The 143,837-nt window shown below is 35.5% G+C and overlaps 3 protein-coding genes and 2 pseudogenes across 4 annotated transcripts; 2 read left to right on the top strand and 3 right to left on the bottom strand.

Moving 5' to 3' along the window:
- Positions 1–28,617: 28,617 nt before the first annotated feature.
- On the bottom strand, positions 28,618–63,730 carry LOC121419031 (WD repeat-containing protein 81-like). 2 transcript variants are annotated; one of them, XM_041613306.1, is made up of 25 exons: positions 63,599–63,730; positions 61,030–61,205; positions 59,896–60,055; positions 58,566–59,771; positions 57,542–57,871; positions 55,795–55,964; positions 55,252–55,414; positions 54,890–55,068; positions 52,924–54,356; positions 51,954–52,096; positions 50,779–50,898; positions 49,869–50,097; positions 48,949–49,143; positions 47,303–47,417; positions 44,615–44,754; positions 43,014–43,061; positions 42,462–42,654; positions 41,848–41,915; positions 37,800–37,859; positions 36,945–37,168; positions 33,386–33,575; positions 32,676–32,815; positions 30,684–30,780; positions 30,286–30,386; positions 28,618–29,710 (listed from the first exon to the last, which is right to left on the bottom strand). In XM_041613306.1, exons 1-25 carry the CDS (start codon positions 63,695–63,697, stop codon positions 29,582–29,584), a joined length of 6,108 nt encoding a protein of 2,035 aa, XP_041469240.1. In that variant the 5' UTR covers positions 63,698–63,730; the 3' UTR covers positions 28,618–29,581. The 2 variants fall into 2 exon arrangements, with proteins under 2 accessions (XP_041469240.1, XP_041469241.1); XM_041613307.1 differs by lacking the exon at positions 63,599–63,730 and adding an exon at positions 61,306–61,381.
- A 13,092-nt stretch (positions 63,731–76,822) lies between these two features.
- On the bottom strand, positions 76,823–89,419 carry LOC121419030 (breast cancer metastasis-suppressor 1-like protein). Its single transcript, XM_041613305.1, has 9 exons — positions 89,179–89,419; positions 87,475–87,565; positions 86,770–86,977; positions 86,163–86,259; positions 85,358–85,450; positions 84,528–84,592; positions 83,555–83,588; positions 82,948–83,059; positions 76,823–77,603 (listed from the first exon to the last, which is right to left on the bottom strand). The coding sequence occupies exons 1-9, from the start codon at positions 89,312–89,314 to the stop codon at positions 77,483–77,485; spliced, it is 957 nt and encodes a 318-aa protein (XP_041469239.1). The 5' UTR covers positions 89,315–89,419; the 3' UTR covers positions 76,823–77,482.
- An 8,207-nt stretch (positions 89,420–97,626) lies between these two features.
- LOC121419029 lies at positions 97,627–113,951 on the bottom strand. Its single transcript, XM_041613304.1, has 6 exons — positions 113,593–113,951; positions 106,982–107,013; positions 105,423–105,570; positions 101,614–101,706; positions 100,854–100,986; positions 97,627–100,335 (listed from the first exon to the last, which is right to left on the bottom strand). The coding sequence occupies exons 2-6, from the start codon at positions 106,998–107,000 to the stop codon at positions 99,766–99,768; spliced, it is 963 nt and encodes a 320-aa protein (XP_041469238.1). The 5' UTR covers positions 107,001–107,013; positions 113,593–113,951; the 3' UTR covers positions 97,627–99,765.
- A 4,958-nt stretch (positions 113,952–118,909) lies between these two features.
- Positions 118,910–119,598, top strand: LOC121418106 (annotated as a pseudogene).
- Positions 119,599–119,605: 7 nt separating this feature from the next.
- LOC121418105 lies at positions 119,606–120,160 on the top strand (annotated as a pseudogene).
- The last annotated feature ends 23,677 nt before the right edge of the window (positions 120,161–143,837 follow it).

Raw genomic sequence — 143,837 nt, 5'->3', positions numbered from 1 at the left:
GTCCTAATCGTCAAATTCGTAAAAATTGAAATAGTGTATAATTCAAACAATAAAAAAAAAGAAATAGTGAGTGACATCATCGACTCTCTCATTTGGATGTAACTGGCTCGTTCATATAATTATTTTGTTGAAAATAAGCGAAACTTTTAAATGTCATAACTTTCTTATTTTACATCCGATTTTGATGAAATTTTCAGCATTGTGCTTGTCTGATTTTTCTCTATTGATTCAAATCAACATTTTTCTGGGGTGGACTTGACCTTTAACTGTATTGTACATGTGGCAATTCCAGTGTATGTCTCGCCAACATAGTCCGGGGGCTGGGGGAGTTTATTCAGCTGATCGGGTACATAAGGTTTGATGGTCCCAACATGTTGGCATGAAATCAGTGGTCAAGAAAATGTATTGCTGCCGGGTCATATCCTGTACGGAAGGCCCAGAGGATCCCATTTTTGTCGACCATCTTGGATTTTTCATGAAAATCAATTTTCATATTTTTTTGCACAAACAATGGAAAAATATCAAATAAATACGCATTTCACATTGATTTATACAGTAGAAATCGATTGCAATTGTTTTCTGGACAGTCCGGTAATATTTTTTGAAAAATATAAGAATATATGCCAAAATTTTCATGTTTTTCTATACACAACAAAAAAAGTAAGTCCCCCCTAAATCAAATTGCTGTAACTTTTGAACCGAATTACTTTGAGATATGAAATTTCATAGGTGTTTTTCTGCACTCATTTAGCAACTCCTGGGGAAAAATGAGATCGATCGGTTGAGTCATGCATGAGTAATTAAAGATTGAATTAAAAATGACCATTTTCAAAAGTCACAAGAGTCGTTTTTCAGTTTGTTCAAATACAAAGTTGGGCAAAAGTTGTTTTCAGGTGAATTTTATGGCGTTATGCTGTTTAACTATCCATTATTCAACCACTTCAGACCAGATTTTGATATCGTATTTTCATGGTTGAGTGAGCACAATGTATTACAGGGGCTGCGGGGGGAGGGGGGCTTCAGCCCCAACTTTTTCCAAAAGCATGTACATGTACATACGATTTTGATTTGTTTTCATGATCAGCCCCACTCACTTTTGGCTCAGTCCCCCCCCCCTCCCACTTTGAAAACCGTTCCGCGGCCCCTGAATTGTGACGTATCATCATAGGGGTTTATGGTAGTATCCTCTACAACTTGTTAGATCATGTTAAAATTTGAAAATGTTGGTGGCTCCCCCGATTATAGGCCCCTCCCCCATTTTAAAATTCTGGATCCACCACTGATTTGTCCATACATTCAACTGATTCTGAGAAATTGTTAGGAAAAGAATTCATTTATGCAGTATAAAGAGTAATCATTCCTAAGTTTTCGATTGTGCTCGCTCAACCATGAAAATATTTAAAATTCGGAAAGCGTGTGGTGATAGAAATGATGGACGATAAAAACAACAGCAATTAAAGCCACATTTGAAACCGAATTTGCCCCCAATAATCGCTTTATTATCCTTTAAAATGCGTCTGTGACATTGAAAATACCAATTTTTCCTCTTTGATGCGTGCTCACTCATCCATAAATAAACAAATCGATTTCATTTTTGCACAGAATTTTGCCCATAGCTTGATAAACATTACTGCCAAACAGCTTTTTCCATCAAGATGCAAGACGAGATTTCTAAAATTTCTGAGTAACATAAAATCCAGAGTTCTGATTGGCTGAATAATGTTTTCACAACAACAACAGACGCGGGTTATTTGAAGAGATTACCACATGGTGAGTGTGACCTTGCAGAGGCCCAGTGTGGGGAACATTGGAATTTGCGTGGGTGTGTGGTCTCTGTGACCAATCAGAGTGCAGTATTCTTGTTTTTGAGCTGCTAAATGTACTTGGCCTATGAAAAGCTGGCTGCTGACCCATCTAAGATACATCTTCTTATACAAATTGTATCATATTAAAGCGTAGATCTTCAGCTTTATTATGATCTAAAAATCATTTGTGCTCAAACAGAAATCAAGTGTGAAAACAACATTTGTTGCATGAAAAAAATCATTTTGTTTCATGTTTTATATCAAAAGTTTTCCCTATATTACAATATTTTAAAAAAATTCTAAACACATGACCTGAAAGAATGATTCTTCTTCTTTACAAAGATACCAAAAACATGAAATTTGGTTAATATTTAGAGCAGCAATGGCAGAATAAAAAGAGGTGTTTTGCTTCGCACCAAGCTCATTAATAATGCAAAAACCCTATAGTCATGAATATCACTTGGATAAAAGAAGCTACTTTTTCAGGGCTTGCCGACTGACTGATACGTTTTGACAATCGGGCCTGTAAAGGGAAACTTTGAAAACTTTATGCAATACACGAAAATGATAAGTACCTGATAAATCAAAATTTGCGAGCGCGCAGCGCGAGCAGAAAATGTTAATATTCTGACCATAAAATTGACATTTTTACAGAGCACTTTTGATAAAAATAAATTTGTAAATCACACAAAATAATGAAAGTTCGATTTCCGAGGTGAAATATTTTTTTAATTTTTATTTTACAAGTCTTCCCCTCATTTTTATCTTTTTTTATTCAATCGCCTTCCTCCTCTTCTTTTTTCTCCTCTTTTTTCCCCTTTTTTCTTTCTTTCCTTTTTTTTATGCTCCGCCAATAGGGGGGCGGGCCCCTCGCCCCCTGGATCCGCCTATGCAGATCAATAAACTTGGATATAGATTTAAAAAAAAATTATTCATTATTTTAAAAAAGTTTAATTGCATGAGATGGTTACGGGATATCACAAATAATGTAAGAAATCAAATAACAGTTTCTTAGTCAAGGTAAACAAATTCAAGAGTTTATTATAAAATAATAATGTGTTTTAACTCTAAATTATGAAAAGTGCTTTTATCTTTTTTATTATTTGTCATTCTTTAGGATATAACATTTTTACTTATCACGCGCATTGAAATCGCAGTCAGTCAAAACCATGTATTTTTCTAGCAATGAATATGTTGTAAAGCTGGGGAACTAAGTGTGAAAATTATAGTAAAGTTTGAAGTCGATTTGCTCCGGAATAGGAATACGATGGTTCAGATGACCGCCAACAAAATGTTTAAAAAGGAGGGGATCATAGGATGTTTAGATCAATTACAGTGTTGGTCTGATTAGATCCCAAGTTCAATACAATTCTGATGAATAATGTATTCTCATCAGATGACTATGTGTCTCATTGTCTGTTGAAGATCTCTGTTCATGAATACAGATGAAATGGTTTATTTGTAAGTAACAAATTTAAGTTTGATGCACACACAGGAGTCCACTGTTTGAATAGTGGACTCATTAATAAATCAGCTTACTTAACCACGGCAACAGGTGTCATTTTGGCGCACTGTGACAAAAGCGTGCATCAGCATTGGACTTTTAAAAAAATATATGCGGTAAATAAACGTATTTTATACATGAATTCTGCATAAAGCATAGGTTCAACCAAAGGTCTTCCAAAACCACCTTTGCGAATTCATGCCATTATTTCTATGCTCATGATCATTCTAATCTAATGCAGATGTGAACATAGCCAGAGTGAAATTGAAACCAAAATATAGTTTATATAAAGTTGTATGTCTTTTGAAAAGTTGCTTGTTGAGACTAGTATGAATAAACCTATCCAAACAAATGTATATAGAACGTGTATCTTCTTGTTGTAGTACAACTCATTCTAATCTAATGTGGATATGAACTTATCTAGAGTCAAATTGAAACCTAAGTACACAAAAGTTGTATGAAAGGTTGTTTTAACTTGTTTTACCTCTGCCATTTAGTGGAATAGTCTTCGGACTTTGAAACAAAGGGTCGTGGGTTCGAATCCCAGCCATGTCGTAATTTCCTTCAGCAAGAAACTGATCCACGGTGTGCTGCACTCAACCCAGGTGAGGTAAATGGGTACCGGTAGTAATTCCTTAAAAAGCTGTGTGCGCTATGAACGCCTAGCTTAGCCGGGTAATATAGGAGCACCTTGAGCACCTAACAAGGTGGATATGTGCGCAATATAAATATCCTATATTATTATAATTATTTTACCTGGCACCATCTTGGCGTAGTCTTTGATAGAAATATGAGCATGAAGAAACACACAAATAGACCAAATCGCCAATAGGCCTATTTACGACGAAATTGGCGACGAAATTCACGACATCGCCAATTTCGTCGTCAATTTGAATATTCATGACGAAATTCAGGATGTCGTGAATTTCGTCGCCAATTTCGTCGTGAATATTCACATTGACGACGAAATTTGCGACGTCCCTTCAGGGCCACCACGCATACTACCAGCTCCACAGAATTGCTGAGATCAGACATTGTCTTACATGAGGTGGTGCGGAAGATATCATCCAGGACCGGATAACCTCTAGACTGGACTGCAATTGTCTCCATGTTGGTTTACCTTCATCCCCGGGCCTTCATCAGGCATCCCTTGAACTTTTCAACCATAGGACGCAGTGTGAACATTTGTTCTGCATTGGGCAGTGACTGGGCTGGAAACCTTCTTGTTTTACCCATGTTTCTACCAATAACATGGAGCAAATCTGTGTTTAGCCCCAAATTTTTATCATTTCCTCTTCTGTATTCAGTATCGTTCATCAAAGAATCTTTCAAGGCAAGGATTGGATAGAAGCTGTGGTTTTCAGTTATCACTTTGATGGATGACTTGGGGAAAATGTGTCGTTGCCAAAATAAATAAATAAATCGGTATTGACCCAAAAAAATAGTAAGTGATCCAGTAATACAGACCCTTTGCATTTATTACAAATTGTTCTTTGGTTAACTGCCATGATTGCAGTTCTGATGGAGCTGAATCAAAGATATAATTTTGCTACAAGGATGTTTACAATGTACTGATATATATATATATCCGATTGATAAACTACACTGCATAAAACATACGTTTAATTGATTATTAGATCTGTTATCTAATTATAAAGGATATATAAAACCTTTTACTATATCTATTTCAGTAAATTTAATTTGAGCGTGATTACAGGTTTTCCAACTTCTAAACTCTTCTTTTCTTACGGGTTCATTGAATTTGGTAATTGTCATGATTATAGGATCAGCAATTCAGCATCAATATGTTTTATATTGGGAATGTCTAATATACCTTGCAAGTATACCGGTATTACTCTCTATACAGGTGCGGGTGTGGGAGCATGTGTCTGTATTTTTTCCTGAGTACAATCAACAGTTGTGGCAACAAAAGTTTATCAAATGATTTAATCATTGAAGCTTAATATTTTGTTTGCCGTTGATATTAGTATTTTGTCTGCCATTGATATTAATTTTTAACGATCAAAAATATTCAAAGCACATGGCAGAAAATACAAGAATAACATAAAAAGATATAAAAGAACAATAAAATACATTAAAAAAAATTGACTTAAATACTATATTTAAGGGCTAAAATTATCATGATACAAATGATATTTGTACCCAAAACAATAAACGTTTTAGGTTTAATTATCAAATTGTAATATAATATTGCAAAATATGCATATATTTGCATGATTAATTAGCCGCAAACAGAAATAACAAATTTTCCCGAATGATACATGTGACGTATGCAGGATTTTGCAGTATCCATATTGGTAAAAGCGAATATTACAAAAGAATATTGTAGAAATAAGATTATAAATGGTCGATTTGGCAGCCATTTTGTTTATGAATTTAGGTGGTCAAAACATGAAAAATTGGCTAGGTGACCGGTCTTATCAGATTCAGCACATTCAAATTAGCAGAAATAGACCGATTCTCAACTTTTTCCCCAAAATGCTTCTTGAACTCAAATTCTCCCCCATATTGGTCTTGTCTATCCTGTCCTTATAGATCCAACGTCGTTCGAGATAGACTCAGGGCTCACAGGCCTAATTCATTTCCCATAGAGTCATGTGTTAAAGTGGCACTTAAAAAGAATTTCATAAAAAATAAGGAGGAAATTCGAGGGCTGAATGCTTACTACCAGTGGATAGGATAAATGTCTGACATTCCACATCTGACCAGAAAAGGGTACCTTGACCGGCTCATTTTAAAAATAAATCAGCATTTATGAAGACTACACCTGACGGGACCAAATTCATCACTTGAGAGAGTAAAATGACCCTAATTCTTCTGCCAGTAGGCCTAAATATAGTTCCATAGTGTTGATATATCTTTCCAATTTGGAAAAAAGTAAGTTTAGTGGGTACCCTCCCTAGAATCAGTGTTAGATTGTCAGTCATATTCATTCATTTTTGTAAATCAGCAATATCAAATTTAAAAATTGAGCAATGGGTTGGGTCGAATGAATATCTATGGCCTGCCAGTTGTGATTAGGCCCGTGCAACCCTCATAGAACTTCTTTGGACATCAAGTTGTGTCCTCAACCATGACGTAGATCCCCTGACCAGGCTGACCTCGCGCCTTGTGATTATTTCCTTTTAAACATGGTATTTGTAATTCGTCAAGATCTTGATGATTTGGAGGGCCGAATTCGACATGAGGTGGATGCTTTTTGTGCAATGATCCGGCAATGGTAAGACCAGCTGTCCAAGATATCCTTAATTCCTCCGCGCTACCGGTTTTGTGTGCAAACGATTCCTTTCTGCGCATGATCAAAAAATTATACGCATGATCAGAGGAAGGTCATTTAATTTAAAGTGACCAGGTGGTTTAAAATCTAACAAGATAAACACCAACTTTGATGTCTTGATTATTCATATATTCTTTTAAATTGTGGTTTTCATTTACATCCACAAAAAAAACAATGCGTCCACTAACGACTGGTATTTCACAGTTTGCCAAGCACATTGTGCAACATGCTATGAAAGCTACTATAGGAATGCAACAAATACCTTCATAAAGTGTTCACTGTGTGCTTTTCTAGTCACCTGGTCTATTCAATTTCTTCATCCTGTTATGTAAGGCAAGCTTGCGTAATATCTTGCTTTGAAATCTGCCTATCATAATGAAAGAAATGAAAGGTCATTTGACGCCGCATTTGACCAAAATTGTCCATGAAGTAACTACGAACTGGTCTATAAGACATTAACCTTTCAATCATCATTTCAGAGGAATGCCTGGACTCTTCGTTCCAAAAATTACTTGCTTACATTTTATTCTATCAAGCACACATTTTACCCACTTTACCAAAACTTTGAAAAAGTGGTACCTGCACCTGTTGTCTTCGACATCAATTAATTTGGTCATGCGTGGCGCAAATGATATTAATGGGGTATCAATGGAAAGCTGACAAATTTCTCCTTAATATCTATGCAGAATAATTTTACACAATTAAATATGATCCGAAAATCGGCCCTCTAGATTTGAATTACCTTTTTTTTCTGAAACGCACTGTATAGGACTATATTTAGGCACTGATTATTGTCAGACCCCTGTTTGGTTCCCAATTTGAAATACAAGATGGCCGCCATGAAATATAATTTGCTCAAGTTTTACGCATGGACTGTAACACGGTAAAATTTGGAGGAAATGGATCTTTACATCCTGTATCAATATAAAATATAATAGATTAGATGATATTTGAATTCCAATATGGTTACCAAGTTTGAATGATGTACAACATCATATTGGTGAGTAAAACTGATTGTATTGGCACTGAAAACAAATCCAACACAACCACATTTTTGTCCGTTGCAAGGATTATAATACTTTGGCACCCTTAATTGCTGATAGATGTTAAGTATGAAGCACCATGATACACAAACCAGCTAGCTTCTACACATTTGGATATTCTGCAGTTACACATTTGAAGTGGGCAGTGGAGACAATGGCAGAGTTGGGATTCGAACTCACAACCTTACGATTATGAGTCCAATGCTCTATAACCACTGGACCACACGACTCGGCGGAGTGTTGCGTGCTTATTTCAAATATTGCTGGCCGGATCTGATCCCCTGAGTCAGCTGCAAAATGGCAGCTATCTTGAAATCCAAGATGGCTGCCATGAAAAGAAAAACAATCACTTTATCTAGTATCGTAGATATTATTTTAAAATTTGGCATCTATAGGGATATTGAAATTGCCCTAGTAATTCTGTTCAATAGATATGCTGCAAAGTGGCAAGCATCTTGAAATCTAGAGAGGATCGACTGTCATGAAAATTCATTAAAATCACTTTCTTGAGTTTTAAGTAATTTGAGGCACTGCGTTTTAGACATACAGGCAGATTTTTGGCCTGCTGGTTTAAAGATATTGCTGCAATAATTGCAATATTTTATTAAAAATCGACATGACGAAAACTGCTCCAGACTTGAACTACTGATGGTTATATAGTGATATGATGATGATATTAATATTAATGATGATAATTCAGTCACAGAAATTCTCCGAAATTTTATTTTGCCCATACCCTGTAGATCGTGAGCCCGGCAGCAACTTAGCAGCACCACATCGCACATTGCTTTATCCATTTAAAATGGGAAGTTCACCCTGGAGAAAAGGTTGTTGTAAAATCACAAGAAAATATGATATAAAAAATATTGGTGGATCCATCAAAGATTAAGAAAGTTATGAGAATTTTCAGTTTTTATTTGTGACGTCATACGAACAGCTGACCCATTATGTGATATAAAATGCATGAATGGTTCATGATGGGTAATATTTTTCTTTCTGGAGCGGGTATGAAACCTCATTTGAAGTGATTGCTATATCATAGCGGTTATCTTTGATTTCAAGATGGCGGCCATTTTGCCGCCGACCTGGTGGTCAAATTGCCGGGGGCCGGCAATATTTGAAATCAGTACCTCAAAATACCCATATTTGCCAAATTTCAGTGTCACATGTCATGTAAAACTCAAGAAAGTGACATTTCATAATTTTTCTCGGCGGCCATCTTAGATTTCAAAATGGCGGCCGACTCGATGGTCAAATCGCTTGGCGCCAAAAATATTTAAAATCAGCGTCCCAAATTAAGCCTATATGCCACATTTCAATACCGCAGTTTATTTAAAACTCTAGAAAATGATTGCAATAATATATCATGGCGGCCATTTTACCGCCCACCTGGTGGTCAAATTGCTGGGGGCCGGCAATATTTCAAAATAGTGCCTCAAACTACCCCTATATTAATTTCAGCGTCAAATCGCTTTCACACTTTCTGCCAGATCCGAGCATCTTGGCCATTTTTGTCACATAACTGCTTCACTATGATAAAAAAAACCGCGTTGAAGGGGTGTTTTTTTTCAGTTTTGGACACGGGCCGCGCGTGCACTCGTTAAGGGTATCAAAAACACATTGATTTTTTTTTAAAGGGGTAGTTTTTGAAAGACTGGTCAATGGTCAATCGCTGGGTCAAATGTATTTAGGTTTTTTTTTCAAAGCTTTTTTTTTTAAGACTAGCCAAACGTGTTTAATGTACGTTTTCTCCCCCAAGCTTTTTCCCGGGGTCATATTCTTGTTTAGGGGCCAAAATGTGTAAATAAATCCCGTGAAAAAATTGTTTAGGGGGGTATTTTGCACACAGAGAAAAACTCGTTTAGGGGTATTTGGAAATATTTGGCCACGCGTTTGTACAGCAAAACATTTGACTGCCCTCCCCCCGCTGATTAAATGCGTTAATTAACGGCTGGTATTCGTCACTTTGTTGGGCAAGTACATTGTAATGAAACGGTAGAAATGCCACAATCATGACAATAGTGTTCATTGATGTGTTATTTCAGTCACCTGTCATAGTTTCTGGAACTTGTTAAGGCATGGTTATATAATATCTCGCTTTGGAATTTGAGTATCCTAATTGAAGAAAGGAAGGACCATCAAGTTTGAGAACACTTGCCCACGAGGTAATTCCAAACCGGCCTACACAGTAAAAACGCTGTTTAAGATTTTATACGACGCTGTTTACTATGAACCTTACAGTATGTGTTTAACCGTTTAAACAATCATGTTTAATTTATTTAAGATTAGATACTGAAAATTAAACGTTGTTGCTTAAGATTTAAACACTTAGATATTGAAAATTAAACTTTGTTGCTTAAGATTTAAACAATTGTTTTAACATTTTCTGTAAGGTTCATATAGTAAACAGCGTTGTACAATTTTTTTTACTGTGACCTGTGTATATTAAGCTAGAATTGCTTCCAATGAGTTTTACGTACCAGGACTGACCTGCCTTATGGCACTGGATTACCATCTTCAAGTAGCAACCAGAGGGAAGTGGGGAGAATTGGGGACAACGACGGTTGTAATATTCCACTTAGTCTGTAAATCAGCTACGTACATTGGTAAGCACATTGATTTTTAATATAAATTTATCGTGAAATGCATGTATCAAACTTGATATATTAAAATTCATTAACATTACATTAACGAAATTGGGTTGAAAAATTGTTGAAAGTAGGCCCACATGAAGCACTCATTCAATGAACAAGTTATGATATAATCTTGTTCTCAGTTACATCTCCACGTGTGGCACCCGGGGGGGGGGCACTCGACCAAAAAAGTTGTAGGGGCCGGTGTGCATGCCGCGGGCGTGACAAAAAAAAAACGGGGGGCTTAATTGGAGCGGGATTATTGTAAAAAGGAGGGTCCTCGGAACGGGCTTCGGAACGACAAATGTTTGTAAAAACGGGGGTCCTTGGAACGGATCGCCATGCAGCGTGTGAGTTTGTATGCATCACTATGGAACGGGCATGCGTGCATGATGCAGCCAGCACGGCGGCACGGCCGCCGAGTGCACTCGCGCAGATTTAGACCCAGAGGCCGATCCAGCCTTCGCCAATAGGGGGGGGCGGATTTTTTTTCTGTCATATTTTCCCCAATCGGCCGTTCGAAGATGAATTTTGATTTCTTTGAAGGGATAGTACTGATAGTCAGTTCTTTGCTTTATTCTTATGAATAAACATACCATAATTCTTACTATATAACGCGAGCGCGAAGCGCGAGCTAATTTTTTGTTGATGAAATCTATCGGACCGCGGCTATGTATTTTTTTCAAAAATTTTGAACATTTGGGCAATGTTTGTAATCCTGAAAAAGATGTGCATGCAAATTAATAATTACTACGAAAGTGAAGCGCGAGCAGAAACGAAATGGTGGAAACGGCACTGTTAAAGACTGCTTGCAGTTAGCCATGAAGACGTTACATATATTTCAAAGAACTAGTAATGCGAACGCGAAGCCCGAGCTTAATTTTTAATACATTTTTACCTAAGGAATGGAAATTCCAAGCACTTTTTGTAACTTAAACAGAATAGGTATATAACTAAACAATTGAAATGGGCGCGAAGCACGAGCGGAAAATTTCGAGATTTAGACCCAGAGGCCGATCCAGCCTTCGCCAATAGGGGGGGGGGGCGGATTTTTTTTCTGTCATATTTTCCCCAATCGGCCGTTCGAAGATGAATTTTGATTTCTTTGAAGGGGTAGTACTAATAGTCACTTCTTTGCTTTATTCGTATGAATAAACATAAGTGTATGATACAATAATCCTTATTATATAATGCGAGAGCAAAGCGCGAGCTAATTATTTGTTGTTGAAGTCTTATGTATTTTTTTATAAAATTTTGAACATTCTGGGCAATGTTTGTTATCCTGGAAAAGATGTGCATACAATGAATAACTACTACGAACGTGAAGCGCGAGCAGGACCGAACTGATGGAAAGGTTACTGTTAAAGACTGCTTGCAGTTAGCCATTAAGACGTTACATATTTGAAAAATCAACTAATGCGAACGCGAAGTCCGAGCTTAATTTTTTTTATACATTTTTACCTAAGGAATGGAAATTCCAAGCACTTTTTGTATGCGAGCGCGAAGCGCGAGTGGAAAATTTCGAGATTAAGACTTACTGAACGAGACACTCTATTCAAGTTTTGTAAATCATGAAAAGGATGAGTAAGTGGGGGTATAATGCGAGCGCCAGAGCGCGAGCAGAAAACTGTTATATACGTTTTGAACCGATCGAAAATGTATCTGTTAAGGAGTGCTTGCACTTAGCCATGAAGACATTACATATTTCAACAATCAAATAATGCGAGCGCGAAGCGCGAGCTTTAAAATTTTGACATTTCTACATAAAGAATGTAAAATTTTAATCAATTTATGTCATCGTGAAAAGGATAAGCATATAACTAAACAAGAAAATTATTTGATATTGTGATCTGAAACTGGAGAATGATTTAAATAGAGAACAAGTTGACTATCTGAATGAACATGCGCGCGCGTTTCATATTTAGACCTAGAATCTAGGCATTCTAAATAATCTTTTATCAGGACAATCAAAGCGAGCGCGAACATGGCGAAGTGCGAGCTTAACTGGAAATAAAAGTCAATTTCAGCTTTATATATCAAGAATTTGTAGGATATTTGTGAGGTGGATATCGATCGCACTTAATAAAGAGCAGATATTTTTTTATTATTATGACTTTAAGATTTAACATAATACCGGGAAATCTTTAGGACATGCATATAAAAATAATGACTATCCTGTTATTCTCCTTGCTAACAAAAGGTACAATTTAATTATTAAATTAATATCTTATTTATTAATGCCTAGGGCGCGAAATCTGATATTATGGCCTGAAAACTGGAAATTTAAAGCACTTTTGCAATTATAAATAGAATGCATCAAGTTAATATATTTTAACCATTAATGCGAGCGTAAATCGCGAGCCAAAATTGTTGATAAACTGTCATGAAAAGGGAATTTTAAGTAGTTGTATAATGGGACATAACTCGCCAATCAAAATGCAAGCATGCATGCAGCGCTAGCTGATACCTTTTGACAATCAGACCTGAAAAGGGATATTTTGAAAACTTTATGGAATACACGAAAAAAGTACACTCAGCAAAATAGTCCAGGATAGGCCCCATAGAAACTTGACCAACCTTGTTTTTTTATATATACAATATTTTTTTATGGTTTCTTGTCAATTCGAGGGTGCTGATTCCGAATCTGGATGATGCCACTCTTGTAACCTTGAGCATTTTCCGCAAATTGGCAAAATCCAATATGGCCGCCAAAATATGCAAATTACCCATGAAAATCCTAAAATTGTCCGCACATTGGATATGAAATGCATGAAATCGGGTGGCAGGAGTGAATACCGCTCTCTGAAAAAATAGTTTTTGATAAAATATTTATTTTTCTGATATTCAAAATGGCGGCCATAGGCCATTGTATACTCAATTATGTACAATATGAATAGGGAAAACTAATTTTCACAAAAATTAGCACTAAACTGCAAAAAATCGCGATGTATGAACGAAGTTACATATGCAAATCATCATTACTAACGAGATATATCATTTATTATGTCATACATGGGGATATTGCTGTATTTTGATATCTAAAATAGCCGCAGCTGGCCCAAAGAGTATGTACAATGTTAATGGCCGGGGCCAAAAAAAAAATGACAAGAGTGAGCACTAAAATGCATATTATTAAGATAAACGAGTGGAATGCTGACTAAAAGCATCATTGCCATTGCCATTAATATGCCATTTATGTGATAAATGCTGTTAAATGATGATAAATGCTTTGACATCAAAATGGCCGCCAGCCATAGGCCCTATATTTATCATGTACCGTACAATGCGAATGGACGAACTAATTTTCACAAGAGTGAGAATCATAAAATGCATATAACTGTGATATACGAGTAAAAATATTGCCTTAAACATGATTTCTAACGAAATACATCATAATTGGTCGTGGAGGTAATGAATGTTGTACTTTGAAATCCAAAATGGCTGCCATAGGTCCTAAAAGCATTGTGTACATTGTAACATGGGACATATAACTTTGACAGAATTTGGCTTTGCTTGACTCTAGATATTGCATATAATTGTGAATTGTGAAAGGATGAAATATTGTCTAAAACCATGGTTTCTACCGAGATATATTATGTGTATTTAAGTTGCATTTTTAATTTGAAAATGGCCACCATAGGCCCTTATCGTACAATATATAATTTGAGTGGAGATAAAAAATGTTCACAAAATGGGCATATGTCAGCCATTTTGAATGTTGAAATACAGTTTTTATCACCTAAATTACATAAGATATGATATATTTTGGTATAAGTCATGTTTTCAGACAATATTTCACTCATACATCACCATTTGGCCAAGCAAGGCCAAATTCTGTTGAAATAATTTGTTCCCATTCACATTGTGCATAATACCATTAGGGCCTGTAGCGGCCATTTTGACTTTCCAATAACAGTATTTATCACCTAACTGGCAGAATAAATGATATATCTTAATAGAAATTTTGCTTTCAGACAATATTTTACTCATAGATCACTATTACGTGCATATATGGTGCTCACTCCTGTGAATATTGGTTTCCCACTTTGCATTATACATAATACTGTTAATGTCTATGGCGGCCATTTTGAAAGTCAAAATACAGTATTTAACACAAACTTGAAACCTGAATGATATATTTCGTTAGAAAATATGTTTTTAGACAGTATCCCATTAATTTATCACATATATATGCATTTTAGTGCTCTCTCTTGTGATTTCTTTGCTCCTCTTTCCCATTGTGCATAATACTTTTAGGGCCTTTGGCAGCCATTTTGAATCTCAAAATAAAACATTCATCACATACATGGCATAATAATAATATATTTCGTTAACAATTATGTTTTTAGTCAGTATTCCACTTGTTTAATCTTAATAATATGCATTTTAGTGATCACTCTTGTGAATTTTTTGGCCCCCATCGCCATTGTACGCAATACTGTTTGGACCAGTGGTGGCTAGCTTAGATATCAAAATACAGCAATGTTCCCATATGACATTATAAATGATATATCACATTAGTAATGGTGATTTGCATACATTACGTCGTTCATACATCGCGATTTTTTGCAGTTTAGTGCTCATTTTTTGTGAAAATTAGTTTTCCCTATTCATATTGTACATAATAGAGTATACAAGGGCCTTTGGCGGCCATTTTGAATATCAGAAAAATAAATATTTTGTCAAAAGTTATTTTTTCAGAGAGTATTTCACTCCGGCCACATAATTTCATGCATTTCATAGCCAATTTGTGGACAATTTTAGGATTTCCATGGGTAATTTACATATTTTGGCGGCCATATTGGATTTTGCCAATTGCGGAAAATGCTCAAGGTTACACGAGTGGCATCATTCAGATTCGGAATCAGCACCCTCGAATTGACAAGAACCCCTCAAAAAATATTGTATATATAAAAAAAAAACAAGGTTATGCCTCTTCTATCCTGGACTAAAAAAGTTCTTTGACACTTATAAAAGTTAAAACATTCCATATAGATATTTGTATAAAGGCACATTATTGTATGTCAACATGACCAGACAATATATGTTCCTCTTCTAGTAATGGCATGACATTTTCATGTGAACAGTCATGCATGGGTGGTTAAATGCTTTAAACAGTAGCAATGTCAGTAAAAGAAAATTGCAAGAAATGGCTGATGATCATGGCCATCCTGTAAGCATACATTCAACAATTTCAACAGGTGGTTATCATTTGAATTGAATGCTTAGGGATGCATCATGAGATGCATAATGACATGGATCATTTAGACACTCAATTTCAAGATAAGCTTTCCAACCTAGAGCGTGCAAGAGCAATAGAATAGGAATGTTGCAGTCTGGGCAGTCATTTAGACAAGTGGCTCGATATTTCCAAGTTTCACCAACTACAATTTCAAATTCTGCAATTCTGCAAGAATATTTGACTTGAGTTTGCAATTAGTTGTGAAAAGTTAAATGAAATGAAACAGAATCTCCAATGTATATTCCATAGTCTTTCACTTTCTGGCCCAAATAAAAAAGATGAGTATTCTTAGCTATAAGAAGACGGTATATAGTTTTGGACACTGTCACTGTGTTTCAGAGAGTGAATAGCAGATTACACAAGATTAATAAAAAATGCAATTTCTGGCCAAATAAGGGGCGGGGGCTCGTATACCGTAGATGTGGAACCTGCTTTTATTTCTTATTCAGCTTATTCTGGTTAATTCACTACCCGGAAGGGGGGGACACTTCCATTGACGAGTGGATACCATGCGCAAATCGGACTCTAAACACGTAGTGTTGGGGCAAAAAGGACATCCTTTATAAAACATTTTAATTTTGTTTTATCACCCCGCAAATCTGACCCTAAACACGTAGTTTTCCAAGCGAAATAGATACCCCTTTTTTATTTTTGTGTTTTTGATACCCTTATCACGTCACGTATGTCACGTGTCCTATCTTGAAAAAGGCATCCTTTTTACGTGTTTTTCTTTGGTCACGCCTGGTATCCACTCATCAATGTAAGTGGCCCCCCGGGATTTACTATCGAAAATCTGAAAAATGCCCTCGTTCTTTGTATGTCAATACTCTCTCATCCTGTATGGAGTCAGAGGAGAATAGGTCATTGCCAAATTTGCCCAAAATAATGCCTTCGAGAATCCAACCGAATTCCACTCGAATACATGCCGAATGTGGCCCGAATGAAATCTGTCGTGGCCACATTCGGGAGTATTTTGTAGGATATTCGGCTGGTTTTGAAATGGGCAAAACGAGCCGAATCCCTCCCATTTTTTTAGTATTCGGGAAGAAGAGAATATTCCCAAATCCTCCAAATAGGCGGATCCAGGGGGGGGGGGGCGAGGGGCCCGGTTTCCCTCCCCCTATTTCGGATTACAAAAAAGAAAAATAGGGGAATGAGAGGAGAAAAAAGAGGAAAAATAAGAGAAGGAAGACGAGTGAAAAAAAAAGATAAGGGGAAAAACTCTTGGAAAAAACTCATGTCGCTATATAAAATTTTCGCTCGCGCTTCGCACTCGCATTGCCTATTAGGTGATCAATATGGCCGGCTTAAAATATCAAATTTTGAAGTCAAAATACAATAAATATTTCAGCTCAGAAATCGAACTTTCATCATTTTTAAAAGATGCTTTGTAAAAATGTCAGTTTTATGGCCTGAATTTTTATATTTTCTGCACGCGCTGCGGGCTCGGAAAATTTGATTTATCAGACACCTATTATTTTTTTGGTATTCCATAAAGTTCTCAAAATATCCCTATTCGGGTCTGATTGTATCCTATTCATAATTACAAAAATGCTAAAAAATGTCCAGTTTTTAGGCCGTATATAACAAATTTTGCGCTCTCATCAACGTATTAAATTGATTAATAAGATATTAATTTAACAATTAGATCGTGCCCTTTTCAGAATATTGACAATTTTCATCTCGCGCTTAGGAAGAGGAATAGGAGGAAAGTCATCATTTTTATATGATGGCAAAATGTCCTTAGTCAAAACTCAAAGCAATAATAATGAAAAATATCAGCTCTCTGTTATTAAATAGTGAAGTGCGATCCGTATCCACCTCATAATTTTCATACAAAGTGCTTGAAATATAGAGCTTAAATTGACCCTTTTCCAGATTGGAATATCAAATATTTTAAGCTCGCGCTTTGCGCTCGTTTTATTTATTTTCATGATAAAAATGCATTCAGAATGCCCAGATTTTAGGTCTAAATCTGAAATACAAGCGCGCACGTTTCAGATAAGCAACTTGTTCTCTATTCAAATCATTATGATCCAGTTTCACATCAGAATATCAAAAATTTTCGGCTCGCGCATTGCGCTGGCATTATTAATATATGAAGATTTCCAATTACTCGTCCTTTTCATGATTTAACAGGTCACTTTTCGATCAGATCAATATTTTTTTTCATAATTATTTAACTTTAATTATTTAGTTGCATACACATCTGTTCAGGATCACAAACATTGCCAAGAATTTTAGGACAAAATACATGAAATTAATAAAAAAGATTTAGCTCGCGCCTCGCACTACTTAAATAAGGCTTATTATGAGATGTTGATTTATAAGAATAAAGCTAAGAAGTGGCTATTACGACTACCCCTTCAAAAAAAAAAAAAAAAAAACTTCTAGCGGCCAATCGGGGGAAAATATGGCAGAAACAAAAAGTTGGATCCGCCCCTGCTCCCGAATAGATTCGAGTAGCTCCCCGAATCAGGGAACGAATTGTTCCGAACAGATCTACCGAATCCATCCGAATCAGGCCAAAAGCGCAGAATCAGTCCAGCGAGAATTCACGTTTGGTGTAACCCTGGGTTCTGTGTCGTTGTCAGAAACATACCAAAATGAACTATTTTTTAAAAATGGGAAATGGTTGAAGTTAGTTCATGATTTCAAAAAAAAATATGATTTTGTTTGTTCCTTTCTAGATTTAGTTTTTTAAAAAATACAAAAATTAACTTTTTTTAATGGGAGTTGGTTTAAGTAAATTCATAATCTTATATTCATTTTCAGAGAAAAATACCAAGGGGTATTACTGATTTCACCACAAATATGAATTTTTTCGTCCCTTTCCAATTCTTCCTCAACTGATGATTACAACCCCGACTTATTGTTCAGAAAGGAGTTTGGGAAAGTTTTACGACAAATCGTGAAATGGCAAGGTCTTTACGATTTTATTCAAAATATTAGGTCTAATTGTTCTCCTGTAATTGCTCATTCCTCTAAATTTGATTACAATCTCGACTAGTTAGAAGGGGTTGATCAGTTACAAAACCGGACCGGGGATTCCTTGATTAAAGCCTTGTCATCAGTTCGAAATCTCGGTGTCGTATTTGACGAACATATGTCTATGGATGCACAAGTAAAGAAAATATGTCAATCAGTATACTATAATATTCATAATGTTAACAGCATGAGGAAAGTCCTTGACCATAAGTCTGCTGCTATGCTTATACACTCATTTGTACTATCTCGATTAGATGTTGGAAATGCTCTTCTTTTTAATAGAACCTCACGCAATGTTAATAAACTTCAGTATGCTCAGAATACAGCTGCCAGGGTTTTAACTGGTACATCAAAATATCAACACATCTCACAAATTCGCCAATCCGGAAGCGTATATAATTTAAAATACTTCTTCTCACTTGGAAAGTGTTTAATGGTTTGGCACCAAAATATCTACAAGACCTTGTCACGCCTTATGCACCAGCTAGAAGCCTGAGATCATCACACCAGCAACTTCTTAAAGGGGAAGTTCACCCTGACAAAAAGTTTATTGTAAAAATAGCAGAAAAAATAATAAGAAATATTGCCGAAGGTTTGAGAAAAATTCATCAAATAATCAAAAAGTTATTAGAATTTCAATTATTTGATTTGTGACGTCATATGCGAGCAGCATTCCTACATAGCGAATGGTAAAAAACCAATGAAATGTCATTTTCTCAGAAAATTGAAAATGGTTTTCACTGTACCTTTTTTATATCAATAGACCAATCATTTCACACCCGATCATGAATGGAAAACAAAATTAAGTCATCAGGAACCATACAAAATTTGAAATTCATGCATTTTATATTATATAACACATGTGGCAGCTGCTCGTTTATGACGTCACAAATCCCAAACTTTGAACTCTAATAACTTTCTTACTCTTTAACGGACTTTCCTCAAACCTTCACCAATATTTTTTAATTTTTTTATATGCGTTTTTACAACAAAGTTTTCTTCAGGGTGAACTTCCCCTTTAAGACTCCCAAGACACGTGTAGCATATGGTGCACGAGCTTTCTCTGCCTCAGCACCTTCTCTCTGGAATAATTTGCCATTAAATTTAAGAATTATACAATCACTGGAGACCTTTAAATCCAAACTGAAATCTTATCTTTTCTAACAGTATTAGTTATTGGCACTTTGACACTCATCCAAACTTTCTCATTCTTTAATTTCTTTTCTTGTGCGCCTCGGAATAGAATATTTCTAGATAGATGGCGCTATATAAATGCCTATTATTATTATTATTAAAAATAGGAAGAATGAAAATATCGTTACTTCTTAGAGAAAATGTCAAATGGTAGTGATTTTTATCAAACATGTTGAATCTTTTTCCTCTTTTTAATTTTCTTTTGCCCGTTAATAGTCCCTCTTCCAAACAACGATCCAAGCCCCCGTCACAGCCCCAATCAACTGTTCAGAGGCGTATGGGGGTATAAGGATTTTCAGACAAACCACAAAATCTTATTTTTTTTGGAAAAATTGGCAAGTCTCTTTATTTTTCGTCTAATTATATGAGAGATTTACAGCCCTGTTTCATTGTTTAGATCGGGGATGAGGCAGTTCTCAGAAGAAAAAAAATCCCTCATCGTCAATTTTCAGAGAAATAGCAAGTTAGTTCATGATTTTGTTTATGAATTTTCCCTCATTCCAGAAAGGTGATTATAACTCCGCCTATTGTTTAGAGGGGCGTTTTTCGAGCAGTTATTCGACGTATCCCCCAAATTCAATTTCCAAAGAAAATCACAAGGGCAATTCATAACTTTATTAAAAATACAAAATTGTTCTTTTCATATAGCCGATTACAACCCCGACTACTAGTAATTGTTTAGAGAGATTTTGGGAGATAATAATTTTAACTCCCAAACCATCACTTTTTTAGAGAAATGGAAAGGGGTTAATTTGTGATTTCATTTCAATACATTTTTTCCTGTTTTAGATTTGTCTATTACGCTTACAAACCCGAGGTGTTCATTTGGCCCTTTGGAGGCCGGAGGGGGGGGGGTGCACCTGGCATTACAAAGTAGACACCATGCGTGTTATAAAAGCCTATTAAAAGGGTTGGATTTCATGATTGGCGATGTAAGGATGTATAGTAATTCAAAAAGGGTATCAAAATTGCCAAATTTGACAGGAGGGTATACTCATTAGTCACCCGTCTACATTGGTACGCACGTTGTGTGGAGAGGGTGTATATTTCAACATAACACTCATATTTGAGATATTTTTCCCTCTTTTATCCTCAGATCGAGGTTTTTTATTAAAATTCAATTTAACAAATATTTTCAAATTTCCAAACTTGCTTTTTTGTTTACATATACTTTCCTAATACATGATCATAGTAAGTCTGGAATCAACCAATAAAGATTTTGCATTATACATTTTTTCCTTTGAATATGCTTTCCATATTGCAATAAAACAAAACAAAATTAATTATAACATAGCTGGAATTTTGCAAATCACAACCTATAACCTTTTCATGAATGGAAATAAAAATACAAATCTTTCTATAATCTGCCAAAATAAATGAGCATGTACAATTTTGAACAAGTGGAATGCCTCTGGTCGTCTCGCCTGCATCACGCGGTTCAATATAGCAGCAGTGCTGAATTTGAAAACTACTCTAACTCGCACAAGATGTTCAGTGATACATGGTTACTCTTATGTCCACTTTTTATGAACTAGACCAATAAACTTACACAGATATGATAGTTATTTAACAAAAAAACCCAACAGGGCCAAAGTTCATTGACCCTACATGACCTTTGACCTTGATCATGTGACCTGAAACTCACACAGGATGTTCAGTGATACTTGATTACTCTCATGTCCAAGTTTCATGAATCAGATCCATAAACTTTCAAAGTTATGATGGTAATTCAACAGATACACCCAGTTCAGCCAAAGTTCATTGACCTTTGACCTTGGTCATGTGACCTGAAATGCGCGCAGGATGTTCAGTGATACTTGATTACTCTAATGTCCAAGTTTAACGAACTAGACCAATAAACTTTCAAAGTTATGATGGTAATTCAACAAATACCCCCCAATTCAGCCAAAGTTCATTGACCCTAAATGACCTTTAACCTTGATCATGTGACCTGAAACTTGCACAGGATGTTCAGTGATACTTGATTACTATTATGTCCAAGTTTCATGAATCAGACCTTTGACCTTGGTCATGTGACAAGAAACTCTAATAGGATCTTCAGTAATACTCGATTAACCTTATGGCCAAGTTTCATGAACTAGGTCCATATACTTTCTAAGTTATGAGGTCATTTCAAAAACTTAACCTCAGGTTAAGATTTGATGTTGACGCCGCCGTCGGAAAAGCGGCGCCTATAAAATCTGAGTATAAAATCTTCTTTAAAAATCTAAAACTAAAATCCTGTAAAATCCAATAGTATGCATCCTAAAATAAAAACACATGGTTCCAAATAAAGAAAACTGGCAAAGAAAAAAAAAGATCACACCAAATAGATACAATGGCTGGTTTTCAGATATCTCTGCAAATAATATTGAATTCATCTTAGTCAAATAATCTTGACTTTTTCTATTCTATTTATTTACTAAAATATTTTATCTTCACTTTTTCAAATCAAATAAATAATTTTTTCTAACACATCTTATTTAACCAATATAGAGGAAAATCTTTTAGATTTAGCATATTCTACTTCAAATAAAGCTGAGGATAGATTTATTCACAATATTTGGTGCCTTGTTTAACATCCTTTACTCTTAGTACAACATGCTTCCATTTCTCAGATGTTCTAAAATTTCATATTACTATTATTCCAAATAAATCAATGTACCTTAACTTAGACCAGCTCCCAGGGGGCCACTTCCATTGATGAGTGGATACCAGGCGCGACCATGGGGTTTCGAACAGCACCCTAAACAAGTATTCTCCATATTTTGAAAATGCACCCCTTAACAAGTATTGGCATGTGAAACCCTACCCTTAACAAGTATTGGAAACAAAACGGGAGGGGGAAGGCGGAATATGTTGAGCATAGGGGCAAGTTGAGCCACCAACCCCTAATAAATGTCGGACATTGTTGTGGTGTCATGTATTGATGACCCATTGCATAACCCTTAGCCCCACCACATTGTTTTCAATTTTGAAACAAAAAGTACTTTTTTAGAGGGAAAATGCAGATTTCAGCCAAAAAAATAAAAAAAGGTGTGAAATAGTTTAGTGCTTTTTACACACAAACATGAGAACAACATTGTTAGTCCAGGTATGGATCTTTATTCTTATCATAGACTTTTACATGATGGATAGAAAATAAATGTGTGGATGCGAAATTATTTCATTAAAGGACAAGTCCACCCCAACAAAAAGTTGATTTGAATAAAAAGAGAAAAATTCAACAAGCATAACACTCAAAATTTCAACAAAATCGGATGTAAAATAAGAAAGTTGTGACATTTCAAAGTTTCGCTAATTTAAAAAAAAATAGTTATATGAACGAGCCAGTTACATCCGAATGAGAGAGTCGATGATGTCACTCACTCACTATTTCTTTTGTTTTTTATTGTTTGAATTATGAAATATTTTGATTTTCTTGTCATTGTCATTTGAAATGAAGTTTCATTCCACCCTGAACACGTGGAATTCCATTATTTTATCATTTTGTGCTTCAGGCAAGGAGATCCTAATCGTCAAATTCGTAAAAAATGAAATATTGTATAATTCAAACAATAAAAAAACCAAAAAAAAATAGTGACATCGACACTCTCATTTGGATGTAACTGGCTCATTCACAAAACTATTTTGTTAAAAATAAGCAAAACTTTGAAATGTCAGAACTTTCTTATTTTACATGCGATTTTGATGAAATTTTCAGGATTGTGCTAGTTTGTTTTTTTCTCTTTTTATTAAAATCAACATTTTTCCGGGGTGGATTTGACCTTTAAGTTTGGACTGGGATAAGTAGAGCCATAGTATTTCTTATGGTAATGTATATATAAATTTATAAATAAAAAAACTTAAAAGGCCATTGATATGCAGGCAGAAAGGAGCAAATTTACATAACTGATCTTCTCCTTTTAGAGGATTTTAGTAGAGAATTAGCGAGTGAAAAGACTTTAAATAAACAAGGCAAACGCCAAGCGTTGTCTCGCCTGCATATTGCAGTCATGAAGAGAATGTATGTCAAAACTATGCTATATGACTTCCGAGGCTGTCAGCAGTTTAGGGGGTGAATTGTGGTTCTGCAATAATGCTATAGGCCTACTTTATCCCTAGGAAATGAGATAACACTAAGAATGCTGTTAATATCATGAAGCTATAATGATTTCCATGGAAGTAAGGAAATGAATGTTAGTGAAAAAGAATTTAATTCATAATAATGTGAGTGAAATAGTAAAATTGAATTAATTATTAAGGTGTTATGGCAAACTTATTGTCATGGAAAGTTCATTTACCTTTGACCTTAATCAAATTCAACTCACATTTGAACTTGACCTGTGCCTTCAGGAGATGGACCTCTGGTATGAATTTGGCAATCCTACCTCGAAGCTGTAGAAAGTTATTGGGTGTACAACACAGCACAGTGCCAGTCATGGAAAGTTCATTGACCTTTGACCTCATTCAAATTCGACTCATATTCGAACTTGACCTGTGTCTTCAGGAGATGGACCTCTGGTATGAATTTGGTGATCCCACCTCGAAGCTGTAGAAAGTTATTGGGTGTACAACATAGCACAGTGCCAGTCATGGAAAGTTCATTGACCTTTGACCTTATTCAAATTCAACTCATATTCGAACTTGACCTGTGCTTTCAGGAGATGGACCTCTGGTATGAATTTGGTAATCCCACCTCGAAACTGTAGAAAGTTATTGGGTGTACAACACAATTGTTGACGACGCCGCCGACACCGGAGATATTGATACCTATTTCTCGCTCCGCTACGCAGGCGAGACAAAAATTGACATGCCGGTTCTTCCCCTATACATTTTGTACATAGTTTTTTGTTTTTTTTCTCAACTTACCCCACAGATGGGGCAAGTTGAGCCATTTGACATCTCTTTTTTCAAAGGTGACAATGACTTTCAGTGTGGGGGTAGAAAATTATAGGTGAAAAATATTTCTTCAGAATTAAAATTAAGGCAAGGTACTTATTTCTACAAAATTATCATCATATCAATTCTAACATATGCAAAAAGCAAAAAGTGTCACAACTTACCCTGCCTTCCTCTACTCTTCCCTGAAATGACCCCATAAACAAGTACAGTGATATTTTAATTATGTCACGAACGTTGGCTTTAATACCTTTACTTACATTGTGTTTAATATTGCCCCTCCTCCCACACCTCGCTTAATCGGACTCAAAACATGTAGTGTTGGAGCAACAAGTTGGGGAGGGTGGGTTAAGTTGAGAATAGGGGCAAGTTGAGCCACCACCCCCAGGCCAATAATGAATGAGTCAGACATTGTAGTGGTGTCCCATTACATAACCCTTTACCCAACCATATTGTTTTCTACTTTGAAACAAAAAGTACTTTTTTAGACGGAAAAATGCAAATTTCAACCAAAAAAGTGTAAATAGAGGAGTGCTTATTACCCACACATGTCTTTAAATATAATAAAGAAATAAGAACAATATTGTTAGTCCAGGTATGGACCTTCATTTTTGTCATAGTCTTTAAATGATGGATGCATAAGAAATGTGTGGATGTGAAAATATTGCATTAAGTTCGGACTGGGGTACTTTGAGCTAGCCTACATGGGGCAAGATGAGCCATGGTAATTCTTATGGTAATAAGAATGAAAAAAAATTGAAAAGCCATTGATATGTAGGCAGAAAGGTGTAAATTCACATGACTTTTTTACTTTTAGAGGGTGTTAGTATTAAACTTGAAATAAAAAATTGACATGCTGCATCTTCCTGCATACCCCAGAAGGTGGCACAACTTACCCCACATATGGGGCAAGTTGAGCCATTTGACATCGTTTTTTTCAAAGGTCACAATGAATTTCAGTGTGGGGGTAGAAAGTTATATATAGGTAAAAAATATTTCCCAAGAATCAAATTTAAAAAAAGAGTTCAAAAAGAGATCTTTTTTACGCGTTTCTTTATTCGTACCTGGTTTCCACTCGCCAATGAAAGTGCCCCCCCCCCCCGACCAACTACAAAGAAAATCATGGTAAAAAAAGGTAGATTTGTTTTATACAAAGATAATTCATTTAATTCAAGAAAAATTTCCAACTACATTTGATGTGCTCTAATTGCTCATCCACAAAATCTTTAGCGATTCTATTCTTCATTTGTTTTATTCATACAAACATTTCTTTTAAACTTTTTGTAGAATTCAAAACAAAAGCATATACCATTTTATTTAGAGAATTAATAAAATGATGGGGAACTCTGCTAAACAATTTGAGACAACAACAAAGTTTTGATAATTCCAAAAAAAAAAAGTTAGATTCCTTAGCTTCCAAACTTTATTATCATACTTTTTTTTTTGCCAATTATAGTCTTCAACTTTCTCATTTGTTCCAATATGTATACCAAAGTATTTGATTGGATCTTCGGTACATTTTATTTGTACTGGAGAAATTTGAACATAAAGTTTCAGCAGCTTTTGTTCCAAATTGATCTTTGGCGCAGCACTTAACCAAAATAACCGTATCATCTGAAATTTTATTATTAAATTTGATATTTTTACTTCGGCATGATCATTATTTATCTGTGATATGGATAAATGGAATCCTTCAATTTTACAATTATGTTTAATTTTCATTGCCAAAACACTTCTCCAACAATAATCATAAAAAGTAGTAACAGGAGCACCACTTTTGATATAAAACGTTGGAGACATCCGATCCGGCCTTTTGCGTTGTTATACATCGATTGGAAATTCTTTCATTCAGTGGATTCAAAGTGTGATTTTTTGTTTAGAAGGTAAAATTGGGTGATTTCAAGTCCAGTGTTGGCCTTGGTGTTGGAATTTGGATTGCTTCCCCTAGCTCCAATAGTTATTCTGAGTTTGTAAAACTGATCCAGATCACACTATACAGTGCGTATCAAAAAAAAGTTTACACTTTGAAAAAGCCCTGGGAATTAAAAAATATGTATCATTTGTGTAATTTTTTCACGTATAATCTTGGGTTTGGGTCTCATCTATCCAATGAAAGTAAAAGTTTTGACAGAATGTTCCACTTGAGTGAGCACTGTCCATTTTTGTAAAGCTCGCAGAAATCTGTTTGCGCAGAAATGCTCGTTTTCACGCTGTGAAAAGGGGAAAGGGCAAAATCAAACTTACCCTGCGAAACATTTCTCATACATTTCCCTTGAACTTTGAGTCAATTGAAATAAAACGGATACATTCAAGCATTTTGCAACAATTTTGCCACCCAAATTGAAATTTCAACACTTAGTAAGTACAACCTTTACCTTTTTTGTGCCATCTGGATCTGAGGACATAACTGAATCTGAACAAAAGTTTATATCAGACATCTCCAGAATTTTTTCACCAAGTTTTTATCATTTAAAGTGGGTTTACATTTCATTTTTAATTAAATACTTGTTATGCACACTTTTTCCGAGCTTGATATTGATTAATCAAAATGAAAATCAAGCTATGCCATTTCGTGTAAAGCAATGATATCGTCACGGTGACCTTGGTGTGTGGGGGAGTGGGGCGCAATGCTCTCTTCGAAGTGTTTTGGATAAGGAAACAAGTTTAAAAATGTAAAAGATATCTTCAAATCAATTTTACTAGCTAAATTCCACATGTTCTTCATGATTAAGGTTTACTTTTATTCGCATAACTATTTCATAGTTCTGCGCAAATCATTTTTCACTAACTTTTCAAAAGTGAATGGTGCTCACTCAAGCGGAAATATTTTTAGACAGTTATATCGTCAATAGTTTAAACGGATCTGTACCAATGTTAAAATGTGGAAAAATCTTCAGGATATTAAAAATGTATAATTTGACAAGGATTTTTCAAAGTGTAAACTTTTTTTTGATACGCACTGTATAACTAGTGAGTGACTTTTCAGGACCATCTTCATTTTATGTTTGGCTATATTGTGTTAACTAACACCAACATCAAAAGTCATCTCTGAACTTGAAATCACCCATTATTTTCAAATCTGCATAATTCAAAACAATAAAAAGTGAAGGACATCATCAAACTTGTCATTGAGTTGTGAATAGAACCGTTTTGTGAAAAATAAGCGAAACTTTAAAATGTCATTTTCTTTTAAATCCGATTTTGATGAAATTTTCAGTGTTATAATTGATTTTTCTTTATTGATTCAAGTCAAAATTTTCTGGGGTGGACTTGACCTTTGTAAAAAAAATGATTTAGGTCTAATCATGGAGGTAAAAACTGAAATTAGACACACTGTGCTCTATTTACCCCAGTATAGTATTCATTGTTTGTAAATGGGTGCTTCACAAAATTGCACATGTCATCAATGATCAAACAACCAATAAAATGACAATCTAGGTGTGTGATTTTGATCTTTCAGAAATGTTCATCACCATGGGGACTTCTTATTAAGAGTCAAGTTCACTCTAGACAAATGTTGATTTGAATGAATAGAGAAAAATTATGCAATCATTATGCTGAAATTTTCATCAAAATCAAATGTAAAATAAAAAAGTTATCACATTTTGAAGTTTTGCTTATTTTTCACAAAACAGTGACATGCAAATGGGACAGTCGATAACGTCCATCACTCACTATTTCTTTTGTTTTTTATTGTTTGAATTATAAAATATTTTCATTTCTTACAGATTTGACACTAAGGATTAACTTGATTGAATGATATAGCATTAAACAATACTAATGGCATATGTTTAGGGAGGAAGTAATCTTTATTTCACATGACAATAGGGAGAAAATTTAAATATTTCATATAATAAAATACAAAAGAAATAGTGAGTGATGTCATCAGTCTCTTCATTTGCATACCGAGAAGAATGTGAATATAACTGTTTTGTGAAATTAAGCAAAACTAATTTAGTTTCTCCTTATTCACCTGATTTTGATGAAATTGTCAGTGTTATGCTTGTTGTTTTTTTCCTTTTTATTTGAATCAACTTTTTGTTGGGGTGAACTTGTTCTACATTTCATAATATAGTTACAAGCAAGAGTTTTATTCAAGTCAGATCAAATTTATGTGAACTATGACATTTCATGTATCAAAAGACCATTCAAGAAAAATGGAACCCTAAAACATCGGATCAAGTAAAACATTCAGGTTCAATTTAACCACTTTTTGATGAAAATTAGCATACAAAGAGTTGTTATAATGGATGCAACATTTGGTTACGTGATAGTCCAAGCCTTAAAGGTAAGGGTATGTATATGGATGAGCCAAACATGTTAAAACAAGTCACTGTTTTCATTTTTTTGTTTAGAACCTTTTAAAGATTTGTTATAAGTGTACATGAAAACAGTTTCAGGTGTGCTTTTCATTTAGGATTAAAAATAACCAAATTAAAGGGATGGTCCAGGCAAGATATTATAAACAGAGCAAAATGCTGAAAATTTGATAACAAATAAAGTAATTGAATTATTCCGGTGAAATAGTTTTAGGTATGTTTTTATGAATATTCATTAGGCGGGCTGATGATGTATCCCCACTTGTTCTTTTGTATTTCATTAAATGAAATTAGATTTATTTAACATCTGATTAAGTGCATTAGTAATTCATTTCTGCAATTTCTTTCACCATACTGGAGATACATTATTCACACATCTATGAAAAAATGAAACGTGTATGATTTTATGTAATGACATCAGAAAAAGGAAAGTGGGGATGTGACATCACCAGCCTACCTAATGAACCTTCATGACGTTATGCTTATAACTGTTTTCACACAATAGAATAACTTTATTTGTTATTCATTTTTGAAATTTCCAGCATTTTGCCTTGTGAATTTTACTCTATACAAATATTTTCAGCTTGGACCATCCTTTTAATGATTACATTGACAAATTTGTAAAGAAGGTCTAGAATAAATTCACTGGACACTAAGTGGAAAAATAATTCTCTTCATGCTAATAAGAAAATACTTCCATTGTCTGAAGCCACCAACATGAGTTTATTCAATGGCAGAACCGAAATAGCACCAATAGCACCTTTGAATGAATCCGATCGTAGCTTGGAGCAAGAATAGCTGGCCTGCAATTAAACACAAACAAATTCCATTTATCAAGTACATCACATGTTTAAATTTGAACGAAAGAAGGTCTAAAATGGATTAAAAATTGAGTAAATAAGTGGGGAAAAAAGGTGTACAAGTTAGGATGGAAAATGTCATAACAAAAAACTTCTTAATCTCTGGAACTATCACGATGCTACAGATAACTCTAATCAGTTGGGGATGATAAATTAAATTTAAAGCTTAAACCTATGAGCTTGGCCCAAATAATCATTAAGGTTGGTTGAAGCTTTTAATTTACCACAATGCTGTACCAGGATGAACAGCCTACTGCTTACATTTGTCCTCTTTGATTACTGGTACCTCCCAAACATGTTTTAAGGAAGGTGGACACCACAAAGATATTGTACAGGTTTTGAAAAATTATTCATGTATTCACTTTGTGTCAAACGCTATGAAACATGTCTCCTATCAAGAAAGTTAAATCACACAATCTAATAGGCGGAAAATGATACTTTTAACACATACCCTTGTGTATATCAATTAAGTTGAATAATTGTCTTTTGCTACCTTGCTAAAATGCAGAAACCCTCACCTGAGAATTAACTGCTGTGTGGATGCCGATACGATTACCAAATGTAGCAGAGAGTATTTGCTCATCAGAGATACAGATGCAATGAACAGGCTCTGCGGCACCTTCAAGGCAATAGAAAATAATATTTGAAGCTCGCATCCCCATGGGCAACTATAATTTTGTTTTTCAAGCAGCTACCCCTCTTTAATTCTACCCTGTACATTCACGTTGCACACAGAGATTATTATTCACATTTTACAGCAGAGAATCATGGCTAACCATTTTACCTATGAAGAGTTAACAACAAAATAAAGAAGATCATAGTAACCAGAAAATTACCACTGCTATTTACGACATAGTATCTTGCATGACTTCACTTATCTATAAAGTAGTACAGTAATAAGAATATAGTCACATACCTCGAAAGTGACAAACTTTGGTTGAATCCTCCTTCCAGAGAGTCATTGCGTGATCAACAGAGGATGTAAGAAAGGTATGATTGTTGTAAGGCTTAATCTGGATAAAGGACAAAATAAATGTCATTTGGAGAAGAAATTGACAAAGGATCAATGACTACCACTGGAAGGCAGTTATAAACAGATAGGTTTCAACATGAGAGAAAGCTCCCAGCTTTGTAAAATCCTTTCATTAAATGGGTACACCAGGCTGCTGTTGTCACAAATATTCAATGAGCAAACTGTTGATGTCATATTCCTACCTGTTACATGAAGTTGTTTTTCAACAAAAATTGGATTAACAACTGCTTTTGTGCATTAGATATATCATCACAAAATATTGGTAAACTTGGCTTGGTGAATATTACTCTTGATAGTCCCCCTTTAGTATGGAACTATTTAAACATTAAGGTTTTCAAACACCCCCGTCGCAGTTCAAAACGAAGCTGTATTTGATTTTGACTTATGGAGGAACATGTTCCTATGACATAGAGATGGTTAGGAGCGGTGAGAGTGTGAGATAGACACTTGGGTCCGTATTCAGAAGTCGGGTTTAACTTAAACTGAGGTTTAAAGTTGTGGTTTAAGTATGGAAAGCCAATTGTTACATAAATCACTAACGGTAGAGATATCATATTTCAGTTCATTTTGGCTCTTAAATCATTTATAATTGCCTAGGAAGTATAAATAGCTGATTGTCTTCACCTTCCATGAATCAGGAAAGAGCACAGCAAGCATAAGAAACATACAACTGAATAAAAATTTTGACACTTTTGGCTTCACATAATTTTAGCAGAGTTAGACCATGGCCTCAGTTAAACCCGACTTCAGAATACGGGCCTTGGAGGCATTTCATCAAATAGTGAATTTCATTCTGAGCCAATCAGATGCAAGGATTTCAGTGGCTTATGAAAAGTCAGTTCAAATTAATTGATACATGAAATGCTCTTCCTGATGTAGAATCTGAGCTTGACAAGTCTAACATGGAATGTATGATTTCATCTTGTTCACACATTATCAATGACAAAGAAAAAAATCCACCATCTGCCAGTATTACATAATTTAATGGAGCAGAAGTGCTGATTTCGAAACCATATGAATAATATTTCAACATTAGAGAAACATTCTTTAGTGATATTAAACATCACATGTCATAATGGCAAAGTTACAACAGTTACAAGTCCTTTATGAAATGAGACCCCAGTTCACAAAAGTATTCAAGCCTACAATGGTGAAACATGGCACCCTCTGCTACTTTGGATTTCAATGGTATGTCTACTGAAAGTACTAAAAACAAGTATGTGCATCACCTCCAGGAAATTTGTCTAATAATAGTGGGACACTAAGGGGGTGTTGCCATCAATCACAAATATTCTATTGTAATTTTACAATGAATAGATCAGTTTTAGCTGTAGTAAATCAGATTACACTTCTTCATACAAGAAGCAGTTCAGCAATCAATTACAAATTTACAATTAATCAAAAGAGATGTGATTGATTTAGGCACTGAAAATAGACTTGCAATTGATCGCAAGTTTCTTGCAACGCCCCATAAACCTCAATGAATGCATGATTGTTGCTAGGTCAGACAATGACTTTTTAGATAACTTTACATATCATGCATACATTTGATACAACAATGAATGCATGGCTCATAACTGTAGCTAGGTCGGGTGAAAACATCTATAGATTAGCCATTAACACATTGAGCCCAGAGATGGCCATAATTAATCTTCAGAAGCTGTTTATACCCTCACTGATCACACTCCTATCTCTCATTCATTTTTGCTGTTGTAAGTCAATACCCTTATTGATTAGTCCCTGTATCTTTATTCTGATTGGACATACTCGTGTCTCTCACTCGACTCCCTAAAACTATTTCACTTGCCCTTTTTCCTATATTGAATACCTTTTACCACTAATAATTAACTCTATCCATCTTTATCTTCCTCTCACCTGGAGTATCTCGCCTTCATGGGCCCTCCATCCTCCCATCAGTAATCCAGTCCTAAGGTCCACCATGGAAAGAACTCCTGATGAGAATCCTACACCTATGGTATAGCCGTCTTGACTGACAGCCATGCAACGGATCAAACCTACAAGAAAGAATAGGCAAGGATTAAGCTCTTTGACTAGCAAAGTTTCTTAAACCCTGGGGTATCTTTTTTATAAATTAATTTAAGAATGTCTTTCTTAGTCCGACACAATTTGCTGAGCTGGGTGGGTGAAAGCACCTTAACCCTCAAATTGGATATCAATCATTTTTCTACACAGCACATACTTAACCTGAGGTTTCAGACTACAGCTAATAGCATCGCAATAAGCCGTCTAACCCTGCTTTTTAGCCAGGCAAGATAAGACTGTGCTAGCCCACTTTGGTGAAGTTTAGTCTGAGACCGAAGTGAGTTAAGGGGCTAAGATGACCTCCTCCCCCTATTTCCTGGGGTTAGGGAAAAAAAATTGGAATTTGAAAAGCAAATAGGCCATGCATTGGTGAAAATTCCTTTTAAGTACAAAATCAAACCATGCCGTGTAGTAAGAAAGTAACACTTACAAGCACACAACCTGTAATGCAAGGAAAATTGGGAAGGGGCAAGAATCTGAAATTAGGGTAAACAACATATTTTGATGTAGCTTAATGTTTTTTTATAAATGTTTGGGCTTACCCAGCGGCCCTGAGGCAACCCTGATCTCTTGTTGGATACCACCATGCCTGGTATCAATGAATCGGACACTGGAATCTCCAGAAGACACCACTAGACAAGGGCTAGGGGCAGGCATCACCTCCATGCAGCTGGGTGCACTCCGACTCAGATCATAACCACGTACTGCTGCTCCATTGATGGGATCCCACACCTGAGGGTTTTTTTTTAATAGACAACAGGTAGCCTGTTCAATATACTGTATAAATCATATAGTTAATGCAATATTCCCATTTCAAAGTTATCAATCTTGCAATTGATAACTTGCTTGCAACAGAGAGTATACATATTGCAGGAGTTAATAAAGTGTTCCATCAATTACAAATTCACCAAAGATTGCAAACTGGTTCTTGCAATACCCCCTCAAACTCACAAGAAACTTAGACTCTTAAAAAACTTCATGATCTTATAGAGGTGTTGGTAGGGTATTGTTAAATCTGATCCACTTATCATGACTTTACTTTGATGTTTGCATTTGATTGCAAATAAAGTTTTTCACAACACCTCTCCTTACATGAACACTGCTACAATATGCTGAGACTCAAGAAGTATCTCTACACACAGCCTTAGGGTGGCAAGGATATGCTGTTGCCAAAATGTATAGATCTATCACAAATTCAACAACGGATTATAACTTTGTTTATAATGGTAACTCGTATGATTCTGCTGATATGATCGCATAGGCATTTAAAGAGTTTTTCTGTAGCAATTTTTCTGATTGTACTGGACCTGTTACCAATATCAATGACTTGACCAATAATTGTAATGCCCAACATATTGTTATAACCCCTTTCTCACAAATTAAGATTGAAAATGCAGATGTTCAAAAATCAATAGAGAATCTGAAATCTTCCAAACCTCCTGGCCCAGAAGGTATTTCCCCGGCATTTCTTAAACTTGCCGGTAATTCAGTTGTCACCATTCTAACTCGCATTTTTAATCTCAGCTTGAATCTAGGCACTGTACCAAATGATTGGAAAGCTGCTCATGTTATCCCTCTGCATAAGAGTGGCAAACAGTCTTCAATTAAAAATTACCGACCTATTTCACTCACTTCTTTACCATGTTAACTCCTTGGAAAAATTTTAGTGCGCAAACTAACTGATTTCTCTTTAGACCTTAAAATCATCACTGACACTCAACATGGGTTTCTACCTGAGCGGTCTTGTGCTATGCAAGCCGTGATTCTGTTTCACACTTAGGCAAAAACTTTAGATCACACCTCAACACCGAGAATAGATGCGATATTTCTAGACTGGTCGAAAGCATTCGATAAAGTGAGTCATTTGGTACTTATTCGTAAACTACATAAAGTACATAGTTTTGGGGTATGTCAGAATGCTTTGAAATGGATCTGTTCTTTTCTTACAAACCGGGTCCAGCGTGTTCAGTTCCAAGGTAGTCAGTCGGATTGGAGTTCTGTAACCTCTGGAGTCCCCCAGGGGAGTGTCATTGGGCCTATTCTTTTTATTTGTTTACTGCAGACCTGCCTAACTTAATTTCTGCAGGTACTTGCTTGCCCCAATATGGTGACGACACAGTGCTGAATCGTACAATATGTATCCAGAATGACACTGAAGTTCTCCAATCTGACCTTGATTCCATAATCCTCTGGTGCAATAATAATTCCATGGAACTGAATGCGTTGAAATGTAATGCAAATCACTAAATCTTGATAGGTTATTACAGATCAATACTTTGCTGGTAACCATGCTCTCAATGTTGTTGATTCTTACAAATACCTTGAATTGATCTTTTCGCATTATTTGACGTGGTCAAAGCATGTGAATCTTGTTTTATACAAATGTTCCAAACTATTAGGATTCATCCGCAGGATCGTGAATTAACGAAATCCTTTCATTGTGAAATGTTTGTTCTGTTCACTTTGTCGGCCAATAATTGAATACGGTATACCAGTCTGGCTACCCCATCAAAAAAAAACCACATATCCTCTCTTGAAGCAGTTCAACGTTGTTTCACACGCTTCTGCTTTCCTTATGATCAAGCAAATTCACTCTCTTATGATGAAAGATTACACAGCTTAGAACTCCCACCATTGTATAACAGACTGGTCTGGTGGAACTCTCACAAATTACTCTTGTTTCTTTTCTTTCCCCAGATTCTGGGAATCTATCCCTTCAGAGATCAGAGATCTTTGCCTTGGTGTATCTGTCACTCCTTTCCTTAATGCTCTACGTGAACACTTATTCTCCATGCCTCCAATTGAAAATGCATTTTAATGAGACATGCAGAGTATTGTTTTTGTCTTGTCTAACCCTCTCCAATTTCTCTCTTTCCCCTTCTTCCATTTCTCTGTTTTTCTCATTCTGTGCGGGCTAAAGGGCATGTATTTAGCCTTATATTCTTAGCATAAATATTGTGCCCTTTGTTATGCATTAATTTTTGTTAATTACTTTTATGCAATTATTTGCTCTTGTACTGTTCATAATGTTTATTACTATGCTAGTTTATCAACTGTATTCATGGTAGTAGAATTTGCATTTTTGCATGTTATGCTTCGTTTCTTTATTGCCTCTCTCTCTTTTATTTCATTCTACCCAGTTCTCTAAACTCCTTGTTCCTCCTCTTCCTCTTCTTCTCTCTCCCAATCTCTCTCTTTCTCTGAATTGTATACACGTATCTGACAATTATGTTGATACTATATTTTTGCTGTTGTGTTACTTCGTAGCATGATCATTGTTGTCACGTTCGACTATTGCATATTCTCTGATATGGTAACATTTAAGTTCTCACAATATATGCAACTTCATCTCCTCAGGCTTTACTATCTTATTATAGCATAACGTTGTTTACATGAACATTCATATTGACTGGAATATTATAATTGCTCTGGAATATTCTCCCCCATCAATGTACGTGAGGCATCATCGTTAGAACTTTTTAAGTCCCTCCTTAAAACCCACCTCTTTTAATTAGTTTCACTTCCAATACTATACGCTTCTATTGTGTTCTGTATGAAATCATACCCCTCAGTTAATTTGCATTATCATATTGCGTTCAGATTTTTAAGTCGGATTGTGTTCTTAGTTATTATGATTATATAAATTTACATACATCATTATCGACCCGTTATATTCAAGTTGTGTATTCGCCGATTATCTCTTTATTTGTACGCATAATTAATTTTTCGTAATGGTATTTTCACTTTCAGTTCCTTTGTTGTTCTTAATTTACTGAAATATATTGTATTCTTTTCTCCCCTTCTTTCTTAGAGCTTTGAAACTTATTATTATTGCACATGGAAACAAGCACTCTTTACTTCTAAATTCTTTGTTTTAATAAGTAATGCATTTAAACATATATTGCCATTTTATACCGATTTTATTTTTGTATATTTGTAAACCCAGACTAGTGAAGAGCTTCATAACAGAAACTAGTTTTTCTTTTAGTCATCCTCAGGCACTAGTCGGTGGTAATTTCTCCTTTGTACATACTCTTGTTGTCTTTTGCCTGGAAATAAAATAAATAAACTTTAAAGCTTGCAACACCCCCCAAAACTTACATGGACGTTGCCATCGCAGGAAGCCACAAGACGCTGAGACTCAAGAAGCCTGACATCAAACACAGTCTTCCGGTGATGAGGGTAGGTCAGCTGACAGCTAGATGTTGAGGAGCCATCGCCAGAGTTACGTAGAGACCAGATCTTGACAGTTTTGTCCTTGCTAGCACTCAGGAAAGTATTCTCATTAGGCATCATACACAGGGCTTTTACACCGTTAGTATGTCCTGCATGGAAAGAATAATGCATTATTATTAACTACAATTTTTGCTACAAAATCATAAATATATTGTAATAATCATACCAAAAGCAACATTGAAGAAAATAATGATTAAGATTTATTTCATATCATATAGCTAGAAATATGATTTGACTGATTGGTGGTAAATTTTATTGTAATAAATAGCAAGTTTCTTGCAATACTCCCTTTCACAAACTTTGCACCAGAAATCAAAGGTGATAACATTCCATTGAATGGGTTCAATGAAGGTTTCCAGCCGTTATCTTTCATGAGAAATAACATACAGTGTACATGTTGGATAATTACCCATTCAAAGGTCTTTCCAATTTGATAAACTGGTATCAATTTTTATGATCAACATAAGTTTACAATTTGTGTTTCCTTGCAAGGGAAGAATAATTAATCATCTCTTTGCACTATATCTCAAACTGCCTGAAACAGGTGACAGAATATCTGTTGATTGATCAGATATATAGCCCAATTATGTTGGGATGTTACAGTGATTAACACTTTTTTTAAAAAAGAGTATGGTATTATTGAATTGTAATCTACTTCCTATGAAAGATCAAAACAGAGTGAATTTAATTTCTTACTACATTCGAAGAGAGGGTACTTACCTGTGAATGTCTGGAGTTTGATTTGACAGAAGTGCATTGAGTTGTCTTTATCCTCTCTTGCTGTAGGAAAACAAAATATTTGAGAAAACAAATTGAAGAAGAGCATATTACATAATAACCTTCCAGATGAATGTAAATGAAGTGCTGAGAGACTGTACATAGCTCATGTGTCAGTAGCTGTAAAATAGGTAAAAAAAAATGCATATCCCGCACATGTATCTTCAAATAAAATAAATGTATTTACACAACATAAAATCATCGCAAATTCCAAAAATACAAAAATGATGTGCCATATATTGTCAATAGGTTGAGCTGGTGGACTAAAGGTGCAAATAATCTGACCCTATATTTCATCAGTTTCATATCATTTCATTCCTTCTTTCCCGCCAAAACTGGTAATGAGCTTAAAAACCCAGAGCACACTACAAGATTCAATATGACATGATTTTTAATACAAGTGGAATGCCTCTGGCGGTCTCACCTGCATCACGCGATTCAATATAGCAGCAGTGCTGACTTTGAAAACTACTATATCTCGCACAAGATGTTCAGTGATACTTGGTTACTCGTATTTCCACGTTTATGAACAAGACCAATAATCTTACAGAGATATGATGGTAATTCAACAAATACCCCCAACATGGCCAAAGTTCATTGACCTTTGACCTTGGTCATGTGACCTAAAATGAGCACAGGATGTTCAGTGATACTTGATTACTCTTATGTCCAAGTTTTATGAACTAGACCAACATACTTTCAAAGTTATGATGGTAATTCAACAAATACCCCCAATTTGGCCAAAGTTCATTGACCCTAAATGACCTTTGGCCTTGGTCATGTGACCTGAAACTCGCACAGGATGTTCAGTGATACTTGATTACTCTTATGATCAAGTTTCATAAATCAGATCCATAAACTTTCAAAGTTAAGATGTATTCGGCCAAAGTTCATTGACCCTAAATGACCTTTGACCTTGGTCATGTGATGCGAAACTCATGCAGGATGTTCAGTGATACTTGATTCACCTTGGGCCCGTTGCAGAAAGAGTTGCAATCAATCGCAACTCTAAAAATCATGCGCAACTTGATTTTCAACCAGTCAACAGTGCACATTTGGGACTTGCGTTTGATTGTTTGACTTGCGTTTAAACACAATTCTTTCTGCAACAGGCCCCTTATGTCCAAGTTTCATGAACTAGAAGCTCTGTTCCTGGAATGCCTTGTGCAGCGCTCTTCACATCTTAAGCTTTTTCGGAACATTTCATTACCTTTCGTAAGCAGAATCTTGTCGTCACGCTTGTTTTTATGTTGGCATTTTTCATTTTTTTGGGGAAATACATGGATACACTTAATGGATTAACTTACATATCACTGACTTGAAATTAAAAAAGTTGAACTGATTACAAAGAAAATATGTTTTTTTATTATATGTCATGTGATTGATGACGTTTTTTGACCCCTGTACCATAATACGTTCGGGAGCCACTTCCTTTCAAAAATGCACAACATGATTGTCCAAGAAAACTCGTAAAGCCGGTTTAAGTTTCATCGTCGGGCAATATTTGTGCGTACAAAAGAATGGGTATGAATAGCAACTAATTTATTATTCTTTAGTTTCAATGAATACTCAGGCGTTGTTTTAGTAGGTTTTCTCATAGTGTAAACAACGTCCCCTGGGTACAGAGGTTTTGTTGCTCTCGGGTACTTTCTGATTTGAGAATTATCTTGTTCGTTTTGATCATCGTACACGTTTTTTATTCGGAAATATTCGGAAAAGAAAACGAAGCTATATTTAGTGCATCACATGTGCACAATGCATATCGCATATGTGGGTCATCATTGACATTGTTCGCCGTATTATTCAGGGTGAGGGGTAAGTGAAAAGTATCTGATATCACTACCAGAAAAAGCGGTTTCTAGTTGATTTGTTTGAGCTATGGTTAGGCGATTGGGCAGGCGCGCGCATCTGCCTCGGCCGATCTTCGCCCATGCGCCCACTACTAACTTAGCACTTAGCAGGCAGGGTAGGCCGAGCACCGCTGCCATTGGAGCTGGAGCACCTCAGGCCAAAATCCCAAATTATCGGTTGGGCGCTCTGCCAACCCTTCCTGCTGGGTGAAGATGGCAACCGCCTGGCCCATTTGATGGTGGTTAATTTATGCTCCTTAAACCCGTGATTACCAAATGTGAAATTGAGTAGGCCTATTTATCTCCCCAAAAATAGCGACGTGAAAAAAAGTGTGCATGTCGGCGCTTTTACGTGAATGAAAACCTGTGAAACTGAAAATAAATCTCAACATGACTCAATCGGTATGTCTGTCATGCCATGTGAACTGTAACGTTAGAATGGTGGCTGGTAAAGACAAGTGGCATGGCCGACATTAAATTTTAATTGAATCATTTTGGTATTTAAATCCAATGATTTTTTTTCTAAAGGTGTCTATGTAGAGTAGTAGGCCTATCGTTAACTGTTCCTTTTTTCATCTGCTTTCATATCTATCGTGGTAGTCTAATGGTGATCGGTAAAACCAAACAAAAGTTGCTTTTAGGACAAAATTATTATTCATTTGGAGATAAATCTTCAACTAAACTAAGCAAAATTACTGTTCAACCAAAAATTAACAACATTTAGGGGTTATAGACTTTATACCAGCAATTTCTCCAAAATTTTAAGCTAACATTAGGTCTATTTGGTTAAATTTTGAATTCAAACTTTAAATGTCGCAAAATTTACCCAAGGTGAGAGGATGTATTCCCTGTATGGGCAATGCATACTCTCACCACCCAAATTTTTTTATCAACAACTGTCTTTTCTCCAGCCACCAAAAGTTAGGAACATACAGTAATAGTCTGAACAAGATCAAAACATTAACCAGTACATTACAATCCTGCCACTGTGCCTTCAACAAACAATTATGTAGTGAATCTAATTAATTTGTTAACATGTTGTTTTATTGTCATGTAGACAAACTCATTAGTAATTTCAATAAAACCATCATGTTTTCTCATTTTCCACATTAATTAACTAATAACACAATGACCCATTGTTTTATAACAATTTTATTCTTTCTTATTCCAGAAATCACCATGCTAGCCCAGTACCTATAGCTTCCAAACACTACCTCTCTCTAAAAAACGGCCATTATCAACCACAATACAATCCATGAAATAAGCACAATTTCAACACAAAACAAAACCAAAAAGCCTGTGTATCCATTGACATCTTTTATGATTGATTAGATATCCACGCATAAAGGATTTGGACATGTTCAAAACCATCACCCCCACCCCATGTGCGCCACATATTCTACACCCTCCACATACTATAATAGCCCCCTTTCAGCTCACCAAACACAACATGTTATTCATATCTGGTTCCAAAATACACTGGATCCATATATTTTCTAAGTTATGATGACATGTCAAAAACTTAACCTTAGGTTAAGATTTTGATGTTGATTCCCCCAACATGGTCTAAGTTCACTGACCCTAAATGACCTTTGACATTGGTCATGTGACGTGAAACTCATGCATGATGTTCAGTGATACTTGATTAACCTTATGGCCAAGTTTCATGAACTAGGTCCATATATTTTCTAAGTTATGTTGTCATTTCAAAAACTTATCCTTCACTTAAGATTTGGTGTTGACGCCGCCGGAAAAGCGATGCCTCGTCTCACTCTGCTATGCAGGTGAGACAAAAACACACTTTAAATAAAGTAGCCAGAAGTAAAATCATTCCACTTGATATTCAGCAAATAGCTAGGAATACTAAAATAAGAATCCTGCCTCGCTGCAAGCATAGAAATTGGAGTAAAGTCAAAATCATCTTAAAGGCTCAGCCGATGATGACATCATGTTGATTTGGAATTGAATTTGCTTTTATTCCTACAGGGAGGCTTGAAACTTTGATTTCAGTATTCATACCAATATCAATATTCATACCAATATTTGGAAATTTCATATGTTAATGTTCCAATGTTCATATAAAATGCTAATGCAATTTCTGATCTCAAGGATCAAGTGGAATATAGATCGTAGTGACTCACCCAAGTACTGCTCCCAGTAGCTAAGCCAGGTACCCTTCAGAGTTCTTTTGCTTTTATTCATCTCCATCCTAACAAAACAGAGATAAATAAACTATAAATAACTTGTCTATATCCAGCTTCAAGTTGTAGTGACATGATACAAAAGTAGAACAGTGGCTGTGTAATTCAGTGAACTGGGGTTAAAACAAAGAAGATGGTACCCTTTGAAGGCATTAATCCTTGTTACCTGGGAGGTGTTCACAGAGATGTTCATATTTTACACACAAATGGTGACCCGACCAGGGGCCCCATTCATAAAGAGTTACAAGTGTTGTAACTTTGCCATTATGACAACTACCATGGTAACCTTGATTATGATTGGCTGCTGAGCCCTGTTACCATGGTAGTTGCCATAATGGCAAAGTTACAACAGTTACAAGTCCTTTATAAAACAGGCCCCTGCTCTTGTGTTTATGAGATACTTTGTTTCCCATCTTTTCACTATCTCTATGTATGTCCTTCTCCCTTTCTCCTTCACTCTCTCCCCCCCCCCTTGCCTTCCCCTCTCTCTGTTCCCATTGCTAGCATGGATATTGTTTGATTTCTTTCCTTCTGATTTTTAAACACATAATCACCTAGGACTTGTGTCTGAATTCATGGTTGCGTCCACCTCGCCCTGCTGTGCGCCCTTTCCTTCGCTACCATTGTTACTATTCAATGCAGGGCTAGGTTCCTCTCCCCCGAAGGCCGGCTCTATCCTGTTCCCGATGACAGTCATGTGACCTCCAAACCCACTCCTCCCCGTGCCCAGGCTCCCTGCTGTCTGATCTAGGAAACGAGACAGGGATATGATAACATTTATAGAGGGCTTTATAAGGATGTTTCAAAGTACATTAGTGGACTGGCTTGCTAATAAGTTATATCAAGAAATCTATTACACAGCAAAGCAAAAACATCCATAAACAAATCTAAATTAAACAAATGAAGAAACAAAAAAACGTGTGCACCTCCAAGGTACTAATTACTACTGACAAACTGATTCTTAAAACATTTTAAATGTTGTAACTGATGGAGAATTTTAAATATGGAATGGGAAAAAGTGTAATTTTTGGAGGACCAGTTTTGTAAATCAACTAACTGAAATTGAGCAATTGAAATTCATCAGAATCTCATTAATGATATCATACCTGGCAGTACAGATGATGGCCATGATCTCTCCTCACTCAAATATGATACTGCAAAACCAAATATATCAATGTACACTTACTGTCAATCACTAGTGAATACTCAAGGGGCCTGTTGCATAAAACTTTTTACCTGAGAAAACTCTGGTAAGAACTGAAAACTAAGGTTAGTCTGATTTCTGCCATTGAGTTTAACACAGGACAATCACTCTGGTAAAATCAACCTGAGTTTTCTCAGGTAAAAATTTTTATGCAACGGGCCCAAGGTGTGTTAGAATTGCATTCTCTCACAACCCTTATTAAAAATGAAATGTTCCATGTCCATTTCAATCTAGTTCAACATCCCCATTCTTCTTTGACCTCCTGCATGATATATTTTCTCTGAATATTCATTAAAAATATACTGTTTTTTTCAACACAATATTTGTGCTAAAAAGAACTTTGAACAAGAGTGTCGCTAAATAAGGCGAGCACATAATATGCCCGCCTGTAACGCGGAAAATGCAGTCATTGGTCAAGCAAGAAAAGTGGAAGGTGGCAACTTCACCTTTGACCTTCTGACCTCCAATTCAATAGAATTGCTGAGATCTATGCTAGTATCATACATACCAAATTATATGAGCCTAGGTTAAGTTCAACTAAAGTTATCGCGTTTACAAGGACTTCAGAAGGGTAAGATGAAAACATGTCAGTGTGACCTTGACCTTTGAACCTAAAAATCAATAGGCTTCCTGGGATCCATGCTAGTTTCATACACACCACATTATATGAGCCTAGGTTAAGTTAAATTGAAGTTATCGCATCTACAAGGACTGCAGAAGGTAAGATGAAAATATGTCACTGTGACCTTGACCTTTGAGCTCAAAATCAATAGGCTTCATGGGATCCATGCTAGTATCATACACACCAAATTATATGAGCCTAGGTTAAGTCAAAGTGAAGTTATAGCGTTTACAAGGGAAAATTCAGATGACGGACACCAAGCGTGATAGCATAATACGTCCCGCTTCTCTTTAAAATTACCTCCGGCCTATGATGAGTTTATGATAAAAAATTCATGAGAAAATGTAACCTAAGATTTTGAAGCTATTTTCTTTTTTTTAACCTGAATTCATCGAATCTCTTCAAAGTGTGAAGCTATGACATTATTTTGGTAATTCATGCAGTAATCTCAAAGACTATGCTTATTTATTTCATACTGATAATCATATTCATAGGAAATGTGACACAGTGAGCACTGCAAAGATCTTGTAATCAGTTGCAGGTAAGTTTCAGATTCTAAAATCAATCAATCTTTTAATACTCTCAATGACTAATATCTAGGGCTTCCTAGAGAAGAGTCTAAATGCAGGCATATTATTCTTCTATATTCTGTTATAGATTTTCCCTCATCAAGAGGACTGGCTAATTACCAGATACAGGGCTTTTCTATTATTTATTATTCATTTGCTAGTTCCAGTATTTTCCTATAAAAGCAGCTTAATGTACACTATGGGCAGTGACAACTCATTTTCAAGTGATTCTTGAAATTGATAAATATAGACTTATTTTATCATATATGATCTATAAAATACAAATATTTACATCTCCATCACATTACTTACCAGGACTATTGGCTGTACTTCCGTCGTCAGAGAAAGGGGATTGAATAGTCGGAGAAAGTTGGGTAGACATGGCCTTTTCATGCTTACTAGACAGAGCCCAGATCTGCTCGTGGTTTTCTAGTATATTCTCCATGTAAATACTACATGATTTGAAAGAAAATTCAAAAGCTTGAATTAATATTATTGTGAAACAGAAAATTATTTAAACATTCGGAAATAACGTGTCTACAAGTTTTCAGGATATGTTGTCTGTGACATAAAACTTATTTTAATGCAACCAGAAAAATAAGAGAAACAATCAATGGAGGTTTGAAATTACACGTTCATAAGTGAGGCAGATGAACGGATCTGTCTGTTAGTCAACAGAGTGGTATAGAAGCAGCAGGGGCTAGCTGTGGTGTGAACACCCCCTATAAGATCCCTTTCATAATTCTAATTACTTTTATTAAAGGAGAAATATATTGATTATGAATGTGGTCTTATTATATATCAATGGAAAGGTAATGATGTGGGGATCATCAGTGGGTCATTCAAAAATACCGAAAATAATACAAAAAAGGTGAAAATCGCCGATTAAAAAACGCTAAAATGCCCCTCCGAAATATGCCTCGCATCGGTCTCTGAATTGACTGGAATTTGATGACGTCACTGTCGGTACGAGAGGCGTGATTGGCTCTCCCACGTGAAGCTCCACTTGCATGCAAAACCTGTTGCGTGGGTACGTTTTCTCCACATACTGTCACTGAAATCTGAATACTTCTATCACGAAATGAAAGAAAACCCAGAATTTTATCTAGATTTGGATTTTCAAATTGATGATTTTAAAGATGAAGAGAATGATGATGAAGTGAACAACACAGTGAGGTAGTTGGAGGTAAATAATGGGGGAACAATGCCGATGATTATGATGAAAATTCAACTTGCCTGACGATCACAAGTAAAGTCATGTACATGCCTATTCGCTACCAACTCATGCAGCTGCTGCTACAAGTGGTAGCTATACGTACACCGCGCGGGCCCAATTTAATCCATGAAAATGAATAACCACATCCAGAGAGAGTCTATCATAAGAAGGAAAATAATGATATAACTGTACTTACAAACAAGTGAATAATCCGAATTAACCTGAAAGCAAATCAACTCAACGAATAGCAGCAGACGATATGCACCGACGATAAACTTCATGTGGCTGGGATAGATTGTCACTCGTTCTGTTAGATGTAATTTGTAACTCATTAATTTGACAAAATTACGAAACTCGGGGAATTATTTATATATATAAAAATATAGTAACATCTCTTATTATTTTTTGTATTACGATAAAACCTCTTTTGAAGGAAAACGTTGAGATAAACTAAAATTACTTTTAAATCCCCCCCCCCAACATGCGTAGCTTGTATGTCATTGCAAACAAACCATCGCAAACATGCACGTATTCCTTCCTTGCTGATTGAGAGCTGTGCAACACGTGCATAGATCTATTCTCGCAGTCTCAGCCAAGGCGAGCAAACAATACGGCATGTGTTGTTGTGATGGTTTGTTTACGATCACATAATGCTACGCATGATGGGATGATCTTTTACATCTAATTTTAATTTACCTCAACGTTTTCCTTCAAAACAGGTTTTATCGTAATTCAAAAAATGATAAGAGATGTTACTATATTTTTACATAGAATAATAATTCCCCGAGTTTCGTAATTTTGTCAAATTAATGAGATAAAAGTTACATCTAACAGAACGAGTGACAATCTATCCAGCCACATGAAGTTTATCGTCAGTGCATATGCCATATCGTCTGGTACTATTCGTTGAGTTGATTTGCCTTCAGGTTCGGATTATTCACTTGTTTGTAAGTACAGTTATATCATTTTCCTTCTTATGATAGACTGTCTGGATGTGGTTATTCATGTTCAGCATGAATTCAATTTGGCCCGCGCGGTGTAGCTAGCACTTCCAGCAGCATGAATGGGTAGCGAATCGGTATGTACATGACTTTACTTGTGTTGTGATTGTGTTGCAAGTTGAATTTTCATCATCATCATCATCGGCGTAATTCCCCAAATTTACCTCCAACTACGTCACTGTGTTGTTTCACTTCATCATCATTCTCTTCATCTCAAAATCATCAATTTGAAAATCCAAATTTAGATAAAATTCTGGGTTTTCTTTCGATCATTTTCGGGATCGAAGCATTCAGTGACAATGTGGAGAAAATGTACCCTTGCAACAGGTTTTGCATGCAAGTGGAGCTTCACGTGGGAGAGCCAATCACGCCTCTCGTACAGACAGTGACGTCATAAAAAAATCCCCAATTTCGCGGACGTAATTCTGCGTGTTTGAATCATTCAGAGAGAGAACTTTAAACTATCAATTAACTGAGTTTCATCCGTCTCCATGATAAATGATGTACACCATCGTGTTCTCCTTATTTTCTACTTTATTGTGATATATGATTCTCCAGTTTTACGATTTTCAATATATTTCTACTTTAATAAATTAATGACATTGGATAGACCTGCCTGTTAGCCAACTGAGTGGGATATAGGCAGCATGGGCTATCTATATTGTAAACATCCCCTGTATAAAGACACTGTCAAGTCTTCTAGTGACTTTCATTCGAATGGCAAAATTGCTCAGGAGGGCAATCTGAAATGACTTGTTCATAAATAAATGACATTGAACGAACCTGCCTGTGAGCCGACAGAGTGGAATGTAAGCGGCATGGGCTAGCTCTGGTGTGAACACCTCCTGCAAGACACCTCTCATGTCTTCTAATGATGTAGACTCATCACTCTGACCACCTACAAGACAGAAAAAAAAAATTTACATGTAATGAATGATAGTGATATAGAACAAAGTCAAATACACTTTATTATTTATTTCGGCAATGAAAAGTATAAGAAATTGGTACAGTGTAGTACAACACATAATAGACATAACAGAGTATAGATTGAGCACCCACTGGACTGCCAGGGTCAAATAAAGTTAACTGAAATACTGTAGTGCAATATATTGTGGAGTCATCAAAATCCAGACACTTGACACAAATTACATCTCATAGATAAATTTATATGACACCTGGGGGGCGTTTCATAAAGCTGTTCGTAAGTTAAGAGCGACTTTAAGAACGCCTGGTGATCCTTTCTTACGCGTAAACCATCGCCAATGAACATTTTGGTTGTATGTCATTTACCACAAGAAAGCATCACCAGTCGTTCTTAAAGTCGCTCTTAACTTATGAACAGCTTTATGAAACACCCGCCTGGGTAGATCCTTGGCATTTGATTGGTTGTTTGATATCGTTCATTCAGCCCATTTTGCAATGACGTCATCTACCATGAAATTTTGGATCCATTCATCGTGCAATTTTTTATCCATACGATTTTGTCCATTGCACACGGGGATTGTACGCGACATACAGAAGACCGAGCTCGCAACTGCATGATCATATTTTGCATCGAAACTGCTAAATTTTCGATGAAAAATAATCTAGTTTTTAAGTGTCATATAAACCACATAATGAATGTTCCTTCATTTGTGCAATGGACAGAATACTTCATTCGGTGAAAAATGAAATGAATGATCCATTCAACTCAGCTATGCCTCATTGAATGGATCATTTCATCTTTCACCTCATGAAGTATTCTGTCCATTGCACTCATATACATTCATTATTTGTATAATATATTTCTTCAATTGCTGTAAGAGTAATCTGGGTGCACCTAATAAATAGAAAAGAAAACTAAGCAAAGCAATGTAAGGTTGGTAGGAAAATGCATGCAAGTTGGTCATACCTTACATTATATCTGCATATATACAGTTGTGCTCAAAAGTGGGCAAACCCACAACAAAATGCAGTCCCTCATGATGCTGAGTGTTGAATGTAGACAACAACATCACAATGTTTGGCGAGCCCGTAGAAACACACTTTATCGAATTTAATATTCTATCACCTGACTTCACAGTTACGTATCTCAAACATGGCAGAACTGGAACACTTTAAATATGATCATTTTCTCATGGGTTTCACTAACATTTGAGCACCACTGTATGCAATTGTTTTTTATGGTTAAACTGTGCAAAACATTAAGTTTAGCACAGGCTATGGGTGTGGGCTAAAATAAATGGACAATGTTGTTTACAATGCACCTAAAAAATGTGTTTGCTGTAATTTATGGCGATCACCTAGGTGACAATAGCTGGATGTGATTTGATTGAGAGTCACAAGTATTACCTGTGGAAATGAATGTACAGGAAATAATATAAAGCATTCCATGATGAATTTCTATTCCAACTGACTTGTCTCAGTTGGGACATTTACAAGTAACTTACCAAAACTACTTGGTCTTGGTAACGACCCTGTGCTATGGGGAGTTGTGCTTAAGTCTGAGGTTGAATCGTTGGACTGTAATCTTGAGTGAGGGACCACTGGAGATCCATAGACCAATTGATTGGTCTCATCATCAACATCAATCACCAGGTACTTATCCTCACTGTCTGTGCTCAGGGCCAGACTGCTCTGACGTTCTAAAATGAATCAAAAGTACACAAAATGTTTATAGATTATCATGATTACGCTGTTCTTTTCATAGAGCAGTCAAAGCACTTGAAAGACGAATCTGACCTTATAAGGTCAAAATAGCTCGGTAATTCATCCAAGTAACAATTGCTTCATATAACAATTTCAGAGTGCCCACACATCAGTAAAAGGGCACTTGTGTCTGCTAATGGTACCAGCATCCAGCTCACATCTACTGAGCAATGAAAGGTGCAAGGATGTTTGAAACCACTGCAATGCTATAACCAAAGATTGTGAAATCACCGTTTTGGTGCTCTTTGTGATTTACTTACTTTGAGATTCCACTTCCACAAGAACAGTTGGAGATGTTTGAAAATAATAACAATATAGACAGTGATCTTACAGGACCTAGACACTATTTAGCAGACAAAAGTAATATTTTCACTGAATGTTCTGTCTACACTGAGAAATGATTCTTTTTTAAACATCCTACTCAAGTTGGATAAGTTTCCATCAGGATATATCTACACAATCAACAATTCATGAAAAATTAGAATTGTTCACAAACATAAAATTGCAGTTTTTATCATTGAATTTCTTTGATGACTGAAACCAGAGAAAACTGAAAATTGAAGAAAAAAAATGGAATTCATAAAACTGAATTTGAAAAATTGGGACAATAGGCATTTGAAATTGGAAATTTTAAATGAAAAAAACAAATGTGGGTAAATACCAAGGTTCCTGAATGTTGAGGCACCCAGTTTGAAGCAAAGGAAGAATCGCTTGAGAATATCCTTCATGTGGTCTCTGGTCATCTCCCGACCAATACGCAGAGCGATGGCATTGAGAATGTCAACCAGCTTGAAGCAGATGACCGCCCTCGCTTGACTGCCACTGGGGAAGCTGATGCTGGTACAGGACATGATGTCCAGGAGAGGATGAAGGAACTTCCCAAAGAGGTACTAGCATGAGAAGATTGGAAGAGAACATTTAAGGCCCTAAGTCTTGTTTTGATAAGACCAAAATGATTACACATAGCTAGATACTGTAAGACAAAATGAATTGAATGCAAAGATTTAATGAGAATGACCAGAAAACTTTCATTATGTTAAAATAGAAAATTTACAGGATCTGATTAAGCGCAAGGAACGGCAATTTTTTTTTAGATGAAATGGCCCCTGGGGGGCATTTTACTCCAATGCTAGATCTCCAGAGAAAATTCAGAGTTGCCGGGTGAATTTCCTCCTGTGAGAGTTATCCATCAATCAATTTTGTTACTTAAAAGGTAAGTTATCCAAATGGATTACAGCATAACATTTTAAGGAGCAGTTTGTTGTTTAATGTATGATGAATGTTTTGAGAACATGCAGAAACTACTAAACAATCAGATTTTGATCACAACTTTCTGGGAGAGGTTGTATGACCTATAGTAATGGGTAAGTGCCAATACACACATGAAATTACTCATGTCTTTTCAATCATGAATACTCATAAGTAGCGCATGTCCCCTATGCACGACCTGCGGCCATATGTTATATACTGCACTCCACTAGGAATTTAAAGGCATTCTAAGTTATATTTAAATATTTGCGAGCAAACAAAAAAAAAGGAACTGAAGTTATTAATAGCATCATGATCCTTACCTGTAATTTCTGCATGAGGCTAGAGTCTGTAAGGTACGGCAGGACATGTCTGAGAAGGACTACAGAACAAATAAGTCGACCTTCCAGCTTGGCACTGACTTTCCTCTGAACTCTGCGGACCTGTCGCATGAGAATTCAACAATTCCTTCTCATTTCATCGCAACTTTTTTTTTAAATCCAGGAACAAAATACTAAGCAGACGGTGAATGTGTTGGCAACAATCACACGATAACAGTGTGGTCTAACCTATCACACTCAATATAATTTGTGCTCATTAAAGGTCAAGTCCACCTCAGAAAAATTTTGATTCTAATCAATAGAGAAAAAAAGGACAAACATAATGCTGAAATTCCATCAAAATCGGACATAAAATAGGAAAGTTATGACATTTTAAAGTTTCGCTTATTTTTCAAAAAATAGTTTTGTGCACAATTTAGTCACATGCTAATGAGAGACTCACTATTTCTTTTGTTTTTTATTGTTTGAATTAGACAATATTTCAATTTTTACAGATTTGACAATAACGACCAACTTTACTGACCCATAAAATGTTAAGCAATGGTAATTCCAGTTTTTTTGGGAAATAAACTTTGTTTTACAGGACAATGAGAAGAAAATTAGATTTTTCATATTTCGTGTAATAAAATACAAAAGAAATAGTGAATGATGTCATCAGTTCCCTCATTTGCATACCGACCAAGATGTGCATATAAGTATCTTGTGAAATTTGTTTACATCCGATTTTGATGAAATTTTCAGTATTATTCTTGTTGGATTTTTCTCTTTTCATTCAAATCAACTTTTTGTTGGGTTGGACTTGTCCTTTAACTGATGGACAATAGAAACGGAACAAAATTACTATTCTACAACTAAGTCCCAGATCTTATTGAATAATTTTTTATAATCAGTTGAGCATAGACATATGAGATTAAGAGTTGACTCTTCACAAATTGATTACATGAACCTGCCTACAAAGCTCACTTGCCAAGAAATGCCACTTTGGTTTTGAACTGGGAACCACTTCATCAAGAGTTTTGTCAGTGATATTCAAAAGTAAACTTGCTATTGGCCAATCAAATGTAAGGATTTTTTAGTAGCTTATATCAGTCGGTGACAAAATGCATCATGAAACACTCCCCTGATCTGTAGAATCAGGCCTCCCTGATTGGACTCACTGTTTCTTTGATGAAAGGTAGATACTGCTGGAAGATGAATTGGTCTCCATAAAGGACAGCAATATCTGTGAGGCACTTGAGAACAGGTTTGGCATTGATGTCACCGGCAACTGATTTCTTTCCAATACAGACACTGGAGGTATCTAGATTAAAAGAAGGTTAGAATGGTTAAGGATTGAAGACTGATGGCTACCATACCAGAGGGGTGAGTGTATTTTTGTATATAGCATTAAAGGTGACTAGGCTTTTCAGAATTTTTAAAGTTTTTTAGAATTATGGCATGAAGTCTGAGAGGGTTCTATACAATTATGTCTAAAATTTCAAACTCACAAGCTGTAAAAAAAAAATCATAAAAATGCTGTTATCTCTGTGTCTTTTAGAATGATAGCAGGCATACAATGTCACATGGGCCAATATAACCCCTCCCCCACCAAGGCACCATCCTATCCTTTTAAAAAATTGCTTCAATTCGTAGACAATAGTTTGTATAAAATACATCATCACAATGGTCAGATCATGCTTGAAAGATGCAAGATTTTTCAAAACCTTAAACTGAGATCAAATTATAGGAGTCAATAATTAGATTTTAAATGAAAGGATGAAAAACAAAAAGTTGAGTTTGAGATTCACAAGAATACATCATATAAAACAACACAACTGAGAAAAAAAGCATGTCTCATAATATATTACAATTTACATTTGAGCTTATGAAATGGTAGGAATTCTGAAGCTTAAATTAGTAGTATGTCACTGACTAATGATGATAAGTTTTATGAAACATGGACCAATACAGTAACAATCAATACCTATAGACAGAGATGCAGCAATATGTTGTAGTAACTTTTTCAAAGATTTGTACAGGTTGAATTTTTTAAATAAATGTTTAGATAATTACTGTGATTTAATTTCTCTCTATACTCTTCAATTACAGACAGAAACATAAAAAAAGGAATAACTGTTCAGGTCTCACCTATTTCATTTGAATCTACATCATCATGCATGTAGCAGTAGACCAGTTGCTCTGGCGTCATGTAGCACCCCGATAGAGACTCTAAAAGCTTTGGAGTAATGAAGCGAACTGTCAATGTTGGTCCTATACGGTGAGCTAGCCACATGATGCTCTCACTTGCAACATCACTTAGGCTCTTTCCAATTAGGGTGTTGATTTGATATAGTTTAGAGGACAACTGCTTCTTGTAGGTCCTCCTGTACTGGTCTGTGACTTTGGTCTGACTTGTAAAGAGAAGGTCCTGTTCTTTGGTTTGTGAATGGATACTGGGGGATGGGGATGAGGTAGATTTGCGTGAAGACACATCCTTTGAAGGAATTCTCTCGGTGGTGGGCGAGCCTTCACCAGGCTCTTCTGATAATGAAGGTACATTCCCTGAGCTGATGGATGAGGTATCTGGCTCTTTCCCTAGTGAGATGGTTTCACTGCCTTCACTGTCCAAAGGAGATGCCTGCTCACTTAAAGAGCTTCCATCATCTCCATTTTGAGACACCGGAACATCATCATCCTCCAGATTCTCCTTAACCTGGTCAACATCCTCCAACTCAATCTGCAACTTATCATTCATTCCTTGTTCGATAGTCCTCTCTTCACTGACATCATCGCCAACTTCATCACCATCCTCAATTCCAAACAGTTCTTCATCAACAGACATGCCCTCTGTTCCATCAAGGAATGTCTCAGCCTCTTCTGCAGTATTACTGGCCCCTGACGCCATTGTGGCAATGCAACTAGTTTGCTCGCTAGCACCATGCATGAACATGGGGCACTGCTTCAGCCCATTTGCTGCTTCTGTGACATAATTCACCAAGGTGTTCAAGAATGGTTTGAGACCCAAGGACATGATCACCTGAGAGAGAAAAGAATGCTGGAACAGCAGGAGGTAGTCTGGTGAAGTAAAATCAGAATCGAGGAGATGACCCAATGGAGCAAGCAGCTCGTCCGTTGCTACCTTTGGACCAAGGTGTGCCGTGTACTTGCTGAACAAGGACAATGCTGCATATACAGCAGTGCTGCCTTCCTCAAAGAGACTCCTGATATATGGTAGCAGGATATCCCTTCCTTCCTCTGTGATGCCTTTGGTGCACTTGGGTAACCATTGCCTGGCTAGATGGACCATGTTCATGGCCTGATGGTCAGTGAGGTCCATCTGATGAATTTCCTGGTCATCCACCTGGAACCGCTGTAGATGAAGCTCAGAGAGAAACTGATGCAAGGACTGGAAGTACTGAGGAAATGGAATGAGACCCGAGTGATGTTGAAGCAGAAGGCTGGGGCTTAGTGGTGGCAGGCCATTTTGACCACTTTCAAAGTATGCAGACTGCTCCCAAGGCAAGCTTTCACCCAACGTCTTGTCCATTCTTAGCAAGATATGCACTATCTCTCTGAGTGGCCTGTATGAGAAAGAAAAAATATATATAATGGAAAAATGTACTTCCATTTAAAAATAACACAAGCATTAAAATGTAAACTACAGACATATAGAATGAGCTACACACAAGTATATCTTAATTAAAATTTATCTGTATTGATAAATTTCATCAGTTTTCCCCTCTAAAAATGATCCTATCCAAATTCAAGAATATGAATATAAACAAGTGGAACACTTTCCTTCAGTTATGATTTTGATGTTGTTTACCCCAACATGGTCTAAAGTCATTGACCCCCAAAATGACTTTTGACCTTGGTTATGTGACATCAAACTCTGGCAGGATGTTCAGTAATACTTGATAACCATTTTGTTCAAAGTTTCATGAACTAGGCCCATATACTTTCCAAGTTATGATGACATTTCAAAAACTTAACCTTTGTTTAAGATTTGATGTTGACACCGCCGCCGCAGCTGTAAGAAAAGCAGCGCCTATAGTCTCGCCCTGCTATGCAAGCGGGACAAAAACTATATTTCACACTAGATTCATTGATATACCTTGGTAATTCCTGGTATTCTGCTGCCACAACCCTCTGCAAATGTCTCCACCTTGATTCCAAGTCTGACCCGATTTGGCGGAACCTTAGTTTTGGGGCAAGGCCTAACTCGGCGACAATGCAGCCTATTGCTACCATATCCCTAGCAACAAGCTGCTGCCAAAGAACTTGAGTTTCTTCCTGTTTGGATTGGAGAACAAATGAAAAGGCACTTAATTGAGGCTTGAAATATTAGTGGAACACAAGGTATTAAACTCTGTATTTTTTCACTCCCTCGGGTATACAGCCAAGATAATCGGGTACATAACACTATTTCTCCAAGTAAATCAACTACTAGTATTTCAAAAGATATACAGGACTTACCACTTTGTGAGTCACAGGTAGATCATAGCTTGACTTGGAAGTGAATGAGTAGAGTGATTCCAATTGATTGAGAGCAGAGAGTGGGTCGTATTCCTCAGGAAGGACAATGGTAGCAAGCTCTGGTCTGATCAGCCGCGAGTCAAGAGGCATGTCAGACTTGGGTCTGTAAAATAAGTGTTAACGTGGCATTGAAATTCATTGCAAGCTCTTCATATCCAGTAGTTTATGAAGTGAGCAAATCAATGAGACATGAGTGTCACATTTATCTCTTCCTCAATAACAATATTCCTTTGTTCTTTTTCATTTTCTTCTTTTCTACTCTCTTATCCCCCTTTGTCATTATATAAATTGACACTGACATAAATCATTGTCTAAAACTATACCCAACTATACTAGAAACGTGTATATCTACAATGGCTCAAATACACACCTATGTAGCATATAATGATAGAAATTACAAATTTAAATCTCTGAATGGGAACAAAATTGATATGAAATGAATTCAAGGTCTTATTTTACTGTGACCTTTTTCAAGGAAATCACCTGAAAAAGGGCAGTTTCCTGATTGGATTTTTGCTAAGCTGTGAATCCTCTACTGCTGAGTAAGAACCAGCCACATTCTGTGCCTCTGTGTTGAAAGACTGTGATCTGGCTCGTATTGCAGTTGCATCAGACTCCTGGAGATCACTACTCTTTTCACTTTCAGCAGAGATCTAGAAAGAATAAATTTAGCAATATGTCAGACAGTTCATGCAATCAATACAGGCTTCCGTGATAGAAAATATTAGTTTGATTTTCAATAGGACCTCATCAAGAGTATTTATGGTCAGAATTGTCAAAATTCAATTTGTTATATTTTCTGGAAGAGAGCACTATTTTTTCTATGGATTTAAAAAAATTGAATGTCCTAATAAATCCTAAAATGCTAGTTTTGAAATTTTTTATCAATTCCATTTTGGGAATTTTATTGTAGATGTAGTGTTACTTATTTTTTTGTAGGTTGTAATAATTAAATAAGATTGACTGGCTTTCAGAGAAATGCCATATATATATCCTGAACTAGTCTCATATTGCCTGAGTCTTGATGAGGGCAATTTGGTTCTACTGAAGGAAATATTATTTGGTATCTCGCGGAAATGAAAGCCAGCCTACAGCTATATGAAGTGTAATTCAAGATATTATTTGTAGCTATTCCTGTTTATTTACCTGTTGGTACATCTGATTTCAAATTCAGGTTATTAGTGAACTTGGGAAGTAAATGTGAAGTGTATACAGGTTTGCATCATGCACCTAATGTGTACACAAGACTTTGCCCTTGGGAAGAAAAATATTATGGACAAATAATTTACTACATAGGCGCAATAGGAAAATGACAATTTCCCAGAGGAGGGGTGTATGAATATTATGGTCCCTAGTAACACAGCTGAACCCTGGCTGGGCCATTTTGATGTATTTTGTGTTGAGTTAATCAATTAGCCAGACAAAATACATGTTTATATCTTGTCTCCAAACTGCCTCATAGGTAATAATAAGTTATATTTTTTGTGCAGACCTACATGTAGATAATTATTTCACTTTGACCTCACCACTCATGAATAGGGCAAGTTCTTGCATTGATTCTTCAATCAAATAACAATAAACAGGATGTGAGTAAGTGGTATGCCTTCTTCTTCTATGAAATTTCTAATGAGTTTCAATCCTCTTTTTGTTCACCTTTGCCTAACAGTGGGGGGGATCAAGTATGCTTCTATAGACTTATAAACTTTAATCCCACCTCTCTTAAAAACATTTTATGCAACCTTGTATTTGAAAGATTTGAAAATTGTTTTTTGTTAGTGGGTTAGGAAATAAGTTGCATATAATTTTTTTCAAGTTTCAGAAGGGATATATACTGAAAATTTAATTTCTGATGACCTTTTGTGGATTTTGTGACGGCTGCTCACATATCATTTTGACTAAGAGCATGAGATAAGATAATAGAGCTGCAAACTTTGCACAACCACAAAAAAAAGAGTCATATAATGGAAAAAAGAAAGAAGCATGGTAACCATGGTAACAGAATTACCAGAAAATTGAGCCACTTTCACAAAACAATTTGCCTCATAAAAAAAATATGCCATACACTTAAAAGTATATTTATGATCATATCATTCCTGCTTGTATGCTTCATCCAATCCAAGGCTTTGAGTATTAATGACCATCAATCTAATTGCTTTTACTGTAAATGTGAAGTAAGATGACCTATTTTTCTCATGTGTCACTGCCCTTCAACAACTACAAAAATTCTTACTGTGAGATTATCCTTGGTGTTAGGAGAGAGAGTGTCCATTGTATCCTGATCAGAGATAACCTTGCTATCGCTTCCTTCACTTCCTACAGACACATCCTGATCTGTCCTTGAAGCACTTTCCTCCTGGATGGTTACACTGATGGATGATCCTGCATCTATCTGAGACCTCTCGATGTCCGGTCCCTCTAGGGACATGTAGGGGGATGGAGAGAAGCGTTTGGGATGGGGCACGTTGAAGAGCTGCACCACCCCGTTGTTTGCTGGCAGCGTGTGTTGGTCAACCACACATAGTACCACGTTCTTAGCTCTTACTGCCGCTGTACCGGACAACTGGAAATATTGGAGAAAATATTAGTCAGTATATTTTGCTTAAAAAAAACACCTAAACTTGAATTCAAAACATTTTACATGATCTGAAGTGACCATGACAATCCACACTGCCCAAATTTCTCTGAAGATACATGTAAAGGGCTAGACAAATGGTTGTGGTAATGCATCTGCATGGTGTTCCACAAAGCTATTCATAAGATAAAAAAAAAGATTTGCTACATTCTTCTAAAAAAATACGAGATTTTATTCTTTCATTATTATTACAGCTCCAAAGCTGAATGTGTACTTAGTCCAATATCTTCTTCTGCAAGTTAGAGGACATTTGTTGTTGAATGTCAATATAGATTGTACTTTCTATCAGCCCTCACAATGAGCCCTCATCAGGGCAAGGCATTTTTACTTTTATTTTTTTATCGCCATAGAACCACTGCCAGTAATTGGGGAATTTCAAGGGCAGCAAGGAATGTACAGTGGACAGTGGTCACCCAAGACAAGTCTTGATGCCTTGGGCTGTTACAAGGGCAGATTTCAATCATATTAAAACTTCACATGAACCTGTGCATTCTCATTTCTCCCAACATGGATGACATCTTATATAAAGAATTCTTTTGATATGAAATGATTCTTTACAACTGGCACTTCATTCATTCTGATAAGAAAGTGAAAACAAGCTTAGTCTACAGTGATACGTTACCTTGCATCCAAAGGTAAGATCAATCCATCGATGAAGCCTCTCTGAGACATATGGACTTTCCAACACAGCTCTATGCTTCTGTACAAAGTCTTCTGGACCATTGCACCAGGTGGGCACCTCCAGATCAGGCAGATCATTGTGAATGGACTTAAAAATGGAAGCATCAGAGAAGAACTCTGGGATACATTCATCAGGTGTCCATCCTTGGAGCCGCTGCATGCTGGCTGGATACTCATTGGGCACCCATACTGATCGCACATGGGTCTGGAGCAGAGTCTTTGGTGTGCAACGTGCCTTGTAGATGTAGTATGTGATTTCAGACAGGACATCAGAGATGTGGTGAGGGACCTGACCAGCAAGATTGCTCCCGTGCTCTTCATTCAAGGCCTGCATTTGTAATGCAGACTCATAGGTAAAGTCTAACTGATTGTCTCCTTTGTTGAGTCTGTACTTGGATTTGGAGAAATCCCTGTAGCTGCCATTGGGTTGGGTGAAATCCATGACCCAGGGCATGATCGGATGATGGTTGGGGTTGCCCATTTGACGATTGGCAAGACGATTAAGGATCATAAGATATTCATAGTTAGTGAGCTGCCCCATGGCCCATTTCTGCATAATTTCTGGTAATGCATCCATCTTAGGAACACACTTGAAACCACCACCTATTGCACATGGTTGATTCATAAGACTATCTGTTTTGTCACTTTGCACTTTAGTTTCATTCACTATTGCACCACGTTGACCTTCGGGCAAGGTTCTTTGAGTTCTTTGATTGCTCCCTACGAAGCTCAAGACATCATTCCAATTTGGTCCACGGAATTGCACCCAGAGTTTTTCATCAATGGTAAAATCAGACAGCGATACATTCCCACATGACATGCCTCTTTGGTGACAATGGCTCACAGCATGCAGCATTTGAAAGATGACAAATAGAACCTTACCATGAGAACCAGAGAGGGATGCAGGACTGAACATGGTCACATCTTGGACTGTGTGCTCGTGGTGAGGCTGAAGAAGGTACAAATAGTCTTTGGTGACAATGCAGCAGAACAAAGACACCATGTTGGAATGTTCTATGGCTTGAGACTGTGCAGTATTGGAATATTTTCCAGCTGTCTTAGAAGCTGAATCTGACATGTCATTGATGGAAATGATTGGACATCCATACAACTGCTGGATCAAATCAATCACTGTTGTAGAATCAATCTGTAAATTCAAAGAAAATGAATACAATTAATTCACTACATTTCTCTCATCACATGAACTCCATCTCCCCAACTGAGAGATGATTGATATAATTATGATGAAAACTAAACTTGTCTCATATTACCTGTTCTGATAATGAATGATGATATCGATTAAGCGTAGAAGATGTGTTGTGATAAGCTTCTTCCCACTCAGTTTGATAGATCTGTTTAGCCACTCTCCCCATGAATTCCATGAAACTGTTTTCATCACCCATTTTCATGTCTTTCTTGATCGGTGGTAGACTAGGAAGAAAAAAAAATCACATTAAAAACAAAACTGGATCAATTTATATAAAATGAAATAACATGAATTCATTTCCTATTTACTTTTGTGATTTCTTTGTAAGTCATTACTGTATTGACATTTACATGTATGGCACTTTGTTTGTTCAAAATATGTGGATATGTTTCACAATGGGCCATCCCTATCAAAAGCATGTTGTTCTTATTAGGCCTTTAAAAAAGTGTTATGTTTCCCTCATTCGACCAACCGTAAAATGCAATTAAAAAAAAACAGGGACACTTTTATTTTTAGCAGAGTGAGTGAGAAAGTGTCAGATAGGTTGAAAACTTGCTCAAATTTGTATTCAATGGCTTTTAAAAAGCACTTTAATGTGTTTCAACATGTTTGACTGCATTAACCAATCATCCCATGAGTGGTTTTATTTGTGGAGTACAGCAGCAAAGGACAGACTGACCCAACATTCCAATTTTGGGCTTATGAGGGCAACACAATATCTTTTTATTAGGCCTTATTGCCACAACGCGTTGTATTTTAATAACATTGTGGAGATAAATGAAATGATGATATTGGTTCCTACTAGATTGTGATTTTTTAGTTAATTATGCAAATACCCTTCTTCATGTATCAAGGTAACATGATTGAGACCAAGAAAATTTTGAATCATGTTAATGAAACAAATTTATGATACCTGACCCTGCAAGTAAACAAAATAATGAGCTACAGAACTACTATTTTTTAATACAAGGACATTTTAATGTTTTAAAATTTGGTCGGTACAAGCATGGACTTGGTGATTTTTAGATGTATTATTTGCTTGTATCTTGCCCTTTGTGCTTTTACAAAGGCTGTTTTATCAACTAGGAAATAAACTTCAATACCTCATCAATGCCAGTCTAGTTTGGCCTTCATTCAGAAGGATCAAATGTGATTCTCATTTTAAATTTAAATGGATTAAAAAAGCAAATTCACTAACCTTAAGGCCCCATTGGTGGGCTTTGTGATCCTGCAAACTGTTATCTTCTGCCATGGTTTTACAGCCTTGGAAAATATGACACTTCTACTGGTTGATGACCATTTTGGGATGCTAGCATCTGAGGACGATGGAATGCTACCAGTTTTCTGAATGTGCCGTACCCATTTTTCATGGACCTATAAAATAATCAAATTAAAATGACACAAATGGCACTTATTGATCCAGATGATGATTTTTTTTTTAAGAGACAGACATATACATACACACATAAATTACCATAGCCTGGTGAATAGATAGACAGGGTGATTTAGGGGCAAGGAATGTAACAATGATGACATCCAAAATGGACCCAAAATGCAAGAAAAAAAAGCAAACATAGATGCTGTACAGTTGTACTGTATGCACCTACAATCTAATTAGCATAAAATGCTTTTGAGTTGAAAACGCAGCCCACTAGCATACTATCACCTATTCATGCCAGCCGAAAAAAGGCTGACATAAATAGATAATAAACAAGGCCAGCATAAAGGTTAGCTGGGGTTATGATGTGTTGTAGAATCTTGTGTTGTACATGTTAATTGTTATGTTGATGTGGTCACATCATCATGTAATGACATCATCATAATCACAGGACTAGTCACATGTTGTTATATGTGTTTCTTCACACTGGCCTTGCTTGCTCACTGCCTCCAGCTGATGAACAAGCAATGTCTTTCTTATATACCTAAGTACATGATAAGCAATCTTTTTGATAGTTAGTGAAGAAACCATCACACCATGGTTGAATCTCATGCATAAACATGTTGTCTGACAATAGACTTTATTGCTTTCATCCAATAGGCAGAGAAGAGACCTGTGAGAATCTTATCGTGCATTAACTAATACAAATTAGGAATTCATTGCATAATTTGAATATATTTTTTCAATCCACAATGAACAGTCCACAAAGGTGTATTCATATCTTAACCTACAATGGCTAAGATGCAGCAAGCTACTGTCTGGTTCATTGAATTTCAATGGATTTGTCTACCTAAAAGCAGTCAAAACAAATGCCAAATAATCAAATATGTGCATCACCTGTTGAATTTGTCTAGTAATAATGGTACTCTAAACCTCAATGAATGCATGATTCATGATTACTGCTAGGTCAGACAATGAATCACCTGTAAGCTAGATAATTTCACATGTCATGCATACCAAGACAAAAATGGATGCATTGTTTATGGCTGTTGCTAGGTCAGATGAGGTTTGGTGAATGATTTTTATAGATTCATTCATATATTAAAATACTAGGTTCATTGACCTTTAGACCATGATCATGTGACCTGAAACTTGGGCAATCTGATCAGTGGTACTTGATTGCAGTTGTGTCCAAGTGTCATGAAACAAGTCCATTTACTTTATTAAAGTTATAATGGCTCATCAAAAACCTGGTTTAAGATTCCAATGCTGACGATGCCAGTTGCAATAACTTTTATTTAAAAAATATATATTAATAAATAATGAAAATAAAAAACACATAAATACATAAGAAATTCTAAAAACAAGGAAATACATAAGAAAATTTTGACTTTGGAATTTTTCTTTGTGAAACCTATAAGATTACAAAAATGACATCTGAAAAAAAATCAAAATTGTGATATTGGGTATTGAACATGCAAATGTTTTCAAAAATATATTTGTATATTTCATTCATAATAAAAACAATAATTATTTCAGATTTTTTAATACCGGCTTGCAGTTTAGGTTGCAAAGAATGTGCAAGCCAAATTTCAGTGTGATCACACAACCTGCAGCTGAGATCAGAGGGGGACAGGATGCACCCCCATCCCACATCCTCAATACATCTCGAATAGCACAGTCCTTTATACCTGTCACATTTCCCCTATGTCGCCATACGATGAGTTGAAAATAGCAGTTTTAACAGTTTTTGTACCAGGTACATATAGGTGGTTTGAATAAAAATGAATAAAATAACTGTTTTTTTACTCATAATACAGCCGAAATAGGGGGAAAATGACTATAGTTATAAAGACAAGACGAGCTACTTTTTATAACACACAGTAAATGAGAGACCACACATATATTTGGTCGGTTCTTTCCACCTTTATGTATCTGAATATTCTTTTTTTAGATAATTTTTGAAATATTTTAACTTATTAGGTCCACCTACAGTGACAATGTGACTGTTTGCAAGCCAAAGACAAAGGAACATTGTTAACATGTAATTTGAAGAAAATTCTCTACCGTAAGTCAGGCTGGGATATGTGATGAACCAAAATTAATTTGTTGTCTAAAATGATTCTGCATTTATCGCAAGAATGGTATTCAATGACTATAATTACCTCTGTCACTTTTAAACTTTGACCCCTAAATCAAATTAGATCATTGTCACTCATATTACCTGTATACATACTTGGAATGAAGTTAATCTGTAAAATAATAGAGCACAAACAGGATGGAAAGCAAAGTGCTTCCAACAACACATACATGTGTACATGTACGGTGGGCAAAGGCATGAAAAAGCTAGATTCAATCAAGGTAATATTCAAAATGAAAAAGAATTTACCACAACTGCAAAAGTATTTGGATCCAGATTCTGCTGGACCTGGAATGGATCCAGGTTTAAGTCCTGAGACAGTTTGTTGACTCCTTCCTCTTCTCCCATGATTGAGTAGAATCTTTTGAAAAGATAGGAATAAGAAAGAAAGAGAGAAATGTCACTTAAGAGTGAAAAATCAGGCACCAAACTAAAATTCTGTGCCACTTCTGATTTAATGGTAGCTTGGCGTAAAAATGAATTTCACCACTATTTTTTTCCTTATGAAATAAAAATGCTTTAAGAATCACAATGGGTCCATGTAATTATCATGGTCTATATGCCTTGCTCAAAAACTAAAATGGATTCTATTAAAAAAATCAAAGTTTTTTGGGCAACATTGTTTTACTTTCCATCCGCACATGGCTTCACAAATATACACTGAAAATTTACAATTTTTTAGTGCTCTGCCTTCGATCTTACAAAAAAATCCTCAAGAATGTAGTAAGCAAGTGGAATGCTCTGCCAGTCTCACCTGCATTATGCTCTTCACTTTATCAGCAGTGCTTTGAAAACAACTAAGATGAATAATCATTCACAAAACACCATTTACACTGTATACATGCATTATTAATGAGATACTAGGTTCACTGACCCTAAATAACCTTTGACCTTGTTCATATGACCTGAAACTCGTGCAAATGATACATGATTACCCTATGTCCAAGTTTCATGATATATCTCCACAAACTTTTAAAGTTATGATGACATTTAAAAAATACCCCAACATGGCAAATGTTCTGTGACTCCAGATGACCTTGATCATGTGACCTAAAACTTAAGCAGATGATCAGTGATACTTGATTGCCCCTTAGTCCAAGTTTCAAAAACTAGGTCCTTATGATGACATTTCAAAAACTGAGCATTGGTCAAAATTTCAATGTTGATACCCATAATATGAAAGAGTTAACTGACTATACATGTATATTGTAGATAACCTTTGACCTTGGTCAATTTATGCCTGATGACACTTCAAAAACTTAACCTTCGATTTTTACATAAAAAACAAGATGCTAAAATAAAGAATAATTTCTTACTTATATATACATGTAGCAAAGATATGTATTTACATACCAGTAAGCATAAACGGTGACAATAAGCCAAGCATTGACTATTTTAAAGAATGTTGTTTTCTTCGTATACAGAAGAAATGCACATCGCTAAAAGGAAGGGAAAGTTGAATATCTATGTTGAATATCTATGAAAGAAAATGGAAATGTATTATGCCACTATTTACTGCGAATCACTGCTAAAAAAAGTGGCAATTTTTTCTTTTTTTGTAGGTCTATACTTCTTTTATCTATACTTACATACTACCTTTTACGTAACGAACCTGTACTTACTTTGTTACAGATATATGCATTACTATGTGTAAACACAAAAAGTATGAATGTATCCTTACTGATCTCTATCATATGTTTTATTGGAAAGTATCAATAAAATACTATTGAAATATAAAAAAAAACCTTGATTAAGATTTCAATGTTGACACCACCACCGCCGTTGGAAAATCATCGCCTATACATGTACTCTTGCTTTGCTATGCAGGCAAGACAAAAATAGATCATAAATAAATTGAATTCAGTATTTTTTTGTAACAAAAGGGACATATGATAGATCAAAGACATTTTTGACTGTGTTACATGTTGCATAGTTGCACAGAATCAACAGGGTTTCAAATACATGAACATGTAGCTAGTAGTGGTTGTAGCGAGTAGTGGTCAAACCACTCAACTGCACAAATACCCCAAATATTTGATGCACATATCAAACTGCAAATATATATCAATATCATAATTACACAATCATCGCTATTTATAAAAACTCTTAAAATAGACCTATATTGTGGAGAGCATTTAAGCATAATTGTTAAGAAGTTATTCATCTTGGAATAACCTTGTCCATGCCAAAGCTTAATCACATTAATTATACTTTGTAGTGGAAAAAAAACAATGATTCCTTTTATTCCTAATAATGATAGTGGTTGCTTTAATATACATGCACAGGTCCCTTTTGGTGCTCCCAGCGATTCAAAAAAGTAAATACACACATGAACAATGATTGAAATAAAATAGAAAGATAAAGAGAAAAGAAATGTGAATTCACCTGAACACAGCATGCTATATATTGGTAGACCTATTGAACTGTTAATGAGAGAAGAAACTTAAAACTTGATAAATATATAATAAATAATATAATACATAAAAGTTACATTTGTAGCGCATTACATTAACATTTCAATGCGCTATACAATAACAAATTAATATACATGTATATAATACTTTAATAACAAAAATCTAAGTTCAACATACATTACTGATAGCATGTTCTGGTATTATTACATCAATTCAAATTCAATCTATTCATTTAAGTAGGGCTAAGGTGAAAATGTTACGCCCTATCATTGAATACACAAAAATTGCTTAAATGTATGCATCATAATATAGTCATGAATATAATGAATAATAATGAAATTTAAATAACTTAAGTACCACATAATAAAGATATTAAGAAATTAAGGAAGAATTAAACAGAAATGTCTTTAGTCTGCTCTTGAAAGCATTCACAGGAGCATCACGGATTTGGGTAGAAAGTCTGTTCCAGAGCGTGGGTGCAATTGAAGAGAATGCGCAATCGCCGTATCTCGTGCAGGTGCGGGGTCCAGGTGCGAGATCTAGGTGTGCATGTGCTGAAGAACGAAGTGTACGGGAACCAGTAGTCGCTTTGGATGTGATCAGTGAGGTGAGATATGCAGGTGCAATGCCGTGCTTGGCCTTGAAGGTGAGAAGGATCTTGAATTGTAGCCTTTGTTGAATTGGAAGCCAGTGCAAGGATTGGAGAATTGGGGTGATGTGTTCAAATTTCCTTGAGTGTGTTATGAGCCTTGCGGCGGCGTTTTACATACATACATACATTTAATATTTATATAGCGCTTTTCCATGTAAACATGCTCAAAGCGCTTTACAGTATCATATTATAATTATGTTGAATATTCTGCTCTCCAAGTGCAAACAATATTAATCAAATGGATATTACAAAGAAAATAAATAGGTCTTTAGTTTGTTTTTGAATAATTGCAGTGAAGGACATGAGCGGATGTTGATAGGGAGATTATTCCAAATACTGGGACCTGTGAAACCTATGCATTGTTGACCTTTCTTGGAGTTCATTCTTGGGACTTGTAAAAGAAAAGGGTCTGTTCTAGAACGTAATGAATATTGACTTTGTTGAACTGGAGAAAATAGACATGATATGTATTGTGGTGTTAGGTTATTCATGGACATGTAAACAAGCAATGCAATCTTATATGTAATTCTCTTTCTTACCGGTAACCAATGAAGTTCTTTGAACAAAGGAGACACATGATCATATTTTCTAGCCATTGAAATAATACGAGCTGTATGATTCTGAATTCGTTGTAGTCTAACTAAGTCGGAAACATTAATATTAATCAAAAGAGAATTTGCATTATCCAGACGGCTTAAAACCAGTGAGCGAACTGCATGATGGCAAGCCTCATACGTCAACATTTTCCTGACCCTAGATATATTGTATAAATGAAAATTAAGTGTTTTACAAAGAGAATTTATTTGATGAGTCATCGTCAGTGACGAATCAAATTGAACACCTAAAGTTCTGACAGATTCGGCAGGTTCAATGATAGCATCACCAATTAACAAATGAACACGGTCAGATAAATAGTGCCTAAGTTTCGGAGAAATTATCAAAAGAGACTCTGTTTTTTGTTCATTCAATAGTAACTTATTTCTTATCATCCATTCATTAATTTCCTGAACACATTTCTCAATCAAGGAAATGGCATTGCGAAAACTAGTTTGAGATTTGGGATCAAAAGAAAAGTATAACTGAACATCATCAGCATATAAATGAAAGTTTTGGATGTGCTGTAATGGGGTTATTTGAGTTTTGGGAAGTCCGATCAGAAGGCTATTGCAGTTATCAAGATGTGTTGTGACGAAAGCATGTACAAGTCTTTCCGCACTCGCAGTATCCAGATACTTCCTAATCTTTCCTATTTTGGATAATCCAAACCCTGCAGACCGACACGTGTTTCTGATGTGTTGTCTCATAGTCAGTTTGTCATCCAGTGTGACGCCCAGATCACACACAGTTTCAGATGTGGAACAGGTAGCATTGTCACCAATCCGCAGACCGGAGAGTGGTGTGGTCTTCCTAAACTGTGAAGTGACATGGAGGATTTCAGTTTTACATCCGTTCAGCATGAGCTGGTTGTCGACGGACCACCGTCGAACATCATCCAAGCATCCCTGTAGTTTACCCACAGCGTCCGTTTGATCACCAGGCTTAACAACAATGTATATCTGAGTGTCATCAGCGTATACTACATGATGAATCCCTTGGTGAGCAGCAATGATAGAAGTCAGCGGACCTGTGTACAAGATGAATTCCAGGGGGCCAACCACTGATCCTTGGGGGACACCCCAGGGGAGGGGAAACATTTTAGAATTTGTTCCATTAATTCTAATCCTCTGATGGCGATTCTCAAGGTAGGATATTAACCATTTCAGTGCAACTCCTTGAATGCCATATCTATGAGTCAGTGTGTGAATGAGTAGTTCATGGTTGATTGTCTCAAATGCTGCAGAGTAGTCCAGTAGGACAAGAATCGCTTCTTGGCCCCTGTCAACGGCGAGGAGATCATCCATCAATTTGGCAAGTGCGGTCTCTGTTGAATGGAAGTGTCTATATGCAGACTGCATAAGTGGGAACAACCCGTGTTCATGCATATACATGTAGGCGCGTAGTTGTACCGAGACGACTTTCTCCAAGATCTTAGCAATGAACATGAGGTTCGCAACAGGCCGGTAGCTTTTCAGATCATTGTGGTGTAGTTTTGACTTCTTCAAGAGAGGCATAACCAATGATGACTTTAACATATCAGGCATGATTCCCAATGAAAGGGATGAATTTATGATTCGAGTTACATGAGGTAACAGTTCATCAAGACACGCTTTCACAAGTCACATTGGTACCGGATCAAGGTACCGGATCAAGGTCACAATACTTTGAAGGGCTTTGGCGGATGATCATCTTTACCTGGTTCTCAGTGACAGGCTCAAACTCTGTGAAGCTGTGCAATAGTGAAGATGTCATAGAAGCTTCCACTAAAGAACCAGGTACATCATTTACTATCGTTTGGATTTTGTTGTGGAAGAATTCTCCAAATCTACCAGCCAACTCCTTGTCATCGTCATGATCTGGAAGGATAGATTCACGAGTTGGACTGGAAAATCTTCTGACGAATCTGAACAGTTGTTTAGTGTCACATCCGGCTATTTCTGCGGTCAGATGGTCGGTCTTTGCTTTCTTCAAGGTTTCATCATGTTGTTAAATATACCATGTGATAGGTGTGTGCAATGGAAAGTTCACGTTATGCAAAAAATGTATTGTCTTATTTTCTGTAATATCTAACCTAATAACTGATTTATATGCAGTCAGCAAAAGTTTACAAAGCTACTTGTAGATTTATTGAGGAGATATAAATGCTTAGAAGCAGAGCTTATGCATCTTAATATAAAAGTAAAGTAGCTATACATTGATACAACAACTATCAAAACTGAGCAACAAGTGATTCTAGGAAACCTTCTAAATATAAAAGATTTAATCATAATCTTGTCTATTCCAATGGATTTTATCAATTATCGGCATTATGATTAGAGACCAATGCAATTCTTCAATTCAAGTTGCAATGAAACATATGTTACTGATTATTTTTGTTCTGGTCAATGTCAAAAATGCAGAAGTTTCCTTTGGCATTAGCTTCATAACAGCAACAACAACGATTAATGATGAGCCCTCTCTTGTTCTTACTGAATGAGGCATACATTACAGAATTTCAGTTTAACTTAAGTTAGTGTGTGGTAACATATGACAGACAGGGCAGGGGCCACAGAACAGACTTTTGAAAGTGGGGGGACTGACATGGAAAATCACAAACGGATGGTAATTTTCACATTTTTTAACACCCCTCCCCCAAACTAATAATTCAGTTCTTGAAAGTTGAATAAAAACTTAATCTAAAATGTTAATCAAGTAACACAAAAAAGTTAGAACAACAATAAGTTAAGCCTTAGGGCTGGTTGTGCCTTATTTGTGTGATTGTTTGATTTAAGGCCCTAAAAATTGTGTGATTTAATAATTTGTTCTGATTGTTGAATTTAAGTTGGCATGTTTGGCAGTGTACAACTACCAGAGTAAGACATGAAAATGTTAATTTTCAGTATGCCATAACATCCTAATAATTGTAGATTTTTAATCAGGATCTATAGCGTTTGAAGTATTGGCCTGTAACGTAAAATAGACAAGTCAAGTGCTTTGACTTTGGACAAAGAAGTCAAGGCACGCACTGAATGATGAATCATTGACAATGACACCCACGGATTTCAACATGTCGGACTGAGCTGAAAAAAGTTAAAACAAAACCATTTTTATCCCAGTTCACGCCCGATTCACATACAATTTTAGCATTCTTCATACACAACAAGATCAGAATTCACATTTACCGAATAAAATTACAAACGAAATGGCGAAAAATATCTCATAAAGGCTAATACGAACCGAGCCTTAGTTTCAGTTTCGAAAAGTCAAAGTGGGCCGTGTTGATGTTTTGCAGGCGGATATCGCATAAATTTGCATATCAATAACCGGTACCCGATACCTAACTTGAGCACAGAAAAGATTCAATCTCGTTCATTATTTTCACTATTACAAATTAATTCGAAAACATACTCGATAATCAAGTCACCAATTTTCTTCTAAAAAGTAAAAGATATCGATATATTGCATTGATTGTCGAATCTGCAGTTGGAAAATAAATTTAATGCCGAAAAAACTTTTTACTAACTACAACATTTCATTGATTCCGACTTGGCGGAGATATAACCGTATGCTGTCGCATGTAATGTCGGTCGTGCGGGGTGTCTCAGTCGCCACTGTCCCTGTGATTGACCGCTCGAGTGTAGGCAATAAAGGTGCTCCTCGTGGTCTCGGTCCTGTGGCCCTAACTGTAGGTGTAACCAAACCTGTCGCTACCCACTCCTTTCCTGTAGAGGTTCTCCCGATGCTTCAGCGCTCGGTTGCAGAGCCTTGTCCCCAGCTCTCCTAGAGGGTTCCAAATCGGGTGTATTCTCCGTGGATGGGCGTCCTCATCTCTGTTGTCCAGTACTTCTGGGGGGAGGTCTGTCTTTCGTGAAGTCAACGGTTATGGCACGACCATTAACAGAGCATCACATGTGGTGGAGCTCATTTTTTGGCAATTTTGTAAACAATATTATTATTGTATGATTTATCTTTTGAAAACACTACATATCGATCTCCTATGAACATGTATTGTTTTGAAGGAAATGGATTTAGTAATTGTAATATATTAAGCATTCAGTTTTTTGGTTACTAGGTTACTACTAGTATGTCTCTACCATTGCAGGGTATACCATTCCATGATATAATGAACAGGGCTGTTGAAAAGTTTTCCTGATTTTCTACGACCCTTGGCCTTTTCTGGCTGTCAAAAACAACCCTTTTTATGCGCTTGTTTAGGGCCTAGAGCATATGGTGTCTAGTGTCTCCACACCATGCACTGCAGGGGGACTGGGGGCTTTAGCTCCCCACTTTTTCCCCAAACCATGTAGGCCCTACCATTTATAAATGGTTAACCCCCCACCACACACACACACTTTTTGCTAAGTCGTCCTACTTTCAAAGCCATTCTGCAGCAACTGCACTGGGTGTACAACAACTAAGCAACACCATATCATGTTTATAATACTTCCTGAGATTACTCACACTTTCCTTAAAATGAAGTAAGCTTATGAAGTTTTGTCATTAAATTCACTCTAGTGGAGTCAGATGTCATACCAAATTGCCACTTCACATTTGAAAATATATATTCCTTGCAAGATCTTTGAAAAAGTTGTTCAAATTAAAAATAACTACCGGTAGGCAATCTTTATTCAAATTGAATGAATATCAGACACAACACAACACCACTCACTATCATTTCATTTAGTGACGCAACAAACTAAATATATGCACAAAGAAATAAATATTTTCAATTTATTTGGAAAATATTATCCTGAATAAAATTCACATATTCGAATTCACTCAAAGAATTTCAAATACATTTTACAATTGCTATTGTTTATTATAAGGGGGATGGAGTTGGATGGCTTTTTACAAACAAAATCACAGTAATTGGATGGTAGACTATGATCATGGTCCATATGCTGATCCCATTCACCCTTAACTGGTCCTAACCTGTTACTTTGAGTACCAAAGAAGCCATACAGACGTGTAAATAGCATTTATCTCCCCTTTATCTTCTGGATTGTGGTAAGTCACTGTCATATCAAGTTGATAAATGCAATTTTATTGGAAAACAACCAAATTTAGAGGAATTAATCATTCCTTAGTAGAAAAAAATAGTCAAGAAGACTAAGTAAAAATTCTAAAGAGCATTTTAATATCACGTCAAGAATATTTATCAAATCAACCGACAGTCAGTGAAAAGTATTTGTATGATTATTGACAAGTCAATACACAATGGGATTAAAAAAGAATACTTCTCTCCCACACCAAAAAGAAATAAATTTATAATCTGATAAATACCAGTAAGAATGAGCAAGGAAGATTTCTAACCAATGCTAGCAAATAACTAATTTATATTTTGTTAATTGTCTTAACATTTGGAAGTACTTTTGTGGAATCCATGCTATACAATTCTTTTTTTATTTCAACTTCAAACTTTGATATATCTTAAATTGTATGGATAAGCCGTATTCTTACAGGCTTTTCAATAAATGCAGTATGAAGTGACCAGTGACTAGCTTTGAATTAACAATCATTACCATGATATTCACCCCCCAAAATCAGATAACAAGGTAATGTGTTTATATACTTATATACAGACAATGCTAATTTATTTACAGGTGAACAATTCAGCTTTAGAATGAAAGGGACACTTTCATGATATCTGGCCTAGTACAGGAAGAACTGAAGAACTCATACAGTGTGTTATGCAGTAGTAATTCTTATTTTAAGAGCCAACAAAGAGTTCGGCATTTCTGTGCGACTTTTCTTACATAGAGGGTTGAAAAACTGAAGGCTATGGCCCGTATTCTGAACTCAGGTTTAAATCAAACCCTGGTTTAAAGTTGTGGTTTAAGTATGGAGAGCCAGTTGGAGCACAAATCCCTAACAGTACACATTCAATCTATTAACTCATATGACACCCAAATTGTTCAAAATTGTCTGGGAATGACATCTGAAGTATTGTTCTTCATTATGAAAGCAAAAGGAAACAAAATAGTAAACATAAGAATTATACAATATAAACAGAATTTTTTAGCTTATGGCTTTCCATGATTTTAGCACAGAGTTAGACCGTGGTCTAAGTCAAACCTCACTTCAGAATAAACTCAAACCAGTGATTTTGAGAGTTGTTTAGATAATATTTTGACAAAAATATATGGTGAAGTTTTAATCTGCTTTATAATAAATAGGAATTGAGTTAAGGTCTTGTGGCTTTCAAAATATGGAAATATCTCTGATTATTTTGGTACAGAAAGCCCCAAATAGCAAAAAAGTGAGTTATATTCCTCTGTATGTCAACCCTCAATATCAAATAAAAAGTATTATGAAATGGAAAAAGAAATGTAATTATGTAATGCTCAGTGTCACAAATATGTTTGTTTCAATGCTGGTTTATAAGTAGGCTAGAAATTGCATTTAGTGTGCGCCCTTTCTTCTTAACACCAAATTATCCTTTGAATTCCAAGAAGTGGTGTAAGAATATATTTACTACCATCCATAATCGCTAACACTAAGAAAACAGGATGCATCAGATATATATTTTCAGGTCAAGAGTCAAAGTTTCCAAACAGCGGAATGATACATTGCTGAGATATATCCTTAACTTTCAAGTGCAAACGGAACTCTTCAGCATTGTTTGATATATTTGAATGATTTCTTTTCTCACAATCTGTTGTTCATGGAAGCATGCAGTGCGTCAATTTACTTATTCACTTTTATTTCCTTTGTTCAATAGCATACTGCATAAAGAAATCATGTACAAATGACAAAATTCCCAAGTAGTTAGGAGGATATTTAAATAGCAATTTGAAAATACAAATAAATTTCCTTCTAAAAAATACCTGTTTTACAATCATGAAAAAGTATACTTCTTTCAACAATTGCAATGATTTAGAAACTGACAGCCTGATGTTATTGAGACACCCTGCTTTCTCTGTCAGGCATATAAATACATGATATACTATACATCTTTACAAATATATTTTACACAGCATAAACTATACAATGTACATGTACCTGTTTGAAAAAAAAGAATGATATTGCTATAATGGTATCAGTCTTACATATACAGACAGACAAACAAATAATTGTAACTATCATTCAGCAAAATGTGGCATGACGTAATTCATCAATCATCATCTGCAAAATTATCTTTCATCTAATGTCAAAAATGTGTGTCTCCTGGTCAGTGGTGTATCAAAAAGAGGTGGGGCGGGGCAAGGGGGCATGTACCCAGGTTGAAAATTTCAGGAGTTACAAAGGGGCAACTACAATTTGCTCTGGTGAAAAAAAAGGCACTGGCATCAAAAGCTGGAAAGGGGCATGGTTTGAGTGCTTGACCTTTTTGTCAGAGGTTGGAAGGGGCACAATTCTGGCACTTGTTTATATATGTAGTATTGTGAGGTTGAGAAACATTAGCTGTGTTGATGAAGATGCCTACAAGGTAACACATTAACAAGGCAACATCCTGAAAGCATCCATCACAAATTGCCAGCTTGCTTTGCATTGAAGTCACGTTCAAGGTACTTGTTTTCTATTTACTCCTATTTTCATTTTTTTTGCCTTCATATAGTCTGACCTGACTTATGTAGAAAACAAATAATCTGCCTTCAAGGCTATTTTATAGAACTGTTTGAAGTTATGATAATGTGAGCACAATTTTTCCTGATTTATTACTCAACTATGACAGCATTTCAAATAATTTCATTAATATTTAGGCAGAAGATATATCGTGCTAATCAAATTGCTAATCAAATCTGCATATTTCAATCTAAGATAATGGGATGAATAAAAATTGCTTGCTGTTTTTCGGTTAGTTGTAATGCTGTGCTTAACTTTACAAACAACTTTATGAAACTTACCCTTACCCCAAGAATGGTGAGCTCTAGGGTTTAATAGATTTGGGAATGTAATGGGCAAATACATGTAATGAAATATGATCAAAATGAGGTCAATTCACAAATTGATATTTGAATCTCAAACTGTGATACTAGCATCCTAATCAACTTATTAATTGGTGAAAACAAGCATTGAATGAATGCATGTCTCCATGCAAAAAATAAGTTTTATGTGAATGAGTTCAAATCCAAGTTAATTGCATTCTGGGGAGGGCATTCCAACCTTAACATAAAAAAGATCTAAGGTATAAAGAATGATGAAATAATGACACAAAAATATTGTCCGATTATTCCAAATTCAAACAAATCCTAAAATGTTCTATAGTATAAATACAAATACATGTAGCTGATTGTGTTGAACAAATTGCAAAATTCAAATACATTAACGGTACTGGTTGCCACTACTATTTGGGGAATAATGGCAAAAATTTGTCAGACAGGCCTAGTAGTTGACAATGACATGAATAATTTATCCACTTTAAGATGCAAAAAGTACAACATGATGATCATTTGAAAATTCATCGTCTTCTAATGCCCGGTTGACACTTGCATGCATTGTGGTGCCCGCATTGCCCCGCATTAATGCGTGCCAGTGCGGGACACTTTATGGCACGACTTGGCTATATCAGTGTCCCGACATGTTTGCGCATTGTTTGCACATAGTTCGCGCATAGTTCACACAGTGTTCACGCACTGTCCCGACGTGCTTTCAGCAAATATTCTCGACACCCTATTCTGTGACGTATCTAGCGCAAATTTAAATATTCAACGTTCTTGTGTTGACACCCTCTACGTTTGTTGATTAGGACGACTCATACTGATCACGTGGTCTGCACTCACAATTTTGCGCATATCATTCGTGAACTATGCGTGAAGTATGCTTGACATATGCGCAAAGTATGCGCGACCCTGTCGTGAACTAGTCGTGAAGTGCGTGCCACTACCCTGGGGGTGTGCCTACTATTCTTTGCGCCACGAAATTTATATTTCGATGCCACGCAGTGGTATGAAGTGGCACGACTAGGTTGCGCATAGTTCATGAACAGTTCACGAATTTGTAATGCGTGCCACAATTTTCAACATGTTGAAAATTTTGGCACGCATTTCACGCACTGCCACGCACCTATCCGCAAACTGGCACGCATAGCTCGCACATTGGCCCGCATGAGTGCGTGTCCATGAGTGCAAGTGTCAACAGGGCATTATTCTTTATAGTTATTTACACCAAGGCCAATATACCCCATCCATTTTACTGCTCCCTACCCTTCAAAATTGGAATCTGCTCCAAACCCCTAACTGAATGTAAAGAGGATTGTCAAGGAAGAATAACAAGCTTTAACCACCCCTTGAATATTGCTACAAAAATATTTCAGACCTTAAATAATCCATATTATCACCCGTATCAGACATCTGAGCTGGTCACCGTATTGCCCTACATTTTCTTAATATCGGGAAGGGTAGGTATATTGTTTGTATTTTCCTCGGTCTCAATGTGCGCATTTACTTTGCATGCAGAGACGACGCAAAATATACCTTTGTATTTTCCCTGGTCTCACATCCGGGCATTTGTGGATGCGTATAAAGAGATACGCTTCATAAGGATCCGCGCACCAACAATATACGTCATAATAAAGACAACACTGGATCCGAGAGCTTGCAAGTACGTCATAATGGTAAAGTGCAGAGACTAGACCGATATTAACATGACACAATAGAACTCTATTTTTAAAAGAAATATCCCCATTATCATGATTTTTGCTCTAGATATCTGATTTGGATGATAATAAAAATATTGACTGGCTCTTCTTTCGGGGAACATCAAATATATTGCCCTTAAAAGACCCATATTGCCCTCGTCTAAAGACTCGGGCCAATATGATTCTTTTGCTGGCAATATATTTGATGTTCCCCTCAAGGCCAGTCAATATTATATAATTATTGACTGAAAAAAGGCAGTTTCAGAGTTAAAATTTGACTTCAATATGAATAGTGTCTGTGTCTTTCTGCCAGGTATATTATGGTAAATCAAAAATCATTTCATAGAAACATGAAAACACATTCTAGAATAGTATTTATGTTTGGGACAAACACCATCATTTTCAGTTAGAATCAACAAGCTGAGTAATTAGAGACATATTGGGCATCAAAGATGCAATAATTCATGGTTAAAACAAGAAGTACACAAAGCTACTGGCATTTGCATAAGACATGATACACATAAACATCAATGACACACCAGACAGTATATATATCTCTTCATCACATTCTCGCAATCTTGCATGGTTAGCGACATAGGGGCATTATTAGTCACATGCACACATATTTTTACAAAGACAGAATGCCCTTGCGCCTCTAAAAGTGAAAATGTTGAGATGTTCCTGAAAATCATGATGAACACTGCTCCACGTCCAACAAGTATTACAGATGAGGTAAGTAATGATGACCCCGTTATTTCGGTGCCAGTCCCACGGCTAAGGTCACTACAAATTATCATCAGCTAAGAGCAAGATGGACCTTACTCCCATTCTCTTTCAAATGCATCATGTCCTTCAAAAGAGGATAGTTCAAATTGTTCATAGAAAAGGCTGCCGAAGCGGTTACATGTTGACTACCGCACATGTTGAATGGTGTACTTTCCCTTCTCTAGGTTGTGAAGTAGCAGCTTTGATTTGGTTCCATCATGTCTCCTCACCCACACCTCCCGAGCATCGATGGCAGTTATTCTGGCCCTGCATGGGGATATGAAAATACAGAGAAATAATGATAAAATCTGCTTTAAACTCATCTGTGTTTGAAATAGTCACATTTTTTCCGTTTTCTGTGAATGCAGTTCCCCACTTAACACATATAAAGAAGCTACCCATACATACACCTTTCTACTGTTTCCCTTGAGTTGTATGTGTACACAGATCTCAGAGGAATAAGATAAAAAAAGAAATGTTGGAATATCATGACTGTTGCATAAATTAGCACAACTCATCATAAATGATATTTTTCGCAGAATTTGATCTTATAGTTTTGTACATTATGCCATGGGTAACGTGCCTGCCAATTTTCGTCAAAAATTGCGCGATCGATGGCTGAGAAGGGAGGGCTGAACCAAGAATTTTTGTATTGTTTGCTTTCTTATATCAATGCAAACGGCAACATGTTTTTGGATCACTTTCATTTATCAACTTTTATTTTCAAAGATCAAATTTAAATTTCCCTTTAAACACAATTTTAAGTGTGAATCCTGATGTCAGTCCTGCTTTATGTGATGTGACGCATATTTTGGGCTACATCAATTGCCCTTGCACTATCCCTAAAAGAATAGAAATCCGATGAATATCTCATAGGCTCCTCTACAAGACTTGCTGTTGAATATGAGACCTTATTCAACAGTCTAGTGTGCATGTGAGAATGTGGAAATATACCATGTACAACGCATAAAATGAAAGCAATGCACGGCATAGAGCACAATGACACTCAATGAACTTATCATGAAATACATGTGAGCCACATGTCAACGACCAAGTTGATCTGGATTGGATGGCTTTACTTGAACGAATACCAGAGATATTCCAATTGCTAGGGCCAATTTTTCACTCATTTGCAATTTGTGGAATATTGGCCCAAACTCTTGGGAGTATTTCTGGTATTCCATTCTGATCCATCCAATATAATATAAGGCCAAGTAAAAAAAGAAAGTAGTTGATCGTCCGGGTTTTTTGAGAGCGGTGATGAGGGAGGTCCTTACTATTTGCTATCTTACTTTTTTAAAAACAAGGAGGCATTTTCTCGGCCCGTTTTTTGACATTGGTGATGAGGGAGGTCCTTACTATTTACTATTTTTTTTTGCTATTTTTTATTCAAATGGTTGTCAGGCCATGTCAAGCTCAAAATATGTGATCGATGCATGCTCAATGTTAATAATAAATGAGTAGAAATGTATACATATATATGAGCATAATTGGAAATCTATGGAAAATGTATTATGTGATAAATCTATTGATTTATTTATACTGATGTATACCAGTACTGTATTGTTGTAAAACAAAATGTTCATGTCAAGTGAATGATTTGAACATTAATATACATGGTTGGCGGATTTAAATCACGTTGATTTAAATCGTGATTTAAATCGCGATTTAAATCACCATGATTTTTTTTAAAAAAATCATTGATTTAAATCACTTCCATTGAAACATGTACAAATCATGGACAAAGTATTTGTTCAATGCAGTTTTAATTCTTCAAGTCAACTGAAAAACTTTGAATTAACTTTATATCAATAAAAGATCAACAAAGTCTTCATATCTACTTACATGTAAAACAAATTAAAATCAAATTAATAAAATCAGGTAATTCCTTAAAAACTACAGATGTATGTTGTCAATAGGTAGGGGAAGGCGGGGTAAGTTGTGACACTTTTTGCATTTTGCATGTTAGAATTGATATGACTAGTACTACTGTAGAAATAAGTACCTTGCCTTTAAATTTGATTCTTGGGAAATGTTTTTCACCTACATATAACTTTCTACCCCCACACTGAAAGTCATCGTGACCTTTGAAAAAACCAATGTCAAATGGCTCAACTTGCCCCATATATGGGGTAAGTTGTGCCACCGTCTGGGGTAAGTTGAGCCACAAAAACTATGTACAAAATGTATGGGGGAGAACCAGCATGTCAATTTTTTGTTTAAAGTCTTTTCACTTGCTAATTCTCTATAAATACTAACATCCTTTAAATGTAAATTTGCTCCTTTCAGCCTGCATTTCAATCGATTTTTATGGTTTGTTTGTTTTTTAAGATACATTACCATAGGAATTACCATGGCTCAACTTGCCCCATGCTGTTTGGCTCAACTTACCCCAGTCCGAACTTAGTGCGATAATTTTGTATCCACACATTTATTATGCATCCATCATATAAACGACTATGACAAGAATGAAGATCCATACCTGGACTAACAATGTTGTTATCATGTCTTTACTATATTTAAAGACGTGTGTGTGTATAAAACACTTATCTATTTCACACTCTTTTTTACTTTTTTGGCTGAAATTCATACTTTTCCCTCTAAAAAACTACTTTTTGTTTCAAAGTGGAAAACAATGTGGTGGGGTTAGGGGTTATGTATGGGTCATCAATACATGACACCACCATAATAACTGACTCATTCATTATTGGCCTGGGGCTGGTGGCTCAACTTGCCCCTATGCTCAACTTACCCCGCCTTCCCCTACTCATTTTTTGTAAATTATGTCGAGTTTCTCTTCTGAAATTTTACATTCTTTGTCAGTTATTATTATCAATTTCTTTCTTAACATAAAGTTTTCACATAATCCAACTTTTCAGAGAGCAGTTTGTAAAAAAAAATATATAATATTATATAAAAGTCAATGAGAAAAGGTTTGTTGGCAGTTTTCCAGTTTTGATCCTTCGCCTACACATAACTACTTCTGTCATGTAAAATAAAAAAAATGATACCTGCATGTAATCAACATATTTAACATGCCTCTTATTTCGTATTGTTACATTTATCATACATTTGATGTTTTAAATAACATAATTATAAAAATCACATTAACATAATGTAGTACAGTCATAAGCTTTCTCTTATAAACCTTTTAAGTCACTGCAGCCCATTTTATGTTCAGTGCTACAAATAATGGATGTTTTGTATCTGCATGTAATAATGGAAAGAGCTCTATAACAACAATTTGCAAAACTCAGAATAAACATTTAACACTGCATTTTAATGTTAAGATGCAGGTACTTCAGTTACAATCATTGGCAGTTGTAAGCTGTGTCTCATTTAAAATAAAATACTTCTTTTTGTAATACATATGTTGTAATTTAAGCAGTTTTGCAGTTTTTATCCTTTAAGTTAAAAGTAAGTAGATTCTTTTTCATACTTCATGGATCAAACAGATTTTTTTGTAGAGAATATGGGAATGAAAATTGTAGATTAATGTAAAAAAAAATCACAGTAACAAAATGTAGTATAGTCACCCTTTGACTAAGCTATCTCCTATATTGTTCTCCAAAACTGAGAGTTTTGCATCTATATCTGTAGCAAGAGAAGAGCTTTTTATCAAAAAGATCCTAAACATATACAGTTGTAGTCTCTCTTTAACTATTGTAAAGCTGTGACTAATTGAAAAAAATAATTGATTTGAATTATTTCTCTTACAATATACATGAATACTAGTAATTGGCAAAGGGTTTGTTGGCAGTTTTGATAAGGGATTTTTTCTCTTGGATTTTTTAAATATTTGAATGAAAATCCCAGAGGGGAATTTTCTCTACTCACTGGGAATTCCCTATGGAATATTCCTTCATAGGCCTATGTATGATAGAATTAAGTTCAGATACATGATTCCTCAAATTTATTTTTAATTGTCCATTTTTACTGGATTTTAATTACAAAATATGTGGTTAAGAACAATATTAGGGGTGAAATGTATAACATCAATATTGATGTCATTGTAAGAGTAAGGGGGGGGGATAATCAAAAAAATCAAAATCAAAAAAATCGAAAAAATCTGATTTAAATAAAAAAAATCTGATTTAAATCAAATAAATCTGATTTTTTTTATTTTTTTAAAAAAATCAAAAAAATCGCCAACCCTGTTAATATATATGTAAAGGTAAAAAATGCATGGGGGTGTGGTGATTTTTATTACCATGGAGCCATGTTTAGTTTTCCAGAGCCAATCTCTTTTTTAGCTCTGGGCATGGTTTTGCATCGCAGTTTTCCAGCTGCGTGTATATTCATTTACATGTTGTTTAATACTGTTCAATTTTTATTCATTTTTTAATTGATATCAAATGTTAAATGATGATTGAATTAATTGTTAATTGTTCTGTTTATTATTTCATGTTTGTAACTATTAGTGTTAGATCTATTTACTACCGGTAACTGATTTTACAATTCTCCATCAAATTGAATAGCTCAAGGAAGAATAAAGTTTATCAAATTTGAACAGAATTGGCACTTCTTGGAATCCCATTAATGATTTTCAATCTTGATAAAGAATAACCCACTTGAAATAATTTTTTTGAATATTCAATGCACTGCCTGCTGACGTTAGAAAACTCGCCAGAAAATTCAATTTATTTCACAAATTCTCATGTTGCGCCAGCACAGTCAATAGCATCATCCCAGCACACAAGTCATGCATTACCCAACCATGGACCTACTAGCAGGTCCATGACCCAACAGAGTCACAAGAACAGTCAATCACCGTAACACAACACATCGAAGTGCAGGTGCTATCACTCACCAAAAAATCCGCCGAAATACAAATTTACGTCATTAAGATTGATTTTTCTGCGCCATATTTCCAAAGCATGTGATGGATTAGTTCAGATTCAGGAAGCGGGGTTCCCGAAAATGCACTAAAAAATTAAGAAATCTGTGATCTTTCCCGAGTTTGCAAACTTTATTTTCTTGCTAATTTATGATGGTTATCTTCAAAATTCCAATAGAAAACCAAATCAGAATTTTTTCTTTCTTGCAGTTACGGCGATATTGGACTTTGCAATTGTTTTTGAAGTTATGAGAGAGATCCCAAAGCACATAAGAGCAAATCGCTCGCCAATTATGTGATTTTTTTTTCGCTATTCAGCAGCCATAAAAATAGTTAATATCAAGAATATTGATGCTGCAATGAAAAAGGGAACATCACAATTTTTTTTTTAAGCTAATTTTTTAAAATAGTAAATAGCAAAAATTTCCATGCGGCGGCCAAAATAGATGCACGCGAGGACGATCAACTACTTTCTTTTCTTACTTGGCCTAAGTACTCTTATTGTAGCTTTTTCATACTTTTGATAGTATTAAGTTGGTTATAGTTTGTTAATTCAGAAGTACATACTTATTTCATGTAATTTTTTCTACTATGTAAACTTTGTCAGTCTCAAGACTGTCTTACAATGTTTTTAATGCGATAATGAATTGAAGTAAAAATTTAGAAAAATGGGGGTCAGATTTCCAACAAGGAAGGTTATTTCAGCTGCTTAAGGCACATGAAATGGGAAATTCATTTCTAAATGAAATTCAATACTTAAATGAATGGACTTACGAGACTGGAGAGTCTTCCCTATTCTCAATAAGAATCTGGTCCTTTTTATGAAACATTCTGCCATCATAGCGAAGCTTTCCATCTTCATACTTGGCACTGTGTGATGTACGACCTGGAGATAAGTCATATGTGAAGATGATAACAGACATTAAAGCTTTGTACAAGAGAACATACTAAAAAATATGAGAGTGCAAAATGAAAAGGCTTCCAGTACAACAAAGTTTAACCCTAAAAGTTTAATTAATGCATAAATTAGAAGTAATAATTGCTTTAATGAATTATTTCATAAAAATCTAAAATCCGGTAGAAGACATCCCAGGTGAGATGTAGGCCAATCTTTGGCACCATTGCACAGATGTTAGTTGAGATCTCAGGGGAAGCTGAATCAGCCTGTTCCAACACATTTTAGGCATCAAAATAGGCTAATCTGTTAAGATTTAAATGAAAGGCTAGTCAGGTGCAGACACCTTATATTCAATTCATACATGTGTGTAAAAATCCAATGACAAACACATACAATCACAAGAAAATTAAATCAATATCAATGTAGATGATCAGATAGCAAAAAATATAACATATATTTTAAGTTACTATTAAATAATCTCACCTTCTGATTTCCTTCTAGCACTTGCACCTCTTGCCTGCAAATAAAACAAAAAACAGCAAATGATTTAATAACACACTAATATAAATGCAGATACATAATGTCACGTATAAAAACCATTACATTCCTCATACTGTCTTACAGTCTGTTTAATCATGAGATTAATAGATTTGCCCATCAAACATGAGGTGAAGATCTGAATTTTACTTTCAAGTGAACAGCTTTGATCTAGATATAGTCATATTAACAATATCATTATCTGGAGTGCGTGCAAGAGTGTTGCACTGTTTACTATCTTAGGAGAAAGTTTGCTGCACTGTTTACTATCATAGGAGAAAGTTTGCTGCACTGTTTACTTTATCCCACATAATCATGAACAGGCACCATTACACATGCCCAAACAGATAATAATAATAATAATAATAATGGTGGCTACTTATATAGCGCACAGGTCCACCTTTCGGTGCTCATGGCGTTTTAAAAAGGCACTGCTATTACCTATTATTATTACCCCGGCTAAGCTAGGCAACCGATTAAGGCGCACACAGCTTTTTGAGGAATTACTTTCTGCCGGTACCCATTTACATCACCTGGGTCGAGTGCAGCACACAGTGGATGAATTTCTTGCTGAAGGAAATTACGCCATGGCTGGGATTTGAACCCACGACCCTCTGTTTCAAAGTCCGGAGACTAATCCACTGGGCCACAACGCTCCACCAATGTTACAATTGCATGACATAACATGTCCCATCTGTTGTGCTAACACATCCTTTTTCTCAACAGTTCTTTTTTTTCTTCTCATTAATCATGTATGAATCTGAATATTAAATTAGCCAGATAAACTCAGCAAGGACTGTTTGAATACTGTAAATTTTGGAATGTGATGCTTTGAAACTGAGTGAAATGTCATGTCAGTTACAATGAATTGCCCAATGTAATAAAGAAAAACATGATACTCAAGACACAAATGGTTTACCTTCATTATTGCTGTCCAGTCATCTAGGATGTCGTCCTCACGCAGCATATATATTATATAAGGACGTAAAGTGTGAAGTTAAGGGAAATCACACAACTGATAGCAAATCATCTCAAACATTGAACTTACTCAAGTGGAACCAAAATCAAAGAAACGTGACCATCGATAGAATATGACAATAATGAAAGCACCCAATATTTGTCATAGGAAAAACTGGATTCTGTAACACAAATCTTTTAATAACAATTGATAAAAGAAATATTTTATCGAGTGATTTCATTAACCACAATGTAGAGCAAATCATGAAAAAAAAAACAATCATACGATCAGTCACTGTGCTCTGTGTTATAGATACCTGGTGGCAATTGGTCCATCATTGACAGGTGGATTCACTGGAAAAACAATATTTGAATGCTATGGGTTTACACAGCCCCTTTTTAAACTGCAGAATGACAATGACATACTACAATTCAGGAAACTTTGGTCATGTTCTTTATATATTTCATCTGAACTCAGTTTTCAACTCAGTTTTTTAATGAACCAAAAAAAATAACATTAACTTCCTTAGATATGAACCATAACTAAGATACAATTCAAATCAAATAAAAATAATAATAGACATATACATGTACTGTATATATTTTAGGAATGTGCGATGCAAAGCTATCATTGATCATTACCTACATCATTTATTTCAGAAAGCATTTTACCTCTTATGAAGGGTTACTGACTTTTGCGCCATGATGACACTCTCCCTTCCACTTTTTTATTTTTTATTCAAATACTAGTAATTATACAGATGGGAAAATCGAAAAAAGTGAAAAGGATATCTGACACAGCTACTGGTTTCTTCTTTCTGTCAGAATGTAATGAATCTGGTTTCTTTCCTTTCTGCTTCAAGATCCGAGACTCGTTCCATAATTCTAAAAGGTAACATGATTGAAATGATCATTGAAGAACATGTTAAATTCAGTCAGATAACGTTGATATGGCAGAGCTTATCCATGCATGATTATCCCTAAAAGCATTAAGAATATAACCTAAGAAAATAAACTAAAGTGAAACAATAAATAAGCTGGATCTATTTACAAGATAAAAAAACATGATTAAGGATCAAATAAGATTTAAAAATATTCAATTAAATCAATATCTTCTGACACTTCTTATATTCTGTAAGCTTTATCTTCATTTTATTTTACATTTGTTTCAAACAACATATTTTTCATATTATTGGAATACTACTACACATGTACACTTAATTCAGATCTGATAAATTTCATTTGAGCTGAAATACAATTTTCACAAACCATCTGTAAGGAAAAAATTGTCAATTTATTTGCAAATTGTCATGATTCATAATACATCATGACCTAAATTCCTGGCCTTCTCCTTTATTTTGAGAACTAATATATTACAAAATTTCATGCATAGACGAGCAAGAATAATTTGAAATTTCTATGTCAAAATCAAGTTGAACAGGAAATTTTTAAAGGAATTATTGAGGATTCCTAAGAAGGGATTGCTTATTAAGATTTATTTTATTTATTCTTTATATCTTTATATGAATACAAGTTTCACTTTTTAATGTACTGAATATTGACTTTCAAGCAATTACAAATAAGATTCTAAATGTACCTGTTGTAAGATCAATATTATGCCTGTCTTCCTCTAGTCTTCTGATCTTGTCCTCAAGGTCAGCTTTCATGAGATCCCGGAGTAAACTTTTCTCACTCTGTGGATTTAAACACATACCATGAAAGGGATGAATTAAATTGTCAAAAGTATAAACACTAGCTTCTGATGGAATGAGATGCATATTGTATTTCTTCATTGTGTATAATCAGCAATTCCTTAACTAATTAGTAGACATGGCGACTAACAAGGCATACTAGAACTTAAAGCAACCAGAGGGCAGATAGCATAGGTGGCCCGATACAGCAGCAGGTGAGACACAAAGACCATGCCTGCCAGAAGATAATAAATTGTAATTTCTTTCTCTATCAACAAGGCAAAACAAAATTGAAAAAAAAAGCTCACATACAGTACATGTATGTTCAGCCCTGCATCTTACAAGTTACTTGTCCTGATTTCTGAAATATTACCAGTACAAGAACAGTTGGTGAATGACTTTAACATCACAGGCCTACCTACAATATTTCTTTCTCTCCAATAGTAATATAATTTTCATATTATATGTTTGGGGAATGGTGATGGAATCATTTTTTTTTCAAAAAGAAATTACCTCATGGTTTTCCCTTGAGGCTTTTTCTTCACTCTGTAGTTTATTTCTGATGTTCTCCATGCGTAGCTCTCTCAGGACACTAGCAATTCTTAGCTTTCTACTCTTCATCTGGTCCAGCTCATGGAGGGGGGTTAGATACTCGTGAGCAGCTTCCAACTTGACCTCGTTCAGCTTATACTCAATTTGTTCCAGTCGTTCTGAATACAATCTACATTGAAGCATTTTTAAGGAATGAGTTATACACAGTCAACCATGCATAAATGTCAATCTTGGGGGCATTCAGCTTAACCTGGGATACAAAATGTCAAAGGACAAATAAAAAATTGAATAAAATAGCCCCAGAGATCTTATATAAAACTGATCTTTCTATAAAAAAACACTTTCTAGATTTCATCATTTCCATTAAAGTATACAGAGTAACTTGCCAATTCTTTATTAGACTTTTTTTTCATAGATTTTGACAAATAAAGCCTACAAGATATTTATCGTAAATAAAGTAAATGAAAGTGATAAAAACTTGGCATAAGACTAATACCTTTTTATTACTTCTCTGAGATCATATATATGGTAACAAAATTGCAATAAAATTATTGCACTTCATGATTATCAGACATAATATCAATGATTTTACTTCAAAGCTTGATAAGCTCCCTAATTAGTGCAACTTTTAATCCTTACGATAATCAATAATTTTCTAATACTTACTGATCTCTGAGACTTGTGAACTGACTTTCTAGATCATTCATGTCTTCCATACATTCTGTTCTTCTTCTGTCACAGTCAAATTCATCATATTCTGTTCCATGATAAAAAACATTAAAAAAAAGTTTGTAAAAACAATTGAAAAAAAATCTTTCTCTGTTGTTACTTGAGGTTCAATTTGTTTAGTACAACTTTACAATTTTTCGGAATAGTACATGTATTTGAATATCATAAGAATTTTTGGCATTTTAATTAGCAAACAGAAAATACATTTTTTTATGAATGGAGTTCGAAAAAAGCATACAGACTGAAATGGCCATGTACATACCAAAAGTATTTAGACTTTAGTTATTTGATGGCAACAAGTAAATTAAGGACAAAGCTATTCAGTACATAGATAATTTTCAGTATTGATTTCTATCTAACAATTTATTTTGTTTTCAACATCAATGTGTATCATGATATTGGATCTTTTATCAAATACAAAGCAATAGCGTACAGAAAATAAAATCTTGTTTTCCCTGTATTTGCCAGTTAGAATTTGACACTACACTGCATGCTGAGTGGCTCAAGTACTCAATCTGGTTTTTGTTTCAAGGTATGATTTGTTCAAAACAACCATTAATCTATAAACTTTTTGTATGAATTATTCATCTCAACTAATACCCTTTAAAAGGAGAGGGGGCATAGAAAGAGAAAAAGAAGCAGAGCAGATCTGAAATAAAAATGAAAAGCAAAGAATTCATTAATTATGGAAGAAGAAAATACTACATTATAGAAAAAAAAAACATTTTACTCTCATTTAAAACATGTAGGAACATCTTAAACATAGCCATTTCAACAAAATGTAATTGGCAGTGGGTGTTCTTACATACTTAGAAACATGTATGAAAATGGGATTGATAAATCAAGTGATGTAAGTGTTACATGTCAATTCAACAACAAAATATTTAGATAAATAAATGAAATATTCAAAAATACAAAATTTGGATCACTTAACCAAAGAAAAGTTTGTTTGGAGGGGTTGTAGGGCATAGGTTCAAATAAAAAGTAACCAAAATTAAAAGTTTTAAAACATACACAAGAATCATAATTCATAAAAGTCCTGTAATCACAAATCCCCCTCCCCTTAGACAACTGTGACATTAAGTGACAAAATAACTTCTTCAGTGTGCATCCTTCATGATTTAATATCAAAACACATGCAGTCAATAAGGCTCACACTTATTTTTTCCTTTAAAGCTTTTTTTTTCATTTTGGTGCAATGATTGAAGGCCAAAACAGATTTTTTTTTGTCCAGTCCTTTTTACGTATTTTTATAAAATAACAAAAATCAAAGATTTTGCATGGAAAAAAGAATCACACGCACAGCACTGGTAATTGACTCCTTACTAATGGAAAGACTCGGAGTCTGAGACTTTGCAAACTCATTCATTGATGGCCCAGCCAACCAAGGCAGAGTATGAAAAGAATGGGAAATTCTTAACATTTTTCAGTTAACAGGCCAGAATTAGAAGGGCTGAGATTAGAGACTATTAACTTACACAATTTAATCAGCAGGTTCATAGATACCATTTTTCGTCGTTGTTAGCGACAAATTTCAGCAAAGACTGTCAACATTAAAGAAGATTGTAACCCTAAAAAAGTTCACTAAAAAACACCTCACAAAAATATCAATTAGCGGGACCGAAGAAAAGGTAATCTTACCCGACGAGTCGTCATCACTGCCAGATGATCCACTTTCAGACTCTTCTTCTTCACTTTTATCTGTGTCAATTGTGCTCATCTCTTCCTCCATATCTTCAGGTTCACTGTCACAACCCATCTCATTTATTGAAGGCATCCTGGCCACTCTAAAGGACAAAAGTTCATGAGAAATTTACCCTCACGCGGGTGATTTTCACAGGTAGCGCTCGTCTCTTGTCTTTTTTCAAAGGATTTGTTTACCGCTGCGATTGCAAGTAGAGGGCTTTTCAACTGACTTTCCCCATGCGAGCTCAGGCTTTTCTACAGTGCGTCCAAAAAAACTACCGGTATACACTTTTGAAATGGCTGCCAAATAAAAAATGTAGCACTTTGGGGGAAAAGACTTATAGATATGGAAAGCCAATAAAGTCAACTTTCAAATGACACCAAAAGGTTGGAAAGCTATTCATGCTTGAGCGAGCACTGCCCACTGAAACAAAGGGTATGAAAAATAGGGTGGGCCGGAATTAGCCTTCCAATTTCTTTCAGGTTTTTTGGTTTGGTATACTTGCAAAGTTGAGGGTTATTTGGTGAATTAAAGATCAGTTGTGATCAGTTTGTTGTTTGTGATAATTCAATGCGTTATTAAATTGAAATTTAATGCATGAGTGATCATGAATTGCAATTTTTAGTGCAGCATTTTGTCTTTATCATGTGGATCTCAACGGGGGGGGGGTAATATTACTTCAGGTATGACTTAGGTAGGTGAAGTACTTTGATGGGATGAAGGTCAACAGAACATTTAGCAACCCCTCCCCTCCATCTCTACCCCCATCCCCCCCCCCTTCTCTTCTCCTGAGAGACTAAGCTTGGCTAGGCTGGGTAGGAATTAGCCGTTTTTTGAGAGGTTAGTCATTTGGAACTTATAAAGCTAGGGGTGTTATGCTATTTATGAGTGAGAAAAGTTATGGTTTCTTAGACGAATTTCATGAGTTACTAAATTGAAATGTAATGCATGAGTGAACAGGAATTGTAATCTTAGTGTAGCATATTCATCTTGTGGACCTCAGAAGTGTGTTCGTGAGAGTCAGAGTAATGTGATGGTACCCGTTACAAGCAAGAGGGCGATATATGCTAAGACTTGGTTAAAAGGGCATTAAAAGTCATATGGGATGTACCCTCCCCTTTCCACCTCCATTTCCCACCCCCCCCCCCTCTCTCTCTCTCTGTCTCACTTCCTGGATTGTAGCCTATGCAAAGTAACAAGTGGCTGATGGTCAGTTTTTTTTTATTGAATGATTACCAAGAAATTTAATGATTATGATGATTGATGAAGTAATTTCTTAAAATAAACTGAATGTTTGATTGATCACATTGCACATTGAATGAGTTGTTTTACTGATAAATTATTGATAGGAAAAAAGTTGATGCCCCAATTCAGAATTAATCATTAAATCAGCATTCTGCTCTGGACTTCATGCGTATGATAGCCATCAGTCTCTCAACAGGAGGGAATGGTGGGAAAGAGGAAGGGGGGGCGGGGGCTGAATGTTCTGTTGACCCTTATTCAATCAACCTACTTCTCCCACTTAAGTCCTATCTCACCCCCTATTCCCCTGACTTCCACGAACACATTGCTGAGATCCACAAAGTCATGATTAAATTGAAATGCTGCCCAAAAAGAGCTCCAAATGATAAAGTTGAACTGCTGCCCCAAAAGTGTAATTTATGTTCACTCATGCATTAAAGTTCAATTTAATAATTTAAAAATTTGCTTAAGCAACCAAAACTAGTCACAAATGATCTTTAATTTATCACTACGCCACTAACTTAGCAAGTTCTAAAGGATTTGCCTCTCAAAAACTAACATAAATTGGAAGGCTAATTCCAGCCCACCCTAATTTCCATACCCTTTGTTTCATTGGGCAGTGCTCGCTCAAGCATCCATAGTTTTCCAACCGTACTTTTTTGTGTCATTTGAAAATTGACTTTATTGGCTTTCCATATATGTAAGTCTTTTTCCCCAAAGAGCTACATTTTTTATTTGGCAGCCATTTCAAAAGTGTATAGTGTGTTTTTTTTTGGACGCACTGTATATATATCCTCATGCTTATTCTGTGATTCGAGGATGTTAATGTTACAGCCTACCACAAAAATATGATAAAAATAAAATAAAAACCAAAAGACAAAGCAACTGAGGGGGAATTTTTTTAGGTCGCGAGCGAGCGAATTTTCCAACCGGTCTGAAAATTCCGAATCGCAATGAGAATTACCCTTATCCCAAGGAAAATATTTGAGGGTCGTCTGGTCATTCTATGATACCTCAATCCAAACACGGCCGCCCTAATCAAATTATATTGCCCCCGCCCCCATAAAAATGAAAATAATGTGAAGAGGAAGAATCAAAGGACCACTAACTCACACTTCCTGCCCTCAATGCCGCCACCAGCTGTGTAAACTATTTTCGTGTTATAGCTCCGCTGAAGAATGAGCTTCTCTTCATGAGTATAGAATTAACATGTTTTTAATTGTCCGCACAAACATTTGGAAGGTTTTTAAGCTTGGTTTTTATTTTCCTTCAGTTTATCCACTGGCGTAAATCCGGTCCGAGCAGTGGCGGGGGGGGGGGGGTGATAGCAATATAATTTAAAATTTTGGGGTCACCCCCACACGAAGGGCTATGTGTATACAGGGGGTATATAACCACATATATAATACTACCACATCTTTCAATTAAAAGCCTTTAACAAAATTTAGATGGCTATATTGTAATGTATTTGTTGTGATATAAAGTAATTAATTACAGGCAATTTGAGCGAGCAACTTTTCAGTATTTGGAAGACAGAATGGTGTTAAAAAATAAATAAAACAACCCTCTTCAACATGATTGTTCAAGAGGGGTGTAATTATCACATCACGGGTAATGTATACTTATAGCCTTAAGTATATACTGTAAAATGATGTGTACATATTATACTATTTTTTTTCGTCGGCTATAAGTTTGTCAAGATACAAAAGGTTAAGATCAATATGCGAGCGAGTGAAGCGAGCAAGCAAATTTGCAAAAGTTGGAAGACAGGATGATGACCAAACTCAGGCGCGTATCTTATTTCCTAATCACGTGATAAATGGTAATCGAAGACTAAAAAGAAGTTGTAATACCACATTTTCAAAATAATAAATGTGACCAGAAAGCATAGAATTGTAATCACTTTGGGATTTCAATGAGTTTAACTTCTCATCAGAGTGATGGTATAGGCCCCACTAAAATCATGTGTGAGGGAACTATTTCTTTACCAGTGGCGGATCCAGCTTTCGCCAATGGGGGGGGGGGGTATTTTCATCTATATTTTTTCCGATCGGACATTCTAAGAACTTTTTGCAACCTTGAACATCATGGGTATACGTGATTATATATCTAAACAAAATTGATGCGAGCGCGAAATGCAAGCTGAAAATTTTTGATATTCTGACCTCAAATTTGGAAAATATAAGTAGGCCTACTTTTGGTAATCAACACTAGGATGGGTATCTATCTCAACATTTTGTGCTAGCTGACAATTTTTGAACTTCCGACCAAAACCTCGACATTCTAAGCTTTTTTTTAACCATGAACAGGATGGGTATCTATTTAATCAATATTATTGTGCGATCGCGAAGCGCGAGCTGAAAATATTAATATTCTTACCTACGGTTTATACATTCTTTGTACTTTTGGTAATTATGAACAGGATGATCATCTCACTTAGCAATTGATGCGAGCTCGAAGCGCGAACTGAAAACTTTTGATATTCCGACCGAAAACTTTGTCATTCTAAGTACATTTGTGACCCGCATGGACAGGGTGATTATTTATCTGAATTGATGCGAATGCGAAGCGCTAGCTGAACAATTTTTATATTCTGATTTAAAATTTGGACATTCGAGTAAGCTTTTTCGGTGATCATTAAATCAGCATTCTGCTCTGGACTTCATGCGTATAATAGCCATCAGTCTCTCAACAGGAGGGAATGGTGGGAAAGAGAGAGGGGGCAGGATGAGTGTAACAAACATTTTATGCGAGCGCCGCGATTCGATCCAAAGTTGGAAAGTTCAAGCACTTTATCTAAGTATGAAGAGGATCGTCGCCAGAACATTATTGATGCGAGCGCGAAGAGCGATATGATTTTTTTCTTATATTCTGACCTAAAATTTGCACTTTTGGTAGTCATCATGAACAGAACGGGCATCTAACTATAAGCACAGTGCGAGCAAACTTGAGTTCCGCCCCCCCCCCCGTGAAACCTGAATTAAGCACCACCGTCAAACATCAAATTGGCGTTCCATAGATCGAATATGAATTTTTCGCCCCAAAACAAACTTTAAATTGGCACCCCCATGTCAAACATCAATTCGGCGCCCCCTATAGAAAAGGAAAATATAGCAGAAAGGAGATATTTTGAACAATATTTAAGATTACATTGAAAGACTAATGCAACATTCAAAATCTTGAGCAAAATTCATACATGAAATATTTATTAGATTGTTGTGTTAACTAGTGTAAACGGTTGATATTGTAAAGCGGTAATATTGCTGTCCTACCTTACCTCTGTGTTCCATTAACGGCATTAATTTGGTCAGTGTCATAAGTAACTCATCGAACACTTAACTTATATAGGATATGCCTATATATTCTGTACAAAATTCCCCCGCATTCACGACAGTGTATCAAAATAATGTTTTGATACATTGATATTTCAAAGTCATTGGTATCATACAATTCATAAATTTAAGCATACTCCATGATGCACCAGATAGGCAATAAGTATGATAATCTAAACCAAGGGAGTTGTCATGGCCAAATTCTTGTAAGATTAGATTGACTGCGCGAGAAATTTTGCATTTTTAGAATGCAAAATTGGGCCAATTAAACAGATTGACCGCATTTGATATAAATTCTGTCTTCAAAAGTAGGGATAGTAAGTTGTACATGCTATCCCCCTCCCATCTCCGAAGGGGGGGGGGCATATCCTTCATCCTTTCGTTTTTGCTTTCCTATGATGAAATCTCAATATTTTTGGAGCATTTTGCTTGTCAAATTTACCTGAGCACCCCTAAAAAATTGTTCCCAGTGCCCTGAACAACAACACTGAATAGACAAGAAAAACACAATCTTCCACTCCACCCATCACCTACTACACTGTGTAGGGCCTTAATTGCCACTTAAATATATATATAGGCTATATTTATTGTTCGTTAAACACTGGTTTAAAATGTTTACTTTGTCAATTGTATAATTATGTTCCACACGGTCCCAATGGAAATCAGTCTGTGAACCGTTTGGGCTTTTTAACCGTGTATAAATAAAATCAATTTTATCTTAAAATCTTATCTTATCTATTAATAAAGCCCCGCCACCTAACTTTCATTTCATTCATATTCTTATCAGTTTTGCTTTTCATAATAGGGGCGAATGTTACATTGTCCAAGGGACTTCTTTTTTTTCAAAAGTTTATATATCACATTTGTTCTAAGTAAATAACGTGAGGGCAAAGTGCGAACTGAAAAGTTTTTTTTAATACACTTTTTTACTAGCATGAAAGTTGTATATTTTAAAACTGGATTATTTCCTACCTAAATGAATAATGCAAGCGCGAAGCGCGATCGGACTTTTACATATTAGGCCTAAGACTAGAACAGGACATTAATTCTCAGCACATTTAAGTTGTTTTCATGAACATGATGTATAATGTAAATAAACCATAATGCGATCACGAAGCATGAGCGGGAATTATTGATATACACTATAACACTCTAAAAACACTGAGTAAAAATTTTCCCAATATTGGGTAGAAACGGAATATGAATGATTGCCGAGTATTTTTCTTTTACCCCATATTTTTCTATTTCAACGCAAAATTGCGTAAAATTTTCAAAATATCTTTTTATCCAACCAACATGCATGTTCCCATTTACCAAATACTGAGTAAATTTTTTTTTGGAGTGTATAACATGAAAAATTGATACTTTTAGGACTTTTGGTAGGAATTTCATTTTAAAAGATTTCGTTTCTCACTTAACAAATAATGCGAGCACAGAATGCGAGAGCCTGAAATTTTATTACATTTAGACTTTAAAAAATGGGACATTTTAGGCACTTCTGCATCATGAACAGGATGCGTATCGCACGAAAGCGCGCTCCTCTGAAATATATTTTGTACATTGATCTAAAACTTAAATGCGGAATATTTAAAGCGCCATGTAATACTGATGAACCTTTAATATGTATCTCATCAAGGCGATCGCACACCTTACGATCGGTCTGCGACTCGATTTTGGGATAACACGTCGTGTTTGATGCTAATATTGAGACATGGAATATCTTACTGTGTAATGTTCAAAATCGTTGTACGAATACATAATTTATGTTCAAATCTGTGACAATGCTATATCAAAAAAGAATAAATAAAAGAATAAAAGCAAATTTAATATCTAGTCGTAATGACGTCATAGCAGTCGTACGATTGGCTACGATTTGAAACTAAGTTGACTTTTACTTCAAATAAAGGCTTGCAATCTTTCAAATTGGTTATTCTTTCAATTACTTTCAACCTCTAATAAAATGATATGTTCCATTCATATTCTTAGAAAATGAGCAAAATGCGATTTGTTCCAAAATCGGATCGCGAGGAGCCGTAAGGTGTGCCTTTAGACAATGCGATCCTGAGGTCATCTATAGGGCACGCGCTTTCCCAATTTTCGGGGGAAATGGGGTATAGGGGTTCACTTGGGCGATCCCGAAAAGCACTAATGATATCATTCACAACTGGTATATATCCCAAACATGAAAGAAATGGTAACATATAGTGCATAACGAGCAGTGGCGTACCGTGGGTCACGGCATTGGGGGGGGGCACCAGCAAAATTTTTGATTCACTTGGTGAGCGCGCGAATACTGCGAGCGCGAACTGATTTTTTTTTATATTTAGACTTAAAAAGGGACATTAAAATCGATTTTGTAATCATGATAGGTACCTGTCTCGCTAATCAGTGCGAGCGCGAGCGCGAGCCAAAATTTTTGTGTATATATGTATATTGACCCCAAAGAGGGAGATCTTAAGGACTGTGTTTTAGGAATCACTTTTAGTATACATATCTCACCATAGTCATCTAAAAAAACTAATGCGAGTGCCAAGCACTTGATGATTTTGTTAGAATTACATGTAAACACTTGTGAAGCATTTGTGGTCATTGTAATCATGAATAACATACGCATCTCACTAATCAAATATTGCGAGCGCGAAGCGCGAGCTGAAAATTTAGGAAATTCAGATCTGAAGAGGAACATTTTATGGCTTTTTAATGATGCGAGCGCGAAGCACGAACTGAAATTTTAGATAATTCAGACCTGAAGTGAGGCTTCTAATGCTAGTTTGTAGGAATTCACTAAGACCATACGTATTTTACTAATCAAATGATGCGAGCGCGAAGCGCGATCTGAAAATTTTTGCATATTTAAATCAGAAAAAGTGACATTTTAAGGACTGATTTTAAGAATGCACGGAGAGCAGACTTATCTCACTATTCAACTGATGCGAACGTAATCACGAACAGGAAATGTTTTATATTAAGACCTTAACATGGGGCAATCACTTTGAGTAGTCATGAAAAAGAAGCGTATGTCACTACATAAAACAATAATATATTTGGTGTATATTGAATTGAAACGGGAGAGTTTCGTACAACATTTTTATATATCTGTTTTAACAGACAATGCGAGCACCAGGAACAATGACAACATAGGCCCTGAGCAAAACGTGTTTCATAAAGTTATGATAAAAATGTTTTCTGTGTAATATAACATAACATGATCATAATATAATATACCATTTTAATGAATTATAATTTCTTCTTTCCCACTACGTTCCTCTTTCTTTCTCCCTCTTTTTCTCCTTTCCCCGTTTTTTTTTTGTCAGCCGATTGGGGGGTGGGGGGCACGTGCCCCCCGTAGTTACGCCACTGGTAACGAGAACCTGGATGTTGAAAGCCGATATTCATAAAACTTAACGGAATTTTACAATTCATAAATATACTAAAGTTCGTTATGAAAATTCACAATGACCGTCAGAAAGTGAGATGAGGGTCACTTCGGTTGAAATGTTCTTTATTCATAATATTATGCGCCCGGAATATGCGTAAGGTCTTTATATTAATATTGGGGTTAGTACTCATAACAATTAATACGGAAATGAGGGTCCAATTCAGATAAATACCCTCATTACCATACGATTTGCTGGACATATTTCTTTTTTAATAATAAAAACGACCTGCATTGAAATATATTTTTATGAATGGTACCGACTCTTGAAACGAACACCGATGTTGATATCATGAAACCCGAATGCAAAATCCACTGTGCTAAGGATTCCCTGAATTGTTTTACACTGAACCGTTCAAACGAATATGAATGAGCCAGAGGATGCAATGAGGTATAATCACTTCACCGTAGATTGGTGCACTTTATTATATCCAATCAATAATAATCTGACTATTACATTACAATCCACCACATGAAATGGAAATTTTGATACTTGCATTGCATAATATACATCTAGAAACATAATCTTAATATAGCTTGACTTTTTATTAAAAACAAAATAAACAAAGCACAAAATACATTATTACTGTTTGCCAATGAAACACGGTCTACACGAAATCATCGTCCATTGTTAAAAAAAAAAAAATCAGTACATACATGAAATATGATTTCAACATTAAGATGCGGAAGAACTTTGCTGACAAACATCATTATGTCCATGAAAACATTATGAACATACTCTTTTAACAATAAATCCACATCGATTATTTGCATAAATCGTGATTAAAATCAATTCTTTGAGATAATAATCACGTGACACAGAGGAAACATGAACACAGTCATGACGACTTTAAAGAGAGACAGAAAGAGATGTCGATATAATGTCTAACTATGTCAATAAAACTTACAATGTTAGATGTCCACTGGACATAAGAATACCTTTCAAATTTCTGTTATATTTCACCAACTTACAAATTGGCAAGGATAGGAAAGACAAAATAAGCAATAAATTATGATTAATATATTCATTTTGTCTGATGCCCACCCTATACCGTGATACGTGGACGATATTCGATTTGATTTCTAGTATGTCTATTATTGTCTAACAGACATCAACCTGTGAAAGGGATTATGACAGGCGCCAATAAACTTTTACAAATTATTTGTAGAACAACATACTCAATCAACCAAATCGAATAGAAATATCAAAATAAAAACAGACTGACAATAGGAAGTATAGTCGTGTGTTCTTTTCAGAAAAAAAGAAGAATTTTATCAGATATTTACATTTATAGATGAACATTCAGTAAGACAGTTGCTTCAAAATATTTTTAAGAGGGATGTTTGCATCAAATTTCACAGGGAACTTCATTGCGGCGCAAACGAGTACAAAATGTGATATTCAGTTGGATACGTAAACCAGCAAACAAACATACCGACTGCCACCATACACCATAATGCTTTGTTGTGGCATGGAGCTCCATGGTGTTGCCGCGGAGTAATGATCATACTTCCATTGTTTAGTTGCTTACCCTATAAACTCATTCTCCAGTGAACGATATGATATGATAAATAATTCTCAATGATCCGAATCAATAAGATGGGCGGTTAAAATGAAGTTAAGTAAGCTAAGAGAAAATGTTTCGGACTCTGACACTTACACATAATGGCAAAGGTATATTTCAGGTGTCAGGGATGGCAAAACGGATGAGAAGTCTACATAGACAAAAAAATCTTCCCACGATCCTTTAAGAAAGCCTCCAGTATTTTGCAAAAACTAGTCTACCATCAATGTACTAAACTTCGAAGACTATTAAGGATTCAGTGATTTAATGGAAGTTTACTATTAGGTTATGTGAGACTATACTTAGAAGGCATCAAGGAACTCCATTTTTCACTTTCCTTTCAATTTTTGAGTAAAAAAAACACAAATAACAAACAAAATATGATTAATAAATAAACATATTTCGAAACACATATACCTAAATTCATTCAATATAATAATTTCTAAATATAAAATTTCACTCAAAATTATTACGAACATCGGTGGTATAATATCCTTGAGTTAGATTAATTGATTTTTCTCAAAACCCATAACGATCTGTAAATTGAAAATCTGTTTGTATAAGATATGAGTAACAATGATTATCAACACAATACGATTACCATAATACAGTCGGGTTGCTTGCAGTAGACATTCTGTCAAATTCTGTCTGCTATCAAAAACTTCAGACAAGCTTGAATTGGTTACATTCCCGAATAACATGAATACATTATTTTTATAAATGACTCTTAGACACAATGACACAGATAAGGACGAATGATCAGTGCCTCGACGGTTTCTCGGAATCGATACATTGCTGCGTCAGCACCATCAATGAAAACTGCTTGGGAAAAAAAAGAGACTTTGGGCAGTCACAGTCCCCGGTCACAGTCGCATCCATCTTTCCATGGGAGACTTCCATGGTAGGAATCAGTTCGTGTGCATCCAGGCACAAAGTTAACAGCCAAATTAAATTGGCAAATGGAGATCATGATACGAATTGACGTTTTTGCCAGAGCAATCTATTGCCAGTGCCCCACCCACTGCTTTGGTTCGGTTTATCATCAGAGTCATTCTGGTAATCCATCCTCGACATCGGAAGTGATGCAGCCGACCGTGCACCCATCGAATTTGAGTACCCGCTCTCGTAAAAGTCCACGATCGCCTGGTTCCGAGAACGGAACGATCGACGTAAGGTATTTTCCCGACTCTGCTGCATTCCCGATCCGGGCATGGAACCTCCGCCGAAAACCGAGAAGTCGACATTCGGATCGTTGTGGGGACCCGACACCGTGTTCATGTGGCTGTTCGACCTCGAGCGATTCACCTGGTTGCCGTTGTCGATATCCGCTGTCAGGTCGGGTTCACCCCAAGTGTGTTTCATATCAAGAATCGAGATCTGCGTTGATTCCGTGGGCGATGACGGAGGAAGTGACGGTTTGGTTGAGGCGTTTGACTTGGATGACTGTCGGCGCTCTGGGGGTAGCATTTCAAGATTGGGTGGCCGTGGAGGACCACCATTTGACATCCGATAAGGGTATCCATTATTATCCGATATCTGAAGGATATTATACAGAATATTCAAAAATAAATCTCAATCGGGAGGAAAATTGTTTTCTTTACTTAAAACACCGAATCTAAAATATATTTAGGTTCCAGAATTAGATAATCAACGCTCAAGGGAGTATGTTGACATATTTTTGTATATATTGGCAAGCCACACTTACATGAGGAGTTATGTATTAATCTCTTGAAAATTGTGTTTTTAATGCATCTCTATAAAAGACCAGCCGACCAACGGACTAGTGAATCATTTCCAATCCTCATGAAACAAAATTTGCACACATGAAAATTTGGGAACGTAATTGTCCATATTATAATGAAAATCTAAAGAGATGATGAATAAGAAATGCGTTAAATTGTTATAAGATCAACTAAATTCTAAATGATTTTATGTCCGAAAGTATATGCTTTGATATTACTTTATACATCTTCAAGTATTCACTCAAGAAAGTGAGGACTGACGCGAATTAAAAAAATCATTATTATCATTCTTAATGATGTGAATGTACTTACGACTACATCGTCATCTTCTTTGTACGCTGGATTCCTCATGGCAATAGATCCTTTTCGACTCCTGCTCTCTTCAAAGAGTATCTTATCAATCTCGCCTATGTCGTTTCTTACATCAGGTCCTTCCGGGTCATGCCTACATTGCATGTTGAATGTGTGAAAGATGGAAAGAGAAGGGTGGGAACAGAGGAAGAGAAGAAATACAAAATTGTGAAGGTCGACAATAAAAGATTTCGGAACAAAATCGTACAATTTATGTCCAAAAACGTTATCATCGATCACCTGATCTGATTATTATTTATGATTTACCTTTGCATAATCAGCCCCCACTGCCCCCCCCCTCCACCCCTACTTGTGAAACTGTCCAAGACCAGACATGCTGCACTCATTTTTTTTCTGTAAAGAGGGCCATCCGGGAAAATCTTATGGACTGTTAGCACCACAAATTTCTTCTTTATATTTATTTTGTATTTAATTTCTATCAACGTATTGAAATAATAGCAATTCTTTTGTCAAATTTCCACGGTCCACCAATTTCAACAAATAAAAAAAAACACCAGCGGTCAAAGTCAACTTTCTCAGGTCAAGGTGACTGTATGCCTATTGAATTCCTGGGATCATTCAGGTGTATGGTTAATATTTGGTCTACATATCTGTTCTAACATAGCAAACATAATGTTTACATCGTATATATTCATTATGAGATATAGTTTCTTTATTTTTCGAAATGCACGTTTCGTTGTATCGACGTTGAGCCACTCACCAATCTACAGGTCTGAATATTCTGTCCCGAGGTTCAACTGGATGTTTCTTTGACCTTTTCTCATGTCTCGTTTTAGTTTGATCGTCATCCCTCCTGATAGAAGAAATAAAAGAAAGTAAGAATGTTGAATTAATGTTAGGTATATTTGCAGACGGGTTCCTGTACATGGAAAAATTGGAAGATACTCGTTGCACTAAGTCTAATCAGTATATCAGAAAACATTAGCCATATCCCGCAGAAAGCTTGGAATTACTGATCAGGCAATGTTAATATACCGACCTGTAGATACTCAGTTTACCTAAAATCATTGGCGTAACACGGGTAGAAACCGTGCGGGGTTGTTTTGGATACGCCACTATTTGTATTTACATTTGCAAAAGTAGCCTCAAATCGAGTTTCCAAACTATTGATAAAAACAAGCAAATCCGCCAAAGATAAATCAATATTGTGCTTGCATTAAAACACCATCTGTGTGGAAATGTTTTGGGCAGCCCCCCCTGTTACACCCACAAATGTAATAATCGCCCACAAATGTAATAACGCCCACAAATGTAATAACACTTTACCCACAAATGTAATAATTTTTGATCGCCCACAAATGTAATAACACTTTACCCACAAATGTAATAACGCCCACAAATGTAATAACACTTTACCCACAAATGTAATAATGCACTTTACCAACAAATGTAATAATGACTTTACCCACAAATGTAATAAATTTGAAGTGATTTTTGGCGAATTCGTTCTAAACTAGTATCCTATAGTAATGCGTTCATATCGCACAAAAGTTCAAAGTCTTTTTTCCAGACCCGGTTAATGAAATATTACAGTACAAGTCCAAGTCTTTTTCCAGACCCGGTTTTTCAAAATTATAATATACGTCCAAAGTCTTTTTACCAGACCCGGTTGTTTCAAAATTATAATATACGTCCAAAGTCTTTTTTCCAGACCCGGTTAATTCAAAAATTATAATGCAAGTCCAAAGTCTTTTTTTTCAGACCCGGTCGTTTCAAAAGTTATAATATACGTCGGTGAGGGGTAAAGACAACACTCAAGCCCAAGCATTTTAAGTGGGTTTAATTTTGAAGATTGGTCTCAGCTGTCATTTCTTTTTCTTTATGTTTTAAATAACTGGGTCCAGACGAAAGACAAAGCATAATACTCGTGTTATTCAACAAGAATAAGAATATGAGTCTTTTGTTTTTAGGATTGTTTAAATCATTTTTAAATCACCGGGTCTGGAATAAAGACAACGCTCTAAACATGTGCTTTTCTACATGCATGGTCTTAATTTGGAGGATTGTTGGTTCTTAGATTCGTTGTTGGGGTTGAGTTTTATTGATTTTTTATTCCTGAAATAATTGTGTCTGGAGGAAAGTCGATCTTCGACAATCGGTCTTCATGTTGTTCCACAGTAATTAGATTATTGGGTATTCGTTTTAGAATATTTGTAAAAACTATTTTATTTTTCAAATAGTAACCAAGTCTGGAGAAAGGATGTCTGCTTTACCCACGCGTTATTACAATGTTTTGTAGGGGTAGTAGTATTATTAAAAAAAAACTTTAGAAATTTGGTCTTAGATTTGAAGTTTTTCAGTTACTTTTTTTTTAATAGCCGGGTCTGGAGGGAAGAGTACGTTTTAAAACTCGTGTTATTCCACGAGAATAAGAATATAAGGTCTTATGTTAGAAGATTTTTTTTCGTAACTGTTTTAGGTCTGGAATAAAGACAACACTCTAAACCTCTTTTAAAACAGGTTCTTAGGTTGAAGGTTTGTTTGGTCTTAGACTTTGATTTTTTTAATTCTTACTATTAGCGTTTTTTTTAAGAAAAAAATGGTCGGGCTGAAAGACTACGCTATATCCAGCATTAATAAGATTATGGGGTCTTTATACTGTTTTTAAACTGTTATTCATAATGTTTAAATAACAGGTAACTGGGTCTGGAGAAAAGACTACGATTGATTCTCAATTTACTCTTAGTGCACATATTCACAATATACACCGTATAAGTTGAAACAACAACAACGACATTAATTCCACCAGTTTTAATTAACTGGGTCTGGAGAAAAGACTAAGCTCGATTCCCATTTTTTCCACAGGAATATCATTATCGTATCTTAGTTTGGACTTATATTATAAATTTTGAAATAACTAGGGGTGGTATTCTGAGGTCATTTTATCTTTAAAATATTTTATTTTATCTCTAAAATGAAATTGGTATTCTGAGATGAGATTTTATCTCTCAGATAAAATTTTAGATTTTATCTTGCGTATAAATTTTATCTTGCGTATCTACAGATGATACGCAACAGAACAATGCCTGCGTACACATACTCATCGCGTATCTGGCCATTGCAACGCAGATGATGTGCTTGCGCCCATGTTACTTTGAAGAAAAAAATAAATTAAACTTAAAAGAGGGTAGAGGCCATTTTATCTCTGCGACGTTGACTCACCAATATTCCTAGGTGAATTAACCCCAATTGGTGACATGAAAATGAAGAAAAAATATATATTTATTGAGAATAACACCTTAACGTTGTTCCTGTACAATCAGAGAGTATTTCATAAGACTTTTCTTGACTAATATTGTCTTTGAAATGATGCTTGAAAAGATGCGATAAAGACTTCGAAAAAAGATGAGAGTATTGTCCTTTTTGTTAAAAAAAATCTCCGTAAAGACGCGCAAGCGTATAGTGCAAGCGTATTTGAAGTCAATAAATTGACGCAATCTCACCCCTTTGCCACACCTCCTGGCGGAATGGATTTTAATTGGTTGAGTGATATGAGAGAGCTATAAAAGCGCGTTTCTAATTGGATATTGATTAAAAAATAGGTGTGTCTTACAGAGATAAAATGAAGATAAAATGGTTCTCAGAATACCAATTCGGAGAGATTTTAAGGGTATTTTATCTCACTGATTTTAACGGAGATAAAATATTTTATTTTATCTGAGATAAAATGGATCTCAGAATACCACCCTAGGTCTGGAAAAAGACTTTGGATTTATATTATAATTTTTGAAACAACCGGGTCTGGAAAAAAAGACTGGACTTTTATTATATTTTTTTAAACAACCGGGTCTGGAAAAAAGACTTTGGTCTTGTACTTTGATGTTTTATTAACCCGGTCTGAAAAAAAGACTTTGCACTTTTGTGCTATATGAACGCATTACTATAGGATTTTAGTTTAGAACGGATTCGCAAAAAATCCCTTCAAATTTATTACATTTGTGGGTAAAGTCATAATTACATTTGTGGGCGATCAAAAATTATTACATTTGTGGGTAAAGTGTTATTACATTTGTGGGCGTTATTACATTTGTGGGTAAAGTGTTATTACATTTGTGGGCGTTATTACATTTGTGGGCGTTATTACATTTGTGGGTGCAACACCCCCCCCCCCGAAAAGGAACAAAATCCAAGACGGGAAGGGCCAAATATCAAACTTTGGATAAAAAATTACCCCCTCTCTTTCCTTATCTTTCTCTATACACTTCTCCTCTTTCTCTATCTACCTCTTTATCAATCTCTCTTTCCTTCAGCCCTTTCCCCATTTCTTTTCAACTCAAGAGACTAGACCCAGTTCTCATCTACTTCCTTGAACTGGTTTCCATTAAACCAGATCAGGAAACTATAGAGGAACGCCTCGTTTGCGTCCTCCTTACGATCCCCTGAACAGATTCCCAGAACCACTTCATGTAAAGTGGTCTTGTTGCTATGGGAGCACTCTCAGCGGAGCTTCCACTAAACTAGTTTAAGGAAGGAGATGAGAACGGGGTAAGAGATGAGCCCATGGCTTACTTGGAGTTCCGATAATAGATGCACCCGACAACGCAGAGCATGATGATGACGAGAAGAAAGAGTGTTCCTGCGACCGCCCCGACGATGATGATGATGGTATCGGTGCTGAGTCCACCGCTCGGTGCAACCGTTGTAGGCTGATTATTACCTACATGATAGTATTTATGAAATATATCATTCAACAGATGCAGCATTACCAAATAATAAGTGCAACAGAAATCCATTGTCTGGCATTGCATGATCTTATACCATAGACGTACAATTTTGAAGTTTATTTATAAATTAGATGTTTGAATCACGTTTACTCCTCTTTTTCTATGTATTTAATTTTTCGGCTTTCTTGCTTTATTTCATACATTAATATTGCATGGTTCTTATGGTTTCCCTTTACTTTCTCTTTTCTATATCCGGTAGGATGTGAAAGCCTATATGTAGTATGCCTAGCAATTGAGTCTTGGAACTCTTGTTGGAATGCTCCCCAGGGAGTGGAGAAGGTGCATACATTGTATGCGGGCATGCAAGGATCCGATGACCGGGGTAATAATATGTCTGTAAAGCGCTTAGAGACGTCTTTCCGATGTATTAAGCGCTATATAAATGCGGAATATTATTATTATTATTATAATCATATCCCGGGGGGGGGGGGCCACTTCCATTCACGAGTGGATACCATGCGCGACCATGGGGTCTCGAAAAGCACCCTAAACACGTAATTTCCATATTCTGAAAATGCACCCCTTAACAAGTATTGGCGTGTGAAACCCTACCCTTAAGAAGTATTGGAAACAAAACGACACTCTTGACAAATATTCCCTGAAATCGAACCCCTAAACAAGTACAGGAATGTTTTATTGTTACGGGTCCTTCGGTCGTCGGCTTTACCTTATTTGGTTTAGTACCACCCCACCTTCTACACCTCGCGCAAATCGGACTCTAAACACGAAGTGTTGGGGCAAAAAGGACATCCTTTATAAAACATTTTAATTTTGTTTTATCATCCCCGCAAATTTGACCTTAAACACGTAATCTCCCTAGCGAATTAGATACCCTTTTTTCATTATTTTTGTGTTTTTGACACCCTTTTCACGTTACGTACGTAACGTGCCCTATCGTGAAAAAGACATCCTTTTTACGTGTTTTTTGGGTCGCGCATGGTATCCACTCGTCAATGTAAGTGGCCCCCCCGGGAATCATATACAGTGCTGGGGTGGAAAGTCTCCCTTTAAAAGGCTTTATACAGCTTTGGGATCATTTGGGGTCCATCATTCTTTCTTTAATTTAGATTGGGGCATGGGGTATTTTGAAAGTGATCAGGTGGTGTAAAGATAATCTCTTATCACGAGTGGAAAAAATAGGAGTATAATATATTATGATACGACCCACACCTGCTTTTAACTCCCCTTTCTTCTTTCTTTTTTCCTTTCTTCTCATATGCAGTGCCACCCCTATACTTCAGAACATTTACTTTGATGTGTTGTGTACAAACATACTTGCACATTAAGGTATTTTTTTATAAATTCCATCATGGTTTGGTACAACGTCTAGTGTTATCAACTTACCAGGTTCTTGTGTTGCCATTTGTAGAAGAGACCTATGTTAACAAAAAAAAGAGAAGGAAATAATTATTAAGTATCATGACCGTAGAATAATGTTACTCGAAATGAAAATGTTAGGATGATAAAATCTTGAAAGCATGGGATCGTCTAAAAAGGACTACTTTATTGGAGATATATACCCTCGGCCAACCATATACATTTGGTGTATATAAGGCCTATGACTCCGTTCTTAATGTGTACCCCCCCCCCCCGCATCATGCTATGATATTAATTTTAACCAGCCTAAATTGGTTCAAATATGAACCTAGGCTATATTATCTAATGGTTAAAACAAAATCGCATACAAGGTTGATTGACATTTTTAATCAACAGTTGGCTCGTATTCTAACCAACTGTTGGGGGTACAAGACAAGTGTACGCATATACACACACAATGAGCTTGGAGACGGGGGGGGGGGCAATAGGAGCTTCATGGTACCCCATTTCATAACATAGGTCTACGTTCATATCCTTCTTTTTCTTGACTTTCTCTGACAAGTCTCTTGCATATTACCGCCATTGTATAGCCATTTTAAATATATAGTTGAATATTTACAATCGATAATATCATGAAAGAGGCAATTGTTAGTTAATTCAAAGGGGCATACATTATTATGTTCACATCTGCTGCAGTACTGTACATAAACCAGGAAATAGATCAAATAAAATCAGAGCTTCTTTGATCAGATCATGATGTGTCTCTGTGTCAGCTTATAATGCCACCACCGTTTAATATGTTGGCAAAGTTCCGCATTTTACTCTATAGATGTTGTTGAATTTGCACACAATTGAATTGATGACCTCATGATCCGTATTGCAAATGGAGGAAACATTATCTTTTTACAGAAAATTGAAATATAAGTACGTGTAGGAATTCTAAAATTGATATAATTTCTTCTCTTATTTTTACGGATTTAACTCACTGTTATATGCTTCGGTGTGGAAAGAAAAAAAAGAGAAAGTGGCTTCGAACTTTATCATCATATTTATCAAATTTATAGTATTTTTAGAGTTTGTCGAAAAGGAAAGTGAATGGGTGTGTTAATGCTTCCCTTGCGAAGAGAGGATCAGCGTTTTCAAACGTTTTTCAGAAAGCCCATCGCAAAAGTGACATTCATTTAGTAAAAAACAACAACAACCCATCAACGGTGAGTTGAATGCACATATTTTAAAATGAAAATAAGAAACTGTGTACATGAAATTAACACAAAGATTTGCCGTCAAACGCTACGATCTCCATGATACACATATAAAGCCAAAACGAATGTAAAAGGACTAACATACATGTGCTCTCTTGATCTTCAAAAAATAAATTAACCAAAAATTAAACGCCTATACCCTTCCCCTATTTATTAGAATCCTATAGGACTCTGAGGTGTCACAAATGGAAAGATCAGACCTTAATGCCTGATTATGAAAATTCAGTCCTCCCCGCCCCCACAAAAATGAAGAAAATACTTAATCTACATACTATATATTGTATTTAAAAAGAATGACAAATATTTACATCTTTTCCATTTTCCCTATATCCTTGTTTTGATAACAGAGGTGACGAATTCAATTTTTCATCATTATAGTATACCCGTAGGATCAAGGCTGAAGAATATTAATTGAAATATTCCTAGACAACAGTTTACCATTCATTATCAAGAGATACAGGATTCTACACACACAAGAAGCTTCCCAAAGAAATATTGAATGCTTCATACACTACCCTATTTTTTTTTCTAAAATACCGAAGAAGGCCTAATTAGTTTTGTTGTTGTTGATCGCGTTGGTGTCAATAATAGCGAGACGGTACTGAATAAGAATGGAATGCCTGTTTTCATTACGTATATTCCAAATATTTCATTCAAAATGATATTGCTGAATGCCTTTTCATAGTATTCAATAGAGGGTTTGGGTAAGTGCAGGAAATCTTAGAGATTACAGACTTCAAAACACAACTCATGAATAGAAAAAGATGTGGGGGAAATTACATCAAGTCGTATCCCGTAAAAATTTCGGCGTTTTGAATATGAGTTTAGATGATTCAACATTTTGTAATTCCGGTGATTGAATAATGCAGTTTTATCATACATTTTTGGATTACGATGTAATCATAATAAGTTTTTTAGGTGTTCACTTTGCTCTATACAGTACATATAGGACCATATATGTACAGAAAAGACATTGATCTAGACAAATTAGACTCTCTTCTATTTCACATGTGTTCTAAATTTTTTGACACAAATTTGTACAATAGATATACTCTTTAACATCTCAAAGAAGTTGAATAATACTTCAACATCAGGCACTGCCGAGTATGCCCTTTATACTGTGAATGGAATACGTACGTCTCTTTTCTTGTCGTTATGTGTGCTTTATAGATCACAAACATGGAATCCTTGAGTGAAAGGCAAATAGAATCAGAGAGAGAGGGGGGGGGGGGGGGGGGTGAAAGTGCTTTTTTTGGGGGAAGGGGTAATTCCACATCATCATGATCAACAACTTGCTATGCAGAACCGTATTACTCGTCCAAGTCCGACATTTAAAAGTCAATGAACAGAGTGATCATTTTGTCATTACATACATCATACATGTATATGTCATGCATGTTCAAGTTTATGTATATATTATATAAATAGTGTACAATCTATTGTACAATATACTGGATTATATGTACGACAAATATAAAATTATCCCGAGTGCAGGTTTATTTCACCGAGGCCGAAGGCCGAGGTGAAATAGGCTTGCACGAGGGATAATTTTATATTTGGAGTTCATATAGTCCAGTAATATTGTATGATAGAACGTTCACTATTTATTATAGTAAATAGATTCCTTAATCTAAGTCCCCCATCATGGATTTTGCCATCCAAAAATCGAAAGTTATATTGTACATATGTACAATATAACTTTTTGAAGGGAGGTCACGTGGTACAAATCCAGCCAATCACAGCTCGTATTTTACTACCACTATTTACTATATATATATATATATATATATATATATATATATATATATATATATATATATATATTGGCGAAGAAGCTCAAAAAGCATTGAAGCGGGAGACGTAGCCTGGATTTCTTCAACTTTTATTAATACAAGCTTTCGGCCATTTAGTTCGGCCTTCCTTCAGGTATCTGAAGATGTAAAAGACATAATGGCTTTACATATATTTGGATTAATTTACTAAATAGAGGTATATATATATCCCTAGAGTTATTAATTCATGTTTAAAAAAAATCTGCTGTTAATGATTAATATATTTGGGAGCATTATCGACCTCACAGAATGTATATTTTTAGGGTAAGTTAATCTGGCCTTCTGTTGCATGTATATGTATACACGCTATCTTCGATAAATTAACATTTCAAGAATCTACGGTATTTACATCGGCAATTGAATGTTGTTTATTTAAGAACAAGAATGGTCATCAAAGGCTAATTTATGAAAAGTGGATCAAATGTAATTGCATTTAATGAACTAATAATCATTTTTGCATATTCGATAGTTGTAGTATAGGCCAATGCACAATCTCAATCCTCGACGATTTAAATATTTGTCGAAACACTCTTGTTTTCACGCGTGTATTCTCTCAAATTGACAATATCTTTGTCGACCTGCAAACAATACGAGGGCGTGTTCGATCAATGTTTTGTCAATGTCCACAAACCGCAAACATTCCTCAAAAGAGAAATGAAATTTGACTCGTTTCCATGGTTATAAAAGAGTGACGCGACAAAATATCATTGTTTGCTAAAAATAAATAGCTTAGGCATATTCACACCTTTTACAATGTTAACATTATCATGGAGTTTAACACGAGGTCGCACATTATTTGTCATAAGCTTATAGATTTTCTTTTAAAAAAAAAACATTATCACGTATGTATACTATCTAAACTACAAAATTACGAAATAGTTGATTTGATTTTCACATTCCATTAACAAAATCATTTACAAGTATAAATAATATATTTTAGATCTACAAGAGTTAATGTGAACAGATTCTAAGGCCCATTTTACACCTTCACGGATGCAACATGGATCATCACGGATCTCAGTCCGTGATGATCCGGGGTGCCAAATTTGTATTTTCCTAGCATTCCCGGAGTGAGTACGGAGTTAACTGGTTATCAACACGGATATGTACGGAAGAGTACGGAGTCTACAAGGATAGACAAGGTAGCAATAGGGATCCTGTTTGATATGCTCCCGGAGCAAACACGGAATACCTGGATGATCACGATTGTTACTGGGTCTTTACACGGACCTTCACGGTTGCTCACATTCTGTAATGGGATATATCAAGTGCATTAAGCAAGTATTCTGACGATAAAATACATAGAAAAATTTACCTAAATAGTATATTTAAGGGCCAAACAATTATCATAATGATACAAATGCTATTTGTACCCAAAATGATAAACTTCTATTTCCCGCATCATTAACAAAATGACCTATTTACTATATACAGTCATCGACTTTTAATGGAGTTGAAGTTATATATCGCTGCTTTTAGAATATATATTAAAAAAAAACATAAAAATGTGAATCGTGTTCAAACAATTATATCTGTTATATTTGTTTTTCCAATTCATGGGATTTTTATAAATTAACTTCTGATGGTTTCCATGGGGGTTTATGGTAAACCATGTTCATAATATTATGCTAAGTCCCCCGCTATTTCTTCATATACTGACTTTTAAATATCAGCATGAACCTTTTCATCGTTTTTGGATGGTAATCTACTGAGCCAGTGTAAAAACTCAATATAAAAAAATCTTCAAGAATCTACACTCTAAGCACAAATCAGTCAAAAAATGACTACTTACTAGGGTCAGCTTAATTGACGCAACTGTTATTCTAGTCATATATGACAATTTTCTAGTCATTATTTTACTACTACATATTTCTAACTAGAATAATTATGTCAAAAATGTGAATAGCATATCAGTTACACCCAGCTGACTACTTGTCTAGTCAATTTGACTGATTTGTTTTAAGAGTGTACGATGTACAGGTGGTATATAGTATGCTTTCGTTCCTTTCAGATGGTGCTCCCGAAACTGCAACTCTCTTTTATATGGATGGAATAATAAAGTAATCAATATAATCAATATAGCATTCAACAAACTGCTAGAATAAAATGACGATAGGCCTACATTGTACATGTATATATTGAAAAATATATTGGGTTGGAAAATCCTGGGAAATATGTCCTTGGATTAATGTGATTGTAATCTACTTTGTGCAAGGGAATATGGATTCGATGAATGTGTTGGCGTAAAGGCGAATAGGACCCACCATCTGAAAGTTTTTGGTAGATGGTGGATGTACAAAAACAATAACATGTCCTAATCTGAGGAGGGTAATTCGTGGGCATCACGTATATAAAGCGTGTTGAATCTACCTATTACATAATAGGTTCCAAGACATTTTCTCCGGCGACAATTACTCTGCTCCGATTCCACACATTAATAGAATGACCAACTTCAACCCTTGATTGAACACTTTGCCCTATCCTAGTGTGTGTATTTGAGTTTTGTCAGACGTGTATCAATCTGATATGATTATTTACGTCTGGGACCGACCTTTAACGTCACTATCCGAAAGGCGAGACCGGTGCTCGAACCTCTGCATCAATTTGTAACTTCCTCGCATAGCTTGGATTACAGGTGCACGCCACAGCGCCCAGTTGTGACCTTGTTGCGCCCTAAACTTTATATATAACCCTAAACTTCATAATATATAACCATATTGTAACCCTAACCCTACACTGTATATCTAGATAAAATAAATCACGGAGCAATTGTCGCCGCTGCAATTGTTGTGTCGCCGCATATAATAATCACCATTATCCATGAGCATAAAGATGAGAGTTGTGAGCGCCCACATCCCATAAAAATGTTCACAAGAGTAACTTTTGTGTGAACATATAGCATTTAATTTCAAAACATATTTTTTTAAATGTAATTTATTCTGGTCAATTATCTAAAAAACAACAAAAAAAAAACATTCAGAACGATTACCATGCATGTACAGTAATAATGATAATGCGGCTTCTCCTGATAACGACAACGACGGTAATGATGATGATGATGATAATCATAATCATCATAATAATAATAACAATAACGAAAATATTAATAGCAATGAAAGGGATATTGATAGGCTTAATTATCATGCATATCACCAATAAACATGTGGTTTTAACAATGGCAACGTTTTGATGATATAACTAAGAAGTAGCGATAGCAGCAGCAGCAGCAAAATTAGTAGCAGGCCTATAGTAGTACATGTACGTAGCAAGTAGTAATAGTAGTAGTAGTAGTAGTAGTAGTAGTAGTAGTAGCAGCAGTAGTAGTAGTAGTAGTAGTAGTAGTAGTAGTAGTAGTAGTAGTAGTAGTAGCAGTAGTAGTAGTAGTAGAAGTAGTAAGAATGCAACTTACAGGCCAATGGAAAGTTTACACGTTTGAAAAATATATTGCACATAATGATTTGATATGCACATTAATGAAAAAGCGAATACATGAATATACCTACTGTACATTAAAATGTTTAATACAAGAAGAGAGTGTACTTACAATTGATCTCGCTCACTGAAGCCCAAGTTTCGCAGTCCTTTCGGGTGCTCAGCCAAGGCAACACTAAAGATGTGCCGCCTAGAATTGATCCTTGGTAGTAACGATGAAAGACGTCACCGGTTCCAAAGAAAATTTTCTCACCTAAAGAATAAAATATATCGCAAGTTCAGCCCCTCCCTCTTTTACTTGTGTGCGTTCAATATATATGTTTTATCAAAAGCAAGTTGAACGAAACGGTGTCTGTATGTACACACGTCCAGTTTGCTGTGACATAATATAAATGAATAATATTATTCCTCTGGTGACGTCTGAGCAATGTGTACGAACTAAACTTTGCCGAATCGCATGTGTGTTTATGAGCGGGGGAAATCTCACCGTGCATGAATAGAACTTTTTGGGCGTACCCCATTCAGGAATTACTGGACCTGAACGTATCTCTTTTCAGTATAGGTACACGTTGGACGAGGGGAAAAGGAGAGAAACTCTGTCCTATTGTCATGCAGATTGACTGGTAAACTAGGATGGGCCCTCTTCACCTCGCCCCGATATCCTCAAACTGCATTTTGCGAAGTTGACTTTAAAGATCAGTCTTAAAAAAAAAGTTAGAACGCCTCCGGGGTCCGGTTGCAGGGTTCGAGATAGGAGGGGAAGAAGGAGGAGTTCAGCCTGATCGAGTGTTATTCATTACTCTAGTCTAGTCTGAGCAGGCGCAATCGCTCAGATTTACAAAAGTTGATCTAAATTTACACCACTTTAATCCTACAAAATTAAACAAGACGTATACGTCATCCAATAGAACAACGGAGATGGATTTAGTTTTCATGGACAGGAGGAGGGGGAGGGGTGGAGTAGGGCCCTCAAATGCCGAAACTATAGTATTTTAAAAAAATCAAAGAACTTTATTATTCTTTATATTATAAAGGAGAGGTAGAACCTGGTGATTGTTTTTGTTTTTTTTCTAGTAACTTACCAAAACTAAGCGAAAACGGCAAAAGAATCATTGCGAAGTGAAAATAAACCAGGGGGACTGTATTGAAATTTTAAAAGAAATGCAACAAAATAAATCACCAGAAAATGACGGTTTAAATGTCGAGTTTTATATTACATTTTGGCAGGTAATAGGTGACCTAGTCTTAAATGTTTTTAATGATGCTATGAAATATAAAAAATTGTCACCTTCACAAAAAGAAGCAATAATTACAATTATACATAAGGAAGGTAAAGATCCGATGTTTATTAGCAATTATAGACCAAAATCCTAACCAAAATACTTTCGAAAAGAATTAAGACCATTTTGGATAATGTTGTGTCAGGCGACCATAGGTTACTTAAATGATAGGAATATTGGCGATGCTGTAAGAATAATAAACGATATGATTTTTCATACATCAAATTTTAATAAACCAGGAATTTTTTAAAGGATGTTTTATTATATTCTCTCAAATCAAAATACACAATCACATTCTATAAGCAATTTGTACAAACTATTTGAAACATAATTATAAATTATACAATAAATCCATTACAAATATGATTATACAAATTATACATCAAACTTCAAAAATACTAGAAACTAATACTAATGCGTTTCAGCAATTACAAAATGAAATATTAACAAAATATGACATGATAAGAGAGAGAAAAAAGATGAAAAATGTTGTCCCCCCCCCTCTGTCCCCAGGTTAGGAGCATTCTCCCCTTTATGCCTGTACTCTACATGGAAGGGACTCCAGTTCTCCGTATTGTTTTTTTCTGTGTTTTTATTTTTTTGTGGCTTAATTGTCTCTCGTATGTATACCTTTCTTTGCCTTTGCCTCACTCTCCCTATTTATTCTTTTAATTAAGATTTTCCCATTTCCTTAAATGAAGAGACATCTTACCTGTACCTAGCGCCAGCCTTCTTTCTTCCCATTCTTCTTCTTTAAATTTCCTGTTTAATTTCATCCATGGTTATAAGTGTACCCTTTTCCCTCCCTTTGAAGATTAAAAATTTAACAAAGATTAAATAGTGATTGATTAAGCGTTCCTTTCCTCCGTCCTTTAATTCTACACCTACAAGAATTTCCTCCCAGCTTAAATTACCCGTAGAAATAAAACCAAACATCTCATTACAATTATCCCAAACCAAACCAGACAAGCATATTCACATTCCAAAAAAAGATGGCGATATGTTTCCTCCTCTTTTTTTACAATATTAACAAAGGTTATTTTGTGAGATTTAAAAACGGAACAAGTGATGATTTGTATAAGCTGCTGCAGCAATGCCGTGCAGCATTTTAAACTGAAATTCTCTTAATCTACTGTTCAGAGTACATTGTCTTGGTCTCATAAAATGTCAGGTGTTCAATCTTTTCATAAGAGAAACTATATTTGTTTTTTTACCTTTCGAAAACTTCAGGTATTGAGAAGTTACATTTCATAAAATTTGCATAAACGATTTTAGATACTAACTCCTCTATTGACAAAATTCGTTTTCCAGATATATATGATATTTCTTCCCTACATAATAAGATAAGCCTCTTTGCTTTCTATTTTCATATTTCGTTTCTAGCTGACTGGAAAAGTTTTATAAATTGACTCTATCAAATGAAATCATTATATGTTTAAACCCTGTCTTTGGAAGTACGAAAATGGCCTTAAGTTTCCATCATAATCCATAATATGTTTCAATCTGTAAATATTTTTTATATATATATTTTGGTTAAATATGCATTTCCCTTCAATTCGTACAAATCTATTGTTAAAAAATATCTCATTTCCTTTAAATGTTTCAGATTTTAAACGAAAATCCTTCGTCTCTATCTATACTTCTAACAAATCTATATAAAACTGCGGCAATGCTATCTCCAACAATCCAAGCAAGTAATCACATGAAAATCTAAAATTTCCTCCCAGATGTTTTGTGGCATAATTGAAATATTGTTTCAATTTTTTACATTTTGCATTATTTTCTTTTAGTCTTTTAATCCACATAACTCTCTGTGTCTTTTTATTAACCATTGAAAATTCATCATTTTCAAGCCACCTTGATGGTAATCTAAATACATCGTTCTGCATAATAGGTGTTATTTGGAATATTTTTTATTGAGTTCTTGTTTTTAAAAAAGAATGGAAAAATACTTTAAGATCAAGTGTTACAAATGATGAATCTGACGATGTAAATAATTTAAATAGATTAATAAGTCATGAAAAGGTAACTAAATCCTGCTATTTAAAGCTTATAAAAACATTGTTTAGATATATCAGAAACCAAGCAGTGTGAAAAATGGTCTGATGATCTAAATGTAGATCTAAGTCTTTTGATCCAATTGCAAAAATCGATTTTTGACTACTTACTGGGCTACTTTGGATTAAAAAATCAGAATGTTCCAGTATAAGTTTATTCACCGTCGTATATCAACTAATGAGTGTTTTTTAAGATAGGTGTGAAGAATTCACCATTGTGTAATTTTTGTTAATCTGAACCACAAACTTTGTATTGTTTCTAAGTTTTGGACGGAAGTAAATACTTGGTTGAATTTCCACAATATAAGTTGTCACAAATTTTTAAATATTGATATATGTTTTGGTGTTCCAAGTAAGTTTCAACATCTCTCAAACACAATAATTTTATTTGCAAAATACTTCTTTTTCAGAACAAAATGTCAAGAAGGACAACTTTTGTTAGCTTTATTCATAAATGAGTTGAAATTTTTTGAAATTTTGAAAAGTTGATTGCTTTCAAAAAGAGCAAGGAGATGCTACATTATAAAAAATGGAGACCTTTTACTTATTTTGAACCAAGTTGAGACTTGCTTTTATTTGTTATGTATTTAATGATATACTTTATCTTCATTATGATGAATATTGATGTATCTTGTTGTACATGATGAATATTGTACATATATTTTGTTTTATTTAAGCGATAAAGAATAAAAAAAAGAAAAAAAAATAGTGCAATTCAAAATCCATGTGAAATAGACATTCTTATCTTTATTACACACTAAGTGATTTTTCTCAAGTTTCAATAGCTTCGAGTTGGCATTATTTTCTCCCATAATTTATTCAGGAACAAGCCAATGAATAATTTTCACACTTTATTTTGTTTTGCCTAAAATAAAAGACGAGTATCTTCTGCAACAATTATTATCCCAATATTTTTTTTTCGAATAAAATGCATATAAAAGGTATGATCGAAATTGTCATTATCGTTTGTGTTACAGATCTATTTATAATTCAGTAAAAGTTATAACACCGTCATCTAGATTACTATAGGCATTTACATCACATCATAATGTCAATTAACCTGGGCCTAGGTTGTTCATTGTTTTAAGTGCCCTTTCCAAAAGAGGAAGTGCTCTTTTTTCCCTGAGCCCCCCCCCCCACACACACACTTTCAAATTTACACGTACCTCACTGGATAGGATTGGATGTAGGAAAAAATATTAAATGTTTTATAATGTGAAATACTTCAACTTTAGCCCCCCATTTTTTTTCCAAAACCGCGTGTACAAAACGTAAAAAATGACCATATGATTGTGATTTTTTTGCATGGGGGTCAGCCCTCCACTTTCAGCTCAGCCCCCCCCCCAACTTTAAAAACCTGATAGCGGTGTCATCTGCTAACTGTGAGATCTCTTTAGAAAATGGCTCTTTGTGGAATGGAATCTTAGTACCACTGACTTTCTTGTTTGACATTATCTATGACGCCATTATAGACCGGGGGCTGGGAGACTATTCATTTGATCGGGTAAATAAGGTTTGATGGTCCCATCATGTTGGCATGATATCAATGGTCAAGAAATGTGTTGCTGCCGGGTCATTATACAGAAGGCCTCGAGGACCCCATTTTGTCGTCCTTCTTTGATTTTTCATGAAAATCGATTATATTCATATTTTTGCATAGACAATGGGAAAATATTTATACGCATTTCACAGTAATTTACATAGTAGAAATCGATTGCAATCGTTTTCTGGACAGTCCGGTCAATATTTTTGAAAAATATGAGAATTTATGCCAAAATAATTGTCATGTCGCTTTTTGGTCAAAAATTTGCATGTGTATCGATATGCAAAATATCAGCATTCAACACGAGAGAGGATATATAGGATATGGGATATTAACGAAACATAGATATGCTTCATGAAATATATATATGTATATATGTAAACCCCGACGGAGGAGAAAGTAGTTTTTCTTTTACATCCTAAGGCAATAGTCGGTGGTAATTTCTTCCTCATGTACATATTCTTGTTGTCTTTTGCCTGGATATAGAATAGATAAATAAAAATATAAAAAAATAGAAATAAATAAATAAAATAAAGTCGTCTTGAAGAGATGCAAGAAACAATCTCCAAGCAGAAGGTTAGGCTTTTTGCTTTAGAGCAAGAAGCCAGCAAAAGAGAGCTGTCTATCAGAGAGGCTATATATCGCCAAGAGGCTTTGATCATGGATTTGCAGACTGGGGCCCAGGATTCTGAGAATAAGATAAGTAGCTTGGTGGTTGTCTCTTCCCAGAAATATGAAGAAATAATGAGGCTAAAGAGGGAACTGAATGTTCAAGAACAGTATTCAAGGAGGAATTGCTTGCGCGTTTTCGGAATCACTGAACTTGAAAATGAAGATACAGATAAAGCTGTCATTAATCTCGTTAGTAACTCTCTCGGTGTCTACCTGAAAAAGGGCGACATGAAGTCATCGGCTGAAAGCTTACCCCAAGCAGCTTTCCACACCTACACCTTCATCGACTACACCTGGAACTGTCCCTCGACCACCTCCACCGGCACTGATCGTTGTGAAGTTCACATTCTATGCTGGCTCACAGGCGAAAGCTTGCTGGCACAAGAAAATCGATTCAAGAAGACCTAACAAAGACAAATGCAAATTTATTAAAGGCAACCCGGGATAATGCCAAGGTCAAGGCTGCTTGGACCAGGGATGGGCCAGTGATTGCCCTAATCTCCGCTACAAATGGCAAAGAGCTAAAGAAACTAATCAACTCTCTTGAAGATTTGAACTTGCTTTAAGTAGATAAGTAGCTTGGTGGCTGTCTCTTCCCAGAAATATGAAGAAATAATGAGGCTAAAGAGGGAACTGAATGCTCAAGAACACTATTCAAGGAGGAATTGCTTGCGCGTTTTCGGAATCACTGAACTTGAAAATGAAGATACAGATAAAGCTGTCATTAATCTCGTTAGTATAACTCTCTCGGTGTCAACTTGGAAAAGGGCGACATGAAGTCATCGGCTGAAAGCTTACCCCAAGCAGCTTTCCACACCTACACCTTCATCGACTACACCTGGAACTGTCCCTCGACCACCTCCACCGGCACTGATCGTTGTGAAGTTCACGTCCTATGGGAAGAGAAGTGAAGTACTGGCTCACAGGCGAAAGCTTGCTGGCACAAGAAAATCGATTCAAGAAGAACTAACAAAGACAAACGCAAAACTATTATAGGCAACCCGGGATAATGCCAAGGTCAAAGCTGCTTGGACCAGGGATGGGCGAGTGATTGCCCTAATCTCCGCTACAAATGGCAAAGAGCTAAAGAAACTAATCAACTCTCTTGACGATTTGAACTTGCTTTAAGTTACATGTATAAAGTCAAACTTTAGCTTAATACTTTTTTAACCCACAGTTGAATAACCATGACTGGTTCTACAAGGTGCTATATCCTATATAGAATTTTCTTCTTGTTTTGACATGTTTTCTTTTCAGTGTTATGTATTTTATGTTTCCCATGCATTTTTTGTTATGCATAGTATATTACCATAGGCGGATCCAGCTTTTGGCGAAAGGGGGGGCGCACTGCCGAGCGGCGCACATATTTTTGCACTTCACCGGCGCCATAAAAGAAAATGTTGAAAAAGAAAAAGGGGTAATGCCTGACCCTGTCAAAACACGCACACACACACACACACACACATGCATATATATATATATATATATATATATGACTCATGAGATAGAGACACATATTTCACCGACAAATTAATGCGAGCGCGAAGCGCGAGCTGAAATTTTTAAAGTATACTGACCTGAAAACAGGAAAAAGGTGCCTGTTTAGGACTGTTTGTAGTAACTCATGAGGAGGATACATATCTCACTACACAGATAATGCGAGTGCCGAGGGCGAGCTGAAATTTACTTATATTCTGACCAGAAAGCTTGATATTCTAAGCATTCTTGGTACCAATGATTAAGATGGGTATCTAAAAAAATGCGAGCGCGAAGCGCGAGCTTAAAATTGTGATTTTTCGATCTGAAAACATTACAGTTTAATGTACGTGATTATATCCAACAAAAGATTATTGCAAATCGAAGCGGGAGTTCTTTTGAGGTTCAGAACTAAAAACGGGACATTCTATTCACCTATTTAATCATGAAAAGTATGGGGTTTTGCTACAGAAGTGATGCGAGCGCGAAGCGCGAGCTTAAAATTTTTATGTTCCAATCTGAAAAGCGGATAATTTGAGCACGATTTTTAATAAAGAACGAGTTGTGTAGCTCAATCTCGTTTGCTGATTTCTGTGTAACATTACCATCTTATTGTTTTTGCACATGTGGAATTATTGGGGGTGGGCAAAACGATCATTCTTGACCGCGGCGCCGATCTAGATTTGGTTAGCAATAGGCCCTTCTTCATTATTCTACCGGCGCTTATTTATTGAAATCAGGGGACGCTGATCATTCTTGACCGGCGCCGATTTAAATTTAGGCGGCGCCGGTTAAGACAAAGGCAGCACCGATTTGTCTTGACCGGCGCCGATTTAAACAAGTAGTACTGATTATTTTACCGACGTTACGTAAGATTCAGGCAGCGGCAATCCATAATCGACTGGCGCCGATCTAGAACCAGGAGGCCTCGATTATTCTTGACTGGCGCCGATTTTTAACCAGGTGGTGCTGATTATTCTTGACCAGCCCCGATTTAGATATAGGTGGCGCTGATTATCCTTGATCGGCGCCGGTTAAGAACTCAGGCAGCGCCGAGTTTACTTTACCGGCGCCGATTTATAACCAGATGACGCCGATTGTTCTTGTCCAGCGTCGATTTAGATTTAGGTGGCGCTAATTATCCTTGATCGGCCCCGGTAAAGACTCTGGCAGTGCCGATTTTTCTTGACTGGCGCCGATTTATAACTAAATAGCGCTGATTAGTCTTGTCCGGCGCCGATTTAGATTAAGGTGGCGCTGATTATTCTTGATTGGCGCCAGTTATATGCAGGCAGCGCACTGCTACCGGCGAAGTTGTTGGGTAAAGTGTAGTTAAAAGAAAAAATAAGGAAGATGATATGATTACGCTTTGCTGGGGATAGTCTTTCCTTTACTGTTGCTAATGTTATATCAGTGTATAATTTTTTTTTTAAGCAGCGCCTTTTCCCTTTCTTTCCTTTATTTTTAATTTTTCAAGCGGCGCCTTTTCTTTCTTTTACTTTTTTTATTTTTTTATTTTGAGTGGCGCCTTCGGCGCCGCTCAAATATTAGGGGGGGGGGGGGCGCGCGCACCCTGCGCACCCCCCTGGATCCGCCGATGATTACTGTTAGTGTTTTACTACCCCCTTTGTCTTCTCCAATTATATCTTCTTTCTGTTTACCCTTTTCGTATAACCTGTTATGAATTGCCTACTATCGTTTTCCCCCTTTACTTTCTCTGTTTACATTACCAGCCGCCTACTTGGCCATACTCTCCTGTAATGTTTGTCATTCTGTATCTCTATGGCCCAAATGGATGATGAAATTTGTATATTTTATGAGGATAATATGAGAAATTTTTGTGACAATTATGATGTTCCTCATGTAAATTGCAATTATCATATAGAAGATCAGTCTTTTTAAATGGTTTCTAAACAGAGCAATAGTTTAAAGGGGAATGAAACCTTTGGAACAAAAAGGCTTGTGTAGAAACAGAAAAATCAAAGAATAAGAATAAAGAAAGTTTGAGAAAAATCGGACAAATAATGAGAAAGTTATGAGCATTTGAATATTGCAATCACTAATGCTATGGAGATCCTCCTATTGGCAATGCGACAAGGATGTGTGATGTCACTGATGAACAACTTTCCCTTTGGTGGACTATAAAATACCCTCAAAATGTCTCTTTTTGCTTTTTCTTATGATGATACAAACTCTTTATCCATGATGTATTCTTAAAAAATATGTATTACATGCCCTCATGTAGAAAGAACACATGATCTATGGATAGATGTGATAAAAGAGGCCATTCAAGTGAAATATATACTAAAGTAATGGGGAGAGTTGTTCACAAGTGACATCACACATCTTTGTCGCATTGCCAATTTGCTATCTCCATAGCATTAGTGATTGCAATATTCAGATGCTCATAACTTTCTCATTATTTGTCCGATTTTTCTCAAACTTTCGTTGATCTGTTTCTTTGATTTTTCTGTTTTCACAAAAGCTATCTTGTTCCAATGGTTTCATTCTCCTTTAACTCTTCTTCACTTACAGTAAATATGCGTAGTATTTGTAAGAACTTTGATAAAATGTTGAGATTTATGGATCATGCTAGTCCAGGACTTGTAACACTTGGTGTCTCAGAAACATTGTTTAAGAGTGAAGCTGACAGGAACCTTTTTTCTATTTCTGGATTTAATCTTGTGAGTATAATAGGTTGAGTAGACGTGTTGGAGGTGTTGCATTGTACATCCCTTCTCAAGTTTAGTATCAGGCGCGTCCTGAACTTGATAAGATGCTGTCAGACCACTTGGAGACTATTTTTGTTGAGATTGACAATCCTGGTCAAAAGAATCCTATCGTAGGAGTTGTGTACCGGCCTCCAAATTGTAACTTTAATGATTTTATAGATGAATTCCAGTCAGTCCTAGAAAATCCAATTTTAGTAGGAAAGACACTGTATCTTATGGGAGATTATAACTTAAATTTATTACATTGAAGATAATCAAATTGATGTTTTTCTAAATTTACTAATGTCTTTCTCTTTATTGCCCCTTATTACTAAGCCAACAAGAATAACTGATGTCTCAACTACTTTAATTGACAATATATTCTGTAATGTACAACCAAATCCCCTCCGGAATTATATAGTATCTGATATATCTGATCATTTTCCTGTGTTTTGTAGGTTGACACTGCATGGGAAAATTAAATTGTGAGCATTTTGGCAGCAAATCAACCCGTAAGCATACTCGTGCAAATATTAGAGAAGCTTTAACGGCAACTGATTGGAATAGTTTACTGTCAAATCAAGATGCTGAAAATGCTTTTGATAATTTCTTTCAAAAATTCATGTTATTGTATGATGAAAATGTTCCTTTGGTTGGACTTAAAAAGAGAGATTATGATAAAGTGCCTAGAATGCCATGGATAAGTAAAACTTTATTTAACTCAATAAATAAGAAAAACAAGCTTTATTATCAGTATAAAAGGAGGAGTACCGAAGTTATGAAAAGAAAGTATTCAAATTATAAAAATATTCTAACTTCTGCATTGTACGTGCTGCAAAGAAACAATATTTTTCTGCTCAATTTCAAATGACATTTAATAATATAAAAAGTACATGGAAAGTTATAAGAAGCTTCTTTAAATCTCCCTCAAAAACTACAAATATTAACTGTATTAATGTGAATGGTCATCCTGTGGAAGATAGGAATGTTATTGTTGATAAGTTTAATGGCTATTTTTGTGGCGTTGGGCTGAAACTTTAGGATATATATATAGGTGTCAGAAAAGCTTTCTTGATTTCTTACATGAACCGTATAGTGACACACTTTTTTGACACCGACAAATGAAACAGAAGTTATAAATCTTGTGAATTCGCTTAAAATAATAAGAGCCCCGGATTTGATGGCGTTAAAAATGAGTTAATCAAAGATGTCATGCATGAAATTGTGAAACCTCTTGTTCATATTTTCAATTTATCTTTCTCTTCTGGTATTGTACCAGAACGAATGAAAATTGCGAAAGTTGTGCCAATTTTTAAAAAGGGCGATACTCAAACTTTAAATAATTATAGACCTATCTCGTTGCTGACATCTTTTTCGAAAATCTTAGAAAAACTGATATATAAAAGAACAGTAACATTTTTAAACAAAACAAAAATATTTTTCGAAATTCCAGTTTGGCTTTCGTGAAAAGCACACCACTACACATGCTATTTTACATTTTGTAGATAACATAGCTCAAGCGTTAGATGACCACCATCATACAATAGGTATATTTTTGGATTTCTCCAAAGCTTACTGTTGACCATGAAATACTTATCAGAAAGCTGTCTCATTATGGAGTCAGGGGCATCGCCCTTATAGCTGGTTCAAAAGCTACTTGACTGATAGGAAGCAATATGTATCATTGAATGGAATTGACTCAAGAAATCAAGCTGTATCATGTGGAGTCCCTCAAGGGTCCCTTCTGGGCCCCCTACTTTTTATATTATATTATATATCAATGATTTTTTTTTCTGTCATTCATCTTTTTGCGGACAATTCGAGTATATTTTTTCTCATAGAGATCCAGAAGTTTTGCTAGAAACAGTTAATAGAGAGTTGAAAAATGTCATTTTGTGGATACATGCAGTTGTCTTTGAATCTTCAAAAGACAAATTATGTTTTTTTAGTATATACTAGAGTCTTACTAGACAGGCAACTGCACTACATATGTCAAGGGTAAGAACCGCCATTGCTCTAAAAACACTCGCTTATACTGGTCATAAGTATTGGAATTCACTTCCTATTGATGTGACTTGTTCTGTCAGTGTCTCTGTTTTCAAACGCAAACTGAAATTGCTTTTACTGAGTAATTATGTTGATAATATTTAATGTAAATACAATGTCATATGACCTGTTTAAGTTTTATTACTATTTTCTTAGCTCATTTGTCAATCCCCTCTTTTTCCAGGCTGGCCCTTCAATATTCATTTAACGAACTTTCCTCTTGTGACTATGTCTGTTTTCCCATTCTCTATCTCACTCCTTTTCTTTCAATCTTCCTAACCCCTATATATACCTCGAACTAGGCAAGGGACCTTTTATAAGCCTATCACTTTTCTTGTTCCTTTGTTTTCTTGTGTCCACTTTTCTCTCCCTCAGTCCATCATTCATCCCCCTGTTTACCTTTTCCCCTTGTAGATATCAAAATCTCCTTTGTAAATACTCCCTCACCCTCACATGATTTTATGCAGTTTTGTTTTGTTTTGTTTTTTTCTGGGTAAATTTTACCTCTAATCTCTTTTAAATTAGTTAAAATTTCATGCCATGTATTCTCTTTTGGGGGACCTTGATTGACTAGCTCAGCTTCTTGAAGGTCTCCTCCTCTTTAATGACATACACTGATACATGTACTTGTATATATACTTTTCTTTTTAATATGATCTTAGTAGATTTTTAGTGTGCGTGACAATCAAAGTACTTAAGATGTAAAAAGTATTTTTCATGATGTTAAATAATGTTATGTACAAAAGTTGTGAAAGAAGAAATAAAATGAACCATGAAACTCTCTCGCTCTCTATCTCTGTTTTAAAAATAATTGACAATTATGAAAGGAATGCATAAATATCAGAAAAGAAATTCGTCACACCATTGAACCGAGTTATTTTACTTGGACACTTGAAAAATAAATCATAGGCCAAAAAAGTTGTAGAAGGTCCATGGTGAGAGGGGTGAGTGGCAGTGGTGAGAGCTTTGGGTGAGAAAGACTGATGTCCGCGGCCGCGCCGCGCGCTCAAATAGCGTCATCTTGAGGGTTAATAAGTGTATAAGAGCGAGCTGCAAACCTTACTGGTAGGACTAGGAGTGAAGCCGACGGAACATAATGTAAGAATTTGTGTTTTTAGTGTAAAATTATCATCCTTTTCTTTGATTTTGACGTATTTTGTGCTGTTGAAATTAGTGATATCGGTTTAATTGCTCGTGTCTTTGCATTTGTACCGAAATATCCTGAACAAGCACCTCACAACAAGGCCCAAGTCGGTTTCAACGACAACTCAGACGAGAATCGTCGGCAAACATCCCGGTGCCGTACCGGTACGGTACCGTGCATGCTGAAGTCCGTACGCTATTCAATTCAGCCTACACTAGTCTTTGACTTTGGTCCTAACCCAGGACCAGGGGTGGTATTCTGAAAACGTTCTTATCTTTGTTCTTATCTTTTATCTTATCTCACTGAGATAAGAAGACGCTAAAATCATTGCAAATCGGTATTCTGAAAATCTTCTTAACGCGTTCTTATCTTTGTAAGGACTGCCTTCTTCTTATCTTCAACACGCCCATTTATAGGATATTACCAATCAAAATGCGCGTTATATTGGCAGTTTAACCAATAGAAGCGTACCTTATGTGAAGAGAATATCATGGGCGCTGCGCGTACACTGTTTCTGGCGCATTGCGCGAAATAGGCATTTTATACGCAATGACTGATTTTATTATTTCGAGACGTCCACGTGCACAAAATAAAGAAAAAAGTAAATAAAGCAGGTACGAATAAAGAATAAAAAATGAAGAAAGAAAGTAAGTAGGTATTAAAGTAAGAAGACAGAAAAGGGTCAGAATGAAGCAGAAAAAAGATGAAAGGAACAAAGCAGAAAATAATGAAAAATAAAGAGTAAACGAAAGAAAGCAAGCAAAAAGGACTTAAAAATAAAAAAGAACGAAAAATAGAATAAATAAAAGAAGGAAAAGGATGAAAGAAATAAAACAATTATCAATGATAAAGTGAAGGAACAAAAAGAAAAAGAAAAGAAAGAAACTAAAAGGAACACACACACACACAAGAAAAAGGTCAAACTAAAAAGATTAAAAAAAGTAACATGGAACCGAAAAAGAAAATAGTCTAAAAACTAATAAAAGAAAGTTAGAAAGAAAAAAAAGAAGGAGAAAAAGGGAATAAAATGTAAAAAAGTGAAAGAAGAGAAAAAAGGGAAATGAAACAAAGAAATAAAATTGAGAGAGAAAAAATGAAAGGAAAATTAACGCAAACATGAAGACTACAAAAAGATAAAGGAAAGAAAGGTAAATTCAAAGAAAGAAAGAAAGAAAGAAAGAAAGAGAAAAAAAACGAAAAGGGAAAATAAAGAGTTAAGAGAAGAAAGACAGAGAGAAGAAACAAAGTAAAGAAAAAGGGTAAATAAAGAATGAACGAAAAAAGAATGAGCGACGAAATAAAGAAAAAAAAAGAAAGTAAAAAAGACACAAAAATTTCAGAAAGCAGAAATAAAATAAATTTAGAAAGAAAAATTAAGAATTATTAAAGGGAAGGAAGCAAAAGGGGGAAAATAAAATGAATGATTAAAAAAAGGAAAAGCATATATAAAAACGAAAGAATTGAAGAAAAAATAAGGAAGAAAAATAAAAAGATTACAAAAAAGTGAAGGAAGAAAGAAACAAAAAGGAAAAGCATATATAAAAACGAAAGAATGGACGAAAAAATAAGGAAGAAAAATAGAAAGATGACAAAAAAAGTGAAGGAAGAAAGAAAGAAAAGGAAGAGAAAAGGGGGAAAATAAGAAATAAATACTCAGTAGCTATAAAGAAATAAGAAAGGGATAAAACGAAAAGGGAAAATAAAAATGGAAGAAAGATGAAGTATAAATGAAACAAAGCAAAAGAAAAAAAAATTAAAAGATTTAAACAGAACAAAAGAAAAGATATAAATGAAGAATGAAATAAAAGAAGAAAGATATGTAGATAGAAAGGAAGAAAGACAGACAAATAGAAAGGAAGAAAAAAGAAAAAGGGATAGAAAAAATAGACGGGCAAAATAAAGGGTGAATGAAAGAAATGGTGGGAGTAATACTTGTGGGTACTTATTACTACTAGTGGCCATCGATTTTGAGCAAGAAAAAAACGCAGACATCGTGAGATGTGATAACCCTCTAGCTATCTTAAATATTATCTTAAATACCGTGAAAGATAAGAAAGAAAAAAGATAAGAACGTTTTCAGAATACCACTTATCTTGATTTTGTTCTTATCTTTTTAGCGCACTTTTGTATTATATGCGCGAGTGGTAAATTTACGCGCTCAGCATTGGGGGTGGAGAGCAAGATAAGAACAAAGATAAGAACAAAAGATAAGAAAAAGATAAGAACGTTTTCAGAATACCAATTTAAGAAAGTGACGTAGATAAGAACAAAATTAAGATAAGAACGTTTTCAGAATACCGCCCCAGGTAGACAGCTGGCAGACGTCTGTTTAACGTTAGAGGAGGTTTTTAAAATTTTGATTTTTTTTGTTATTTCTCCTCGTACACAGACGTCTAGATCTAGCTATCGTGCACTCACACAACATGCGAGGTTAGTAATACCACTCATTCAATGAACAAGGTTATAATATTAAATCTTGTTCTCAGTTGTATATCCTTGTGTGGCAAAATAAGGGTGGCAATGTTTGGCTTATTTTCTTTGGGGCAAATGCTTGATTTTTTTACACTGACAGTTTTCATTACACCTATTTATCATATACCTTGGCTCTTATGTAAATTTAATTCTTTAAATTATTTTTTTCTTAATTAAAACAGAGATTGAAAAGTGAAAAATTTGTTGCCATATTACTTTCCACCAATAGAGGGCGTACACAAAAATATGCCCAAAATTCAAGTTTTTGAGCGCTCCGGTGAATACAAAAATTATTCCCAAGTTACTAATGAAAAATAAATTGCAACTGTATGGAAATTAGTAATTTTGGTCACAAAAGTGATATTTTAATGATTTTTTAAAGTGTGTGGTATGTACAGCATTGGCATGCCATAGTCCTACCTGTAGATTCCCCACAGGCAGGATGGTAGCAGTGAACAAGTGAGTAATACTAACCTCGCACAATGCATGTGGTTTCATAGTGGACTTTGACGTTTTCATTCATCACATGAATGTGAGGGAATGAAAAACGCCAAACATTTCAGTATTTCTCCACTATGGAATTCTTTTTTTAATGATTTAAGTTTGTTTTAAAAATGAATTGGAAATTATTTATAAAAGTGTTTTTATCGCTTACCTCCAAGTCTCAACCAGGATACTCCGTTCGATCCGTCCTTAATACTGCGGTGGAAAGTACGCAAACAACAATCGAAAAGCAATTTTTCGTATCGAACATTCTCAATTCAAGTCGTCAGCGCATAATAGGAAATTGTACCAAAAATCAACAGGTTGCATCTCATGTATATACTTATTGGTAAAGTACGCCATCTTTTGACAAGATGATGATGAAAGTGGATTGAACGAGCAAGAAAATAATGCTGATCGCCTAGAATGCAGCTAGCTTGCAAAACCGTAAACAAAGGTACGTTAGGCACTCAAGAACCAAGTTTGAAAGGACACTCGTAAAATTACGTCACTCTCGCGATGAATATTCATTAGATCGTGGTCGCGCGTGTTCAATACAAACTCTCTGCATGCATGCACTCAGTGTGTATTGAAGAGGCACTACCACGATCTAATGAATATTCATCGGCGAGAATGACATAATTCTACGAGTATCCTTTCAAACTTGGTTCTTATGTGCCTACTGGCTTGAAATAATATCGCGCGCCCTCTTTAGGCAAAAGTTGATATCAACACTGATCCAGAGGCATCTACGTGAAGATCACGAAAAATGCTCTTATTTTATTAAAAAAAACAGCAAAGAGAATTCAACAAACGATCCATATGGTTCGGTAAGTGTCATAGCGTAATTATAATTGTTCTAAGCTACGATGTAAAGTCATAGTTATTTCAGTAAAAAGGGTGTGAAAGATTCGCGTGCACCAGGTGCATATGAATCCTTCACGAGATGATTTGAAACCATGAGTGGCTATCGTGAAGCCACCATGATTGGGGGGGTTAACAATGATATTAAAATCCCCTGATGAGCACTCACACGTATAGATTGAATGAAAGCCCCGGGGGGGGGGGGCACTTGACCAGAAATGTAATGGATATGTGGCCGTGGGCGAGACAAAAAACTGGGGCCTTGGAGCGGGCATATTGTAAAAGGAGGGTCCTCGGAACGACAAATTTTTGTGAAAACGGGGGTCCTTGGAACGGGTCGCCTGCGTGTGATTGCGTATTCATCCTTGTGGAACGGGCATACTTGTACGTGCATGCAGCTAGCCCGGTGGCACGGGCGCTGGGTGCACTAGTGCAGATGGTCGGACAGCGCCCTGGCCACTTTTTACCGAAATTATGGCTCATTGTAGCATTGGCAGATCAATACGGCTGGAATGTTGGAACGGAAAATATGCAAAGCTTTGGAGTGGATTTCTTCTCGATAAGAAGAAAATGCTATGCTTTGTAGCGGCTTTCTTTGTTCTTTTTCTCAATAAGACAAAAATGCTATGCCTTGGAACGGAAATTTGAGTGTAAAAATGGGGGTTCCCTCTGCGGCACATACCCACTACCACTATGCATTATGTACTGAGTGCCCCGACCCCATACATGTAGTAAAATGTCAGAAATTGTTGAATAAATCCCCAGAAACGATGGTTATTCCTGTCTATCACACGTATTGCGAGGTTACTGGTTAGTATACTATGCCCGACGGGGCCCATCGATTTTTGTCTTTATTTTATAAAACATATATAAAAAGAACTGTACCAAAATAAAGATTATTATTCCGTTTTGGCCTGAAATTCACCAAAATGGGGAAAACTAAACTTAAAAGGGGAAAAAACAGCAACTGCATGTATCTTCGGCTGTCGTGCAACTTTACTTCCCTGTTTTATCCACGGGTGTGAGAGTTCAGATTTTTATCTGATTTCAGATTTTTTTGTTTTGATTTTCAGCTTAATTTCAGCTTATTTTTGGCTTTCCTCTGTACAAAAAGAATGGGAGCTCTTTTTATTTCATACTTTTTGAACACTCTTCAACTTTTTCAGATCTTTTTATTTGTGACCACTCACACCCATGGTTTTATCCAAACTTAATATGATGGGGTGACCATTATTTGCGCACATTTTAAAAATCATGATCAGCTCACACAAAATTAATCAAAATCATGAATACCAAATGGAATGCAAGATCCTGAAGTCAACTTCACTTGACGGAATTATAAAAAGTAGGTTAAGGGTTTCGCTGGTATCGCCGATCGACTAGTGCGCGCTCGGCTGAAAAAGTGTCATAGAAAAGTGTGACCTTAATTTGCGCACGATCGTTTTGCAAGGCTTTAGAAAAGAAATCATGCAGACAATGGTAACATAATTGTATCAGATGGAGGTTAAAATGCCGTAAATTTGGTTGGTATCACATTTTACTTATTTGGAGACTTCCGCTTGCAAACTGGCAAATTCTTGATGCTGGTCCAGTAGGTCAGATTTTCTCAGAGCGGACGCATAAGGTAACAAAATTTGCCAATGTTTTGCCAATATTTCATTAATAGAGACCTTACCTTCAAGAAAATTGCTATATTGGGTAATTTTGAAGTCACTCTTTCTGATGGTGACATCAGGTTTTCAAAATATTTATTAGATATTGAGGTATTCACCACACTTAAAAATATGGCCAATTAGTCCCTGTACAGATCGAGCTAGAACTTTAGTCTCTGTATTTGGTGAGTGGAGCCAACAGAGTTCAGCAGAACAACCAACATAACAGAGACCAAAGCTTTTGGTCTATAACCCTGGACTCGTACGTGTAATATAAGGCAGAGGATACTCTCCAAAAATTTGGTAGATGGGGGTTTGTAATAGCGCCCCAAATAAAAGGGAAAAAAATAATTGTGCATTTACTTCAATTATATGGATGAAGGTCTATCGTGACAGAATCCTGACATCCGAGGCACAAAACTGGACCCTCAAAAAAAGGAAAAGTTCTGTCTTGTTCGCTCTCATTCTTCAAATTGAAAACAAAATGGCAGATGGATACCGAGAACGAACGTGACATGGAGGTCTAACTTTTCATTTTTTTTGAGTGTCCAGTTTGTGCCTCGATGTCAGCATTCTGTGTCACGATAGACCTTCATCCATATAATTGATTTAAGTGCATAATTTATTTTTCCCCTTTTATTTCGAGTGCTATTGCGACCACATTCTAACCCATTTTGGAGAGTACCCATATCTGCCTAGTATTAACCCTGGGTTAGTTAGGTCCCAGAAAGGGTTGGAGTTAAAGATGTTGCTGGGGTGTATGATGTTGAGCTGAGCAGGCTTTGACATGTTGTGGAAAGATTAGTAATGACACTGAACTATATGATGGGGGACCTAGCCTTGAGGACTTTGTGATGATATTTTTTAATATTTTGACATATATGGCAGTGTATCCTATTACTGGACACCGTTATTTCAGTGATCTTAAAAATGACAACTAGAGGAAAGACAGTCAAGAAAAATTTGCAGTTTGCTATTGCAAATATTATGAAAACTATGAATATGATAAAATTATTTTATTATTTCTTTACATTGCACTTGCCGCATACCCTTCCACGAAAAACAATTATTTTTTGCGTGACAAATTACATTGTGATTCCGGACGAGTAAAGATATTCTTGATTATAATGATGTAAGAAAGATATTGTGTGATTTTTTTTCTTCATATATTATTATGAGTAAATTCTAAGTTTTTGTTTGCTTTTTTTTTTTTGAATTTGAGCAGATGTTGCTAATAAATTTGTATTTGCTAACTAATTTTTTTAAAACTGCATGTTCAATGGCACTTTCCAATATTATGCTCGTTCGTATCGTGACGTTCATCCGTGCACGTTCTATTGTTGTGCTGTCAATCGTCGACGACGGCTCTAAATCATGGTAAACCTCGCGCACAGGTACCTTGAGAACTAGCCGTCGACTATCCCTCACAACACTCTTCAACATTCGATCAAAGGAGTGGACAAGATTGAAATTTGGAAAATCAAATCAGGCCCATATTTCCGTCAGAAAATATTTCATTTGTTAATGCAAAACTATGTTATCTGATATTTGAAGCATTTTCTGTCATTTAAAAGATAAATAAGGTAAAAGTTTGATTTTTTCACCTTGTTTTTGCAATTTTCTTCTATTGCTCTGTGAAATTGAACTACAGAAGTCTTACAGTACAAAGTTGTTTTCGTACGCAGTAATATGCCCGTCTGGAATCATAATATTGTCCGGTAATACAATACGTGACTATACTTCTTCATCACGAAGCCTTGAAACCCCTGCCATAGACACATAAGAGACTCTTGTCAACAAAGATGGATTTCTTCAGGAAATCCGTCTGTAAAGATAGAAATCACATAAATTTGTTGGATTTAAGATATATATACATCTTCATATTCCTAATGTGTACGAAGGTGCAAAAAAACTTAAATTAGAGGTTTCTTACTAGACCGATCTCGTGTAGATCCCTCGATCCCTTTGTATACACTATGCATACAATAGGCTTGACCCTTGACCCACTTTGTTATGATGTACATGTACATGTACGAAGCTTCAATAAGCGATGTTACAAAATGCCGATTTGAAGAACAATTTGTAGATAAAATTATTATTTAACAAATAATAGAATTTGGAACTTGATTATAAATAATATGATTAATTATTATTACAATAATGATAATTTATAATCAAGTTTTAATTTTTTTGTTCTTACTCTGCAGAATCAAGATAAAGACCTTCCAGTTTGATATATTAACCATGTTAGACCAAGGTCCTTTGTCGATTTGGATGCGCTTCTACATCTATGCAATCCATGGCTACTTTAGTGAGGTCATGTTTACTGCTGGATGGGAGTTTGTCGTCAACCAGAATTGGAAGTTTCCAGGAAATACAAGCGTGTGGTCTCTGTTCATCTACGGTGCCTCCGGCTTGGTGATGGAGCTGTTGTACAAGCGTATGAAGGGTAGAGTTCCTCTCATCCCACGTCTTCTTATCTACTCAACTTGGGTCTATATGTGGGAGTTCTCGGCAGGGCTTTTTCTGACGCAGTTTAACGCTTGCCCATGGGACTACACCCCGTTCGAGTGGGATTTTCTCGGATTAATAACACTAGAATATTTCCCCTTTTGGATGTTAGGTACGCTTATGAACGAGAAGATACTGATGAAGCATACGCTGAGGCTACACTTTGTGGATACACCGAATGCTGCAAATACAGAGCAAGTTTTGCGTTCGAATGGATGCGAGAAGAAGGCAAAATGAGAAATCGTTGTTTTAATGTGTTTGTGTGTGTTTAGGTGTTGGCTGTAATGATATCTACAGTCATAATATACAATCATATAGATTTGCTAAATCAGTTAAAATTTTAGAAATGTTTGTGTAAGGCCTTCCAATAATAATTCCTTCCTATGCACAAATTTATTTATTACAAGTATCCTCATATAGTTTTATATTGGGTTTTTAAAAAAGTTATGGCTTAGTATTATATAAGGTAGCCGGCCTAGTGATTTCCCAGATCATTCATGTTCTAGGCTATTTCTGTGAAATGGTTTTCTGAAGAAAAGAGTTTATACATTATACATGCTATCTATAGTGCTCTTAATATTGAGACTACTGGAGAGCTGGGATGATTGAGTATCATAACTTCTAGCAGAGATCTCCAAAACAGAGTATGTGTTTATGGGGGGGGGGGGGAACAGTTGTTAGAATTTTGTGCTAGAGTTATCTCAAGACCATAAGGTGATGAAAGGGTCTGTGTTTGGATACGAGTCTAGAAAGGTATCTTGGTATTTCTTTGATTGTGGTGCTATGGCAGGTAAAGGGGCTTGTTTAATTTAGATGATGCACAGTTAAAAGTATTATGTGTGTTTATGTTATAATGCTGCAATGTGTGCCCATGTAATGTGCATGGCCAATAATGTAAGGTCAGTCAACTTCAGTCCATGAATTCAAATTATTTTAATTTGTAATTACTTCATTTGAAGTATTTGTTATTTACTCTTTGCATTTAATTTTCTTTATCATCATCATTATTTATTTATCACTGACTTGCACCATGCTACATTTTTACCAGTCATCACAGTGCATTGGTTGATTGGGCAGAGGGATCATTGTGGTTGCAGTGATTATTTTTATTCTCCATTTCCCTGGCCACCAACTTGATGCACTTGGAAGACTGCTACTAAAAATATGTGTACTCATAATCTCTGTCATTTTTATTTTATAATCATAGTATGATATTGTTATTTGTAGGTATGTGAGTGTATGCAGGTGTGGATCCAGCAGGCTTAGACCCAATAGTTTTGAGAGGCCAATTGTGCAAAACAATATGGCCCCTGAAATGGTATTGTGTTCAACCAGGCTAGATCCACTTTTGAGTGTATGTGATAAATATTATTTAATATTTAAATGCATGTTCCCATTGTATTCCTGTTATTTTATTGATGCAAACAGGGTGAACGCTTTCAATGTTACTTAATTGAACTTTATTTCTAACTGCCTCACAGTTTGTCACCAATCATATACATACATTGTAACTTGTGTTTTATGGACCACAGCTTGACAATGAAAGTATATTCCTGAATTTCATGAACTAGAACAAAAGTTTGTATATTCTTGTCAGTTGTTCTTAGCCAGTATATTGTTATGTCAAGGTATATATCAAAGTTCACATGAAATATGCAGAAAAGAAATTATTCTGTTGTGATGTAGCAGCACATAGTTCTCAGTTATACTCAACTTTTCTTACATGAATGTGTTGCATAATGTTTCTTCCTTTGTTTTTGTCTTATCCCCAAAAGTCAATATGATTGTAGATGTGATTTTTAGAAAACTATTATCATTTAACTATTTTTTATCATCCCAGCCATGGCATAATTTCCTTCAGCAAAAAATGTATCCACATTGTGCTGCACTCAACCCAGGTGAGGTGATTGGGTACCCGGCAGGATTAATTCCTTGAATGCACTGAGCACTGAAAGGCAGCTCGAGCTAAAGCTGGGGTAATAATGATAATAAACAATGCGCCTTGGAATAGATTATTTCTAGATAGATCGCGCTATGTAAATGCCTATTATTATTATCATTTTCATGTTAATCTGCTCGTAAAACTTACATTCAACAGTAAGGCTGGATCTAATGACACAGTAAAATGTTTATAAAAATCTAATAGAGAAAATGTATGATGCCCGCCATAGACAGAATCACTTAACTACGCCACATTAATTTCAAGGTACAACCTTAAGAGGGGTTTTGCATGGACTATGCTAATGGAGCTCTCAATAGCCTTTGATTGGTTTATTGTAAAGAAAAGATTTGTGTGTACACTTTACCATGTGTACATGTATGAACAATATCTAATTCATAGAATGTGACTTGAGTCAAACTTGGCAGTATGCTGTGTGTTACTCTAGTGCAAAGGAAAGTATGATGCAGTCATCTATTGGCACTGTGTATGAAGAATCTTAATCAATGATTGGATGAGAGAGCCTGCTTAGTTTTATAGTGATTGATCATGAAACTGATTTTAACATTTGATCAATACACAATAATCAATGTATTATTCAATCATAGAAATCTACCCCACTAGGCTACTATAGATTGCTAGGCTTTATGTTAAAGGTCCTTTGCATTTAGTATGCCTAGTTTGCCTGCCGAAAACATTTAATTCAAGGAAAACTATAGGCATTCTACATAGATTGTTGATCATTTTGGTGAGCATCAAAGCTGGTTTACTATGTATGTGTACATTTCAATCCATGATTTTTGCTGAAGTTGATGTTTTACTTTATTTCTGTTCAACTTTACATTTACTGAAATAGATACTATGTTCTCAATATTTACAAAATCTGAATTAACCCCCCCCCCACTTTTATTGTGCATTGAATTCCCACAGACCCATTCTTCAGTATGGTATGGACTATGGAGTAAAAGTGTTATTGTATGTTGGATAGTGTATACTCCTTGTTTGTTTTTGGTTTTTTGCACAAATGTTTCAGGGTACAATGTCATTAAGCTTTGGACTTCCCATTATGTTGAAGCAATCTTATATTACGGTATCACTGTTTTATTGATGTTGGTAACATTGAAATGAAAGTCAGCGATGTAGCTTTTCCACTCGGCACCCAAATATAGTGTACAGGGTATGAAGCAATTCCTTCAACAGTTAAATAACAAGTTTATTAATTCCATTCAAATATCAAATATTTAGGCCTGTATTATGAAGTCAGGTTTAACTTTGACTACAGTATAACTGTACTAAAATTATGGGGAGCCAAAAATTAAAAATTCTGTTTATATTGTATTATTTCTTATGTTTCCTATTTTGTTTCCTTTTGCTTTCATAATGAAAAATACTTCAAAATACTTCAGAATATCATTCACAGACATTTATGGACAATTTGCCAAATGAGTTAATACATGTACATGTAAATTGGATGTGTACTGTTAGGGATTTGTGCCCCAACTGGCTCTCCATAGTTAAACTACAACTTTAAACCAGGGTGTGATTCAAACCCGAGTGAAGAATACGGGTCTTTGAGTTTATTACTTACATATAGCACTTTATACCAGATTTCCAGATAGATTTTTGGGGTGTCAACTCGTGTGTGTGTGTGTCAACTACTTTTTGTTTGCTGTTTATTTTATGTTATTTTGCACAATTGATTCAGCACAAATTATTTGAATATTTACACAATGTAGTTTGTACAGTAGTGTATTCTGGTATTTAGCTTTATGGATACATCAATATACTTTGATTTGTATTGTTAATGGTTGAATTTAGCCTTGGTAGAGCACTTAAATCCTTTGATACAAACAGTGGCGGACCATGACCCGGAGGAGACGAAGAATTGGAGGGGCACAGTATTGTTCACAAAGAATACAGTGCCCCTCCAATTATTTGTCTCCTTCGGGTCACAGTCCGCCACTGGATACAATGTTCCAAACAGGCGTAGTTACGGGTACACATTAGTGACATTACAGTCCCGCATAAATTAGCTGTGCTGTGTTTGACAATCTTTACTTTTATTTCTAGATAAATTAGAAGCATTTTATTCTGTTATGTATGTAATTATTTTCTCATTAATTATGTTTTGACATTTTCCATCAATATTGTACACATGTCTGTGTAATCTTTTAGCAATTTTTTTATGGATACTTTAATATTTCTTTTTTTAAACAGTTAAAGAATGTGGATTTGCAATATACAAGGTTATAAGTTAGAGTCGAATTATACCTTGGTCACATTTGCTCTATGGAGGCCGTACGGCAAGTCGAAAACAGCAGTTTTATTCATTTTAATTCAAACCCTGTATATGTAGTTGGACAAAAAATGTTAAAACGGCTGTTTTTGACTCGCCGTATGGCTGCAGTAAAGCAAATGTGACCGAGGTATTAAAAATGCAAATTTAGGTTTTGTGAAGCTGTGGTCATGCATGCATACAGTGATATAGTTGAGCAGCCCCCAGGAGAAGGATACTAACAGAAAAGAATTTCTTGAATGTTATGGGAAATGAAATCGAAAGCTTGGTTGTTGATTCTGGGGAATAAGTTATTGTGAATGACAGTGGCGGACCGTGACCCGGAGGAGACAAAGCATTGGGGGGCACAGCATTGTTCACAGACAATGCAGTCCCCCCCATGCTTTGTTTCCTCCGGGTCACAGTCCGCCACTGGTGAATGATATTGACACAATATTATTAATATCCAATTTTAAATACTTTTCCTGTACTTACTGTTAATACATGTACATGTATGTTTTTATAAAGTAATGCACCTTGCTTGGCAAGGCTAATTTTGCCTGAACTGAATGTTTACATGCTGTGCATACTGTGCATAATCTTCATATAATAATTTGTTTAGTCTATGGATTTAGTGATATGAACATTCTCTCCTTAGTATGTTAGATAAGACACTGACTTGAAATTCCAGAGATTTGAATGACATCACTGGAGCATTACCAAATACTACATGTATGTACCTCCTCCCAGTTAAGAGGTTTAATATGTGTACATCTCCATCATTTCAAAAATTATCTTCTGCCCATTTCTTGCATTACTGCAGTTTCTGTTAGTGCATTCATGTTCTCAAAGCCTTGTCTGGAGCTCGAGTGAAGGATTACATTAGACTACCATTCTAACATTCCAGTCTTCACTAGTTTACTGAGCATTTTATCAATTTTATTTGATTGATTCCTTTGAACGATTTTAATATGGCTGTTAAACGGATTTATTGCTCTCTCTCTCTCTCATGGTGATGCTATCATCTTTCCTTTTTAAAGGGCCTCCAAAACTTAAACTTATTAATTATAAATTCAGTTACATATCTGAAAAGCAATATCCAAATGACATATCTTTTATCTTGTGTTTTGATTCCATGCTTTAGTGGTAGGTATATATTCAAATAAAGAGAAAAAGTACTTAAGTTGATAACCTTACCCCTTTGAATTTTGATATGTTGGCCATAAAATTCACCACTGAATATTCATTGTGATATTGCACCTTTCATAGTGTTTATCTTACATTATGTTTAAACTTTGGGAATAAACAATCATTACATTTACCAAAACTTAATACAGGGTTTAACATTCGTTCAGGGTCACCCTTCATTATAGTCTCTCATAGAACTGCTACTCTCCTTAAAAAGAGGCTTTGGTGCCTTGTGACAAATAGCCACCCATTTTCAGATTTTTACGAAAAGGTTTGCTGCTGATTTGTATGTTTTAAAAAAATGTATGTGCAATGGAAACTTGGTATTGCAAAGGCTGTTGTTTGACCGTTGAAATTTCCTTGTAGCAGGAACTATTTGAAATTTTGACACCAAGTTTGGAAAGCCCCAAACAACAGCCAATAAAGAGTGTGCAGAGCTGCACTGGTATATATCAGTGGTGGATACAGGATTTAGAAATAGAGGTGATGGAAAGTAAAGACCTGAAATAGCAAATGTGAAAATAGACTGAGTGCAGATGACAATTGTATGTGGAGTTTATTAGATTGGATCTTAATGTGTATGTTCAATGGGTGATTCAGAAAAAGAAAAATAGGGGCATGTGCTCTTTACGCCCCCGCCTGGATCTGCCATTGTAAATGAACCTTGCAGGTCTTTAAAGACAAGTCCACCCCAACAAAAACTTGATTTGAATAAAAAGAGAAAAATTCAACAAGCATAACACTGAAAATTTCATCAAAATCGGATGTAAATTAAGAAAGTTATGGAATTTTAAAGTTTCGCTTATTTTCAACAAAATAGTTATATGAACGAGCCAGTTACATCCAATTGAGAGAGTTGATGACATCACTCACTCACTATTTCTTTTGTTTTTTATTATATGAAATATGAAATATTTTGATTTTCTCGTCATTGTCATGTGAAATGAAGTTTCATTCCTCCCTGAACACGTGGAATTCCATTATTTTAACATTTTGTGCTTCAGGCAATGAGGTCCTTATCATCAAATTCGTAAAAATTGAAATATTGTATAATTCAAACAATAAAAAACAAAAGAAATAGTGACGTCATCGACTCTCTCATTTGGATGTAACTGGCTCGTTCATATAACTATTTTGTTGAAAATAAGCGAAACTTTGAAATGTCATAACTTATTTTACATCTGATTTTGATGAAATTTTCAGCATTGTGCTTGTCTGATTTTTCTCTATTGATTTAAATCAACATTTTTCTGAGGTGGACTTGACCTTTAAGTGCCAAGTTTCTGTGAATAGAAGGATATGATAATAGATTGATGCAATACCTGTTCAGATAGACAGAGCAATATGGAAGATTAAATAAAATGATTGTAACATAATACTTTCAAATGGTTATATTGAATACCAGCTAATAAAAAATGATTTTATCAATATTCATTTTTAAATTGCATTGATTGAATTGTAGTGTGAAATAATTATGTGTATTCTTCTGCAAGTTGACAAGCTTTCACCATTTTAAGATATGAATTAATAATATAGAATGGTTTAATTTTTATTGCTATATGTTGTTGGGAGATGATTGAAAGTGAATTGTGAATTAACAATTCAATGTGAAGGAAGTTTGGTTACAAATGTTAAGAAAAATAAGAGGAGGTATATGTATATGTATATATATATGTGTATATATATATATATATATATTTATATATAGGGAGAGAAAGATCTTGAAAAGGGAGTATAAAGAAGGGATTAGTAGAAGAGATTGAAAGAGAGATAGAATGAGGTAATTTGTTGAAAGCTGTATAGCTAAATCAATTGATAGTGAATATTCATGATTTGTATGTTATGACCACACTCTATTGGCGTACAGGACTAAAGCCCCTTCTACACTTTCAAGAAAACAAATACTAAAAATTACAATATTTCATCAAATGTTTTCATCATAAAAAAAAATGTTTGGTCCTTTCACTGGTTTTGTTACTGGTATTCTCCACTTTGTTGAGAGAACAAATCAAACACCAGTTCAATTCATTATAGAATTATGCTTAATATATTCCCAAACCTTTACTTATTAACCCCACTTTTTCACTGGCGAATTTTCAGAAATTGTGGACTTTAAGGAGAATGAAACCTTTGAAACAAGATAGCTTGTGTGAAAACAGAAAAATCAAAGAAACAGATCAACGAAAGTTTGAGAAAAATCGGACAAATAATGAGAAAGTTATGAGCATTTGAATATTGCGATAACTATTGCTATGGAGATCCTCAAATTGGCAATGTGACAAAGATGTGTGATGTCACTTGTGAACAACTCTCCCCAATACTTTAGCATGTATTTCAATTAAATTGCCTCTTGTTTTCAAATCTATCAGTAGATCATGGTTCTTTCTATAGGAGGGCATGTAATACAAATTTTTAAAGAATACATCATGGATAAAGAGTTGGTATCACTATAAGAAAGAGCAAAACGAAACATTCTGAGGGTATGTCATATAGTCCATCAAAGGGAAAGTTGTTCACATGTGACATTTTACATCCTTGTCACATTGCCAATGGGAGGATCTCGATAGCATTAGTGATTGCAATATTCAAATGCTCATAACTTTCTCATTATTTGTCCGATTTTTCTCAAACTTTCTTTGTTCTTATTCTTTGATTTTTCTGTTTCGACACAAGCCTACTTGTTCCAAAGGTTTCATTCCCCTTTAACTTTGTGAGCAGCCGATTTAAAAAATCCTCAAACCAAGATGAAACATGTGTACAAGTGCATGTATTAGAACTAATAAACCCTGAAAACAACCATTATTGAGAATGAAAAGCTATAACTACAAGGCAAACCCCAATTTTGTAAATAGGCGTATTATAGACACCTAAATAGTACACGTAAGTGTATGGGATAAAATTAAGATGGTGTTTCCTGTCACTTTATATTTCAATTTTTGAAGCACTAAATAATTATTTTCGAACGCAATTTTTTCTGGGCTTCATTTTTGTAACATATCACAGACACAGGTGACAAGTGTGACCTTCTAGCTCAGATTTTTTAAAAGTCAAACCAATGTTAACCAATCACTTTAATTTACAATATGAGTAAAAAAAAAAATTGATACCTCACAAATCCCAAATTTAAGGAAAAAATATGTCATAAACACAAAATTATCATATATAGCCTGAAAGAGTAAGCTCTCCCAAATAATTTAATACCATATTTATGTGGTATTTGTTTAACACATGGATGATCAGTAGGTATTCTATGCAGTGATGTAAATTTTGATTTGTGCCAAAATATGACATGACTGCAATGAATGAATCCAGAGGTTGATGCTGTCATAATCCTACAAGAGTTGCATTAAAATACATTTCAAAACACCTTTACAATAATTTACATTTAATTTGTTTAATAAACACCTTTTTAGTATCAATTCTCAAGTTAATTTCATTAAAAAGAGATTTCAAAACCTGTTAACTAACTCATGTAGGATTATGACATTGGCGACTGTATTCATTCATTGCAGTCATACTTTACTTTGGTGCAAACCAAAATTTACATCACTGCAAAGAATGCCTATTGATTATCCAAGGGTAAAGACTTACCACATAAATAGGAATCAAATTATTTGGGAGAAGATACTCCTTACAGCCATTTATAATGAATATACATTAATGACATTTTTTAAAATTAAATTGAAGATTTATGAGGTGTCAATTTTTTTTTCACTTGCACTGTATACTTCACCCATCCCAAAACGTTTTTGTCTCACCTGCAGAGTGAGACTATAGGCGCCACTTTTCCGACGGCGACGGCGGCGTCAACATCAAATCTTAACCTGAGGTTAAGTTTTTGAAATGACATCATAACTTAGAAAGTATATGGACCTAGTTCATGAAACTTGGCCATAAGGTTAATCAAGTATTACTGAAAATCCTATTAGAGTTTCATGTCACATGACCAAGGTCAAAGGTCATTTAGGGTCAATGAACTTAGGCCATGTTGGGGGAATCAATATCAAAATCTTAACTTAGAAAATATATGGACCTAGTTCATTA

This window comes from Lytechinus variegatus, chromosome 7, assembly GCF_018143015.1.
Source record: "Lytechinus variegatus isolate NC3 chromosome 7, Lvar_3.0, whole genome shotgun sequence".
NCBI classification, from domain to species: Eukaryota; Metazoa; Echinodermata; class Echinoidea; order Temnopleuroida; family Toxopneustidae; genus Lytechinus; species Lytechinus variegatus.
This window is presented reverse-complemented; position numbering and strand designations above follow the sequence as displayed.

What these genes read in the sequence shown, in the direction of transcription:
- LOC121419030 (XM_041613305.1), bottom strand. Translation starts at nt 89,314, where the DNA reads ATGCCTTCAATAAATGAGATGGGTTGTGACAGTGAACCTGAAGATATG. An exon ending in TAATATTGATCTTACAACAG is followed by an intron (nt 85,451 to 86,162) that starts GTACATTTAGAA and finishes GTTACCTTTTAG; the next exon opens with AATTATGGAACGAGTCTCGG. An exon ending in ACTGGACAGCAATAATGAAG is followed by an intron (nt 83,589 to 84,527) that starts GTAAACCATTTG and finishes TTTTATTTGCAG; the next exon opens with GCAAGAGGTGCAAGTGCTAG.
- LOC121419029 (XM_041613304.1), bottom strand. An exon ending in ATCTATTATCGGAACTCCAA is followed by an intron (nt 101,707 to 105,422) that starts GTAAGCCATGGG and finishes TTCTTCTATCAG; the next exon opens with GAGGGATGACGATCAAACTA. An exon ending in ATATTCAGACCTGTAGATTG is followed by an intron (nt 100,987 to 101,613) that starts GTGAGTGGCTCA and finishes CATGCAATGTAG; the next exon opens with GCATGACCCGGAAGGACCTG.
- LOC121419031 (XM_041613306.1), bottom strand. Translation starts at nt 63,697, where the DNA reads ATGGGAGAAGAGGAAGGAGTCAACAAACTGTCTCAGGACTTAAACCTG. An exon ending in CTCAACATTCAGGAACCTTG is followed by an intron (nt 49,144 to 49,868) that starts GTATTTACCCAC and finishes GATTCATTTTAG; the next exon opens with AACGTCAGAGCAGTCTGGCC. An exon ending in CCTGCGATGGCAACGTCCAT is followed by an intron (nt 33,576 to 36,944) that starts GTAAGTTTTGGG and finishes AAAAACCCTCAG; the next exon opens with GTGTGGGATCCCATCAATGG.